This window comes from Leptodactylus fuscus, chromosome 4, assembly GCF_031893055.1.
Source record: "Leptodactylus fuscus isolate aLepFus1 chromosome 4, aLepFus1.hap2, whole genome shotgun sequence".
Lineage (NCBI taxonomy): Eukaryota > Metazoa > Chordata > Amphibia > Anura > Leptodactylidae > Leptodactylus > Leptodactylus fuscus.
The window spans coordinates 197,915,188-198,023,284 of record NC_134268.1 but is presented as its reverse complement, the minus strand read 5'-3'; the positions used below and the strand labels follow the sequence as shown (position 1 = coordinate 198,023,284).

The following is a 108,097-nucleotide window of genomic DNA, read 5'->3' as shown; positions in this document are numbered from 1 at the left end:
GAATGATGCCCAATGGTGGAACAGGTCCAGCTGTCTTAGGTTTTCTTCTCCACATCTGAGAGGAATAGAAGTTATCAGACAGCTGCTTCTATAGATGTAAGGCTCTGTTCACATCTGTGTTGTGAGGCTCGATTAAGAATTCAGGTTTGCATCACTTTTGATGGACAGAACAGCACAGCATGCAACGTTATGGGAGTATGGACAGAACCTGAAGGACTCTATGATAATTCGATGGGGGTCCATGTGGTGCACTTAGATATGTCATACGACACAGAACTGCCTAATGGTTATGGAAGTCATAAAGTCAGTGTGAACAGATCCTTAACATAAGCACATTATTGGCGGTAAGGAATAATGGTTGTTGACTGGGGCGTAACTATTGGGGTAACAGCAGTAGCGTCTGCCACAGGGCCCGGGACATTATGGGACCTGGCGGCAGCTGCTACTGGTGCAGACTGTTAGTTTTTTTCTAGGCCAGCAGGTAACGGGCCCTAACTACTTACCGTTCCTCGTTCCTGTGAGCAGGAGCCACGATCACTAAGTAAGACCGTGGGCCTGTGAACCCCACAAACAATATCATTATACTCGGAGGGGACCCCCGAGCATAATGATTGAAGGGCTAGGAGAGGTGAGGGGCTCCGGAAGGCTTCGGGTCTAATTGGTGATGTTACAGACATCATGTGGGCCAGGCCCGGCATAATTATGCATCATGATGCAAGCCCTGGCTCAAGTGATGTCCCTTCCATCATTAAAAATTTTTATATATGTATCTTCCCCTGGGACTCCGATTATTATACTCTGGGGTCTGAAAACACTCCAGACTGTAATAATTGTTCATGGGTGTCCACAATGGGGCATAATACTGTGTGCAAGAGCCACTATGGGGCATAATACTGTGTGCAAGAGCCACTATGGGGCATAATACTGTGTGCAAGAGCCACTATGGGGCATAATACTGTGTGCAGTGGCCACTATGGGGCATAATACTGTGTGTAAGGGCCACTATGGGGGATAATACTGTGTACAGGGGCCACTATGGGGCATAATACTGTGTGCAAGAGCCACTATGGGGCATAATACTGTGTGCAGTGGCCACTATGGGGCATAATACTGTGTGTAAGGGCCACTATGGGGGATAATACTGTGTGTAAGGGCCACTATGGGGCATAATACTGTGTGCAGAAATGTAGGGGGGTTGGCCGGGGTAAAAAGTTTGCCATGGGACCTCGTGATTCCTAGTTACATCACTGATTGTTGACCAATTGATCCCTCCACCCACAGCTATTGTCAATGACAGGAACCTTCAACACTCCAGCTCTTGTGCTACTACATCTCCCAGCATGCATAGTTGCTCTGCTGTCCTTGGAACTCCCATACAGGTGAATGGAGATTGCTGGGAGTTGTAGTTTTACAGCGTCTGGAGTACTTGCGGTTGTTGACCTGTGGCCTATGGGCAACTTATCCACTATGCATCATATTTGCATTGTATTAGAAATCTATGGAGTCCATTTTTTGGGGGGAATTCTAGGTACTGAGATAAAAGCACACAGCTGTCAGTCCTGCACCTTCTGCCCAAAGATGTGGCGGAAATAATGCAGCCGGCTCTGTGCAAAGCTTTAAAGGCTATTACCAGATCTTCCACAGGCACTAAGCACTCCGCCTTCAGTAAAGTGATTTTTTAGAGCGGAGTTTACTGCACAGTTGGGTTGTTTGAAGTGAAGGACGCGGAGGGCTACGATGTGCCAGGTGGCATATAAAGTCTCGCACTTGCTTTTCAGCACTGTACAAATGCTGAGTGGACGCTTTCAGCTGTTCCTGAAATTCTAAACATTTGGCACTACATCTGGTCTGTGTAATCCAGTCTCTGGCCTGCCGGGCTTCCAGTATCCACTGGGTGCAATATACATTGCAGATCACATTCTCCCTGCACATGCCTGGCTATTGAAGGGCGCATTCAGGAGATTCTCATTAATCCTGTGGAATATAAACTAGAAGGGCAGGTTTCTGCACTATTCACCTAATCCCTCGCATGAATTTCAGGTTCTGCTTCTGGGTTTGGTGAAAAATTATTGTATGAAACTGAGTGTGATTTTGGGTTAAAATGGCTGCTTTGCAATGTTAGCTTTATCTTTAGTGCAGCGGCGGTCTCTAAGGGGGTGTTCAGTTGTCCTAAAGACATTGAGGACGGGTTCACACCTGCGCCCGGTCTCTGCTTTGCAGGTTTACGTCTTCTGCCTGAGAAATTGGACAGGGCACAAAAACCCAGAGGGCAGCTTTCAAACCCATCCACTTGAATGGGTTTGCAAAATGACCACCCGTGAGCGTCTTCTGCCTCTCCATGGCGAAACCGTTTATTTTAACCGGACACAAAGTCAGACATGCAAAACTTTGTGTCCGGTTAAAAAAATTTTTTCGCAACGGAGACCAGAAGACACTCATGGGCAGACACTGACTGATGGTTTTCCATCTCCTGTCCAGTTTCTCGGGCAGAAGACGGGAACTCACAAAGCAGTCTGTCCCATCCATTACTACTACTGGTTTATCTACATAGAATTCTGCCAGGAATAACTGTAAAACAGCAAATACGTAGCTGAGAAAAGCCAAAATCGACATAATATAGGAGATCCAGGGCTGCTGGACTACAAATCCAGGTTATGATGCAGCTAAAGTGAAACTGCAGGGGTTAAGAATAAAGAATGACCTGCCCCACCTCCGCCTCCTGTGTTCGGTCTTGTGCCTGTTGGTAACTAAAGACAGACCTTCCCTAGTAACAGGAACTGAACAGCAATTTAGCATGGAGGGAGACAGTGGCAGAAACTTTAGAGAGGTTTTTCAGGCAAAAAAACAGGAACATTTTTAAATAAAGTGCATTACATTTTAGTCTTGAATCACATGATCTGTTGTATAGAGACAAATACTAGTCCCTTTGGTCTTAGATGACAAGATTGGCCATAATGGGGCTCCCTCTCTTGTACATACTCAACTATTGGGATTTCAAAACCCTTTAGTGCTATACTATATGTAGAGGTTATACTTCAGGAGGAAGCTCAGAAATCTTTTATGTAGTACGACATGGACCCCCAGCATTAGTTCTACCACTACTACATGTTTACTTCTACATACAACACGTTTGGTTGTAAACTTGTTATTGACATTCCTTTCGTTGGACGTGCACCAACAGGAAAATCCTCCGATACACATAAACATTGCACAATAAGTTTGCATAAGGCCTTAGTGTCAGGTGCAGATAGGAGCAGAAGAAGGTGCAAATCAAAGCTAAAACGTAATGGAAAAGCGGCCACAAGAGTCATATATTTGCTATCAACCCAGTCACTAGCCATGCGGGCCAGAACACAACTATTACTAAGTGTCTAATGCTAATGTTTGCTAAATCTGGTGTATGTTTAGATTGTCTAGTCTCATTACATGGCTTATTAATTGACTTAGATTAGGGGAAAGAAACGTGGCAAAATTTTGGCGTACCATGTCACAACTTAGGGCACACCCACCTTCAGATAAGCAACGCCCCCTTTTTGTACAAGTTGCAAATATCCATAAGAAGTGTCTACAAGTGTCTGGAGAGTTCCCTAATCTGGACCCCCAATTTTTATTTTTTTTTCACTGAGGCCCTTATTTATTAATTTTTCTATGTGACATGGCGCTCCATCATACTGGAAACAGCCATGCCCACCACCAAAACCACTCGAGGATGTTTCAAATTTGGCCGTAGCCCTACTTGATAGCGCACACCTTTTCTTCTCCAATCTGTCGTGTTTTCAGATGCCCCAATCTGAAGGAAGCTTCATCAAAGACAAGAACTTTACTCCAGTCCTCTGCAGCCCAGTCTCTGTATCTCCTGCAGAACGTCCATTGATTTTCATAGAGAGGGTTTTAAAAACTGGCCTATTGGTAAGAAGTCGGAATTTTTTTTCTCTAGCCCCCACCATTCCTGATCAACCAATGCTGTTAGTTTTGGTGCCTGATATATTATTTGGACTCTGTACTGTCAGGAGGGCGGGGTCAGGCAGGAGCAGACAAGGGGTGTGATTCTGAGCTGTGACACTGGCTGCCTCTGATTGGAGCTCTGAATCACACCCCCTGCCTGACACATCATGTACCAAAACTAAACGCTTTTGTTACTCAGGCATGGTGGGGGTTAGAGAGAAAATTCCAACCGTGCTGGAATCAAAGGAGCAGTGCCTATTAACTAAGACTTAGAATTGATGGAGGTGGTGAAAGGTCCTGTGTAAGCAGGAGGTACTATAGCTTTTGTAAACACTGAACGCTCAATATTTTCATGGTTAATATAGATGTGTCCTTCCTTACTTTTCCTCTTGTCTTGAGACATCCCAAGGTGAGTGGTGTAAGAATACCAGCTTTGAACAAAAGCCTTAGCATCACTCTATCAACACCGTGAACAATGCAAACATTTCTTTTCACCGCAGGATGTCTATTTGTTCATTTATTTTGTTGACATGTCTGAAATGTGAAAAAAAAATTCAAGTTTTTTTTTATGTTTTTGAGCCGTAGCAAGGCGCAAGGGTTACATATCCGAGTGCTTTGTCACCGGGATACCATGCTATGTGCTTGGTGTTATATTCACTTCAATATCTCACCTGTGGAATGTCTTTCGCCAGATATTCCTGTTACATATCTACAACATAACACATCTGCTGGTGAAATGGCCCGAACGCTAGTTAGGAGAAAGTCAGTCCAGCGCCAATATACTGAATCGGTGTCAACATATAAGCACATGATTCCTGGCATGGTGAGTGACGTGTGACATTGTTATATATGTTATAATAACAGCTTGTGGTTCTTTGCATTGCACACGTTGCCCCCTGATATAAACTATAATGCCGCTGTATGGCGGATGTCGTATCCAGGTGTATTTACCCTTCATGACAGCTATACATTACATTACATTATACCTTCAGAATGATATCATTGCTAACCAAATACATCATGCTTTATCAGACAATATCGATGTACAAAGAGGGTTGTCTGGATTAGGAAACCCATTTTTAAGTGCCATAGTTGAGAATTTTCAGACAATGTTCTTGAAGAACAAACCCTTCCCGGGAACCAGTTATTTTTTAGACGTATTTGTATTTTTTGTAGATTTGGGTAGGTCATAAGGCTACATTCACATTTGTGTTGGGGTCTTGTTTTGGCAGAGTCCATCAGAAATCCCAGATGAAAAAATCCTTCATGTGCAAGCAGCGCCGCATCTCCCATGAGGCGACCTGAAGCAATCGCTTCAGGCGGCGCTATGCCGGGCCCCTGGGGGGCGGCATTTTTTGCTGACCTAAGCCAGTCCCAGGTTAGCGTCACCGTCTCGGCAGCCCAGCACGGGAAGCGAGCAGTGGATTGGGGAGGCCCTGTGGACGCAGCGCTGCTCCACCGGCCTCCCCTGACGCTCAGGCAGAGAGCAGGTCCTCTCCCTGCCTGCTCTCTGCCTGCTAATGCCGCCCCGTCAGCTCTGCCCCGCGCCCTTCGCTCTGCCCTGCCCCCTCCGCTCCACCTCCTCCGTTCTGCCCCACCCCCTCCGCTCCGCCCCCTCCTCCTGGGGGGGGTCGGCTTTCTGTCGTCCGCCTCAGGCGGCATAAAAGCTAGTTTCACCCCTGTGTGCAAGATTGGTGTCTGGTGTTGTCAGTGAAAAAATAGCAGACCCCCGGGAAACCCCATTGGGGTCCCTGAGGATCTATTGGCTATAGGGGAACTTTTCGGTCCTGTGATGGATGAGAAGGACAGACAGAACAATGCAGAAGTGAATGTGCCCTAATTTGTGGACCTAAACCTGTATAAAGTCACATGGGGGGAACCGCTCTCAAGAGAGGTCATGCTGATCTACCCCTTCCTGGTTTCATTGATAACCACAGGCCTGATATACCAACACAAGCCTCATCCATTGCATGCAAGGTGAAGTGGGATGTACTGGTCTGAAAAGTGACTTTTTGATGACATACCTGGCCTGTAGGATGTCAATCACACCAGGAGGGGGTGTGGCCAACCAGACTCCTCCACATAGCAGCTCCACCCCTATGACTTTATACAGGAACACATCGAATAACATTTATAGTCTTTGCAATTCCAAATCTGCAATAAATTACAAAGTCATCTTTGGGAACCACCATGGGTAACAGAGTTGGTCACCTGGGAGGAAAGGAGCTGGTAAATCGAGGAGATAAGACTTCTGGTGGACGTGCCCATATGACCACATGCAGCAGATTTATTGCCTAAGTGATTGTGATTGTCCCATCATTCAATTGAATGTGCAAAAAATCTACTGTGTGTGAACCCACAAGGAATTCATGAGGATCTTACCAGGAGCTGATACAGGACATATCTTATTAAATTATTAATATATTAATTTCTTCTACTGTCACAAGAAATTACATTATGTAATAAGAAACACGGCACAATAAAGAACATCACCCTGCACTATTAGTCCATTAGTCTGAATCTTTTTCCTATTTTCTTCCAAAAATATTTGATGGAGTTTGTAAAGAGGACAAGCTTGTATCGCATCATAAGTAATTTCAGTCAATAACACCTTAAATTCAATCAATTTTTTTTCTAACTAACACGTCGGAATTGCCTTAAGAAAGGCTATTGTTCTCCTACCTTTCGTTGTCTTCTCTGCACCGCCGTTCACTTGAAATTCCAGTTTTTCTTGGTATGTAAATTAGTTCTTTTGCAGCACTGGGGGCGGGCCCAGAGCGCTCAAACAGCACTGGGGGCGTCCCCAATGCTGCCAGAGAACTCTCCAGCACCGCCTCCATCTTCTTCTGGAACGAGATCTTCACCGCGTCTTATGCCCGCCAGCCACGAGAAATTGGTCACTTACAATACTGTGCAAGCGGCCATTTTTCTTGTGGCCGCGAGCATTCACAGTCAGCTTGCCCTAGGTCCGAGGCCTAGAAGTAAGAAGACGCCGCCGGAAGAAGACGCAGTGAAGACTTCGTTCCAGAAAAAGATGGAGGCGGTGCTGGAGAGTTCTCTGGCAGCATTGGGGATGCGCCCAGTGCTGTTTGAGCGCTGGGGACCACCCCCAGTGCTGCGAAATAACTCATTTACATACCAAAAAAAACCTGGAATTTCAAGCGAACGGCGGTGCAGAGAAGACGACAAAAGGTAGGAGAAGAATAGCCCTTCTAAGGCTATTCCGACATGTTAGAAATTTATTTTTTTTTTAAATGTAGATTGTGAGCCCCACATAGAGCTCACAATGTACGTTTTTCCCTATCAGTATGTCTTTTTTTGGAATATGGGATGGAAATCCATGCAAACACGGGGAGAACATACAAACTCCTTGCAGATGGTTTTATGCCCTTGGTGGGATTTGAACACCAGGACTCCAGCGCTGCAAGGCTGCAGTGCTAACCACTGAGCCACCGTGTGGCCCCTGTTAGAAAAAAATTTGTTAGAAAGATTAGATCCCTTTAAATGGTCAATAATTTTTCAGACAACTTAGTCTTATGTAACAGGCCATGTGATTGTGGACCAACATGTAAGCACTTTATTTAAAAATCCCACTGTGTTCTGCCTGAAAAACCTCTCTAAAGTACAGTACCTGCCACTAGACATCTCCCTTCTTGCTTATTTGGTGCTCACTCCCTGTTAATAGGGAAATTCTGTCTGTAGAAATCAGCAGGTTTAAGACAGGAACACAAAGTATAGAAGGGAGTGGGGAAGATCTATCTCCACAGTCTCAGCATATTTCCCCAGTCTGTACACTGCTCAGAGAGGAGTCTGCAGTTTTTCACAGCTTACAGTGAGTGTAAGGCGTGTCTATCTACTTCTGACTAGCTGCTTATGTTCTTGCTAATGGGATATTAGTCATAGACAGTAAGCAGCTTTCCTTATTTTACACAGAGTTCTCTATTTTTGTGTCAGTAAACCACTAGTGATCAGACTCTCACCTACGGTTAGTGGAAAGTGTTGATTATGGGATAACCTCTAACCTTTAATAGAGGTTTCCCATCTGTGATCTAAAACAGTGTTTCTCAACCTTATTCAAGCAACGTACCTCCTAACAAAAACAGGTAACAAGCAAGTACCCCCAAATAGTGAATGGTTCCAAATGTTACCAAAATAAGTTTGAGAATGGAGGGAAGAATAGCACAGCATGCAGTATTATTCTTCCCACAATGTAACCCTGTACGAAAATGGGGTTTGTGGGTGAAGATTGTGTTAGGGGGCCTGGGAACCATTACATGATGTCCATCATTTAATGGGTTCTACTTCAATGTGAAGAGGGGAGTAAAACATTTTAGACAAACACAAACACCTTTGTGCTCTTTTTGTGACGTTTGTGAGGAGTCCCCACTATATCAGCCCCAGGTTTCTGACATATGTGTTGTCCAGGGCAGGTCTGGAGTAGGCCTCAGCCCAGGGGTAGATCCTTGGCTCATTAATGGCCCATAAAAGGCTGAAGAACCTGCACTTCAGGGAAGATCCAGGAAGTGAGAGGAGGCGCCTGGGTCTATCCTGTTACTCTGAGTCCGGTGAGACTGTATCATGCTTATTTGTTTGTTTGCATGGCTGATAGTAAGCCACATATATAATTAGCTTACTATTACTGTTTAGTTAGTAGCTCAGACGAGCAGGATTTTGTTTCTTATTGTTTTACCTGAAGTTAAGGCTGTATTTATTTTACTCCTATTTTGTGCCTGACGTAAAAGTTTATTTATTACGCTTTGTTTTTTTTTTAAGAAACCGGTTTGCTGCAGGATTCATGTCCCTGTCTCTGCCTGGTTGGGTCCGCACCACTGCTTCCCCACACATGACACAGACACACAATATGCCCCTTTTTTTGAGACATGACTGACACATAATGTGCCCAAACTACATATAAGATGTATTTATATGAATCCATGTGTCAAGGAGACAGAGGATGGACTCTGTTTAGATGTTATTACACAGGATATAGTCGGTGAGATATTTCACTGTCATATGTATAAATACAAGAAGTATCCTCTAAGTTCATCCTTATACTATACCGTGAGGAGCTCTATAAGAAGACTCATTGTTGCGATTGCTATATCCGTCACACTTCTAGTTCTAGCTATATCACACATCATTATATCACATCGGAGCAGAAAAATTGGTGTGAATCCAGATTCTTGGCTGAATGGTGACAGGTCCATCATGTAGGGTCCTCTGAGCGTTCCTCAATAATGAACCTACAAATCCATTGAGGGGGATAAATGGTATTAGGGCTGTAATGCGGCTCTGCGTGAATTGTTCTCTATTATTCTCTATGCTCATCCTGACACGGGAGAAGATTAAACCTTCCACCAGCCTGGAGAACAGCCGAAAATACATTATCTTCATGTCGAGAGCAGAAACCCTCAAGGCAGAAAAACACCTGGAAAAGAAGATTCTTTTTTTCCATTCTGGTCTGGCACAATTATCGGATACATGAAGGTAATTTACAGCCATAACTCATGTGAGATTATGGAACAATAAAACATGACATGACTTTCAGTTGTGGCCTCATGAGGTAAGAGGATTGATATAGAAGATTTATATCATACAGATATATAATAAAGACCTGAATACATGTGCTGGACTATTCGGGGTTAAGAGTTGAGCCCATGTATGTCCTGGTCAGCAGTAACCCTTCTGTAAAACCAACACCCCAATAATTCATCACCATAATAATAATCTATACCAGATAGTCTACTGATATGGGAATCTGCTTTTCCCCACCCTGAGCTTTCCCACTCCCATTACAGCTCCGTTCTCTTTGTAGTGGCCACATCAGGTACTGCAGATCAGGTCCCATTCATTTTAATAGGACCTAAACTGCAGTGACTCAGTTCAACCACTACACAGAGAACGGAGCTGTCTGCTTCCTGATCCATTCTCTGTGTTTCAGCTACTGATAACAGCTGATCGATGGGGGTGGCCGGTGACAGACCCCACTGATCTGATATCAATGACCTACCTTTAGAATAGTTCATCAATATTCTTAGACAGGAAAACCAGTTTAAGGATAACATGCTAAAGTCCTACTAGGAATGATCATGGGATCATTTTGACCCCTGATATAGAGTTATTCTTGTGAATGGATATATACAATTGGGCTGTAGTAGACCACCAAAACCTATTTATCTATTTTTTATTCTTTATTCTATATTTCTATGGGAGCTTCTGATTCATTTTATTCTGATGATTTGATGGATAGGACCTGCTCTATTTTCATGGACTATTGTACACCGCTCTGGATGGCACACTCGGACGTGTGCATGGAGTCTAAGGGTCCCAACAACCAGATATGGATCGTCTATCCTGTAGATAAGTGCTAAGCTTTCACTGTAGGATAAACCCTTCTGAATGTCTAGTTTTGGTATTTATAGCGATTTTTCTTCGCTGCCTTCTACTCGCTTCTATTGTTATTATATGTGTCCCTCCTGACATCCCTGTAAATAATCCCGCACAGCGGTGAATAATAGCTGCACGCTTAGGAATTTCAGACTATAACAACCCCTCCGCCTATAAAACACATTGGACGATTTTCAAGAAAACGTCTTTGTGCTTTGCAGTTTGTATACACTGAATATATATTATTAAACATAGCGAGGGATGGGTGGCGAGGAGCCAGGACTCCGGCATTAGGAGTAGAGCGGCGTATAATGCAGGTGTACAGGTCTCCTGAGAGCCCGGCCTGTTCCTGGAGATGGACCAAGATCTCTACTGCTAGTTTATGGCATTGGATATATTATTTCAGAAAGCGATGGAAGCGAAGCTCGCGAGCGTGTTGTATGATTTACATGAACCAGAAATTACCTGTTATTTCACTATATTTAATGGTTCGGTGATGTCCTTGTCCTGGAATAATCCAACGCCACATTTCAATGATGGATCAAAGCAAGTGATCGATGGAAAATAAATGTAGTGTTGAAGATTATGGCGACATTTGTAAAATAAAAAGTAAGCAAACCTACAAGTACTGTTGTATCTACAGCGCCAGACCTATGCGTCTCCATGCTTACAGACTACTAACAAGCCCTGTGTAGTCTGCTCCTAGACTGACGCACGCTACCATGTTTTTTGTGATAGAATGGTAAATTTCCTCTAAAAATCACTTGTGTTTGGGTCTTATTTTTACCCCTCGTTCAAATCTGCATTTGGTAATCCGTTCTGGGAGTCCACAAGGGGACCCCCCCCCCCAAACGAAATATAAAATGCATTAGCAAGTGGTGTGCAGTGAAAGCACACGGACCCCATAGATTATAATGGGGTCCATGTGCTCTTCGCGCGGTGTCTGCATGAAACATGCAGACAGAAAAGTACTTCCTGATCTACTTTCATTTCTGCATGATTCGTGCGGGCAGCACGCAGAAAGCACATGGACCCCATTATAGTCTAGGGGGTCCGTGTGCTTTCACAACACACCGCTTGCTAATGTGTTTGATATTTCATTAGGGGGGGCCCCATGCGGACTCCCCAAATGGATTACCAAACGCAGATTTAAACAAGGGGTTAGGCCCATTTTCCGTATTACTTCCTTATAGTGCTTATAGATTTCAAATGGGATGGGGGGGGCAGATGTTGGGTCTGATCACATGACCTGGGGTCGGAATCCCGGAATCCCTATGTCTAGTATCAAAAAGCTCATGAAACATGGAAAGTAAAAAGACCTCCTGGACAACCCACGTGGCTTCCTCCGTGGACTTTTTGCTTCAATCACCATTTTCATAGGTATTATTGACTTGCTGTGTGTTCGCGGTGTATTTTATTGCATAATGGGGATTTGTAAACCACAGTTTTTTCCACAAAGTAGGGCCCCGGCCTTAAAGGGATTTTTCCAGACAGTAGATCCTCCGTCGGTCCTAAAGCAGCAACATTGTTTTGTGTAGGGTTCTGTGTACAACACATGGACGGCATCTGTATGTGGCCTGTGCTCTCCACGGACCCGTACACGTGAATGAATGTGCTGAGACCACATGGACAAGAATAAGCCCTGTTTGGAGTTTTGCAGTCCCCACACAGACCCCTGAAAATCACAGCTGTGTGTATGTGGCCATAGACCATAAAATCCTATGCACAAGGCCTCACAGCACAATGTTCTGTAGAGTTGTCTCCTCTGTCTTGTGGTTTAGCTGATGGTTTCGGCTGAACAAACTGCTGAACAATCTATGCAAGTGTGAATGAGACCTAAGCCCTGTGCACACAACCTGTCTGATAATTCTGGATCCCTAATGGCGGACTCATTCATTACTACAGCCCCGTTCACACTGCTGTATTTTAGAAAGGCCGAGGAGTAGGAAAAAAAAAAAAGTTACTGATTCTGGCAATAACCCTATGAATACAATTATTATACTCATATGTAACATATATTATCCCATTATATAGATGACTGTAATAGTATACAATTATCATACAACTAGTTAGAATATAATTATTAGGTTTATAGTTCATGGCAGATTTCTATTTATTTTCAATCGCTGACTTTTTGGTGACATAGAAGAGCTTTGCTGTCTCTGTCTGCTGATTATGAAGGAGTTGGAGATGGCGTTCGCGTCCGTGATTTGGCCTTCTGACTTCACAGCCGTTTTCCGTGTGGGGGCTGTAGGAGCCCGCGCTCGCGTGCATGGGGCCACATCTGAGTTATTATGCAGCCTCCTGCATTTTCCTTATCTTATACCGATTTGTGTCAGTCTTTACTGTAGCTCTAGCATTCTAGTTATTGATCACTCAGGATCTTATAGACTACCATCACACAGTAGAGTGTTTCTAAGAGGGATGAAGCATTGAACTTATCAGTGATTGATGCTATTCCTGGCCCTAGTCTAGAGCTCTGGATTAGATGATCGCCATATCCCATGCACTGAGCTGGTCTCAGGGTCCCACAATTGGTTTCTACCTCTGCAGCCATGGCCGTATGTTTGGTGAACGTTAACCTCATCCTCTATAAATCTCGGCCTTAAAAGCTTCAGCGCTCCTGCAAACAAGGAAGAGATCCAGACTTGCCAAGTGTAATGCTAAAAATAAGTGCACAGCGCACAGCAGTGCACCGAGCTTCAGCCATTGCACCGAGCTTCAGCCATTGCACCGGTCGCCCCTGTTACTGAGGGCTGCATGCTTGCCGGGCGAGTCTGTCAGTAATGACATCAGTGTTAGGAACCCAAAAGGCCAGGACTCTGCTCCTAAGGGAAGGGCGTGTGCAGGGACTTCTATGAAAGAGACCACAGATGCAGCTTAACAAAACACAGGCCGCGGCTGCACAGACAGGTTACACAGATCACTCATCCCTGCTGGATTTAAAAAAAAAAAAAAATTAACCCTGAGGCCCAGGTCACATCTGTGTTCAGTATTCCGTGCAGGGACTCCCCAAGCAGCACTTTTCTCTCTGCATGTTTCGTGCAGACACCGAGTGGAAACCACACGGACCCAATTACAGTCTATGGGGTCCATGTGGTTCCTTAGCTAACTGCTTTTTAATGCGTATAGGTTTCCATTTGGGTGCGGGAGGGGTACCCAAGAAAACTCCCCAAAGGCAGATGTGAACCGGGCCTTACCCTGCCAAGAAAAGACAAAAAAGATTTAAAAAGCTACATCAGATTTTCCCTATTTCACCACTGTATACGGGTGATTATACACGTCCGTGTGGTGTTAGGGTATTTTTGCATGCTGAGAAAATCTGGAATTAGGAAACTTTTTTTGATACACTTTTTGACATGGTTTTTGGCAAGGTTACAATGGGTTTTTCAAGGCGTGATGCTCCTGAAGATGGAGGGGTAAAAAAAAATAAATTTGAAATGAATGGGTCAGTGTGCTATCCGGGAACAATACGGATTGTACACTGATCTTGTCCAGGGGCCTTGGGCTGGAGACTAAGATGGAGTTTTTGGTACATAATTTGCTATGATTTTTTTTTTTCTTTTTTTTTGGGTGCTTTCCTTTTACAATTTTCATTCATTTTGAATCTCCTCCAAAAACCCAGCAAAATCTACACCAAAAAAGTAACAACTCCTCCATGCGTGTCTGCAGTCTAATGCTTGGTTCACATCTGCATTGATATTCCGTTCAGAGGAGTCTGCATGGAGACCCCTGAACGGTATACCAAATGCAAGTGCAAGCGCTGGTGCAGTAAAAGAACATGGACCCCATAGACTATAATGGGGTGAGTGTGATTGCCGCGCACTGCCTGCACAAATCATGCGGATAGGAAAGTAGATTGTGAACTACTTTCCTGTCCGCATGATCTCTGCAGAGATCTGGTGGCAAGCACATGGACTCCATTATAGTCTATGAGGTCCATGTGCTTTTACTGGCACACCGCCTGCAGTTTCGTTCGGTAGTCCGTTCGGGGAGGGTCCTCATGCGGACTCCCCTGAACAGAATACCAACGCAGATGTCAACGAGGCCTTAGGGTATGTTCACACGGCAGAAAATGGATTCCGCGTCTGAACATACCGCGCGGCTAGCCGTGACGGAATGCCGATGCAGTGCACCAGCGCCATGGACGCTGCGGCTAAGTCAGCTGTGGAAAGATAGGTCATCTTGCTTCTTTTTTCCGCTACTAGCTAGTGGAAAAAAGAAGCGAGCGGCTCTCATTGAAATCATAGGGAGCTGTTTTGGCCGGCGGATTTTGAGGTGAATTCCGCCTTCAAAATCTGCTGCCGAAAAACTCTGTGTGAACATACCCCTACGGTGCGTTTATACTCTCAGGTGCTTGCACGCCAGTTTATGAAGCAATAAGAGGAGTGAGAATAAGAAAAGTAACACCCGTCCTTTCTCTTTTCTCTCCCATTATGATCCACACCTGGCTTTGGCTACATCAGAATGTGGAAATGTAAATGTGCACCTTTACAGGACGATTATACATCTGCATTGTACTCACATTAATGCATTGGTTTTTTTTAAAATTTTACACAATGTTTTCTGCATTTGTTCAGAGCTAGTCATCTTCATTGCTAGAGAAAAAAACCCAGCACGTGTCATAGTAAGGAACCGCTCATACAAGTGCAATTTGATATAGCCATTCCCCTGAATTCCTCTTCATTTCTGGCCCTCTGGTCTCCTGCGGCAGAAAGCTAAAGCACGGCTTTGACATTCTGCCACGGATTAGGTTCAGGTGAATGGGACTGAGACGTGGACTATCAAGGACTCCATGGCAGGATAGAGCAGGACACTCCATACAAGGGGAGGCAGGATCGTCCTCAAACTAAGAACCGGACTCCACCGCAAATGCTTTTCCATTTCTTGGCCTTCTAGCTTTCTGCCGTAGCTATTATTTGCCGATTAGGCTCAGATATGTTGCGGAAATGCAGCTTTTTTTTTTACATTGCAGATTTTGCAACTGTACTGATGTACTGTAATACAGCGGTGTGAGGCGGCCATACTGCGAGAAGATCCCAGCCGGGGCTTAGTGTTACTAGGATCACAAGGACTTACAGGGCGCACATGCAGCCGGTAGCTTGAGTAACACAGACACTGACATAATCCACCTGGATTTTAGCTGAGGACACAATAGAGCCGACTCCTGCAGACCTAAGAAGGCGTAATAAAGTCATTACAAGGATATTTACTAATCCCCTCTAAGACAAGTACAATTTCCTCTCAGCCCCTCCACAGGAAGTCCCTGGAACCACCATTGTCAGGTCTGAGCTGTGAATACCTACCTGCAATTTCTCTTATTGCTCTCCTTTAAGACTCCATGAAAGCCGTCTGTTTTATTGGGTTCTGTTGTGTTAGGCTGAGTTCACACAGGGTTTTTTGGTCAGGATTTTTCAGGCCGTATCCGCCTCAAAATCCTGGCCAAAAAGACGGCTCCCACTGAAATCAATGGAGAGGTGAGTAATACTGGGCTTATGTTCGTCTTCACTCCGGGGCCTCCGATCATTATACGTTGGGGACTAAAAGGACGCCAGAGTATAATAGTTGGTGGGTAGTGTACCCCTAAAATTCCAGGTTCTGCCAAATCCAAAATATTTGCAGTATTTGCAACAAACACTGTAGAGTCCATGATGGAAATAATACGGTGTGTAGACATTATGGGACATTATACCTTATGTGCGGGGCCCGCTATGGGACATTATACCTCGTGTGCGGGGCCCGCTATGGGACATTATACCTCGTGTGCGGGGCCCGCTATGCGACATTATACCTCGTGTGCGGGGCCCGCTATGCGACATTATACCTCGTGTGCGGGGCCCGCTATGGGACATTATACCTCGTGTGCGGGGCCCGCTATGCGACATTATACCTCGTGTGCGGGGCCCGCTATGGGACATTATACCTCGTGTGCGGGGCCCGCTATGCGACATTATACCTCGTGTGCGGGGCCCGCTATGGGACATTATACCTCGTGTGCGGGGCCCGCTATGCGACATTATACCTCGTGTGCGGGGCCCGCTATGCGACATTATACCTCGTGTACGGGGCCCGCTATGCGACATTATACCTTGTGTGCAGGGCCTGATATGGGACATTATACTGTAATTGCAGATAAAAACTACAGTCGTGTGCATTAGGCCATACTGTTTTCACGCTACAAAGTGGGTAAAACCCCTCAAAAACTGCTGTGTGTAAATCTCAGTGAATTCTCCCATAAGCTCATACATAAGAGCCTTAAATACAGAAGTACAGACTGAAAACTGCATCATATCTATTCTGTCTGTCAATGGCATCTGCTACTCGTATGGCCATCAGTTATTTAAAGGAACATTAAACCATAGAATCAAGCGACAAACTAAAACCTAAATACATTATCTTCACTATTTGCCAGTTTGCAGCATTGTCTGCATAATCCTGCAGAGAACAAAGGGGTTAATCTCCTCCTGATATGCCCCATTTTCAGTAGGGGGCTGGGTAACGGGGTGGGGCTAAACAATCTGACAGACAGGGGCGGGGCTAAACAACCTTACAGCAGACAGGGGGCGGGGCTAAACAACCTTGCAGCAGACAGGGGGCGGGGCTAAACAACCTTGCAGCAGACAGGGGGCGGGGCTAAACAACCTTACAGCAGACAGGGACAGGGCTAAACAAATTTACAGCAGACAGGGATGGAGCTAAACAACCTTGCAGCAGACAGGGGGCGGGGCTAAACAACCTTGCAGCAGACAGGGGGCGGTGGCTGCTGTTCCAGACAGTTATCATACAGTCAGACATGGAGAGGATATGGCCGATCTCCTGGGACACACAGAGAAAATTTCTTTAATATTATAATTAAAACAGAGAAATATATATGATCAAAAAGGAAAAGAAACAAAAGGGCAGAAGGACTGGACCATTTTTGTGCTTTTTTGTGTTCTAGTGTCCTGCTACAGTTAAAGGAGTTGTCCGGGGAGGAGGGCGGGGGGCTACAGCCAGCTTCTACAAGGGGCCACTTCAGACATCTGTATTCTACACAGCACGGGGCCAGAAGTGATTGGTATAGTGGTAGGGCTTGGGTACTGCAGCTCTGCTTCCACTGACTTCATCAGAAGCTTTGCTGCAGTAATGGCACCCGGCCACTGTAGAGCCAACTGCTCCTAGCCCCGTGTTGTGTCTAGTATGGGTCTCGGAAGCGGCCCTGTACAGCTGATCTGTCACCTCACTATTAGACTATAGTAGGGTCCGTGTGCTTTCTGCACAAGTCATGCGGACAGGAAACTAGATTGTGAACTACTTTTATGTCCGCATGTTCCGTGCGGAAAGCACACAGACGCCATTATAGTCTATGGGGTCCATGTGCTTTCACTGCACACTGCTTACCAATGCATTCGGTAGTCCGTTCAGCAGGGTCCCCATGCAGACTCCCCCAAACGGCTTACCGACACAGATTTTAGGCCTAAGGCCTAAAATCACTTTCTGTGATTTCCAAAACCGTTTTGGAAATCGCAACATTTCCACTGTGGGTATTTTTCTGCAATTTGCTAGAATCCCATCCACTTTGCAGGGATTGTAAAATGCCACCGTTTTTTGCCGTGGAGCTTCCGCCACATGGGGCCCCAGCCTAAATCAGATATAAAACCATAAATCCTGGACAACCCCTTTAACTGCAGCAGGAGATATTCCCATGGTATTAAAAAACACCTAACAAGTTATGCAACATTGTCACATTGGGTTCTAACCCCATAACCTCCGCCTCTTACCTGTGTGTGCACAAAGCCTAACATCTTCCGGTCCAGCAATCCATCCTTAGATTTTGAGGCCTAGGCGGAATAATACGGCTTACGATGTATCAGCACGGATACAAGTCATCTTTAAAATTCCGTGCTAAAAACAAGCGTCTGTGGATATATGGGGTGATCTCCTAACAGATCACATGATCACTGACCAGGGTCCTGGTACCTGGAGAGAATCCTCTCGATACACGGTACGTCTTTATTATTTAATCTGACAAGCAGCGATATCATGTTTGTTGGGTTTTTTTTTCCGTACATTTTAAAGTAGATACAATTATTAGGTTATTTTTTTTTTAATATTACAATATTTAGTTTTGACTTTAGGTCCTTTAAGATACATTAAAAAAATCAAGAAAAAAAAACACAACTGCAATCGTGTTGAGGATGGTGAAGAAGGGAGTGGGGGAGGGGGAAAAAAAAACAAAAAAAATTACCCAACCAAAAATAAAAAACTCCCAAAATAAATTCCACATTCCAGAAATACTTCACTCATTCCTTTTAGTAGAGTTGTAAGAAATGTTACAATGGCATGAGCTTGTAATATTTATAGGCATTTTCACTGACGCTCATGACGTGGCACTGGTGATGTTGTAAACAGCAGAAAAACAGGGACTGCCGAGGTGAGAGAGAGTAAGGAGGCAAAGGCCTGCTTCTTCCAACGGGAACACACCAAACAGCGATGTGATGACTTCCTCGTACACACACCGATGTGAGGACGGCGGCATCATGCTACGTAACTGTATTCATCTGCTGAAGCTTGGCTGCGCTCTATGTACTGCTTGTCTATCAGGACCTCAATGCACTTCTTTATCATACTGATGCTTGGGTTAAATCTCGCTCTGGACTGGCTGATGACCTGTAGGGGGGGACACAAGCAGAATATTACAGTCACACCAATGGGAAGAGTTCACCATGATCACAATAGAGGTAATACAGAGGAGGTTCTAGAACTCTGGTCAAAGGGTTAGTTATAGGGAGCAATTGCTACCGGGCCCTAGAGCCTCAGGGGGGCCCAAGGCCTCTCTATATCATAAGAGGACACCAGTATTACACAGTCCAGTCATATTAATGTGACCACCGCCTACTTTTGACGTCAACGTTAAATAACCAATCGCAGAAGGCACGTGTCATCAGCCATCTTGGTGCACTCATCATTGTGGAAGGCATGATGGACCAACACAAGTATGCATCTATCCTTGCGGACCATGTTCACCCCTACATGTGAAATGTTTTTCCTCAGGATGACATCTACCAGTAGGACAAGGCGACGTGTCATAAAGCTCGCAGAGTATGCGCTTGGTTCGAGGAGCACCAGGATGAGTTTACCGTACTCCCTTGTCCAGCAAATTCCCTGGACTTGAACCCAATCGAGAATCTGGGACCACTTTGATTGGGTTGTTCGCGCCATGGATGCTCAACTGCATAACCTAGTACAGCTGGCCACGGCACTGGAGTCGGCATGGCTCAACATCCCAGTGACATCATCACAACATCCCCTCTCTTCCTGCACGTCTCGCAGCGGTTCGCTCTGCCAAAGGGGGTTATTCTGGATTTTGACAGGTGGTCACATTAATGTGACTGGACTTTGTATAAGCGGCGCAAAGAAAGTGGGGTCCTGTTACATATTTTGCATTACACCCAGGAGCCTAAAGTTACGCCTCTGCTCCGATCTTCAGAGGTCCCATAATAATGAACACAACTATAGGGACACTCAGACACGTAGACTACGAAATGGGCCATTGCCAGCAGCTCCATTGCACTGTGTAAATAAGCCGCCTGTGATCTGTGCGCTCCAACATAGCTAGGATTTAGGGATTTGGCAATGTACTGCCAGCTTAGTCACGGGTTTCCATGCCAGGTTGCTTTGTCTGGCTGCTAACTCCTGCCACACGGGTTTGTATGTACAACTACAGTCTACTACGATGGGGTGGTCACCCAACATTCAGTAACACGTTGTATATTTGTCACGGCTGTTTTACACCCGAGGGAGATTCCTTGTAAATTTCAGTGTTTTAATGGATCTGTGAAAATATAGGTCATGTCCTATTTTTGCCCATTTTCACAGATCCCTCCATACAATGAAATGTATGGGGGGGGGGGGGCTGAGAACGGGTGCAAAAGGCCTGAAGAGTGTCATTTTATCATACGTGTACCTCAAGTAACGGTGTGTTGATTTTTAATATGGAAGCCAATACGAGACATCGCCCATTGTATGCCTATACCACAGTATATATGTTACTTCCATCACAGGTATACGTTCCACTGCACATTGGAAGGAAGAAGTGAGGTGTGAATGAACACAGCCCAAGTATGTTAAATATAAAGAATACCTCTTATACAGGAACCTCATGATTGATGAGACATTTGTCCGTTTTGAGCATGTATCCCTGACCGAGAAAGAAAATCCCCCAAAATGTTGAAAATCTGAAGATTTCATAGAAAAGGCTCGGGGGGACATGAGGTTATAATACACCGGATATACCATTATATCTCCCCCAGCCAGTCATTTATATAGTGTGCTTTCACAATAATGTGTCCTGATGTGATGTTCGTGCTCCTATACTATACTATACTATACAGTGAGGCCGGGCCCACGTGGTGCAGGCAATGCTGTTTGGCTGTGCTGGAAATGCCATGGAAAAAGAAGAACACTGCGGAAAAATATGCGCAGTGGACAAGCTGCGGTTTTGTAAATTGCAGCATGTCAATTATATCTACAGAAACGATGGCGGTTTCCCTATAGGTATAATGGAAACAAAGTCTGCAGACTTTCTGTGAAAAGCGCAACTAGAAAAACTGTGATGTGTTGCCACCATGGTTTTTCCGCAGCATTTTTCTCTACTAAGGCTCGCTAGGTTTTTGATGCGGATTCTTAATTTTACAGGAGAAACACAATTATTGCAAGGGGTTGTCTTGGGAGTTAAAATTACCTTAATTCATCCAGTGTTTTTTTTTTCCGTTTTTTTTTTGTTGTAGATTGTGAGCCCCATATAGGGATCACAATGTACATTTCTTTTTTATCAGTATGTCTTTGTAGAATGGGAGGAAATCCACACAAACACGGGGAGAACATACAAACTCCTTGCAGATGTTGTTCCTGGCGGGATTCAAACCCAGGACTCCAGCGCTGCAAGGCTGCAGTGCTAACCACTGAGCCACCGTGTTGCCCCAAAAATGTGTCCAGTCTGTGTGGAGAATCAGCCCCTCCATCTGCCTTCACTGAGTGAAAACAGAACCTCCCCTCCACTCACTGTGATCCCGTCTTGCATGTACCTATGGACAGACTTTGGCTAGCGACAGGATGTGAACTGCAAATTAGCTAGCGGCAGGAACTTTACTGAGGTTTTTCAGGCAGAAAACAGGAATATTTTTAATTAAAGTTTATTACATTTTGGTTCAGAATCACATGCTCTATAAAATGAGACGAAGTTGTCTGAAAAGTTAGTGACCATTTAAGGGGTAAATAGGCAAAACATACACAGTGCAGTTCTGACACAGGTTTGGATGCTGTCTTTTGGATCTCCTTATAAGCTTTCGATAAATCAAAGACTTGTAGACTATTCCTTTTGGGTATCTTACCTAATTGACTGTAATGTTATACGGCCCCTACCTGCACGAATAGGTGATTTTTGACGCTGTTGGGGTATTTTGTGAATACAGTACTGCAGAATCCTACTGTATAGTCGGTGACAGAGCTGCGTGTGAAGTGTCTATGACTTTCCTAGCTGTGGGCTTTGGAAATGCAGTTAGTGAATATTTGATGAGGGCAATGCTTTGTTCATGGTGTATTAGAGTGATGGGTTATGTAATGTACTCAGACTGACAGCTCCTCCACAACATACATGTGATCATACATTACTGGAGAGGACGTGTCACTAGAGGGAATCTCGTCCAGGTGGAGAAGTTTCTGCTACGGGGCCTGAACTTTTTTTTTCAACTTCAGGGCATATTAGAACCTATTTTTCCGTTTCTAGTATTGTATTCTCTCTTCGGTTACAATCTAGGAAGTGAAATGGTTACATTATATGTTGTTACTGCCCGGAGGGTCGGCATCAAATTATAGGGGCAGGTCAAGCTCAAACAGCAAAAAAAAATAAATAAACCCAAACCCTGGGGTATATAGTTACTAGACCAGTCTCATTTTCAGTGCAATCTTAAAGGGGTTGTTCAGATTCAGGCAACTATTGATCCTTTAACAAGAGGAACATTCTGCTGTCCTGACATGGACGTTTTAGTAAATACTTGCATTCTCCATGCACAATCTTACTCTATATTGTGCTGACCCCTCTGTTGTTCCTCCTGGATATGGATAAACAAATTGACTACTGGCCATTACCTACCATTCACTTTCCTGCACGGATAGGACAGTGTATAAGAAAAGACTGTATTAGCAAGGGGAATGCTGTCAATTTATTAACATGTTTCCAGGAGGAACAACAGAGTTTTAACAAAAGATAGTCCAGAATTGTTATTTTATGGACAATACAAGCATTTACAAAAGAAAATGGAGATGTCAGGAGAGCCGAGCTGTCAGAAGATGACAACCGAAAGAACGATTTTAGGAGAAAAAGCTTCGGCTGCAGAAAAATAAAATGTAAAAGCGAATGACCGAACAGTCAGGATTGCTGGGAAGGAACTGATAAGTTGTAGCTTTAGTCCTTGATACGCACTTCATCCGCCTCAGCACATGCAAATATTCCTCTGTGATAAGGTAAGGCGGAGGGCACTTACAATGGCGAGGTAAGTGCTGATTATGTATACAGGGGCAGCCATGCATGAAGCCCTCGGAGATGGAAAATAGGAACGTGCGGGCGCGCGACCAAAGACGAGGAAAATATTCAAGCAATGTAAATGTTGAAACATGCAAATGGTAACATCTAATAAAGCGTTCAGCCATTGTTGCTGCCCTTGGTGGCTGGCGAGGACGTCCTTCTGCATTGTACAGCTCATGATGGCGGCATTATTATCTAGCTACTATTATTAGCATCAAGAGTCTTGGCCATGTCGTACAGTTCAGTCATGTGGAACGCGGAGGAGGATTCCGGATTTCTTTGCTACACTGAACCCTTTTACGGCTACTTAAAGGGGTTGTCGGGGATTAGGACATTGACAGGTGTTGCAAGCGCAGCGCCGTATGTTGTATAGTGGATTCACTTGGTATGGCAGCTCAGCCCCATTTATTTGAATGAGACTGAGCTGTGGCATGGCCATGTGAACAAGAGAGGTGAGGTAACTGGCCCGAGATGAAGAAGAGAAGCCCAGTATCACAAGCCTGGATAACCCCTTTAAAGCCCCTTAAAAACAAATAAAATCGTTGAAATTTGCAGTTTTTTTTTTTTTTTTTTTTAAGTGGCGGAAAATGCCATATAAAACACGATACAACCAGAGAATGCTGCATTTTATATAAAACCAAACGTGGTGTGAACATAGCCCAGTGGTCCGAGTTTAGTGCTATAAGTATTATATTGGGAGAGACGATATATTTCAGCTCTTCACAGCCATTGTCTTTATACAAAGACTCCTACTGACCAAATACTGAGGATAGCTCAATGTGAAAATATCCAGAGGCCATAAAAAAAGCTATAAAGTGGTTATCCGAAACCAGACTACCGAGGGCCATCATAAGAATACCTGATGTGAAGAAACCAGTAGTAATAATAATGGACGGGGCAGGCTGATCTGTATGGTACAGAAGGAAAATGTGCTGCAGCCATAATGGCGCTATTAGCAGCAGAACAACTAATAGGGCTCCATGTGTGAAGGGTTGTACTCCCAAAGAACAGACTGCACAGCAAGAACCTGCAGATATTTTTTCTCGGGTACCCTTTAATGCTATTCACATGACATTTAGGTACAACAAACACAGAGATCTAAACCATAACAATTGCAAGTATCTCATCTTGTATATAGACATAACATGGACCAACCTACACTGCAGTCTGGTATGACCAGCTCGAAATGTCTCATAATGGCCATAAAAGAAAGGCCGTCCATAGAAACCACCAGCTGGCTCTATTGTATTAGATTGTATTACATGTATTGGCTCACACATTCCCTACAAGTCACTAGTGCATTCATGGCCAGTGATATGGAAGTTATATAATCATCTTCACAGAGCGCAGATATAAGAGAGAAGGGGATGCAATTCAGGATAGGGTCAGCAAGGAATAACCCTGTCCTACAATGTTGTGGTTTTGGAGAGTCCCCGCACGATCGGCACTATCTGACAACTATAGGTTTGTGAAGATTTATTTGTCCACCAGAAAAGGTGCAGTGACGTACCTCTATGGTTAATGTTAAAGGGGATTTCTGGGTTACAAACATTTCTAACCTACTCTAAGGATAGATCACCATAGTCATTAGATTGGTGGGGTTCTGACACCTCCACGAATCAGCTTTTCTCAGCACAGAGAATGGAGCAGGAAGCAGACAGCACTGTTCTCTGTGCAGTGGTCAGACCAGGTACTGCAGATCAGCTCCAATTCACCTTAACAGGAGCAAACCTGCAGTGACCCAGTTCTACCACTACACAGAGAACAGCGCTGTCTGTTTCCTGCTCCATTCCGAGTACAGCTGATCGGTGGGGGTGTTGCATGTCATAATCCCATTGATCTGATATAGACCTATGCTTAGGACGGGTCATTAATATTTATAACCTAAAAAAACCCTTAACACCCATTTGTGTATTTCTGTTGGGACCCCTGCCCTGCTATGACATCTATATGCCCATATGAACAGTTGTTGTCTTGCTGGGAGATAAAAGTAGAACCTTTCCAAGATGATGAAAGGTATACTGTATATTATATATAAAGCTATAGCATGCATTAAAGTCCATATAGATAGACATAACAAGAGCCGGATCAGTCGATTATATTACCAGACGTGAAGCTTTATTTTAGGCTGCCTAGTCTAAATCTGTACATGTGCTCCAAAGATTTTAATGTCTAGAAAACAGTATTTGGGCATTTTTGACTGCATTGGTTTCTACACCATCTCCTACATACTGGTGTGTCCTATCGTAGCAAGTCCTTCTAACCTTCTACACCGTCTCCCCACGTTACATTTTAGAATACATTTCCAGATAGACCCGATTCCTTATTTGTGCACTACAAAGACTAATGAGAAACTAGCAGAGTCATGGGATGAAATTATAACCAGTTCCACCAAGAAAAGGAAATAGCCATGACATCCAATTACTCTGTACATTAGAGAGAACCACTTGGCTCCTATCAAATAAATGCAAAGACAGTGGCGGGTCTGTGGTACAAGGAGTGCGTCATCTCATATCAAGTGGATAAAAAGGTTATGTTAATCCTTGTGCAGCTTCCAGCAATGGCCAGTTTTGTCTGCAGCAATTTTACATCTGAAATCATCTAATCTGGATCATGTCCTATGTTGCAAGGTAGAGCTTTTAGGGTAAGTTCACACAGGGTTTTTTGGTCAGGATTTTGAGGCCGTATCTGCCTCAAAATCCTGATCAAAAATATGGCTCCTGGAATAAGAAGCGACATGTTCATTCCTTCAGGCGGATTCGCCTCATGACATCCACCTGAAGATACCCCCTCCTCCCGACTAGGCCCATTCATTTGGGCCTAATCTAGAGTGGAGTGCGTGACTGGATGCTGGTGCAGTGCACCAGCTTTCAGTCGTGGCTACGCGGTTTTTGGATCTGAACCTGAGGCAGCCTCTGCCTCAGGTTCTGGACCCAAAAACCCTGTGTGAACTTGCCCTTAAAGGGGTTGTCCAGGATTGTAGCATTGATGACTTGTCCTTAGGATAGCTCATCAATGGTGGTGGTGGTGGTGGTGGGGGGGGGGTACCAGGTGTCAGAACTTTACTGAACAGCTGTTTGATACGAGCATAGCATTCAGGTGAGCGTTGTGATTTCTTCACTAAATACTAAGCACAGCGCCATATATTGTATAGTGGCTGTGCTTGGTATTACAGCTCAGCCCCGTGTAGTTGAGCAGGACTAAAATTGGTTATAACTCAGCTGTATACATGGGTCCTCAGACTATGGCTACACTATGACTCCAGTGCAACTAAAGTAACATATCTCAGCACCACTCATTAAATCAGACTAATCTGCGCACAGATTATGTGACCAATGAATGTGACATCATTGGGCTGTGCTGGTTGCAGCAGCTGATCAGTGGGGGTCTTGGGAATCAGATAAGACAACAATAGATAAGACAGCAATATTAAACTTCCAGAAAACCCCTTTAATGTCATGGTTCCCCACAAGTAATATATCTACCAAAATAAAGTTAAGTCCATATGCTGGCTGCTATAAAAAAAAATGGCTGCGAACAACGCCAAAGCCAGAGCAGACATCCAAGTCCTTACCTCTTGTATCAGGGCATTATGCCTGAGCACTTTGCGGGCTTTCATGATACGCACTATAGCAGCTTGAAGATACATTTTTCTGTCTTCGTCTACAGCACTTCGGGTCTGTTCCACTTCCTATGGACATAAAGATAGATCAGTATAGTATGGCAGGACTTTCTCTTGTATCTGTATGAAATTGTGAGCTTAAAAAACAATATGTAACCCATCTCTTAAAGGAGATATTCATCTGCTATATACGGTCTTCCGATCTTGCTCCTTGGCTGTATTTTAGTTCACCTACATTATGGCGGACCTGTGGTTTAGCCACAGTGTCTACAATGAGTCTCAGATAGTCACACCCAGATTCATCATTGGTTTTCTGTGAGTGACAGAAAAATGCCAAGGTGTGCATTTACACTGCATCTTGGTATATATTGGGATGACTTCTTGATGGATGCCTCTGACCTATGCCATGGTCACACCACAAGCTTTCCCAGTGTATATGTCATTAAGCGATCAAGCTACATAATCTACATCAGATCAGGCGAAGATCACTCCGCACAGAGAACTAAGTGATCCTGAAGTCTTCCTTCTTTCTTCTGTTCCTTAGCTACTCTGGACTCCTAGTATTTCTTCTCTTCTCAGCTTATGTGTGTCTACGTCTGTAATATATTACTGTGTATTATCATGTATCTGTATTACTATGCTGCTGTAACATACTGAAATTTCCCCACTGTGGGACTATTAAAGGATTATCTTATCTTAATGCACTGCAAATGTGGTGTGAATGCAACCTCATGGACGTATTTGTTAATGTGGGATATCTTTATAACTTCAGGATAAAATATAAGTGCCAGATGCTAGCAGCAACTTATAGGGAATCTGGAAGGAGGATTTGTGGCATTAAACCATCCACAGGTCCTTATGGAACGAGGGTTTAGAGTCCCAAAGAGCTTTCTTTTAATGTCCCCCGTAAAAAAACAATATATACGTACTGGGCTTAATTGTACATGAGCATGCGCACATTGAAAAACTGCACAGGCACCAGGAGCACCAGAGAGGAGTCAGACACAACTCATCAGACTCATTTTAGGCAAGTATAATGGTTTGTTTTAATGTGAGCATGCATGGTATTGCTAGAGGTCTATATGGGACACTAAACGCCTGGTCCATAAGGATCTGTGGGAGGTTTACTGTCTCATATGGACCTGACAGGTTTCTTTAAATCTGAGCTGAAAACAATCCAATGGCTCCAGTCAACTCAAAGGTTAACAGGCACAAGAGGTCAATAGCCGGCGGCCCATTACCTTCCCGTCACACTGAAGCTGGAGCTGGGTTAATAGGACGACACATGAGGGCAGTTTATGTTATTGTGGTTTGCACTCACTAAAAACCTTTGAAGTTTAGTCATATGAAAAAGTTTCACTATTTGCCAAATGTGTGATCAAGATTAATCCAGAAAATTATCACAAGCTCGTTGGGGAAGGGTTTTAGGAGAATGAAAGAAACTAAACAACTCAGAAAAGACCTGGACATTAAACAGTACCCGTTACAGGGATTTTCCAGCTCTGTGATACATAGGTCAGTGATGGCGAACCTTTCAGAGACTGAGTACACAAACTACATTATTAGATGCTCAACAGTGGCCCCCACACAGTATTAGATGCTCCAATGTGGCCACCCAGACTGTACAATGCGCTCCACAGTAGCCACCACATATTATACGCTCCACAGTAGCCCCCACACAGTAGTACATGCTCCACAGTGGGCCCACACACAGTATTATATGCTCCACTTTGGGACCCCAACAGTATCATATGCCCTACTTTGGGTTCCCAACACAGTATTATAAGCTCCACAGTGGGACCCCACACAGTAATTTACGCTCCACAGTAGGCCCCCACATAGTATTACATGCTTCTTACCTGCAGTCCCACAAAGAGCAGGTAAACAGCGACCTCCTTCTTCTGACTGAAGGCGCTGATGACTTACGTCATCGCACCTGCATCAGGGTAGGTCACACTCTGCAGTCAGTGTAAGCTGCAGTTTTTAGTTGAGAGCGCATTTGCACGTTATTATTATTTTTTTTTAATTTATAAGACATCCTTAAACCGTAGGAAGTCTTGAACCCTAAAAGATCTGATCACTAATGCAATGCATTACAATGCACTTCAAAGAAACAGCGCTTCTATTGCAGGCTGCACAGAGCAGCCTGCAACAGAAACTAACGAGTGACAGGCCTGGAACCTTCACAAGGCTCCTGGCTGTCATACTAATGGGACACCGCCAAAATGGCGCCTCAGTCAGCTTTGACTGAGGCACCGGAGGGGTTAATAGCTGCGATCAGTGTGGGCACTGATCGCAGGCATTAGTGGCTAGTCTCTGCTGTATAAAACAACAGAGACCTGGTGGCTATGGCGGCTGCTTGGGTGCCATTGTTATCTTCCGGGAAAAGCCTCCGCCGCACGTGACTGCTGAATCCATTCAGTGGTCTCAGCAAAGGGCACATGTCATCATTACGGGTGACGTCCCCGGGATCTTTTTCTGAGGCTGCTGATTTAAAATATTAAAGGCTTGACTGGACAACTTTTTTAAGAACAATAGTCTGAGCTGGAAAATCTGTGGATACTGTGCAGATCTAACTTTAAGAAGAAAATGCAGCTAGTTGTATACCTGTCACACTGGTGGCTACGTCTAAATTCTGGCTCGAGATAAGCCAACTAATAGGTGGTATAAACTTAGGCTAGACAGTCTAAAAGATACGAGATGAAGATTTATTACCCAGCATTAACAACACATAGCGGAAAGTAAATAGAAACTTGAGGCAGACATCTGCTTGAGATTCCTCTTTATTTTCCACCCCCGGCTCCCCGCCATGTAATGCCAAAGCAGAGATTCAGCGTTCTGATAATGATTAGGCCCAGATGCAAGGTGCTGATCAGCGAATGTCTTGAGCTGTGGACTCTGCAGCTGAATCTGCTGCGGGAACCCATGTCAAGATGTTCATTTCTTTTCAATACCTAATCCTATCTCTGCCTCCCATTGAATACAAAGGGATGTAGAATCTGGGTGGAATCTGGTGCTGATGTGGCTGCAGAATCCGCCTCCAAATCAGAGGCGATGTGATTGGGCCCTGGCAATACAAGTTAGATTATGGATGGCCAAGATGCGGCTGATGGATTGATGGTGGGATCATTTATACGAGACTGCACAAATGTGTGTGTACTATCTGTAAATAGGTGAAATAAAAAGTTACAGCCATTATACTAACATCTCCTAAAAATAGTCCTGTCTGTCTAAACAAGACCTACAGTAAGATCTCAGTCTTTTTATATCTGGCTCATAAAACCCAACAGCTACCCTATTGTCGCTCACAAATGAGGTGTGTACCCTGGCCTTAGTCTCTTACCTGTGGTGTGTCCTTTTGCATTGGCGTAGTAATTTTAAATTTCGTCCTTTTACTGCTGAAATTCATATTTAATGAAAATATCGATTCGCCATCCACATCTTCCTGCAGACACATAGAAAAAAAGCCATGAGACCTAAAGATTTTCTGAATATTCTCAAGTTTTAAACTTTTTAGGTGTACAGAAGTATAAAGAGATTATACTCTGCATTTTTATGCCAATGCTTTGTGATCAGAAATGAGTAACACGGCTGGGATCAGAGGGACTTCCGATCCCAGCAGTTAGACCAGGAGCAAGGACCTGATCCAGATGGACACTGGATACATGGGCAAGAAATTATTTTATGGTGTCTAAGAAGGAATATAGCTATTCCGGCACAGTGTGCATGGGTAATACTGGACAGAATGCTGTATTAAATAGGCAGTTCACATCAGCTTAATCAGTCTGTTGTACTGATCAGTCATGGGATTGGAACAATTTTGTTCTGCTGGATATGATTCACGTCTCCTGGCGCATGCGCAGTGCATTGGAAGCTGAAGAGAGGACACCTTGCTTCACTGCACCAGGAGCTGCTTCATTTTAAAGATGTATTTAGCCAACAAATAAGTGGTCGGGGGGGCAAAATGGTGGCTCAGTGGTTAGCACTGAAGCCTTACAGTGCTGGAGTCCTGGGTTCGAATCCCGCCAGGAACAACATCTGCAAGGAGTTTGTATGTTCTCCCCGTCTTTGCATAGATTTCCTCCCATTCTACAAAGACATGCTGATAGGAAAAAAAAAAGTACATTGTGATCCCTATATGGGGCTCACAATCTACACTTTTAAAAAAAAGTGGTCGGGAAGACATGTTGGGTGTGTTTACACTTGCAGGTTTTCAGATGCAATTTTATAAAGCCACAAAAAACGCCATCTGAAAACCTGAAGGTCTAAACGCACCCGTAGACAGGGCAATTGCCAAACCTGTAAATGTTTGTTCCCAATAATTGCCCCATGTAAAAGGCCCCTTTATGACCACTGGCAGTCAGTAAGGGGTTAAGGGTGCCGATTGACAAAAGGGAACTTTTATTACAGAGTTGGCTGGAACGAACCGGAAACACAAACCTTGTCAGAATCGTGGTTTATCATTTTGACATCGAGTAGGGATTTGATGGTCTTGGTCAGCTCCTTCTCATTCATCTGAGTGCTGTCTTGTAGTTCCTTATAGGTGACTGACTCACTGTTATTGAAGGCAAGCAGGACGGCCATTTGGTACGTAGTGACCATAGCTACGTAGGGTTTAGACAAGTAGTTCATTTTTACTTCACCTGTCCAAAAAGATAAATGTCTATGAAATGTACAATTACAGATCTGAATACATCCCCACAGGACACGCTGAACCTGCCCTGTGATACTTCACTGGAGTCTCACAATGATAAACACTATTGAAAAACTGATTCTGCTAACAGCGACGTTGCGTAAGTCCCAGCATGACGACAACATCTCCTCTATCTCGCTGTTCCATATACACAAACTGAAGCACGACAGTCAGGGGGTCTGCTGGCAATGCGGAATAGAGCTTCGTGCGTAGCTATCGATCCCATCAAAACAACGAAAACCAAGACGGAACACGATGGACCAGACCTTGATATACAATGTGTAATGGATCCAGTATTTCACCGTAGTTTGATGTAAACAAAAACTAAACGAATCTGCCACTGATTTGGAGGTGGAATCCGCACCCAAATCCACAGCAAATTCCTCTGTGTGAACTTACCTTAAAAATCAAAAATACTATGCATGTTAAGTATGAACTTTACGTATAAAAAAACCCCAATTATCCTACTTACAATAAACAGGCTCACATGTAGTATTTCATTGCTTTAGTATTAAATGTGCCTTGTGTTCATAAATCACAAAATAATATGGAAGACAGTTCTAAGAACATAGAGCCTGAAAACTAATGCAATCACAGGCAGTGACACAGTGCCAGGTGTAAATCCCCCGAATCTGCTGTGGATTGGATACAGCACTCTGATTGGCTGAGCAGACCCAGGCAGAGTTTGACAGGTAGGTGGTGGTGGCTGTGAGCAGCCATGCCCTGACAGGAATTATAGATGCAAGGTGGACAAAGAGCTCAAAAAGAGATTCACAGCAAAAATCGAAATAATGGGGGCACTCACCCAAGGCGTCATTAAAACTTTTCAGGTTTTTTTCCACTTCATTAAAAGCAACAGCGGGAGAAAGGCATGCAGAGATGAAAAACAGCAGCGATGATCGTTTCGCACCTCTCAGGTGCTTTTTCAAGCTTAGTTCATACTAAGCTTTGAAAAAGCACCTGAGAGGTGCGAAACTATCATCGCTGCTGTTGCTTTTAATGAAGTGGAATAAAGCCTGAAAAGTTCTAATGACGCCTTGGGTGAGTGCCCCCATTATTTCTATGTTTGCTCTGTGCTATTTATCTGGGTGTGAGCACCACCCAAATTAAGCTTGGTTACAACCGACCACATGGTATATATATTTTTTCCTCCTGACATGCCTCCCGCTATATAGTGTTTTTTTGCAGTGCCACCTCTACTGTTTTAGAATGTTTTGTAACCAATAGAGATTCCCAACACCCATACACCTCCCATAGCTGTTCCTCCCAACTTCCCCACACACATGGACCCTCAGCTTGGCCCAGCCTATGTGTGTTATGGATAGGGAAAGGGGAGTAAGCCACTGCCAGACACCTGAGAAGAAAAGGATTGAAGCTGAAATTCAACATGCCTGATCCTTCCTTACCCCACCAACCACCACCTGTTGAATCTGGACACAGCCATACACCGTAGATAGTTGATGGTCGTGACAAAATTTGGCCAATGTTAATTTAAGGGTCCATTCACACAGAGGAAAATGGTGAGGAATTTGGTGTGGAATTTGAGCGATGAAAAAAAAGCCTCCCATTGAAGTCAATGGGAGGCTTTTTTTGCAGCGCTGAAATTCCACACCGAATTACTCACTATTTTCCTCTGTGTGAATGGACCCTAAGGTGTATGGACACTTTAAGGTCTTTCTTACTAAAATCAGGCTTCCACACTACACAGTAACCATGTCTTACCTGTACACAAATAATGCAGCCATGTTAGCTTTCTGCCACTGAAATGCTGATTGTAAAATAACTCAAACTGGAAAAAAGCAGAATATAGTAGTAAAGATACATGCACTGCGCGACACAAAGGCCTGCGATTTGTAAAGTACTGCGGAATATGTTTACACTATTAAAATGTATTATTATTCATCAAGCATTATACCTACAAGTCCTTCAGATGCTTAGTGCTAAGCTATGATGGGAAAAACCTAGGGTCATATGCTCTTTAATGTGCTACACTATCAATTACTACAGTTCGGCAAGGTGGTTTCTGATCAATAAACAGTTCACGAAACCACAACTTGCTACGTGTGAATCCAGCCCAAGTTAATAAAGCCGATGAGACAACAGTACTCCATATATAACCCACGACATTAGATAGAGGAGCGGCTAAAGGGGTAGCTCCATTCTATAATGTTGTGGCCCATTACTAGGACGTGCTACAACATTTCCATTGCTGGGGGTACAACCTCTGGAACTCTCATGATCCCTAAAAACACCTATCTGATTTTTTTCCGCCATCTTCAAGACCCTTTTAGTTACGGCTGAGTATTGGAATCAGAACTTACCATCTGAACACTCTTTTCCAGTTCCTGAGGGATGGCAAATGTGGAGGATGGGGCCTGAGTCAATGGCCATGCACCAGCCTGAAACATATATACATACAAATATACAGTATTACTGTCATATCTATTACATGTATGGTTAGAGGAGGCCATACTCCTTCAATAGTTATTATCCAAGCACTCCTTCGCCCGACAGACAGTTCTCTTGACACAGGAAAGCTTGAGTCGGATAAGCATGCACATGTTCTCAGTGGGGAGAGGGGAATAAACTTCTATACCCGGACATAAACTACTGGGGGAGAAGCGAGACACCCCCGTACACTAGAGACCGTCAGCTGGTCCTGCTGAAACTGGTGGATTGGTCACCGTATCCTATTATTTAGGGGAGGGGGACTACAGTATACACTATAGGCATAGGGCAGTTGTAGTAAAGTATAGCAGTAGTTACACACTATATTGACATGGCGTACATTTACTATTACCCTGTACAATGGCCGTATTGGCTTTGGCAGTGCAGGAAGGACTGGAAGAGAGCTATAAAACTCCTACCCCTTGCTAATGATACAGAGGACATGAACGCTGCAACAGGAATTTTTTCCAGGCACAAAAAAACCATTATGGAGAAAGTACAAGCAGCGTCATCCCATCAATAATTCAGCGGTGAGTCGCTTCCCTCCAAGTGCTCCAGTTCCAGTACGAGGGCAGTGATGTAAGCGGCTCATCTCTATACCCGCGGTGCACCGCAACTTATTCAGCAGGGATAGGAAGCGGCAAGGTGACATTTATTTGACATTGAAAATTGAGAGCCCGACAGCAGAGAACTGCACGCCATGCTGTAAGGGGATCGATCGAGCTATACGTGTTTGTGTGGTCGTGGATTAAAACTTACATCGTGATAAGTCATTATTAAAATTTCTTATAAAATTGGCAGAAGCCTAATGGGTTTTTTTTTGCCTTTTTCTGGATCAACACTGTAGGGTTATAGGTTGGACTGGATGGATTGGAATTTTGATCTACTATGTAACTAAGTATTGGCAGGAGTCAGACTATTATTAGGCTGAGGGGTCAGAGTGAAAATTGCAGGATGCGATACTACTTCTTTTTAATGCAAGACAGTGACATGGAAGAAAAATTAAAAAAAAAAAAAAAAAAAAAAAAAAAAAATATAGTATTCGATTGAATACCTTGCTCCCATAGGAATGCATGTAAGCGGCCGAACACCAAGGGGTTAAGCGCAGTGAATATTTGCGCTTGGTGTTCAGCCACTTACTATTCGCTCAACTCTAGTCATTTTATGGTGATCGATTTCCTTTAACCTATGCCCCTCTGGTCTCTTCAAATCACTATACTACATACACTGAAAATGAATGGAGAAGAGAGAACACAAAATTAAAAAAAAATTAAAAAAAATAAAAAAACAATGGAAATTGCTTTTCCATTTTGCTACTTTTGGACTGAATATCAGCATCCCAGAACCAAGGAAGATTTTGCGTATTCTTTTTCATATACACACCAGTACTGTGTAGCCTTCAGAGTTACAATTGCAAAGTGTGAACAGGAGCTTTGTCGAACATGCCAGCTAATAATAGCCATAATACGCACTAACAATGTTCATCAGAGGCTTGGTAGAGGGAAAAATGTTTCCAACACCGGTTGTCTACATCTGATAAGGTCAGGACATTGTCTGGAGGAGTATACTGGTGATGACAGGTAAGCATTGCTCAGATGTCGACAATACCAGTGCGGCTGCATGTCATCATAGATGTCTAAACAGTGTACTCGACTATAACCTGGTGACCCGGTCACTGCATCACAACTATGTCATTGGATAGGGTTATGGCATCAATACAAATATTATGTAAAAGTCCATTTAGGCAACGAAAAGGCCAGTGAAGGCACCACTCCATTGACCGAAATGGAAAAATCCCTTTAAGCTGACAAAACCAGCTTAAAGGGATTGTTTACAGAACGAATCCCAGATCTAACCATCAAAACACATGCAGTTCTTGCTTCCATATTTTACCAGGAACATCACGGTCATATCATATCAGCATATTATCCAGATAGAATGAATGAGAGCTCACCTGTAATACATATATCTGAAAGCTGATGCCCAGATCTACAACGGTGTCTTGATTTCGGATAAAGTTGTTAAACTTGTTATTAAGATCAGCGCTTACACTCATATCCGTATACATTCGATGCAGTTTGCTGGTGAATTCATACCCACAGGCTTGCTGTAATATAGTATACAATATAGGTTATGCCAAGAACTGACCTGGTAATAATAATCAGTATTCACATCAAACCATTTTTCCTTCATTTCTTATTTTTGGAAATTTTACACCATAAAAACAACATAAAAAAAAATACATAAAAGGGGCCCAGTCCATAGGGACAGAAGCCAGGGAATGGCCAAAGTGCTAGTTAACAATTACAAGTCTCCATACACATGACGGTGTGTGCACATGAGATGGGTGACAAGTTTATCACAGAAGGCGGTTGGTTGACATCCAACCGAATTGTGTGATGCAGTCACATCTATTTCCGGATCCAACATGGAGGATTATAGAGCAGGTTCTGTTCTGTGTTGGATCCGGAATCACCATAGACATGAATGTATTATGGGACGCACTCAGATGACGTCACCTGCACTCCGTCAACTCCGATGCACACTCATTCACGTACAACGACCCCAAGATTTGTTCTTTATTATTATTTTACAATGACATGTATCTATTCCACACCACACACTGGATACTCTCTGGTATTGGACGGATATGAATATGATATGAGAAAGCGTGTCCAGTCCATACAGGTATCTAGAAGCAAAATCTGCTATGTAATGTATTTAGAAAAACAATTATTGTACAATATTATTAGTTTTCTATATGATTTCAGGTACACTTGTAACCATGTATAACTTTCACCAGCTTATGTGTACTTGCAGATATCTCAGAACGCCCCTGTCCTGACTTACGCTATGCATTCATCTGGAAGGCGGACTTGTATTTAGTACATAGGAATCCGCGTCTCAAATACTTGTAATTGTCACAATATTGGATGTATTATAGATTTCCATGTCAATTCTAACCGTACTAATACAGGATACACATGCGCGGACAGTTTACAGCATCCATCACATGCTTTCTATCCTTTTCATTTGCAGCAGGACAAACACCACCTGCCTACAAAGCAAATACAGAGTCCCTGTGACTGCAGTGAATTATATGGCGTTAGCAAGTCACAGGTTTTTACGCTCCTTCTTTGTTCCCATGTTCCGGTTGGTTGCATTGTCTGAGTGATAAGTATCTGTTTAAGCCCAAAGTTAACTGCAAATCTTCTGCTAAAAAAACAAGGTCACCAAAAAGAAAAAGAATTTGAGAGTTTTTTTGGGTCTTGAACTATGTGCCAGGTCAGTGTCAGACAGGTGTATTGTCCCTCCCAGTCTGATACTGCCCATAGACACACAAGTGCACGCTGTGCGGTTATATTCCTGGGGCAACCACCTGTATCGTGCACGCTTTCCATTACATAGACTAGGACGTGCGCCTGATATTTAATTGCCTTGGTAATGCCAATGTCCGGTCTGCATTTACATGGCTGCACATCAGATTGGGTGGTAGAGCATATCTATTTAATATATGTGTGTATAGCTTAATGCAGAGGTACAAATCCTTTGCATACAGCTATTACTGCATATTGCTTACAGATTGTTTTTTTTTCCAAGGGCTTGTTCATTTTCCGTGCCCCTTGTTCTCTCCGGCAGACCATGAAACGTAACCTTACCTTTAATTTATTGATCATAGTTTCTTCAGAGTCCATTGACATTGATAAGCCGTGAATTAGTCGTTTTGCCAACATTCTAGCGTAGAACTAAAAAAGGTAACAGACAAGAGATAGATTATTACACGGCACAGGAAGCCGGTCAGCATTACACAATGTAGGAGATAAAACATATCTTAGTAACCAGAATGTAATGTACTGATACACCGTGTATGGGCGGCCGGGCATGAAATTCCAGAACAAGTCATCGCTGTATAACCCAGGGTAAGAGGATACAAGTATACAAGACATATCCCAGTCTATACAAATAATCTCTCCACCAGAAGGAAAAGTCAGTCTCTCTAGTGCCACCTACAGGCAGCTATCTTATTAGTCAATTGCCACCTATTATAGAGACAGGATAGGTCTCTGGTATGACTGAGATTTCTAGTAATAGATATATATTTCTGGTCTCATAGGTTAACAATGGGTTGGATGCTGATTTACAGGGTAGCTACCTATAGGTGGCACTACAGTGAGTTTTATTATTTCTGAAGAGGAGGTTATTTGCATATTTTTACCCAGGCAACATTGCCTGAACTAGATGTACATTGAGAACTAATACCTACCAAGAACTGGATCCTATTATAAGTAGGACACGTTTGTATGGCTAGCAGTAGTCCAACATCAATTTGCAAGGCTCTTGGTGATAGCAATACATGATGTAAAGAAAGCCATATGGGGTAATACTAAAGGTCAGGGCATTTTTGGGACAATATGTGATCAGTGGGGTCAGAGACCTGAGACCTCTGCTGATCTACTATTGTGGGGATCACAAGCACCATGGTCTTTTCCTTGTGCTGATGACATCATGAAGATTAGTCACATGATACAGCATTAGCTAAGTCCCAGTCAAGTGAACAGGGCTGAGCTGCAATACCAAGTACATCCACTGCGTGATGTACGATGCTGAGGCTACTTCCTGCTGCTGATCAGCGAGAGCCCCAGGTGTCAGACCCCCAACTCCAACTTGAAATAGCATCAACAACTCCAACTTTATATCGTACTACTACTGTATAATCTAGTTTAGGAAGTGTACAGCTTACGCTAGGGTCACACTACTGTTCAGTTCTCCGTTGTTTGGATCCGCATGGGGATCCAGTTTGCTTTTAAAAGAGATTACCCGAAAACACCTGAACTGACAGCGGCTCTAATAGCGATCTATGATGCTGTGAGTTTCAGCCCAATGGCATCGAGTATAGGACAGTAGAGCTGTGGTTTGGCTGGAACTCACTGCATCAGAGAGAGATAAATACAGAAGATTCAGTTCAGCTGAGCTATGGACCATACACACACACACACACACACACACACACACACACACACACACAGGTAGTCCTCTGGTTACGATGGTCTTGGGTTACGACTAGAGATGAGCTAAAAAGTAAAGCTCCCTCGTAACAGAAAACTGCCAGCACTCCTGACTAGCAAGGACGAGCCTGCGGCAAATCAACGCTGGTTCTGCAGTAGGCTCATCCTTGCTAGTCGGAAGAGAGCTGGCAGCTTGCTGTTATGAGTGAGCTTACTTTTCTCATAGGAATGAATTGACCAGCGTTGATTGGCCAGTGTACAGCATTCGGCCAATCAACACTGGTTCTGCCGGAGGCTCATATGTGAGGAGGCGGAGTCTAAGATTGGACCACAGCAGTCTCCATTGTGACAGTTTCAAAAACAAGAAAAAGAAAAGTCCAATATTGCTCACCCTTTCCAAATGAACAAGGTGCACCATCCAATGCCTCCGGGACTGAGGACCAAGGTAATTCCTGTAACTTGTAATATATAATAGAAGGATCTGCAACACTTGTCCGGTAAATTTTAAAATCCAATGATTTTATTCATGTATTTTTCTTAAAAAATCCACAATAAACACTCCATAAAGATAGGAAAAAACACACAAAGGATAGTCGGACAGGACAATATAAAAACCGCTGTCAGTAACGCATAACTGTGGCTGACGCGTTTCGGGACCGACTTGGTCCCTTAATCATAGCTCTTGTATGTATTTGCTAATATATGTAAATATATATATTTACGAGACAAGTGTTGCAGATCCTTCTATTATATATTACAAGTCTCCATTGTGGTCCGATATTAGACTCCGCCTCCTGGCCAGCGTTGATTGGCCGAATGCTTTACACTGGCCAATCAATGCTGGCCAATGCACTCGTAAGAGAAAAAGTCAGCTCCCGCATAAACGCAAGCTGCCAGATCTCCCTGTACAGTATGTGACTTAGTATACAGCGGCTCGGAACCGAGGAAGACTGTACTGTACTGTATATGGCACAGTCTTCCTCGGTTCCAAGCCGCTGCACACTAAATCACGTTGATCCGTTCCTACGCAGCGTTGTGTGGTAGATTTCCGACTAACGTCGAAATTCGGTTTACGACGCTGCACAAGAACGGATCAATGTCGTAAGTCGAGGACTAGCTGTAATATATATATATATATATATATATATATATATATATATATACACACACACACACACACACACATATGGAATATAAAATCATCTTCCACACGAAACATAAAGATGGCTGATGAAAGTAAGCAGACCATATCTCAGATACAAGACATACCTTCTGGAACACGTCTTTATCATCTATGTACTTGAATACAGTAATAAAACTGGTGAGCTTGTCTTCCACCTCATTCTCAGTCATTCCCTTGGCTGATTTTTTCAGCATGTTATCACAGTATTTGGCCAGCTGTGTGGATGACGGAGAGATGGATGACACAAGACATTACACAAGTCTCACAGATTACAGCTATTCTGACTGCTGGGAAAATAAAGCTTTCCTCTAACTTTCTGGTTATTCTCAGTTTAAGACAATCTGTAATTTGCTCGATATTTGGAGCTGCATATATTGTATATTAGAGAATTGGTGACCCCTTATCCATTACCTAAATCATAAGCTATGTATACAGTGTATAAGCTATAACGCCAAGATCAAGACACTCGGATCTATTTAGCAGGAGGAAAGGAGGATTGGGCATGTTGGATTTCAGCATGCCTGATCTTTTGTTGTCTTTGGGGATAACTCTCCTCTAGAGGCTGCAGACAATGATTTATTGACTTCTCTCCATTGAAAAAACAAGTACACTTCGCCGACAACTAAATTTGTGGGAATCTACTGAAAATCTGATATCTGTGGTGGTCATATACATAATATGATTGGCATGTGCTACTGAAATAAAGCAGGTTGTACACATTAAGGGTGCATTCACACTACGCATACGGCAGCTTATTCTGAATGTAAAACACGTTCAGAATCAGCGGTGTATAAAGCAGTTCCATTAATTTCTATGGGAGCGGGGATACGAGCGCTCCCCATAGAAATGAATGGGCTGCATCTTTCTCTACGAGCGCTCCCATTGAAGTGAATGGGAAGTGCTCGCGTGTACGGCAAGCTCTGCTCATGCCAAGCCGTACACACCAGCACTTCCCATTCACTTCAAATGGGAGCGCTCGTGGTGAAAAAAGCAGCCCATTCATTTCTATGGGGAGCGCTCGTATGCCGGCTCCCATAGAAATTAATGGAACTGCTTTATACGCCGCTTATTCTGAACGTGTTTTACGTTCAGAATAAGCTGCCGTATACGTAGTGTGAATGCACCCTAAAGGTGTTTGGCCGACAGCGATCACCTCAAGTATAGGCTAGCGTGGCCGAGCATGAATATGTTCCACACCTATGGCCCTGGCCTACATCCCCAAGAATAAAAGGAACGGGCACCTGAAACCTATCCTGACATCTACCATAGTATAGGTTTGGTCAGTCCCGCCAAAACTAAAGGGCCCAAGCTGACCTACACCTAATACCATCAGCTTCTGCTGTATTTGCCCATGATCTGTAGCTACAGTAAACCTCTAATGGACATGTTAAAATGGTTCTGCATAACTTACAGATCGGTGAAGGCCCAATTGCTGAGACAACCATCGATCAGGAGAACGGGTGTCTTTTATACCTCATTCAGAATAAAGCAGTGCTCAGCGGTTCAACCCCAACCAATCTACACGTTATCCCCTATACTTTGCAGGAAATAACTTGCTTAGATGGGAAAATCCCTTTAAGGAAGTCCCTAAAGCTTTTAGATCGTGGTGACACAGCTATTCCTCCCAACTCTCCCATATACAGGCACACTTGGTTCAGCCTGAATAGGCAGACGGGAATAAAAGGATTGGGTCCTTGTGGGATATCCCAATACAAGTTAAATGCTTGAGAGGTTTGACCAGCTCCCCTTAATGGGGTTGTCTTTGTGGCCTATATGGACAGCCATGTTTCCATAATGTACTATTTAACGTGAAGCTAAAGTCACAGCATTGCTTGGGAAAAGTGGACTCACCAATTCAGGTGCTTTGCAGACGGATTTGGGCTCTCTATAGTTGACAACACAGGTAAGAGCCTGTATAGGGGGAAAGAAAAAAAAAAAAGCAAAATGGTGAAGCCAAATCATTGCAGGACTATTTAGGTACCATGTGACACAATCAATGAAACCTGATAAACTAAAGCTAAAAAGACTCCTAAAATACATCAGCTCATGGCTCAGTCATCAGTACCTGGACTGAGCCTTATGTTACAGAGGTCTGTACTGCTGCCACCATCAGGCAAAACACTGCAACTGCACTTTTTGAAATAATAATAAAAAAAAAAATAAAAAAAATCCACCTAAAGCCTCCATGCGAACAGAGCGCCAAGTCGCTTACGTGACCGTCACTCACATCTATGGGGCTGTAGGTGCTGCTATAGACTACAGTCGCAGCCCCAAAGCAGTGAATAGAGACCCGGCCATGCAAGCAACATGGTGTTCTATTCACAAGGAGGATTTAATTCAGTGCCCCTTTCTCCTCATCACTGGCGGAACCTGGCGGTGAGACCCCCAGCTATCCAAACGATGGGGGAATAAAGTGTCCTTAAAGGGATTCTGTCACCAAGGAGAAGCATATTAGACCATTAATACAGTGCGATAGGTCAGGCTCATCTGAATATAAAGCTTCCACACCCCATGAAAATTGGCGCCTCCTTTACCGAGATATTAATTTATTTCATGATATGCACTTGAGTAATATGGAGCACTGAGGACGGCTCCGTTGCTCCAAACTGTTATGCCCCATAGTGCTCTCATATGCCCTCCTGTTCTCTCCACGCAAAAACAGGGAGAACATACAAACTCCTTGCAGATGTTGTTCCTGGCGGGATTCGAACCCAGGACTCCAGCGCTGCAAGGCTCCCTTTTTTTAAGCAACAGAGTTATGCCAAAATCTCGTCTGGCTCTGTGTTCCTGTATTTGCAATGTCGTATTAGAGCAGTGAGGGGGCGTAACATTCTGGAGTAACTTGTTCTCCCTGCGCGCTCCCGACTGCTCATTTGCATATTGCAAAAATACTTTAATATCTCAACAATGGGAGACAAATTTTCATGAGAGGAAGAGGTGGTACATTCAGGTGAGGACGACCTATCTGTGTTGCTGGTTTAATAGACTTCATTCTGATGACTCCCTTTAACAGCACAATCCCTTTAAGACACGCCACGAAACCTGAAGAGCTTTTCCCTTTCAATATATTCTACGGTAGAAACCATTTTCTTCATTTAATTCACATTATACCAACAAATAATTAGTAAGAATGAAATGGGAATGAAGGACAAGTAAATTAACCAGGGAAATGATGACTAAAGAGAAATAAAACGTATTAGCGAATTATTAGCGACCACAATACTTATTATTGTGCCAAGAGCTAGGACAGTCAAACACTAATTTATTAAAATGGCAATTTAAGTAATGACCGCGCTATTACTATGCAGAATAATAGAGCTGTGAAAACGCCTGCGATCACTTTACTCCGTATACCTAGTGGTGAGTGTAATACATGGGCATCACATGGGCTACACAAAGGCTGGAGCACTAGCCTGCGACATAAGACAAGGCCAGGTGCACATCTGTATCAAAGTGTCTGGTGGAGACTCTCTGTCGCTAAATCCTAAGAAAATCAGTGGACAAAAATAGGCCTGCATTGGGGACTTGTTCTTGTGCCTTGTTCAGTTTCAAAATGACTGACACCCAAAGGACCCCATTATAGTCAGTGGGGTCCATTGGGCTGTTTTAGTGGTCCGCCTCTATGTTGTCCAGGTCCCATGACAAAGAGCGATGCAACCTAGTCTAATCTGCTGGATGACATACACTCACTGGTTAAAAAACAAACAAAAAAAACAACCCAGACACAAATGGTGGATCGCTGCAATCTCAGAATGCAGTTATGGCTTAGACAGATATGTAAATGACTATAGGTATAGTCTGATAAGACGCTGGGCCTTGCCAGAAGAAGGAGTAAAATTACTTTCCCTGCTGTCCTATAAAAAGACATTCAGAGGCTACTTTTGGGTAGTGTACATCTGGGTGAGAGATTGTTGACTACTAAACATGGTAGAAGAAGCTCCTACAGTACAGGCCCCTTGTCTATCATCCTGCCACAAGGGGCGCCTTCATTACACACCCCAGTTTATGCCTGGTCCATTTCAAGGCACGTGGCAGAAGGAAATTTGGTATCCAACCAATGACAACCAGTCACTGTCACTGTTGTTTGCAGTAGTGTTGTGAACGAGAAACCTGGACTGCAACCCTATTGTCTTTAGTGACAAATCTAGGTTCTGTTTGGGATCGGGTAACTGTCGGATTTAAGCATGGAGGCTTTGGCGTAAGAGTCTCAGATCTGTCTTTGATGTGGAGTGACACATTGCCCCATTTATCTGAAAAGTCGTTGAAGATGACAGTCAGACACCCCTAGTGATTTAGTCAATCACCCATACAAGAGACAATAAGAGCTCATTGATATGTGCAGGACATCATGCCACATATATTGTTTCTTATGACAGGGCTTCCAACTGGGATTTTTCAGCAGGATAATGCTCACCCACACCTAGCAAGAGTTTCCCAGGAATGTCTCCGCCAAATTACACCACTTCCTTGGCCTGCCGGGTCACAGATTTCCCACCAATCGTGCATTTATGGGAACTGGGAGGCTAACTTTGTCAATCAATGAAAGTGCAATATCTACAGGCCCAGCTGCAACATCTTTGGTATACAGAACCTATACATCTTCATGCCCAACTGTATCCCATCTTGTATCCAGGTTAGGGGAGTCCAACAGGGTACTAGAAACTTCTTCCACTTTAATATAGTCATCACTTACATAGAACATCATTACATTCACACACAGAAAGTTTCGTTAAAACAACTCCTTGGTACATTATTTTTTGGTCAATGAGTGTTGTGCTGCATACAAACTCCTGATGCAGTTACACTGCTGCACTATGAAGCTCAATGTGAACTAAAGTGAATATGCCTTAGGACACGTCTTCATTGTGGTACAACCATCTAGTTGTGGCGTTACGTACCTTGTCTAGTGCACTCATAAAATGTTGATCTCCATTTAAAACTGTGTTGACAAGCTGAACAAATTTACCGTGGACCTCTAAGACAGATTCCACAAATTGGGTTGGCATCTTGAAACACAAAAGACAAAAGAGACAAAAATCAAACACATTTTACGTAAAAGAACAATTTTTTTTACAAATCGATGAAATACTCAAAAGCTTTTTTTTTTTTTTTTTTAAAAAGGTAGATTATAAGCCCCATATCGGGATCACAATGTACATTTTTCCTATCAATATGTCTTTGTAGAATGGGAGGAAATCCACGCAAACCCGGGGAGAACAAACAAACTCCTTGCAGATGTTGTTCCTGGCGGGATTCGAACCCAGGACTCCAGCGCTGCAAGGCTACAGTGCTAACCACTGAGACATTGCGTTGCCCCTCAAAAGCATTGTTTTTAACATAAAAACTTGATTTCAACTCCACGTCATTTTCAGATTTCCTTTAAAGGGGTTTTCCAGCCTCAAACTAATTTTTCATACTGATGAACTATCTATGATCTGTGTGGTCTGACACCAGGACCAGCCACCTGTAGGCTGATCTGAGCTGGGTTCAGTCAGACCCTGAAAGATCACATACTGATGGTCTACCCTGTGGATGGGTCAGTATGAAAATATCAGTTTGGGGTCCCATTAAGTGTGTCCTATTGTTTTTGTCTAAAGCTCCAATGCACATGTGTGTATTCATGGTTACACACAACAAAAACCCTGTGTAGTCGGATTCTGTAGACCTACTCCCTCCCATATTACATAAACAGTCGCTAAAGGCTTTAACGTGACTTTTTATCCCATTGAGTTATCATGGTGCAGTAAGTTATAAGATTGAAGAATCATACTACACAGGGTCGGTCTCTAGTCTATTAGTATCCGCATTAGCAAATCCAGCCAGTTTCCGTCCCCTGTCCAGTTGCGCCGGATTGTCTAAAGCAGAGACAGAGGGCGCAGGTGTGAACCCGCCCTAAATAGTGTGTATTCATATGGTAACTATAGGTATGCTATTTCTACATATGGTCACTGCCGTGAGAGTAAGATTAGGACACCGAGGAAGTGAAAGGATGCAGAGCGCACTAGATCTAATTCTATTATAAGAGCAGACGTAGCCCATACATGTCTTATACATGTGATTTCCGTCCCCTTAGGACCTATAAAGCAACACAGCAAACCACACGGGGGCTGAGCTACATTTATTTTGCATGCCAAAGTCTTAACAACATGGAACCCGTCTACGCGCTTCGGAAATACTCACATTTTCCTGAGAAAGATTACTAACAGCTCTAAGGCCCTCATCGTGGATATGGTTTTGTAATTCCTGAATCATGTGAGGTAAACCATTAGATACAGCACGAAGAAGGGTGTACATATTGGCCATGTCTGGAAAAAAAAGAGACAAAAGATCGGTAACTTTAATTAGGGTTTTTTTTTTTTTTTTTTTTTTTTTTTTATTATTTAACCCCTGACAACCCATGATAAAAACATACATCCGAGCAGAGGTTTGGTCCACTACACAATGTAAGTTTTTGTCATGGCAATCTTCTCTCAGATCAGAAGCTGGAGTTTACACAACTGGGCTCCTGCGGCGAATCTGATCCTGGCAATTTAACCCTTTGGATGCTGCGGTCAATACGCAATCACACTAATGTCTGAAAAAGTATGAAAAGTTCGGCACGATAACTCGCGGCAGAATCAGCGCTGATAAGACTCCCTTTGACATCAATGGGTTCCGTGCGTTAAACAGAACCTATTGAAGTCAATGGGGGTGTTCATATCATCACTGATTCTGCTGCGGGTTATCGTGGCAGAATCAGCGCCACTCTACTCCGTGTGAATGCCCCCTTACAGGAGGAATGCAGCCTTTTAACCAGAACGGCAAGACTCTAGGACCCAGCAGACCTTATAGTTACCGGCCCACTAGTGATCTTGTGACCACTGGATCAGAAGAGAAACACAACATGGCGTCTCCCATAGCAGTGCACATAGTGCTCATTCAGTGCGGTGTATACAGTGATCAGGAAGGCTGGGTTGGTAATAAACTGCCCCTGCCTTTTCTATAGAAGCCCTTGGTATATCCTTTCAGAATTAAGAGTGGATCACTCGGACGTATATAGTCTATGGCTGGTCCAGAACTGGTTAAACCTGCAGGTAAAATCCACTGCATGTGAATTAACCCCAACAGCACGATTAATATAAGGACTTACCGCTTCTCCTTTCTTGCCTAATGATATTGTGACATTCTGCATGTAAGAACTGCAAGTGGTCGGCGACCATTCTCTGTTGGCATTCATGGATCACTTTAGTATAGGAACTGGGGTGTAAATACTTTCTACATCGAATCTCTTCATCTTTTAATCTACCTAAAATCTGAACAGACAGAAAAGGAAAACCTCAGAAGTGAAAGATCCAGTTCACATTTTGCATTGTGACTAACAGCTTCAGCCTGACACAGAAAACCTGCAATATGAATCACATAGGCAGAGACCTCAAAGGAAAGCCAAACATGGCGAAATGCAAAACTATAGAGAGAGCGGCCATGTTATTCTTGGTACACATTTCCCTATGGTGTTTATAAGTCTCAATTCACATGAACATGAAAAACGCCTGTCACACAGTTGTGCTAAAATCAGTGCAAGTCTATGGACCTATACATATGACCGTGTTTTTTTTTTTTTAAACAGACCATGTGTTAAAAAAAAGAGAACATGTCCTATTTTTTGTCCGTTTTCACAGATTGCTCAGTGGACTGAAGTGTATAAGGATTAGGGTTGAGCCGATCTTGAAATTTCAGGATAGTTTTTAAAATCCGATTTCCGATCATTTTCCATTCGAACCCGATCCCGTTGCAAGTCAATAGGATTTTTTTCAATAATTGAAGATCAAATTTTCAAAACATTCAACAAAACAATCTTATTCACTACACAGCATGGAGTCTAAAAATTCAATGCTTTAATTGTTAGACTCCACGCTGTGTAGTGATTAAAAAAAAATCCTCTGGCTACTTATTCCCCCCTGGTGTCCACTTACCTGCACAGAAGCGCTGCCGCTGGTCCGGTCCCTGCTGTTCTTGCTCCTCTTCTCGCCACACTGCCCCCGCCTCCCAGCTTAGTGTCAAAGACCTAGGAAGAAGGCGGGGTTTGTGGCTTAGGAGAGTGTGGTTAGGGAGATGTGAGTGCATCACTCATCTCTCCCCTCCCAGTACCCGCCCACACTCTCCTAAGCCACAAGCCCCACCTTCTTCCTAGATCTGTAACACTAACCTGGGAGGCGGGGGCAGCGAGGTGAAAAGAGGACCGAGAACAGCGGGGACCGGACCAGCGATCTGTACAGGTAAGAGTTAGCTACTAGAGATGTTAGCTAGTCTCCCAATAGAATGAATGAACACAGGGAGTTAAGCGGCCGGACGCCGGCACAGGCTGTGTGCTGGCTGCATCCATTCATTCCTATGGGACCTAGCTAACATTGTTAGCTTTTCCCACAATGTTTGGCCAGTAGCAAAGCATTGTGGGAAATAACCTCCGACCTCGATCTCGCCTAAAAAGATCCCGATCGCTCAACCTTAATAAGGATCCATGAACCCATCTCCATCAACCTTCCCGGCAAACCTGAAAGATGCAGGTCCCGCTTCTGTTAATGTAATGTGCATGGTGACAGTCAGACACTCTCCATCCTGCATGACCCTTGGGACCATTAAATCTTTTTGGATATTTTTCTAGCAAAATTGTGTTTATGTCACCATTAAGGCTGGTCTTACACGACCGTAATGTAAGTCCACAAATGGTCCGCAATTGAGGGTTTTCAATTGTGGACACATTATATTCAATACGGCCTCTTACACCACTGCAACCGTGGTGCACAATTTATAGGACATGTCCATAATGCCTGTGAATTGTGGCTCTGCACAGACTCGCCCATAGAACTCTATGGGCGTGTACGGAAGGACACTGACATCTGCAGAGCCTATGTTGCCGATCAGCAACTAGTGTTTCTGATCAGCAACTTGCAGACTGTACATTCAATACGTTCATGTAAGACCAGCCTAAACAATTTACACATGTGATATTATCTACTTTATTTGTTGTCTTATTTGTCATTGCTTAGATAGCACCAAATGTTAATGGTAATAATACAAGTCTATTAGTAAGACCTACTTTTTCCATATATTGTGAGCAGTTTGACTCTTGTAATAAATTTGAAGCTTCTTGCTTGTAATACTCCCCTGTTTCAGCCAGAAAAGGCCACTCAAAAATTTCATGATAAAACTGAAAAACAGAAAATATCGCGTAGAATGAGACAAACCATAAACTGGAGGAAATGAGGCGAAACACAGACAAAAGTCACAACCACCCACAAGTACCTTTAAGGGAAATTTTTTCTTATACTGTTCAACATGAACAAAGGAGTTGATAACCCCGTGGATTACTTTTTGATTTGGGTCTTCCCCACATCGATCACTGAAAAAGTAAAAAGACAACTTGTGAATATTTTTGCAAAGCACAAAAAAACGCACATTTTGTATATGGTTTTAATACTGGAGTCCAAGGGTGACAGAAGACACTATGGGGGCAGTAAATTACCACATTTTACGTATATGATAAACACCCCATGCAATGTGTTCTGTAAAGAGGTCACAGCGCCTACCTCTTCAACCGGCTGATGTGTGGGGGTCCTGGGTGACCCTCGCTGAGCACATGCTAATAACATGTGATCACATGCTAAGGAAAGTTCGCCTGCGGCAGTGGATGACTTAATTTTGGTGAGACGACAAGAACGCTCTCTCTCTATTCACAGATGTGATGATATCACTTTGTATAACAGCGGCAGACATCTGGATATCTACATTACATTTACACGAAAGCTGTACAGTGACTCTCTTCAACTTTTTAATGTCAGTCCCAATAAAAACTCCAATCTGGGGCCAAAATGTGTGACTGTTACATTTATAACTCCATTATTCTGTGTCATAAATTCCTGCAGGACCAGAGGTTAATGGAGCGCTCACAGACACTATAATATTCTGTGCGCCATCACGTCAGAGAACCATTAAAAACGATGATAAAAAATAGCCAGTGGAGAGCAGATAGGACCTCCGGCCATAAACATCTCCATAGCAAAGAGCGAGATCCAGGCAGCGAAAGTAGAACACCTGCAGAAGACAGAGAAAGGAAGGGGAAAGCGGCGAGCCCCGGACCTGTATGGGTCGCTTCCAAGACTTTTGGCTTAAACCAACATCCTCATTTTAAAAAAAAAAATAATAATACATCACACAACTTTGTTCATATCATGCGATGTTGTGTGTGTGTATCCATGTGTTTTTTTTCCTAGTGTCCCTTGATTTATATTAAAGGGGCTATCCAAATTCTAATAATGATAAATACTATCAATATTAGATTTGCAGGGGCCTTTGAAACAGCAGTGCAGTACCTACACTCGCCACTAGTTTGAACAGCGTGGCTCACGGAATGTAAAAATGACTGAGAGCCACGCTGTTTCTGTACAGCACATCTGCGGTGGATCTGGGTGTCGGACTCCCACAGATCTAAAATAAAGAATTGCAAAAATGAGAGGAAGCAAAAAAAATAAAAAAATAAAAATAAAATAATAATAATAATTAATTATTGCACTGCACACCATATGGATCGTCTGTTTGGGAAGAGATCACTGTTGGATTTCAACATGCCCAATCCTTTTGTTCTTAGGTGAGATAAGTTGGTAACAGGGGTGTCAGGGCCAAGCAAGCACGTGTATGAAGGGCTAGCCGTCAGATGAAGAAGCATTAGGCTGACTGTTCAACACCTTCACCTACCTCTTAATCTCTTTGAGGAGCATTCTAAGGAGCGTGTCCTGCAGTGGTTCAATCATCAGCTTCCTCCACATATCAAGTGCTAACTGTAATATACAGAGGATGGTATTAAACAGATTCATCCAGCTAGATGCAATAGGTGAATGGAATCAGCAGTAGCTGGAGGTTAAGGGGATGTTCACACAGTGGAAGTTGGAGCCGATCTTGAGGGAAATTCCACCTCAAAATCAGTGCTAAATTCCGCAGATTGGATTCTGCCTCCCATTGCAATGATAGCTGAACCAAACTTACAGCACATCTGTTGTCCCATATTTATAGCATCGTTGGTGTACGTGACCACGGACTGGCAGCTGGGTCAGACCCCACACCGTCACAGATCACCATCATGCAGCAAGTCCAGGAGGTTTGTCAAATGCATGTGAATTTTGAAGGACCAGGGTTTTTAATTTTACCACCCATGGCCCCCCGGGGTTTTCCCCATCTACCCTGGACCCGTCAGTAAGCCCAAATTAGCTAATGTCACGTCTAAGAGTTACATATCCGCATTTTGTTCAGTCCTCGTTTTGGGATATCTATTACAATACTCACTTCACCTATCTCCATCAGCGGCTCGTTCATATCCACGCCGCCATAACCGTACTGCAGATCAGCTTCAGTCAGCTTGTTCTTTTTTATGAACTGTGTGTTGAGATACCTGTGGGGGGTAAAGCATTATCACTGTGACTCTGTGCGGCCCTGCAACTCCTGACCACATGGGCACATATAAGTGAAAAGACCTAGGGAAAGGATGACACTACCAAATGCTATTTGTTGTAGACCGGTCTTGTAAAAAGTCACTGGGTATACGGTGCATTTCTACATGGTCCTTGTACAATATGAATTTTGGAAAACTGGATTATGAGAGCTACAGAAACCTACAGTCATTTACAATATCTTTTTAAAGGGGTTATTCCACAATAAGCATTTACCATCTATCCATTACATAGGTGAGCAATGTTTGATTGCTCGGGCTGGATGACTGGGATCCCAGGGTTCGCTTTGTAAATGTAAAAGGTAGTGCACATGTAGTACCACCGCTCCACTAACTTCTATGGGACTGACAGAGATGGTGCTCAGCTATAGTCCCACGTGTGTACTACTACTCTAATCACAAAGCAGACTCAGGGACCCTGTTGTAGTGATTACTAGGAGTCCCATTGGATAAACTCCCAAACAATTATCACCTATGGGTGGATATCCCTTAGCATAAAAAGACATTAATACTGAGGTCCTATCCTTAGAATAGGCCATCACTATCAGATTAATGGGAGTCAGTCACCTGCCCCACTTGTCTGATATAGATGAGCTATACTCTGGATAGGCCATCAATATGAAACCCTTTAAGCTAAGTTATCGAATCAGAATCCATTCTTTACCTATATAGACAGTCCATATAGTCGGCTCCTCTACTGTATTCCTCCCAGGACCGGTGATACACCACCAGGACTTGTTCTGCTGACGCCAAAACTTTCTGTGAAATACAAAGTAAGTTAATAGTTTTATTAGTGTATGAGATGTAAATCTACGAGACCAGAGGATGGTCTTACTCAATGAGTGTGCATACTGGGGCGGCTACAGGAATAGAAGCAAACACATTATCTGTTACCTAAGTTTGCTAAAGAGAATCAGTATAGCAACTTTGTGGTGCTGTGTATATATATATATATATATATATATATATATATATATATATATATATATATATATATATATATATATATAGTCACACAACCGAGTGCAGCCTATGAGGAACGCCATCCGGCTGACAGTACAACGCTATGGAAGAGTACTGGAAGTACTGTAGCGATGACAGTAGGCCCACCTTTTTCTAAGTGCGGAGATATTGGCACCGATATTTCCAGGGGAAAAGGTTGTAACACTGCTGAAGACTGAGAGGAAAGGAGGGCTTAGGGAATGGCTTCCAACCTTGGTAATGCAACAGCAGAATATGGCCAGCTCAGATGGCAGCCCAAGATGTGCTAAATGTATTAAGAGCCTCTTAATAGATTTGTCACATCTTATTCCCTCGCCAAATATTGAGTAGACAGAGAACCCAAAGAGACAAATGCCTAGTCATGTGACTACACAAAGAGAATTGACACAATAGTCATAGTAGGAGAATGAAAACCTCTTACCGCATGCAACTGTAAAACATGGTTTTCTAGGAAGGTTTTTGTTTCGGAGTACAGTCTTTCTCCAAGAGGTTCTGGATAGGCAACGCAGAGTGCATAAATATCGCTGCAGAGATGTTAAGGAAACCAAGTCCAGCTTTGACATACAGTATTACATAAAAAATACTTCCCAAATGGAAATCAAACCTGACATGAAAGGAATGCCGGGGCTGGGGGATGGACTGGTCATGTACTATTTTTGTTAGACAATTCAGTCCCCAAAAAACAGCTGCGGAGCTGTCTGGAATCCTCTGCCCCTATGTGACCTGGTTGTGTCAGTGAGAAGAAGTGGGTTAAGTATGTGCTGAAGGTTAGGGAGTCTGACAGTATGGAGTCTACACCCGCTGCCGTCTTTCGGAGGGACTAGCAATGAGCTGCCATTAATTCCTCTCACAGCCATTCCAGCATGCCTACAGGCTCAGCAACTACAGATCTGCCAGTCTCAAAATAGTGCACGCTGGCAAGATGCTCGAGATCAAAGCAGACTTGGAAGAAAGCGACTTGTGCAGCTCTTGGCAACCAATTCCCGAGCTCCGCTTCCATAATGAGGATGCCCACAGATACACGGGATCATTCATCATCTACTATTAAATAGGCTCGGAGCTTCAGGCGGCCTCAAACAGCAGAGTACTGGAGCAGGGAGACTGCTGTGCTATAACAGGTGCTGGCAGCCGACTGACAGGAGCCGGCAGGGCTGACACACCAAGCCCAGCACTTGTTGACAACCTAGCTGCAAGAGGCCGTGCCAAGCTGTGCGGTGACAGAAGAAATATCTACAGAAAAGCCTGTATAATCCATATGTAGAGGCCATGCCAACCATTTATCATCTATTTTCCATCCCCTGTTTAGCTGTACACGTATGAACTTGAACATATTTGCTACTGCCTTAAAGTGGCTCTATCAGCAAAATCATGCTGATAGAGCCCCACATATGCGTGAATAGCCTTTAAAAAGGCTATTCAGGCACCATAGATGTTATATTAAACTACCCCCCCGTTTTAAAATAAAACCCTAAAACAGAATGTGATAAACTTGCCCATCGTGCACGGTGGGCGGGCATTCAGGGTCCGCCGTCTTCTTCATTCACGCCTCCTCTTCCTGCGATGTCCTCGGGTCCCGTCCTGATCCGGCGCTCGCGAACTGACATTGCTAAAAAAAAATGGCCTGGGCGCATGCGCAGTAGCATGCTGCTTCTACTACGGCTACTGCGCATGCGCCCAGGCCATTTTTTTTTAGCAATGTCAGTTCGCGAGCGCTGGGGAGGGGGGGGGTGTAGTTAAATATAACTTTAGCAGTGCCTGAATAGCCTTTTTAAAGGCTATTCACGCATATGTGGGGCTCAATCAGCATGATTTTGCTGATAGAGCTCCTAAATGTCATCCAATGACATACATGATTTGATCGGCGCCGTCACCCTGAACATTTTGGTGTTTTGCTGATCTAAATCCATTCAGCTATTCCAAAGATATAAGCCCCTTTAGTTTTGATGCAGATTAGGGTATAGTAGACAAGTTAGCGGTAACTACATACAGAGTTACCGCCCACTTAGCTAGTCAATCTTAATCTTGCATTAATGCTAACAGGGCTTATATCTTTGGAATAGCCGACCGGATTTGGATTAAGAAAACACCAAAGTGCTCAAGGTGGTATTGCCAATCAGATGGTGTTCAGTACTGAGTTCCTTTCTGTGCACCAGACCCTTCTTCATACCCGAGTGCTGTATCATTATAAGGCTCTATTCAGATCGTTTTTTTGTTTACATCCATTTAACGGACGCAAACGGATGGCCATCCGATCCATAGATATCAATGTTAAAAAACAAAAAACTGAGCAAGAGCAACATATCGTTTTTGTATCATTTATTTCTATGGAAACGGATGGCCATCGGTTTGCATCTATTTTTACATCCGTTAAACAGACCTCAATAAAATGAATATCCAGACCTAACTATCATTCACCTTTTATATTAATCCAAAATTTAGTGGCCAGAATTATTATTATTATTATTATTTTTAATACAAAAGCTCCAAATCTTATGTTCAGGAGCTCAGTTTCTAAAAAAAAATATACAGTCCAAAAAGTTATTCATATATGGAAAACCGATCTCAGTATGAAAAAATAATGTGGGGCCAGAAAATCCCCTTTCACTACATTATCATGGAAATATGTTATTGAAACTTCTGCAACAAGCCTGCTGTGTGTGACCATAGCCTCTTTGAAAACAAATAAAAAACAAAAAAAAAAAAAACACACCCTTGAAAAACGGTTATCGAATAATAAAGGTTAGGCTCACGGCCAATGTTAGAAAGATCTTTTTATTACTTTTCTATGTTATGTTGATGGGATCGCCTAATGAATGACTATAGAGGTATTTAGGACAATATCGCCTGTGCCAGGACTCCCCACCACTTTGGGGATCTGCCTAGAACAAACAGCGCGAGCAGAACACACACACACCGCCAGAGGCCGCGTTCTGTAATCCAAATCTATTTGGCACCTGGCCAATATCTACAAGAGAGATGACGTAACTCCATGACCTTACAAGTATCCCATCCCCATGTACTCCATTACCAATATGCTTACAGTGACTAGCCAACATCTAATACCACGCAGAAACGAAACTCTCTGCAGACCTTTGTAAATTTAACCCCTTTGGAACCAGCCTTTTTTAGACTTAAGAATAATCACTTCTTAGTTTCAATGTTTTTAACTTTTCTTTTAGCTGTATAAGGAGTTGTTTTTGCAGGACAAGTTAGATTTTTCAATGCTGCTAATTCTTTCTGCCATTCTATTGCAGTTCAGCTTTCATTCAAGGGAATGGGAGTAGAGCTGCAATGGCATAGCACAGCCACTAGGGCACGGGGCAGTCTGCTTCTGGATCTGTACACTATCCAGGTATCAGCTGATCGGTGAGGGTTCTGGGTGTCAGACCTCAATAATCTGGATGACTTCTCAGATATAGGCAATTGAATTAGTCTGCCTACACTTTGAGGCTGCTGGGGTTCCTACATGCTTCCACTTTACAATAATACCAAACCGATCACTGAATTTTTTTTTTATTTTTATTTTTTAACTGTAGTTTGTGAGCCCCATATAGGGATCACAATGTACTTTTTTTTTTTTTTTTTTTTTCTTTTTTTGACTTTGTAGAATTGGAGGAAATGCACACAAACACTGGGAGAACATACAAACTCCTTGCAGATGTTGTTTCTGGTGGGATTCGAACCCACGACTCCAGCGCTGCAAGGCTACAGTGCTAACCACTGAGCCACCATGTTGCCCCCGATCACTGAATTTCTAGGAGAGAAGAAGTTTCACAACAGTGATATATTATAATAGCATGCTGGGATTCAGTGAGCAATTTAGAATGACCCATTCTTTCACAGATGTTTGCAAGGCCTCCTGCACACGGGAGAAAGAAGTCTGATCCGTATATAAATCGGATTTCCTGGTCCAAACCCTTTCTGGAGACCCAGACTCCAAGCATCATTCTTATGTATAATGCTGGGAGCCACTGCTGCCTGTACAGTATACAGTATGGGGCAGGGAGGCAAAGACTTACAGCATCTTAGATGACTATGAGGTTTCCAATCCGGGTCGAGGGATTCCACTTGAAATCAGATTTTTCAGACCATACTGCCCTAGGTACATATTACCTGCATGACTCGGAACTGGATTTTAACATTGAGACTGAATGACACCTAATTCAATGTTTAAGAGTGGTGTCCTCATACGTTTCTCCTTAGGCTTCATTTACACAATGTGCTTCAGAATTTTTTACCAATGCATTTATAAACCTAATGTGAACCACGTACTGTATTTACAAAGCAGGCACCTATTCATACAATCACGTTCCGGCTGCGATACACGGTCCATGTGCTTGCTGCAATTCCTAGATTGGCCATGGACGTGTGAAGGGATCTCACTGCATCACTGACAGATCAGTACAGTACAGAACACACGTCAGCCCATTACTGTAATGCTTCAGCGATTTGGGACATTACCGCAGACGTGTGAAAGGACCTCACTGTGTCGTAGTAAGTTATGATGCAGAGAGATCAGTCACATGTCATGTGGAAATAAACCCGTTTACAGTGGCATTGCCGCTCTGTTGTTCTGGTCCATCAGAGGGCCAGAACAACGGAGGAGCTGAACGCTAAAATAGCAATAACATACAGAGACTATCAGACTTACATGGACTGGAACGGGGGCTGTCGTTTTAAAACTGAAACTAGTGGAGATAAATGTCCTCCGTGCAGAACCTTTTCCTCCACAGATTATCAGGTGGACATCGCAACGGAGTCTCCAACAGCGGTTAGAGAAGGTACGATTCAGTAGAATTGGACTACGTGTAAGAACATGCCCCCTAGCTGTACGAAGCCTAGTCAATTAGGATGTAGATATACTAATACAGAGAAAGTGTTAAACACCAGCCATATACATAAAATAAAAATATGCGTATATAAATAATACCGTAAACGCATAAGGTCGGTGACGTTGTGATAACTGTACAAAACAGTATAGAAAGGATACGAGAAGCGGTCATTCCATGTCGCCCTCTCGACGTAATCCAACTTGACAACGGCGTTGATTGTCGTTAAAAGTTTGTTCCATGTCTCATCAAAATCCACGACTCGTGGCTTCAATGACATGGTGGGGTTTCAATGTTAAAACCTGCAAATTATTAAAAAAGAAAAAAAAAAGAATCAATAATGTCAAAGATCTACTGTAAGCCTATCATTTATTAACAGTATTTGCAGAAATCAGTGATATTAGGGAGTGTTCACACTACCGTCTGTGTCCGACAGGTAGTGTCCGCTCCTAGTGTCCGCTCAAAATCTGGCCCGGACATTAGGAGCGGACACTAGCTGTGTCCATGACACCTGTCATTTATTTAAATGGCGATCGGGTGCGTTCTTTTGCACTCCGTGCCCTTCCTTCACTGTCCGCTTGTAAAGATGTCCGACTTTTGAAGCGGACAGAAAAACCCGACATGTAAAAACCCAGCCACCAGTGTACAAATGAACGAAATACACCAAACCTACACCCTGGTGCACACTGCCAAATATGTGACCTAAGCAGAGGTTATTTATTCATTCCCTGCACCTCTACCCACACCCAGGAGCCGAGCTGTGACAGCAACAGGTAAAATGTGTGAAGGACAAACCTGAATGTCTTCACTGTCACACAATAAGAATATCTTGGCATTTCCTTCATGTAGATTACATATCTGAAACATGACATACAGATGAATAAAGAGCTGTACACTATAGAAGACCTTCTTGTGAAGCCGTTCTCAGTTTGGACAAGCACTACTTGCTAGCAGTGCTCTTTTATGGTAAGCAAATCATAAAGTGCCCCCCTCCCCATGGGACCCCAGCCATCAGTCAAATAAGGCCAATTTCCATGAAGTGTTACCACAGGAGAAATTAAAGCAGTTACCTGGCTTCTAATAAATTAGATCTTTGGGATCCAATACCCAGCACCCCTGCAGATCAGCTGTAGAGAGACAGCGCAGTTCTGAGTAATGCCCTAAGTCTGCTTATTGTATGTAAGCATTACAGAGATCCACGCTAACTTGGTACAGCTGATCTGCAGGGGTACTGGGTGTTGGACCCACACAGATCTAATATTCATGAGCATCAATACTAGAAACCAAATAACTCCTTTAAGGCCTCGTTCACACAAGGCACGGGACAGCGTATTTTGGTCCCAATTTTGATGCGGGAAGCTGTGTCAGAATAGGACCAAAATGCACCTGCCGCAACTTCCGACAGTCGCGGCTTCCCGCTCCGGAGTAGGCCCAAATGAATGGACCTAGTCTGGAGGGTGGTGTCGCGAGGCCGGGGCTGAATCAACTGCAGAATTTGCCCGAAGAAAGGGCAGCTCGCTTGTGTGAGGGAACATACCGCTCATGGAAAAAAGGAAGCTAGCGGTCTACATAGGCCTCTATTATCTTATTCTGTTCAACTGTAAAAATTTCAATAAAACCCGATTATACATACATAGGCCTCTATTGTGAGGGGGCGGAGACTAAGGTGGATTCGGCATCAAAATTCGCCCCCTCTTACCCCGTGTGAACGAGCCCTTACAGAAATCCACGCTAACTTGGTACAGCTGATCTGCAGGAGTACTGGGTATTGGACCCACAGATCTAATATTGATAGCCTACCCCAAGAATAAACCATCAATACTGGAAACCAAATAACTCCTTTAAGCTTATTATTATTAATAATAATACATTTTATTTATATAACGCCAACATATTCCGCAGCGCTGTACAATTTGTAGGGTTCAGATACAGACAGAAAGATACATTACAAAGAAAGTCATTTCACACAATGGGACTGAGGGCCCTGCTCGCAAGAGCTTACAGTCTATGAGGTAGAGGGGATGACACAAGAGGTAGCAGGGGCGGCATTGCTTATACAGGGGGTCAGATAATTTTGTAATAGAGGTTACTGTCATTACACAAACATAAAACTTTATGAGCCGTCACCAGTCGTGTCCTTTAACATGTGGATGGAGCTTGGACCTATAAAGTTAGCCTGAAATGGCATCATATCATGTGGGGTAATGTGGGAGCGGGGACAGAGGAGGGTTAGATTTTAGGGATTCTAATTACAGAATGGAAGAGTTTACATTAGGAATTGTGATAGGCCTGTCTGAAAAGATGTGTCTTTAGTTTGCGTTTGAAGCTGTAGAAATTGGGAGTTAATCTGATTGTCCGGGGTAGAGCATTCCAGAGAAGTGGTGCAGCTCGGGAGAAGTCTTGTATACGAGCGTGGGAGGTTCTGATAATAGAGGATGTAAGTGTTAGGTCATTGAGTGAGCGGAGAGCACGGGTTGGGCGGTAGACAGAGATGAGGGAGGAAATGTAGGGATGTGCAGCATTATGGAGAGCCTTGTGGATGAGGGTGATAACTTTATATTTTATTCTATAATGAATAGGCAGCCAATGTAAGCGACTGGCACAGACCAGAGGCATCACTGTAGCGTCTAGACTGATAGATGAGCCTGGCCGCTGCATTCAGAATAGATTGTAGAGGGAAGAGTTTAGTGAGGGGAAGACCGATTAGTAAGGAGTTACAGTAGTCAAGGCGAGAATGAATCAGAGAGACAATAAGTGTCTTTAGTGTATCTCTGGTGAGGAAAGGGCGTATTCTGGAGATATTTTTGAGGTGGAGGTGACATGAACGTGCGAGTGATTCAATATGAGGGGTGAAGAAAGGGTCTGAGTCAAACATAACCAAGAGGCAGCGGGCATACTGCCTAGGAGTTATAGTAAGGCCTGAGACTACTCGGCCGGGGAGAGCGAGCGGGGAGGCTCAATGGTTCACACTGTTGAATCTGACCAAGGATCTGCAATTTGCACTCGAGTGAGTTTCCTCCGGGCACTCCAGTTTCCGGAATATGATGGCGCTATATAAGTAAGCAAAATAATAATAAATAAATGTACACTTTTGTATTGTCCGTGCAATGCAGGACAGGTCAGGTCCTCCAGAGTGAGAGACGCTCTTTGCAGTAACTTTCTAACCTGACCTACAGAAGAGGAGTCCCCACCTAACAGGGTATATAGAGATAGGATTTGGAAGCTTGACAACAACGGGGCTGAGGAGTCGGGGTCCCCCCTGTACAAGTCGGCAGTATTATATTACTAGACTCGGTGGTGACTCGGATCCTTTGATCCATCCAGCACTGTGTACATATGGGAGATCTGATGATCTGCATTTCTATCCTGGAATAACCTGAGAGGCCTTATAAAATATTCACCAGGCAATCCTCATATGCACATAATGTAAAGGGGCCATCTCACCACCACAACCCTTACCCCTATGTCCCATCACAAACATCATGGGGGAGGGCATTGCCTCAATTCTGATCCCTGTCCATGAGCCGGGACAAAAAGCCCCTTTGTTGTATCCTGGATCCATGTATTACACGGATGGCCATTTATCTGCATGGAAGATATGCCTTGTTACATCCCCTACAGTAGATGCTGCGGCGTCACAGTACAAAGTCACAAGGACGACGTGTCACCAATCACATTGCCCTACCATGTGCCTTCACACATGGCACATTTGCTGCAGATATTTCTGTGACAGTCCCAGTTATCTCAGATGGACGTGTATATCCTATTAATATATTAAATATTACAAATGTGAAAGTTTGTTGGTTTGGATGTTTGTTCCTCAATCACGCAAAAACGGCTGAACGGATTTGGATGAAATTTGGCACATAGATAGTTTGTAACCTCTATTAACACATAGGCTACTTTTTATCCCGGTAAATGACATGACTTCACGACTATTATGAATTTATGTTCACATACTATATTACACTGCTCTTATCTCAGCTTCTGATAATGTCAGGTCTGTTATTTCTCTGTGTAAACACATATCTAACCCTCAGTGGTTTGTGTACATGCATTTGCATATTATCTGATCTGCTCCAGGCAGCGCTGACATACTGGATGGGAAAACACCTTTAATCCAAATTTGGCAGTTTGCCAATTTTAACCATGTCGGGGAAAAAGAAAATCTAATTTGTTGCAAACAATGAGAGCTATGAAGGTAGCCAGAAATCAACAGAGTTCTCCTCAAGCGGAGCTATGGGGGATCATCAACACCAACAACACATGTATTAAATGGCGTCCCAGAGAGCTGCTGAGATGCCGGAACAATCACAGGTACAGTGCGAGAAACAAGTTCAGCGTCAGGCCAGCTTGAGAGCCGCCGAAACGCCGGAGCAGGCGGATTATAAACGCCAACAACGCGCTCATTATATGGAGTCTCAGCAAGCTGCTGAGATACCAAAACAATCACAGGCACATCGCGAGGAACGAGTTCAGCAGAAGGCCAGCTTGACAGCTGTTGAAATGCCAGACCAGGTGGATCATCAACATCAACAACACGCTCATTATATGGCGTCCCAGCGAGCTTCTGAGATGCCAGAACAATCACAGACACAGTGTGAGGAACAAGTTCAGCAGCAGGACAGCTTAAGAGCTGCCTAAACGCTGGAGCAGGCAAACCATCGACAGCAGCAATTTGCTGAATATACGCAGATCATCAACGCCAACAACCCGCAGACAAAGTCGCGGGCAGAGACTAGTGTAGTATAAAGCTTCCGGCAACCGAAACACCTGATCGACATGGGATCCAGGTGCCAGACCCCTCTGATGTGATAGCGATGACCTATCATGTCAATAGGTCATCAGCATCAATTCCTGGACAACCCCTTTAAGATACTCTACAGTTTGTCTGCATATAGGATACAGTTTCACATACACTTCATTTCAGGTTGTAGAAATGATCCAACTTTTGAAGATCTGTAACATCAATGTATATACAGCCATCCCCTGCTACATTATACCGTACAGTCTATAGAAGCTTCACGGGGTATCACTTCTGCTCATTTACAAAAGTGAAACATCTCCTTTTGCTGTTACTTTCCATTCCCATATACAGGAGGAGATCACAATGAAAGCGAAACTGCAAAATGAAGGTTATATCAGGTGACGAGAATTCCCCGAAATGCATGAGAGTCTATGGAAGAAGCCGCGTCATAACAATTAAACCAACTGAGACGTGTAATAAACTCACAATAGGAAACTATCAGTCTGTATAATCCACTGCAGAAATGCTTACAAAGCAACACCTTGGAGCCACCTGAAGACGACCTTTCACCCCTTCACTAATATTAGTAGGGACTGCTCCGATGCTGCCGGCAAAGTTGGAATATTTTTCTCTAGCCCCATCATTGGTCGCAAGGAGAGATGCCAGCAGTATTATACCCACGGCGAACCGCGTGGCATTAATCTGTAGCTGTTAACCTTTCAGGTGCCACAGTCAAATGCATTTTGTAACAAACGCCGCCCTCCACAATGTCATTAGACAGTGCGATCAGTTGCCATGAAAGTCAGTAAAAGTCAGAATCCTGGTGCCCAGGCCTGTCATTGCCATAGTTCTATTATACGCTGCCATAGGCAGAATGTAACAAAAGTCAGTGGCTTTTACAATACATTAGTATTCCAGTATATCGTAGCGGCGAGCAAACCCTCTATTAAAAAAATAAAAATTAAAAAATATAATAATTCAAATCATCCCTCTATTCTTAGACCTCAACCCCTTCTTCCAAAAATACCTGGTGAACAGTATACGGATGAAAAGACCAAATGGAGTTTAATTCAATTCTACGCTTCGTAAAAAAAAAAAAATAATAAAATGTGATCAAATGGTTAGAGATGGTATCAGAAAAAAGATGACATCTTGTCCCGCATAAGAAGAGGCCTCATCCAGCTCTGTACACTGAAATATGAAAAAGTTAAAGCTTTCAGAATATGGTGGCACACAAAATTCTTTGTATTTTGCAAAGTTTTCGCCCTCCTTGGCCTTCTTGCCAAAAACAAGTTAACCTGGACAACTCCCATAACCAAAAAACGATGGCTCTTGGAATTTGGGAAGGAAATAAAAAAACGGATAGGCAATTCACTCGGTCCTTAAGGGGGTTAAAGGATGCAAAGACAAGGAGCTGGTGAAAGGAAACGGTTTACGAAAAAAAATTTCAACTAGGACAAATGCAAAAGCGGCATGGGTAATATTCTCTCTCCTATGGTTTATATGGCCAGCACAGCGACAGACAAGTGGTTGTTCACAGGCATGAATATAGACACGAGAGCCATTCTTCCCTTGTATCTCTACTCATGTGGTATTTTAGCTACCTGCACAACACGTGTATATCAGCATGTAAGCAGTAGAGCTACATGTATATCCTACAGGTAAGCCCAGTAATAGGAACTTGTCAGGCTTACCTTACCACTCTTTATCCGGTCACCAGGATACATGGATACCTTAGAGGTTGTTGCCATCGAAAGGGTTAAATCCCCACGGCGCTTTGGGAATTGCTAGCGAGATGAACCGGATCCTGCGTTTGGATCACAAGTCGCAAAAGAGATAAATAATAGGATGGATCTAATATATTTTATTAATAGGTTTTCTCTGTAATGATATTATATTCTTTGTGTTATTGTGAACGTTCAGGTTTCCTTCTCCAGTGTCTGTTTCTTGCACTTAATTCCTTCACGGCAGCAGACATGTTACCTGCTAATGTCTATGCTGACAATACATTAAGACTACGGCCTAGGTTTTATCATGGGTATGTTTTATTCCAGGCTCTTCTGCATGAACCAATGGGTCCGTGAAGGGTACAGACGGTAGATCCATGGATCTGTAGATACACACGCTCATGTAGCCTGAGATCCAAGGATTGAAACACATAGGAGCAAATTTATTAAGACTGGCGGACTGTATGCTAGTCTTAATAAATGGCCCAAGGGATACAGGGGCTGAGAGATTAGTGAAGAGGATGTCAGAGGTCAGAATAGAAATCTACAATGGGCAGGAACTGGCAGAGATATCCAATCTATCTCATGTTAGGAAACTCCCAAGCGTTGCAATAGATCAGATGGGCCGAGGTGTCAGAATGCGGCGTGGGTTGGCTCCTGAGGCCTCAATATCATTCTTCTACGACACTTTTAACTGTTCGATACTTTTGTCTACAGGTTGACTTTGCCGTTGCCTGTCAAAGCTGAGGCAGTCTCATAGATCGTGAGCCGTGCCGCAAGGGCATGCAATAATACTGAACCAGATGGTTACGTTATTGTATTTGCTTTAGTGTTTTTATGTAAAATCTCCTCAAATGTCCAGGGCCACAAACTTAATTGTGTTGCAAAAAGAAATATTTATAATTATTATCCATTTTGTATAAAAGCCAACTTGTGGTTGCATCCTTACTCTGGCCAAGGTGTCGGAGATGTAACCATGTAGTTCTCACTGGCCAGGCCTCAGTTCTGCATATTGGGCACAGTCAGTAGTGGCGGTAGATCACTGCTATGGGGCCTCCAAAAACAGCTAACACTCTCCCAGCTCCAGTATAAGTCACCGGAGAGCTGCTAATGTACTGCCACCTTCTCTGCTCACTGTTGACTGTCCCACACACATGAACTGCATGTATAGGACATTTATAGTATATCTATATTAGTATACCCTTTTATTTTAACGCCATACAGAATGGTTCCATGTGTTGTGGAGGAAAGACCCTCCTGTTTAATATAATATATCATGAAGTAGATTATAGCTTAGTTACGCAGACCCATTCTCATTGCTGTAGTCCGCAAATTCAGCGACCAGGGACAGTCGACATGATCCACTGTTTATCTCTGAAGCCGAGGCCCCATGTGTCTGACAGTCCCTTCATAGCGGATGGGATTCTAGTGAATGCCATTCACACATTGCAGAAAAATACCGTAGCGGTTTTGGAAATCGTAGCATGTCAGTTACACGTACAGAAACATTGGTAGTTCCCCTATAGGTATAATGGAAGCAGGAAGTGAGAGGAAACTTTTTGTTAAAAACCGCAACGTGTTGCTGTCGCAGTACTTTTTTTTTTTTTTTGCCATAGCCCCCTACGTGGGCCTTTAGCCTGAACTAGTAAAATGTAAAACAGGAACATTATTCTAGGAGCGATATTTTAGCTCGCTCTACAATATTAGGTATTTAGCTCTAGACACATGGCTGCATTTTGGAGTGATCCTGAGAAAATACTTCTCCCTCGAGTGTCCTCAGTCACTGCTATGACGTGTTCTCTTCTGTAAAGTGCAGGCTATTTAAAGCATAGAGTATCCCACCATCAGCAGCGCACATAGAAGGCAGCACAGGCATGTGAGACGTCTCCTGCTTCCCAGCATACACCCTGTGTGTACAGCCATGAGAGGCAGCCACTAACATTAGGGACAGGTATAGTAACCACCCACTCATGTCAATCACAGCTGGATGGAAGGTCTGGGTGCTGGAAATCAGAGCTCCTTGGGGTGAGAACAGCAATGGGGACACCCTTGTTACACCAAACAGCTCATCAGAATAAAAAGAAGAAAGCCAATTGTCTAGGCCATTCTGTGATATCGGAAGTGGAGAGACACGAAGGCATGCTTGGCAACCTAATGGCTGACGCAACCAACCGAAATGCGAGAAACAAGAAAATGCGTTGTCAATTTTTTCATAAATTTCCAGGGAGTATAACTAAGGACTGGCACCAAGGATAAAGAGGACCTGTGGCTCTCCTGACCTGTCTGTTTTAGCGACTACTTACATCATCTATAACATCAGAATTATGAAGCATACGTTCTTAGGGTAAGTTTTTTGGGCAGGATTTTGAGGCCGAATCCGCCTTAAATCCTGACCAAAAAGACGGCTCCCATTGAAATCAATGGGAGACGGTCAGGTCTTTTTTTCCGGGAGCCGTTTGTTCCAGCTCCTGCAAAAAGAAGCGACATGCTCATTCTTCAGGCCGATTCGCCCCACAATTCGGCCTGAAGACACCCCCTCCTCCGGACTAGGCCCATTCATGGCTACCAGTTTTTTTTTGGACCAGAACCTGAGGTGGTCTTCGCCTCAAGTTCCGGTCCAAAAAACCCTGTGTGAACTTACCCGTAGGCTAGGTTCACATCTGTGCACAGCTGTCCGTTGTTTGGGTCCACCAGAGAACCCGAACGCTGCAGTGCCAGACCGCTAAAACAGCGTTTACCTGCAGACACCATTGACTATAAGGGAGTCCACCAGGTGTCTGCCATTTTATAGTGAAACCAGCAGAGAGGAAAGTCTTCCACACAGGACTTCGATTTTCTACAATTTCTGCAGTGGAGTCTCTAACAGAGACTCCAGCCCTATATTGTTCCTCTGTTATTCCTCCTGGCCCTGTTATTTGTACATTGCCAACTAGGTGCGACCAGCTGAATTCTGTCTCAGGACCAAGGAGTCGGTAGGTGACATTCCTCCATTCTTCCACAACTTGAATCTTATAAATGGCTGACAGTCATGGTCAATCGAAAGCAGTAAAAATCCTCTAATTCACAAAACATCTAGTGATTGATTCCTATGAAAATAATCATGTAATACGTTATAAATCTGATTATATACTAATAATATAATTTAAAAAAAACCAAAAAATAATTCTATTTTGACGTTGGTAAATTTTTTCACGCTAACTCCACACCCCCGGTGTCCCTACTCTATCATACCGTCCTATGACTACTGACAGTACGAGATTGTGTAGTGGCACGCCTCTTTGACAAGGTGAATAGTAACACCCACTTGGCTATTTAAATATAAATTTTTGGGGCATATTACAAAGAAACAGTTACAATAGAAGATGCTCAAGAACCTTCAGGTCAGAGGAAATACAAGTATTTACTAAAGACATGTCAGGAGGGATGACCGGTCCTCTATAAGAGATGCTCCAGAAGTCTTATACAATATACAGATGATTAAGTCACATAATCTGTATCATGTTACAGTCCAAGCCCAAGACTGCAACTAAACACTAACTTTTATTGCACAGGGTGACATATTGCTTGTGATCTCATGCAAGATCTGCAGTGTAAACTGACACTTTTCCGCAACTGAAGTATGTGAGGTCAAAAAAAGTCAATGCATTACTGCCAGAGATGGGACATTGCACAGACTTACATTAGTCACCTCGTAGACTAATAAGATCATGCAAGATTCTCATCTGCAATAAGTCACAACACCAGGTTTTGTTTTTTAGGCCTCACCTAATTGTCACTATGGCCACTTACTGTTCTCGGCAGTGACGCTGGTATGTTCACCATGTGACCGCACCTTCTAGTGACTGGCACAACATGGCTGTAATGTAGATAAATCATAGGACCCTGGGGCTGGACCTGCACGGCTCGGCAGGAGAATGTGGTTTGTCTAAATGCTGCAGACAACATGTTTTAACCCTTCAGGAGAACACATACCCAAGGTGTCTCATGCTCAATACAAGTTTCCCTTTTAGCGTCCATCATCACCCAAGTTACAAAAGAAGCATGAAAAGGTCCAGAAGATATCCAGAAAATTGTCTGAAAATCTCACGACTGGTTATGGTCACATCTGTGCCTCCATGTCCATGGACACATGGGGTGCTAACATAGACATCAATGGTGGCGGACTCCCAGCACTTTTTTTGTGATCAAGGCAACTTAATCTCTAAATGGAGACTACAATGCAGATATAAGGCCAGCCTTAAAAAAAAAACAAAAAACAAAAAAAACAACGTATGGTTTGAGGCTCAATTGCTTTCCCTGGTGTGGCTTAAAGTCATTTCGATTCAGTCCCACAAAACAGACATCTTGTAATGCCAACCTAAAGACTAGAATCACTAGTGAAACTAAAAGGGAGTGTTAAACAGCTTGTCCGGCCAAAAAAAAATAAAAAATTACCTGTCCTCCATGCTCCATTGTCCTCCAAGTGTGGTCCGGTTCTGCAGCACCAGGGTCTTCTTAAAGTGAAACTCCTCACCAGCTGTGACGTCCCGGATCCCTTACGCTGAAGCTAATGATTTGCCTCAGAGGTCACATGACTGCTGAGGACTATCAGCAGCATAAGGGAATCATGATGTCATAGGTAGTGAGGTCACGTGTCCTTCGCTGAGGCTGCTGACTGGCCTCAGTGGTCACCTGCCACAGGCACTTCCACTGGGAGACAACACTGGACTGGCAGGATTGGACCACACTGGGAGACACTGGAGCACTGGGAAAGGAGAGTATGATTTTTTTTTTTCCACCTCCCCCGCCTTTTTAAAAATTTAGTTTTTTGCCTGGACAACCCCTTTAAGCACTGGAGGCCTGGACGGGTAATCTGGCAAATACCCAGTAGGCCGCTCACATGCGCCATTCTGCTTACCAAAGGCCCATAATGATTAAGATTGTGAAATTTTGTTCTTACAAATCGCTGTAGAATTAACGGCCCCCAAAAAGTCTTGACATCAAGCCCTGCAGTCAGCGGTCAATGGCCACTTTGAAACGGTCAGTATTTTGCCTCAGTATTTGTAAGCCCAAACCAGGAGAGGGTCAAAAACGCTGAAGAGGTGCAAATATTAATATTATAAAAAGTCTGACTAGGTTCCTCTGGTTTTGTCTTTCAATAGTGACCATGAAAATGGCGTAAGGCTTTATGCACATGACAGACCGCGCAACCCAAGCTCCAGTCTGACATTTATAAAAAAGGTCCTGTACTTTAAAAATTTTTTAAAAAATGTACAATAATAACAATAATAATAATTTGGAACAAAACTGAGCATTGGGTTAAACTCCCAGTCATTTGCATGAAACTTTACAGGGAAAAAAAACATGTACGATCAGAGATGATTTTTAGCGGTGAGTCAATGGACTTAGGGCCCACTCACCCGGAGGAAAATGGTCCAAAATTTCAGCGCTGAAAAAAAAGCCTCCCATTTCCTTCAATGGCTTCCTTTTTCTGCGCTGAAATTCCTCACCACTTTCCTCTGTGTGAATGCACCCTTATAGAGGAGCGGTCGTCTCTCCTTATGTAACTCTTCTAAAAATCCATAATAAGGCTATGTTCATACAACGTCTTTTGTAGTAGACCAGTGACAGAAATAATTCCTAATCCTATTTACTTCTTCAGAATTTTCCCTGAAGATTCAGCAGAATGCCAATTTTTTTTTCCGGCAAGCGGACAGTGAAGCATCTGCCTACCATTGAAATAAACTGGAGGCAAAGTTTTGGGGCAGGTTCTGCTGTGAAAATTCCCCTATGAGACAGGGAGAAGGGTAACGCCCCTTTGCCAATTTATTCATACATTTCCAGGAGGATTGTTCCAATCCCAATTACATACAGGCCCAAACTGTTTTGCTTTAAACACGTCAGATTTGTTGCGATCATTTTGGCAGATTTTCTTTTGGAAATTTCTGCAATAAATATATGATGTCACGCTGAATATCAATTATTATATTCTCATATATATGTGTGTATATATATATATACATACACAGTGTTTTGTTGCCACAAGCACACGTACTATATGTAAATTGGGTATGACCTCTGCCCGGTTGGCGCTGCCGGTGGCTGGCACTATGTATCTGCTTGTTTAGGGCACATTCACCACGCCCCAAAAAGGGTTGCAAAAGATAAGAGGGTCACAAATGGCACAGACACTGGTGAACCTGGCAAAGTCCACCAGCAAGTCCTGGCAGCAGCTGTGGGGGCGCCTGCTCGCCATTACCCTGCCCTTATACACAGTGCCCTGGGCCTGCTCTAGTGCTGGAGGCTGCAGGCCAAGTCCAGGACGGGTCACCAGAGCTGCAGCCTGCCTGACAGAGGCCTACACATGTGAGCTGAGCATGGGCCACTGAGGAGCTGCCGGCTCCCCGAGGTACCCAGGGGAAGACTCCGGCTACATAGTGCCAGCTGCTCCGATGCCCACAGCCCCGGGCCGGGGCGCAGTGAGGGTAAAGCACAGCAGTGTGAGGCCGGTACCTGTCGCACGAGTCACTGGGGAGCCCTCTGGGGGAGATCATCAGCTGTCACCGACACCGCTCACTCAGCTGCCATTACCTGGGATGCCGGAATGTACCATCCGCTCGACTCATGGGGGGAATAGGGACATTTACTTACTGCACTACCGACAAGATCAGTCTCCTTCCCTGCACACCTCACAATCCACTGCCCCTCACCATTACCCGCATTTGGTAAACGGTGGCCTAAACTAAGAGGCGGGAGCAGCCGAGCAGACAGCGCGTATGTTATTAGTCGTCCCCCGTCTGCGGCATAGACTGATCCAAAGTACGGAAGCTCCGGCGGCTCAAAAACCTTCGACTCCATCCCCTAATGACAAGCAGGAAAGGGGAAGCCCGTGGTAGGCGGCTCCTGCTGTGTCAGTATGGAGTGTGGAAAGTTGTTACCAGGGAAGGCAACCGTAAAATGTGCGCTCTACCCACAAGGAGTTAATAAAGTGGTGCCGGGTTGTTCTGTGTATTGTCTGTTGGAGGTGAATAAAGTTACATAGGATTGAACTACTTACAACATAAGGCAGAGACGGGAGGGTGATTTTGGTTATGGCACATAAAGATGGCAGAGTCAGTCCCATTGTGTGAAGTGACTATTTCTTTGTAATGTATATTTTGCATTTGAACCCTACAAATTGTACAGCGCTGCGGAATATGGTGGTGCTATATAAATAACATTTATTATTATTATTATTATTATTATTATTCTACTTCGCCTCCAGGGACCGAATACCCTTGGAAGAGAAGGAGCCTTCTTACTTCTGCAGGACGCTGTTACCGCCTCTTTGACTGTATTATCTGGAAATCATGGCCTATGCAGAAATTTCTTAAAGGGGCTCTATCAGCAAACTCATGCTGATAGAGCCCCACATATGCGTGAATAGCCTTTAAAAAGGCTATTCAGGCACCGGTAAAGTTATATTAAACTCCCCCCCCGTTTTAAAATAAAACCCTAAAAAAGAATGTGATCTACTTACGCATCGTGCACGCTGGGCGGGCATTCAGGGTGCACCGTCTTCTTCATCCACGCCTCCTCTTCCTCCGATGTCTTCGGGTCCCGTCCTCCTCCGGCGCTCGCGAACTGACATTGATAAAAAGAAATGGCCTGGGTGCATGCGCTGTAGCATGCGGCTTCTACTACGGCTACAGCGCATGCGCCCAGGCCATTTTTTTTTTTTTATCAATGTCCGTTGACAAGCGCCGGAGGAAGACAGGACCCGAGGACATCGGAGGAAGAGGAGGCATGGAAGAAGAAGACGGCGCACCCTGAATGCCCGCCCAGCGTGCACGATCCGTAAGTATGTCACATTCTTTTTTAGGGTATTATTTTAAAACGGGGGGGGGGGGGGGGTAGTTTGATATAACATTTACGGTGCTTGAATAGCCTTTTTAAAGGCTATTCACGCATATGTGGGGCTCTATCAGCATGATTTTGCTGATGGAGCCCCTTTAAGGTTATGAAAGAAAATACAATAACTGGGGGCCCACTCTGGACTGTAGGGTGGTTGGTTAAGCCCCATGAAATTTGCGAGACTTGTGAGTTGGCGAGAGACATTGTGATTTGTGAGACTTATGAATTGGCGCATTGTCGTGAAGCAGCCACACACCTGCCGACACCTTCCCATGACGTTTCTTTTCGATCGTCTCCCATAACGCCTTCATTATTGAAATCTAAGTGTCCCCAGGAATTGGAGTCTTTTGTGGCATGAATTCTAGTAATAAAACATTTTCGGTATCCCAAAAACCTGCTGCCATGACCTCTCCAGCTGATTTTTTTTTTTTGTAGTTGTTGACTGTTTGTACTTCCATAGCATGGGCTCTTGTTTGGTCTCAGGATCCAGGTAGTGGACCCAAGTGTCATCACCTGAGGATAGAAGTCTCCTGGATTTTCTCTAAGCCTAAGTTGCTGGAAACATGTTTTTAGTCAATATAAGGCGCACCCACCAGGAACTGATCTTACCATCAAAACCTCATAAATGATACTGGAAACCGTACCAGCTGGACTGCCTAATTCATAAGCGATAACAATGACTTTGACCCAATGATCATCCAAAATCACAGTCTCCACTTTATAGCACATTTCCTCTGAAGATGCCTCAACAGGTCGCTCTGAACAGGGATCATCCTTAATTGATTCCCTATCCCACTTAAACTGCTTGGCCCAAAACTTTACTTGGTAGTAGGAGGGAGCCTCATCGCCAGATACAGCAATAAGCCTTTCGTGGATTTCTCTGGGCTTATTTTCTTCCTTTGTAAGAAATGTAATCATGGAACAACGTTCCAAATGCCACAGTTTCTTTTGTAAACCTGCATTGTACTGCACTTGCCAAAAAACGCAGCTTCTGCAAAACCCTCCAATGTGCCTGGCTCCTAGAGAGCTGCGGTGCTGACTAGTCCCTTCTCTATCACCTAGCTATAACTATCTACAAGACCAGTTATCAAACCCTCCCTCTGACGTAGGCACCACTCCCTCCCGGGGGCCGGCTTCTCTGTGGCTACCGGGAGGAAGGGGCGGAGCCTCAGCACCTATATAGATGTCAGCGCTGGGCGGGGACTTCCTCTTGAATCGCCGACAGCGCCGACTTCAGCTGACTCTTACTTACTCTCCCCCCACCCCACCCCCTCTCCTTTTTTATTGTGACTGTGGGTGATTTATTGTTACTTTTTTTGAGTTAATATTGCTATTTATTTCTATTCATTGTTCCTAGGTGTCACAGCTGGCATATTGGCAGGACCTTGTCCCCTCCCCTTTGTCATCGGGAGAGAAGAGGACGCATCACCTGTTGAACATCGGACACATGCACAACGCAAGCGGCGGCGGGGCATTCTGGTGATGTCATACAGATTGTCATGGGGTAGCAAGGTTCTGCTGATATGTTCACATTTATTTAATAAAGTTGTGGCTGACCCCCAGAATTTATCCAAGATCTGTGTCTGCGTGTTTCTTTATATATCTGTTAAGTTGGGGGGCGCCAGGAGGAGGGTTTTTTGTTAGGACTTTGCAGTATGGCTAGTCTGCAGTATATCGTCTGCTCCGCTAGAGGGAGCCGCTGTCCTAACACCTGTAACTCTTCATATAGGTGCTCTGTTATATACACAACACAACCAAATCCTCTATATATTAGTAATATAATGTAATATACATAAATGTAAATACCGTGTACATCATGTGTGGATGTGAATCTCCATAGGGATCAATTGTAATCTGCAGTTTACCCGACTGCAGTGTTTATGGTGGCTGTTGAGGACCAGTCACTGTCCATGAGGGAAGGTTTCTGATTTCACATAAATGAAAAGTTTAGCAATTTTATAAATGCACGTTTTTATTCCAATTCATCCCGTTTTTACAGAACTCCGCTTGTTATCAGTGAATGGTTACTGATCATTGGTATTCCTGGTTTACAATGTTCAGGGTTGGACTGGCCCATCGGGGAACTGGTGAATCCCCTGGTGGCCCTCGATCCTTGACTGTCAGTACTCATTTTCCCAATGCAGATACTATGCTCAGGGGCCCGATCGGGATGGTCAGGGATGCTATAACTGCAACACCCTAAGGCTAAGGCCCCATGGTGCGGAAAAGCAGCATTTTTTATTGCAGATATTGCTGCGTTTTTTTTTAAAACAAAGCCAGGAGGGGATTGAGCAGAAAGTAGACATATAAGAAGCTTTCTAGATATTTCCCATTCCTTTAGTAGCCATGCTTGTCTTTGGCCAAAAAAACCGCAGCAAAATCTGCAATAAAAAATGCTGCTTTTCCGCACTGTGCGGTCTGAGTGGTGTGTTTCTGCGGGCAGTGCGTCGATCTGCGTTCTCACTGTCTTGTAAACTGCAGGCCTAATGTGGCTTGTGGTTTACAAGTTGCTGGAAGTTTTTAACTAGATCGGTTTCTGCACTGGTCCCATTATAGTCTATGGGGTCTGCGAGTTTCCATAGCTAACCGCCTTTTTAAGTGGATTTGGTTTCCGTTTAGGGGGTCCCCAAGCGGATCCCCCGATCAGAAACCTTATTGCAGGTGTAAACCTAGTGTAAGTACCCAGAATAAGACATTGGGGGAGCAGGGAGGGGTAGGGACAGGTGGTCATTACTATCAGGAGGTCTCTAAAGTCATGGGGGGCACTTACATGTGGAGCTGAGAAGGGGCTGGAGGTGCACCATCAGAGGTCTCTGAGGACGGTGATAGGGAGGGAGATTACATGGGGAACTTAGGCCCGATTTACATCTGCGTTCAGTATTCCGTTCAGGGAGTTCGCTTGGGGACCCCCTGAACGAAAACCTATATGCATTAAAAAGCAGTTAGCCAAGAAACCACACGGACCCCATAGACTATGTGTTTTCCACATGAATCATGCGGAGAGAAAAATACTACAAGAAGTACTTTTCTTTCCTCATGTTATGTGCGGAAACCACACGGACCCCATTATAGTCTATGCGGTCTGTGTGGTTTCTTAGTTAACTGCTTTTTAATGCATATAGGTTTCCATTGGGGGGTCCCCAAGTAAACTCCCTGAACGGAATACTAAACGCAGATGTGAACCGGGAATTGGGGGGGGAGGGGGGGGTTACCTACCTGGGGACATGAGATTGGGAAGTTGGTCCAGCAGCAGCAGGCACTGAGGAGACATAGCACTGGGTGTATAAAATGATGATTATGATGATGATGATGATGATGAAGAAGCCAGTCAGGGCCTCACTCACTCCTCACCTCACACAGTCAAGTAGCAGGGGAATGTCACAGCAGCCGATGCAGGCAGTGTAACTGCATCCTGGGGTCTTGCAGTTAAAAGTGAGGTCAAATAAGAAGCAAAGTGTAATATTCAGCACCTGGCAGCCGAGTGGGCCCCTTCAGGAGCCTGAGGCCCCGGCGCTTGCCTGGGTATGCCGGGTGCTGACGCCAGCCCTGGCATACCTATATGTCTTCATTCTGTGCACTAAAATGTATGATCTCACCTATGTTAAGGTAGGGAATACCTGGCTTAGAACTATTATGAAACACACTTTTAGGTCACTAGACATCGCCTACATGGTGGACTAGCCCTGATAGACCGCAAAAGCTTTGCCACTCTATAAGAACTCACATCACAAATGTATTGTTCATAGGAATGTCATTTAGGATAAAGCAAAAATTAAAACAGTATATATGCAAAAATACGGAAATCGCTCTACCTTAGACGTTATTCAGATGGTACCATATGACGCGGGGTGCACGGAACATCCGACCATTAGGATGGAATCCAATTGAGAAAAACGATGATATAAAAATCCAGCACGCCCAATAGTTGAAAATAAAATATAACTTTTACTTCATAGTGGTTAAAAACAGTAAAAGCTCCTTAGAGCATGGATCCAGAATAAAATAAACAGCCTACGCATTTCGAGACTCACATCCAGGTCTCTTAGTCATAGCTACGAAACGCGTAGGCTGTTTATTTTATTCTGGATCCATGCTCTAAGGAGCTTTTACTGTTTTTAACCACTATGAAGTAAAAGTTATATTTTATTTTCAACTATTGGGCGTGCTGGATTTTTATATCATCGTTTTTCTCAAAAATTAAAACAGTCTATGTACAAAAATAAAGGAAAATTCTTTTAGTGCACAAAAAAAGGTAAAAGATTCTTACAAACTAATGCCCGGGTCACATCTGCGTTTGGATTTCCGCTTGCGGATCCTCTGAATGGAAACCAATACACATAAAAAAGCAGTTACCTAAGTAATCCCGCAGACCCCATAGACTATAATGGGATCCATTTGGTTTCCGCACAAAACACGCAGAAAGAAAAATAAATAAATATATAAAAAAAATTATTGCAAAAAATCACAGTGTTATTCATTCTGTAAAACAACCTTTACATAAATTTAACATATTAACTACATATTTAGAAAAAAAAAATTGTTCATGGGTGTTCATTATGGGGCATAATACTGTGTGCAGGGGCCACTCTGGGGCATAATACTGTGTGCAGGGGCCAGTATGGGGCATAATACTGTGTGCAGGGGCCACTATGGGGCATAATACTGTGTGCAGGGGCCACTATGGGACATAATACTGTTTGCAGGGGCCACTATGGGACACAATACTGTGTGCAGGGGCCACTATGGGGTATAATACTGTGTGCAGGGGCCACTATGGGACATAATACTGTGTGCAGGGGCCACTATGGGACATAATACTGTGTACTGGGGCCACTATGGGACATAATACTGTGTGCAGGGGCCACTATGGGACATAATACTGTGTGCAGGGGCCACTATGGGGTATAATACTGTGTGCAGGGGCCACTATGGGGCATAATACTGTGTGCAGGGGCCACTATGGGGCATAATACTGTGTGCAGGGGCCTCTATGGGACATAATACTGTGTACTGGGGCCACTATGGGGCATAATCCTGTATGTAGGGGCCACTATGGGACATAATACTATGTACAGGGGCCACTATGGGGCATAATACTGTGTGCAGGGGCCACTATGGGGGATAATACTGTGTACTGGGGCCACTATGGGACATAATACTGTGTGCAGAGGCCACTATGGGGTATAATACTGTGTGCAGGGGCCACTATGGGGTATAATACTGTGTGCAGGGGCCACTATGGGGCATAATACTATGTGCAGGGGCCACTATGGGGCATAATACTGTGTGCAGGGGCCTCTATGGGGCATAATACTGTGTACTGGGGCCACTATGGGGCATAATACTGTGTGCAGGGGCCACTATGGGGTATAATACTATGTACAGGGGCCACTATGGGGCATAATACTATGTACAGGGGCCACTATGGGACATAATACTGTGTGCAGGTGCCACTATGGGGGATAATACTGTGTGCAGGGGCCACTGAGGGGCATAATACTGTGTGTAGGGGCCACTATGGGGGATAATACTGTGTGCAGGGGCCACTATGGGGGATAATACTGTGTGCAGGGGCCACTATGGGGGACAATACTGTGTACTGGGGCCACTATGGGGCATAATCCTGTGTGCAGGGGCCACTATGGGGTCTTTGTAGTTAGTCTGGAATGGGGGGGGGGCGCCATTCCTAGTTATGCCACTTATAGCAATAAATGATAAAAATAAAAATTATGATAAAAATAATAAAAATATTAAAAATAAAACAGTATTGTCACTTAAAGAGTTATATCCTGAGTTGTTTATGTCACCATGGTAACTGCAGCCACTGACAGCCAATAGGATTGCTGGACCTGAGTTTGCAAAATCAGTTGTCCGGTGTCAGTTACTACCAAGGCAGTGATGGAGATGGAGGAGAGCGCTCGGCCCTGCTCAGCAAGGGGGTAACTATAGGGGGACGTCTATGGGAAGACAGCGGGGTCTCATCCACATAGATAGAGAGATAGATAGATAGATAGATAGATAGATAGATAGATAGATAGATAGATAGATAGAAGATAGATAGATAGATAGATAGACAGAAGATAGATAGATAGATAGATAGATAGATAGATAGATAGATAGGAGATAGATAGATAGATAGATAGATAGATAGATAGATAGATAGATAGATAGATAGATAGAAGAGATAGATAGATAGATAGATAGATAGATAGATAGATAGATAGATAGATAGATAGATAGATAGATAGATAGATAGATAGATGTTACATATGATCTGAATGAATAATTTGTTGTTACACTAATGTAACATATACATATATGTATTTATATACACTGTATAAATTGTGTAAATATGTAAATAGATAGATAGATAGATTATAGATAGATAGGCGATAGATAGATTAGATGGATAGATAGATAGATAGATAGATAGATAGATGATATAGATAGGCGATAGATGATAGATAGATAGATAGATAGATAGATAGATAGATAGATAGATAGATAAATTTCACATGACATTTTTCAGCCCATCGACCACTTAGTGGTCTTATTACGATGGGTCCCTACACTAACACTTTACATATAGGGCAAGGGATCAATTTCTTCTATACTCACTGTTACAGTGCAGTCTCTAAGAACTTGATCTCTGGGGTCTTGTCTGTTAGGGGAGTATAACACATAAAGTCTTAGTGTAGGGACCCATCTGAATGAGGTCGCCGTGACGTGGCAGATGGGCTCGCACAATTGACCAAGCTGTGCGCTAAGAACCTCACATTTATACCAGTAGTCAGTGATATAAGAGACTGGAGGTGTTAGAATTTTATCATATAAAGCTCTGCACTAGAAGTAGAAGCTCAGGATGGGGTCTAGTCCCTGAACGGCTCCTCTAAAAAGTATTCTCATCTAATCAGTTGCTCCGGTACAGTGTGCCTCATGGTAATGTTTACATACCGGGAGCTGCACTGCTTACTTGCCGTATAATGTATAGTGTCGGCTTTATTACAGTCTATGGGACAGCACTACCGGACCTAATGGTATTAGCAGCGCAGCTCCCAGCCTTTCCCCATTACCAGGAGCCTCACTGTCCAGAAACAATTGACCTGCAGTGTGGGACTCTCGCAGATCTAATATTGATGGATTGACCATCAATATTAGAAGGTGGGTAACCTATTTATATCACCTATTTACTATTAGTTCTGAAAATATTCTAGATCAGGGGTGCACAACCTTCTGTGGTCCAAGGGCTACATTATGGGACTGTAACACCTCCTTCAAAGACTGCGATACAACATAAAGAGGTTTCCCCATATTAAGCATTGATGTCTATATCTGGTTTTGCCCACTCCATAGTGTCCCATGGTGACAGCCGCACAGTGCTCGTGGCGGCGGCAAAAGGACGGTTTTATAGGTCACATATGCTGGTTGTCTGCCCCTATTCTAGAAAGTCTACTTTTACATTAATTTTACAATTTGACTTTTTTTCCCCTGTGCAGAATGAGCTATTTTTAACCCTTCATTAACTGTTACATTATAGCAATTCTGCTCTGAGCTTGTGTTGATCTTGTGTATAACTCGGTGTCAGTGATCTTTTAGCTATAGTAATGTTATAGCACAAATTTCACATGACATTTTTGATCCCATCGATCACTTATTGGTCTTATTACAATGGGTCCCTACACTAACACTTTACATATAGGGCAAGGGATCAACTTCTTATATACTCACTGTTACAGTGCAGTCTCTAAGAACTTGATCTCTGGGGTCTTGTCTGTTAGGGGAGTATAACACATAAAGTCTTAGTGTAGGGACCCATCTGAATGAGGTCGCCGTGACGTGGCAGATGGGCTCGCACAATTGACCAAACTGTGCGCTAAGAACCTCACATTTATACCAGTAGTCAGTGATATAAGAGACTGGAGGTGTTAGAATTTTATCATTTAAAGCTCTGCACTAGAAGTAGAAGATCAGGATGGGGTCTAGTCCCTGAACGGCTCCTCTAAAAAGTATTCTCATCTAATCTACCTGGTATTTTACTTTCCTTCCCACAAGTACCTCTCAGATTGAACTAAAGGATTATTCCAGCAAGACACATTTATCAACTACTCACTGGATAGAGGGCAAATATCAGATTGGTTGACATGTAAGTAGGGTTACCACTAGATCAGTAAATCACTTGCCCAGCCAACATTATTGCCAGGATGTCACTCTACTATAAGATTAAAGGGATCCTATCATTTAAACACTTTTTTTTCTAGTTGACACGCTGGAATAGCCTTAAGAAAGGCTATTCGTCTCCTACCTTTATCAGTCGCCTCCGGCCGCCGTACAGTAGAAATACCGTTTTTTATCGGTATGCAAATGAGTTCTTTCGCAGCACTGGGGGCGGGCCCCAGCGCTCAAACAGCACTGGGGTCGTCCCCAATGCTGCCAGAGAGCTCTCTCCAGCGACGCCTCCATCTTCAACAGCAACCACTTTTCCAGCTGGGCTCTGCCAGTCAGACAGTCAGACGCACCTGCACAGTCGGCTTTGCCATCGGGACCCAGGCAAAGCCGAATGCAGAGGCCGGCCAGCGGCCATTTGTTTGGAGGCCACTTAAGAACGCATGCGCAGTATGCTCCTGTTCTCCATAGAACTACAGGAGCATACTGCGCATGCGCGCGTAGCGACCTCCAAAAAATGGCCATCAGCCGGTCTGTGCACTCGGCTCTTGCCTGCGTCCCGATGGCAGAGCCGACTGCGCAGGCGCCGGAGTGTGACTCCCCAGCCAGAAGAAGATGAAGAAGAGGCGGTTGCTGTTGAGGATGGAGGTGTCACTGGAGAGAATTCTCTTGCAGCATTGGGGACGCCCCCAGTGCTGCAAAAGAACTCATTTGCATACCGGTAAAAATCGATATTTCTTCCGAATGGCGGGCCGGAGGCGACTGATAAAGGTAGGAGACGAATAGCCTTTCTTAAGGCTATTCCGATGTGTCAACTAGAAAAAAAAGTGTTTAAATGATAGTATTCCTTTAAGTGTCATTTTTAGAGAATATGCAGATGACAGTATCATTTTTGCGCCTCAGGGCATATTAAACAGTAAATCTCCAATGCTGGCTTCTGTTACCCAGGAAAGGTTGTAAAGACATAGTATTGCAGTCTTCATGTTTAGAGATTATATGTCACCGAAACAAGGGATGTCAACAGTGGCGTAACTACCGCCGGGATCGGTAAATAACACCGCAGGACCCACAAACACTATCATTATACTCAGGGGTCTTTGCAGGCCCCAGAGTATAATGATTGGAGGCCCGGGAGAGGTAAGAAACATAATAAACACTGTTACTTTCCTCTCCACGATCCTGCAAGGCCTCCTTCCTAGTTGTCTGACGTCTCTGACGTCACATGAACCTGGCCTGTGTCCTGTAACGTCCGACGTCATTGAAGAAGGACGGCAGCAGAGGCCGACAGCGTAGGAGCTGGGGACAGGTAAGAAACAGTAGTTTTTTATGTTTTTATTCCCCGGGTCTCCGATTATTATACTCTGGGGTCTGAAAAGACCCCAGAGTATAATAATTGTTTATGGGTGTCCACAGTGGGACATAATAGTGTGTGCAGGAGCAACTATGGGGAATAATACTGTGTGCAGGAGCCAGTAAGGGGCATAATACTGTGTGCAGGGGCCACTAAGGGACATAATACTGTGTGCAGGGGCCACTATGGGGGATAATACTGTGTGCAGGGGCCACTAAGGGACATAATACTGTGTGCAGGGGCCACTATGGGGGACAATACTGTGTGCAGGGGGCCACTAAGGGACATAATACTGTGTGCAGGGACCACTGAGGGACATAATACTGTGTGCAGGGGCCACTAAGGGACATAATACTGTGTGCAGGGGCCACTAAGGGACATAATCCTGTGTGCAGGGGCCACTAAGGGACATAATACTGTGTGCAGGGGCCACTCAGGGACATAATACTGTGTGCAGGGGCCACTGAGGGACATAATACTGTGTGCAGGGGCCACTAAGGGACATAATAGAGCGCGCAGGAATGCGGGGTCGGTCGAGGTTGTCGGCGTCGGTGTCAGTTGGGGGGGCCATGTCAAAAGTTCGCCACGGGGCCCCGCCATTCCGGGCCGGGTTCATGTGATGTCAGAGAAGTCAGACAACTAGGCCTGAAGCCTGCCCGGATCGTGGAGAGGTAAGTAACAGTGATTTTTATGTTTCTTACCTCTCTCCGGCCTCCGGATATTATACTCGGGGGTTTGCAAAGACCCCCGAGTATAATGATAGTCTTTGTGGGGCCCATGGTGTCACTTACCGATCCCGGCCCAGCCAGAATCGGTAAGTAAATAGGGCCCATTACCGGCTGGAGTTATTAATTATTCAGATGCTAAATTACAATACGTTACAATATACACTATTAGTAAGTTATCAGTATGTAACAAGTTGCTAAATGAATGACACAGATCACTATATGGTTTATTGTATTTTTATCTATGACCTGTTCTCTGCCTTGATTTTTTTGATCAGTATTCCTTTCCATTGTTGAGAAGGAGTCCAGTAATGATAAATCTGGGAAGAAACACTGCACTTGGTAATTCTTGGTAATGCTGCTATTCCGCTCCTCCACTGGGGGCAGAGATGGAGAGGACGGCATGACACTAGGGGCAGAGATGGGGGGACATGAATCTGGGGGCAGAGATGGAGGGGACATGAATCTGGGGGCAGAGATGGAAGGGGGACATGAAACTGGGGGCAGATGAAGGGTGTATATGAAACTGGGGGAGAGATAGAGGGGGGAAATATAATTTACGGGTGACTGTAGGAGGATTATACTGTGTGCGGGCACATGAAAAATTAACGAGAGGGCGGAGTCAACACAAAAGTGGGCGGGGCTAATTTTTCCACGGCGCGCTATGCGCACCGCACATTTTCTCCCTCTTTCAGTTCTTCAAAAGTTGAGAGGTATGTCACACTGCTCACCCACCATATGATGTTCACCGCTGCACTTCTTAAGCCCACCACAACACCTTGTATGGCAAGTGAACAGCGTGGCCCCTAGAATTATTACCATTATCTGTAGCCACACTGTCCTAGAAAAGCTGATCTGCAGAGTTTCTGGCTGTTGTACCCCCCACAGATGTAATATTGATGGCCTATCCTAAAGACAGGCCATCAATATTAGAAAGATGGATAAATCCTTTAAAGAGCTTGTCCAGGAATTACAATACAGTGGGAAATTAGCTTAGGGGGGAGGAGATCTACAATTCTCAACAGATCTAGAGCATCTGGAGCTGCTGGGAGTTGTAGTTCTCAGAGGGGTAGTTAAATTAAAAGATTAGAAGGCAAAATAGGAGGAAAAGTTGTTTTTGTTTGTGTGGGTAAGTAGTACTTACCTTCCACAATGCTGGTCTTTGGCTCCTCTGCAGTAACCCGCTGCCGCGCTCAGCGCCAACACGTCAGTAATACTTGCAGGATAACGCTGGATTTTGATTTGGTTCCAGTGGCTGCTCATCACCAAGACCCAGGATACAGGGGGAGGGTCTAGAACAGGGGTAGGCAACCTTTTTTAAATTAAAAAATCAAAGATGAGGTCCTCGGACTGCTGGCAATAATTATAAGGCTGACAACCTCTACAAAATAACGCAGCAAAATCTGCAACAAAAACACTGTGTTTCTGCGGGCGGTGCGACGATCTGCGTTCTCACCGTCTTGTAAACCGCAGGCCTAAAGAGGCTTGCAGTTTGCAAGTTGCTGGAAATGTTTTAACAAGATCAGGTTCTGCACTGGTCCCATTATAGTCTATGGGGTCTGCGAGTTTCCATAGCTAACTGCTTTTTTAAGTGGATTAGGTTTCCGTTTAGGGGGTCCCCAAGCAGATCCCCCAAACGGAAACCTGATCGCAGGTGTAAACCTAATGTAAGTCATCGCCTACATGGTGGACTAGCCCTGATAGACCGCAAAAGCTTCGCCACTTTATAAGAACTCACATCATAAATTTATTGTTCATAGGAATGTCATTTAGGATAAAGCAAAAATTAAAACAGTCTATGTACAAAATAAAGGAAAATTCTTTTAGTGCACAAAAGAAGGTAATAGATTCTTACAAACTAATGCCCGGGTCACATCTGCGTTTGGATTTCCGCTTGCGGATCCTCTGAATGGAAACCAATACAGATAAAAAAGCAGTTACCTAAGGAATCCCGCAGACCCCATAGACTATAATGGGATCCATTTGGTTTCCGCACAAAACACGCAGAGAGAAAAATAAATAAATATATTAAAAAATTATGGCAAAAAATCACAGTGTTTTTCATTCTGTAAAACAACCCTTATAATAAATGTAACATGTTAACTAAATATTTGGAAAAAAAAACAATTGTTCATGGGTGTTCATTTTGTGGTATAATACTGTGTGCAGGGGCCACTATGGGGGATAATACTGTGTGCAGGGGCCACTAAGGGACATAATACTGTGTGCAGGGGCCACTATAGGGCATAATAGTGTGTGCAGGAGCCACAATAGGGCATAATAGTGTGTGTAGGGGCCACTATGGGACATAATACTGTGTGCAGGGGCCACTGAGGGACATAATACTGTGTGCAGGGGCCACTGAGGGACATAATACTGTGTGCAGGAGCCACTATAGGGCATAATAGTGTGTGTAGGGGCCACTATGGGACATAATACTGTGTGCAGGGGCCACTGAGGGACATAATACTGTGTGCAGGGGCCACTATGGGGCATAATACTGTGTGAAGGGGCCACTATGGGACATAATACTGTGTGCAGGGGCCACTATGAGGCATAATACTGTGTGAAGGGGCCACTATGGGACATAATACTGTGTGCAGGGGCCACTATGGGGCATAATACTGTGTGCAGGAGCCACTATGGGGCATAATACTGTGTGAAGGTGCCACTATGGGGCATAATACTGTGTGCAGGGGCCACTATGGGGCATAATACTGTGTGCAGGGGCCACTATGGGACACAATACTGTGTGCAGGGGCCATTATGGGGCATGATCCAGTGGGCAGGGTCACTATGGGGTATAATACTGTGTGCATGGGGCCACTATGGGGAAATAATACTGTGTGCAGGGGCCACTATGGAACATAATACTGTGTGCAGGGGCCACTATGGGGCATAATACTGTGTACTGGGGCCACTATGGGACATAATACTGTGTGCCGAGGCCACTATGGAACATAATACTGTGTGCAGGGGCCACTATGGGGCATAATACTGTGTACTGGGGCCACTATGGGACATAATACTGTGTGCAGGGGCCACTATGGGACATAATACTGTGAGCAGGGGCCACTATGGGGTATAATACTGTGTACATGGGGCCAGTATGGGCAAATAATATTTTGTGCAGGGGTCACTATTGGACATAATACTGTGTGCAGGGGCCACTATGGGGTATAATACTGTGTGTAGGGGCTACTATGGGACATAATACTGTGTACTGGGGCCACTATGGGGAACAATACTGTGTGCAGGGGCCACCATGGGACATAATACTGTGTGCAAGGGCCACTATGGGACATAATACTGTGTGCAGGGTCACTATGGTGTATAATACTGTGTGCATTGGGCCACTATGGGGAAATAATACTATGTGCAGGGGCCACTATGGGACATAATACTGTGTGCAGGGGCCACTATGGGGAACAATACTGTGTGCAGGGTCCACCATGGGACATAATACTGTGTGCAGGGGCCACCATGGGACATAATACTGTGTGCAGGGGCCACTATGGGGCATAATACTGTGTATTGGGGCCACTATGGGGCATAATACTGTGTGCAGGGGCCACTATCCTACTAATATTATAAGTGTGAAAGTTTGTGTGTTTGGATGTTTGTGAGTTTGGATGTTTGTTCCTCAATCACGCTAAAACGCCTGGACAGATTTGCGTGCAATTTTCCACAAACATAGTTTTCCCTCAGGATTGAGTCACAGGCTACTTTTGGTGCCACTAGACAACATGGCTTCCTAGCAGGAGACTCACAAAAGCAGGACTCCTAGCCCCAGCTATAGACTCACACACACTGCCTGGCATTTCCTGCCTCAACCTGCCTGCACACTCCTTACTGTCACCTCAGGAGTAGCCCTCACTCTACTCACTCACATTTACATATAGATTTCCACTATACATACACAATACAACACATCACATTGTAATTACATGTATCTCCTATCACTGCTATATACAGTACCTGATACATATATACTCCTGTACACAGGCTGTATATACTATATAATTACATGTATCACCTATCACTGCTATATACAGTACCTGATACATATATACTCCTGTACACAGGCTGTATATACTATATAATTACATGTATTACCTATCACTGCTATATACAGTGCCTGATACATATATACTCCTGTACACAGGCTGTATATACTATATAATTACATGTATCACCTATCACTGCTATATACAGTACCTGATACATATATACTCCTGTACACAGGCTGTATATACTATATATTACATGTATCTCCTATCACTGCTATATACAGTACCTGATACATATATACTCCTGTACACAGGCTGTATATACTATATATTACATGTATCTCCTATCACTGCTATATACAGTACCTGATACATATATACCCCTGTACACAGGCTGTATCCTATCCTATCCTATTAATATTATAAATGTGAAAGTTTGTGGGTTTGTGAGTTTGGATGTTCGGATGTTTGTTCCTCAATCACGGAAAAACCGCTCGACCGATTTGGCTGAAATGTTCCACAAACATAGTTAATACACCCGATTGCGCAATAGGCTACTTTTCGTCACAATAGCGCACATACGTTTGTGCCAGGACCCCCACAAAACCCAAACTCACACCACCATCTCTGCAATCTCACACACTTTGGACCATAGCAAGCCACAAAATTCCTATTGCCCTCTACAGCCTGGCCCCTAACCCCACACAATCACATATACATATACTTTACCACTTTGCCCCTCACCTTAACGATACTCCAGGAGGCTCTCTTTAACGCTCCGGAGCAGCCATGTTTGCCGACCCCCACCGCTCTGACAATCCGCGACACCGCCCACCCATGTCAATACCCCTAGGCGGTCTAATAAATGCAAAAAAAAAAGTTTAAAAAAGTAAAAAAAATATATAAAACAAAATAAAAAGGATTAAAAATTCTAATCACCCTCCTTTCCCTAGAACACATATAAAAGTAGTTAAAAACTGTGAAACACATACATAATAGGTATCTCCGCGTCCAAAATCGCCCGCTCTACAAAGCTATACAAATATTTTTCCTGTTTGGTAAACGCCGTAGCGTGAAAAATGGTCAAAAGTGCCAAACCTTCATTTTTTCACTGTTTTGATTCTGATAAACATTTGAATAAAAAGTGATCAAAGCAATAACATTTCCCGAAAATGGTAGAACTACAAAGTACACCTGGTCCCGCAAAAAAAGACGCCCTATACATCCCCATACACGCACGTATAAAAAAGTTATGGCTGTCGGAATATGGCGACTTTTCAAAAAATACTTTTTTAACACAGTTTTGGATTTTTTTTAAGGGGTCAAAATGTAAATAAAACCATATAAATTTGGTATCCCCGGAATCGTAACGAAACACAGAATACAGGGGACAGGTCATTTTGGTTGCACAGTGAACGCCGTAAAACCAAAGCCCGTAAGAAAGTCGCAGAAATGCATTTTTTCTTCAAATCCACCACATTCTGAATTTTTTCCCTGCTTCCCAGTACATTATATAGAATAAATAATGGTGGCATCATGAAGAAAAATTTGTCCCAGGAAAAATGAAGACCTCATATGGCTCTGGGAGCGGAGAAATAAAAAAGTTATGGGGTTTAGAAGGAGGGGAGTCAAAAAAGAAAATAAAAAAATGCCATCGGCGGGAAAGGGTTAACTTCAAATACTTCTGTCCCAAAGACACTATGTAAAGTTTCTCACAACACCGTATATATAGCAGCTCAAATACAAAGTAACTTCAACACAAAAGTCTCACGTATTCTCTGAATTACAGCAACAACAAGATACAAAGTTACATTTCATATCCCATACCTTATACACACTACGAAAACCTTACCCACGCCTGTATATACCCACTTCTACAATCACCGCAGACGAAGTCGCGGGTACCAGCTAGTGGGACATAATACTGTGTGCAGGAGCCACTATGGGGCATAATACTGTGTGCATGGGGCCACTATGGGACATAATACTGTGTGCAGGGGCCACTATGGGACATAATACTGTGTGCAGGGGCCACTATGGGGTATAATACTGTGTGCATGGGGCCAGTATGGGCAAAAAATATTTTGTACTGGGGCCACTATGGGGTATAACACTGTGTACAGGGGCTACTATGGGGCATAATACTGTGTGCAGGGGCGACTATGAGGCTACTGATAGCAATAAATGATAAAAATTAAAATTATGATAAAAATAATAAAAATATTAATAATAAAACAGTATTGGCGCTTAAAGAGTTAAATCTTGAGTTGTTTATGTCACCATGGTAACTGCAGACACTGACAGCCAATAGGATTGCTGGACCTGAGTTTGAAAAATCAGTTGTCCGGTGTCAGTTATTACCAAGGCAGTGATGGAGATGGAGGAGAGCGCTCGGCCCTGCTCAGCAAGGGGGTAACTATAGGGGGACGTCTATGGGAAGACAGCGGGGTCTCATCCACATAGATAGAGAGATAGATAGATAGATAGATAGAAGAGATAGATAGATAGGAGATAGATAGATAGATAGATAGGAGATAGATAGATAGATAGATAGATAGATAGATGAGATAGATAGGAGATAGATAGATAGATAGATAGATAGATAGATAGATAGATAGGAGATAGATAGATAGATAGATAGATAGATAGATAGAGAGATAGATAGATAGATAGATAGATAGATAGATAGATAGATAGATAGATGAGATAGATAGGAGATAGATAGATAGATAGATAGATAGATAGATAGATAGATAGATAGATAGAGAGATAGATAGATAGATAGATAGATAGATAGATAGATAGAAGAGATAGATAGATAGGAGATAGATAGATAGATAGATAGATAGATAGATAGATAGATAGATAGAAGAGATAGATAGATAGGAGATAGATAGATAGATAGACAGAAGAGATAGATAGATAGATAGATAGAGATAGATAGATAGATAGACAGAAGAGATAGATAGATAGATGAGATAGATAGATTAGATAGATAGATAGATAGATAGATAGATAGATAGATAGATAGGAGATAGATAGATAAATTTCACATGACATTTTTCAGCCCATCGACCACTTATTGGCCTTATTACGATGGGTCCCTACACTAACACTTTACATATAGGGCAAGGGATCAACTTCTTATATACTCACTGTTACAGTGCAGTCTCTAAGAACTTGATCTCTGGGGTCTTGTCTGTTAGGGGAGTATAACACATAAAGTCTTAGTGTAGGGACCCATCTGAATGAGGTCGCCGTGACGTGGCAGATGGGCTCGCACAATTGACCAAACTGTGCGCTAAGAACCTCACATTTATACCAGTAGTCAGTGATATAAGAGACTGGAGGTGTTAGAATTTTATCATATAAAGCTCCGCACTAGAAGTAGAAGATCATGATGGGGTCTAGTCCCTGAACGGCTCCTCTAAGGGTGCATTCAGACTACGTAACGCCGGGCGTGTATGAGAGCCATACACGCCGGCATTACGGCAGACTGCCGAACACTTCCCATTCACTTCAATGGGAGCGCTCGTAACAGCGGCATTTAAGAGCGCTCCCATTGAAGTGAATGGGAAGTGTTCGGCAGTCTGCCGTAATGCCGGCGTGTACGGCTCTCATACACGCCCGGCGTTACGTAGTCTGAATGCACCCTAAGAAGTATTCTCATCTAATCTACCTGGTATTTTACTTTCCTTCCCACAAGTACCTCTCAGATTGAACTAAAGGATTATTCCAGCAAGACACATTTATCAACTACTCACTGGGTAGAGGGCAAATATCAGATTGGTTGACATGTAAGTAGGGTTTACCACTAGATCAGTAAATCACCTGCCCAGCCAACATTATATGTTTTCTCCCTGCTATGGTACATTCCAGTTAATGCAAAGTTTCGAGGTTCAAATCCCGCCAGGAGCAACATCTGCAAGGAGTTTATATGTTCTCCCCGTGTTTGCGTGGATTTTCTCCTGTTCTACAAAAGACATACTGAAAGAAAAAAAAAGTACATTGTGATCTCTATATGGGTTTCACAATCTACATAAGAGAAAATAAATAAAAATCAGATAATATGGCCGCCTTCCTTCCTTCATACTATCACACTGCTATGTTCCACTGTCAAAAAGTGACCTGTGAGAAGACAGTGCGCCGCTGCTACTTATCACATACTCTTCATTTGATGATCAAAGGACGTGCGTTATTTGTCCAGGGGTGACAGACACTTCTTGTTGATATTCCTTACATTTACTCTAGGCATGAGATATCCCAAAATACAATGTGCAAGGTGAGCAGCTTCAAACAGGAATCTTTTGTGTTACTTACAATGGCCCACAGATGGTCATCACTTCACCCATCTCAGGCCCCGTTCCCACGGAGTAATTCGGCGCTCATTCTGACACGTAAACACATGTCAGAGTGAGCGCTTCAAATCAGAATCCCATTGACTTCAATGGGTTCCGTTTTTTCACGGATAACACATTGAAATCAATGGGTTAAAAAGCCTCCCATTGATTTCAATGTGTAGCGCACGTAAGAAGGAACCCATTCAAGTCAATGGGATTCTGTTTTGAAGCGCTCACTCTGACATGTGTTTACGTGTCTGAATGAGCGCAGCGTTACTCCGTGGGAATGGGGCCTAAGAAGATAAGTAAGGACACATCTACTCCTGGCTGTCTGGGACATTTTCCTACTTTACCAGGAGGTCTCTTTACTTCTGGAGTCTTCTGCACATTTTGGGAGATTAAGCAGGCAGTCAGTAATCCCATTTCTCCAGTTATATCTAAGTTACTATCTAGTAATAACTCCTGTATACTGTACTTGTGAAGATGAAAGTGGTGACGATTGTACCCAAATAAAATAAATGACAGAACAGACATTCACATGAAGAGCAAATAACACAGATTAGATGTTACATCGTGTCCTATTAGGTGTTAATTGTGGCTCCAAAATTACTGCAAAAATGTCTTTATCTAATGAACAGCCCTTAATTTTAATGACTTGATTCCAGATTATGTGACACCATGATGTGACACAAGATCTTCTTTTTAATTTGAGATTCCGCAGAAGCCAACATTTATACATGATAGTATTCTAGATGGAAGTATTTATAATTTTGCTATTGAGTAAGACAATGGGTGGAAGGGCTCAATATAGTTCTACATTAGAACATCGACCCCTGAAGCCTGAGCTCATCTACATCACAATATTCCTTACCCTCTTCAGGTGGATCATTCACCTTGTATGACTCTAGAGGTAGCAGGGAGATCAGGGATGCAACAGAAACATGTCTACTACATCAGACCACCAAGGAAGCAGGCATTAAACTCAGTGTCAGACTGGGAAGCCTAGGGCCCCCCAGTGGAATTGTTTCTAGGAGCCCACCGCCAGGACCCCTGCAGATCAGCTGTAACGAGACGGAGTGACTACAGGTAATAACAATGTCATACTGCTCACCCACCATATGATGTTCACCATTGTACTTCTTAAATCCACCACAGCACTTTGTATGGCAAGTGAACAGCGTGGCTCCTAGAATTATTACCATTACTTGTAGCCACACTGTCTTAGAAAAGCTGATCTGCAGAGTTTCTGGCTGTTGTACCCCCACAGATGTAATATCCTAAAGACAGGCCATCAATATTAGAACGCTGGATAAACCCATATGGCAAACAGTAGGTGTAAAATAAAAAACAAACAAAAAAAAAACCCCTTTCACTTTTCTGTAAGTGATGCAGATTAATTTCAGCCACATTTAATTCCTGGCGATGCAGCAACAGCAAAACCACAGCCAGGAATTAATGGGTGTCACACATGCCCCAAAGTGACAGCACTGGTGCCCAGGGACTGGATTTGGCTATAACCTCATCTGGTTAAACAGTGCGTCACAAACTGAAAAAACAACCCTAAGGGTGCATGCACACTACGTAACGCCGGGCGTGTATGAGAGCCGTACACGCCGGCGTTACAGAAGGGCTGCCGAGCACTTCCCATTCACTTCAATGGGAGCGCTCGTAACAGCGGCGTTTACGAGCGCTCCCATTGAAGTGAATGGGAAGTGCTCGGCAGCCCTGCTGTAACGCCGGCGTGTACGGCTCTCATACACGCCCGGCGTTACGTAGTGTGCATGCACCCTAAGGCCAGGGCCCCACGGGTTGGAAACGCCACGGGACAAATCACAGCGTTTTAAAGTACTTGCAAAGTGGATGAGATTCATACAAATCCCATGCCCACTTTGTGGAAAAAAATCGCAGCGCGGACACGCTGTGATTTCCAAAACCGTTGCGGTTTTGAAAATCGCACCATGTCAATTATATCTACGGAAATGCCGGCGGCTTTCCCATAGATATAATTGTAACAGAAAGTCAGCAGAGGAAAACTCTGTGAGCTTTATGTTCAAAGCGCTGCAGGAAGAACCGTGATGCGTCCATGCTGCGGTTGTTCCCACAGCGCTTTAGCGCTGCGTTTCCGGCCTGTGGAGCCTTAGCCTAAGGCTGAGGCCCCACTTTGCAGAAAAGCAGCTTTTTTCATTTCAGATTTTGTTGAGGTTTTTTGAGCCAAAGCCAGGAGTGGATTGAGAAAAAGGTAGACGTATAAGAACTTCCTATATATTTCCCATCTCTTATGTAGCCATTCTTGGTTTTGGCTCATAAAACCGCACCAAATTCTGCATCAAAAAACGCAGTGTTTCCGCAACGTGGGGCTTCAGTCTTAGGCCTCCTGCACACGAATGGCACTGATGTGGTTTTCACTGACTTATACATAAAAAATAAAATAAAATTGACAGAGCCGTAAATGCAGACAGATATAGGACACATACACCTGCTCCATAATTTGCAACTCTTCAATTTGGCCCGGACACACGGTTGCAAAAGTGACAGCATCTATCTGTTTGGGCTCAATGAAATATTATAGTCCATATTTTTATCCACAATTGCGGATAATAAGTATAGTCATGTGCATTGCAATTTAGTTACTCCATGCGCCTCATATTAATAGCAGTTAACCCCATCATGACCCTCACATTAACCCCTGTGTGCCTCACATAAGACTTACTGATATGTGGGACATATGGAGGTAATAATTAGGTATCTTCATTATTAAGGTCCTTTATTAGTACCTCTAACATATTAGTAACCCTTATGATGTGAGGCACACAGGGGTGAGGAACATGATGGGGTTAATTGTTATTTATGTGAGATACATGGAGTTCCTAAAACTAAATTAATAACCCCAAATGCCTGACATTACTAGGAAAAGTAACCGCAGCAGGTACCTGTGTGTTTTTTTCTTTCACTTTACTGTATGGACCTCGGCTCTTCTCTCCTCTTCTTTGCAGGATGCAGACGCAGGATCCATAGTGGTATTATCGGTGATACTGACCTTTGTATTCTGTGTTCTGCTCAATATGGAGGTAATATTTAAAGGGAATCTGTTAGCAGGATTTAGGCTCCAAAACCTTTGCCCACATGTTATGGAGGTCGATGACCAATTCAGAATCCAGTTGTAGCATCATCCTGCGCATGTGCAATGAGGACCCCCACCAATCAAGAGATCCATGGCGGTCACACTGGCACACATTATACTGTGTGGGGCTTATCAATGTGTGTTATACAAAGAACACCATTACTGTATGAGGACACAAAGGGACTGGAAGGGGTCCTGTGGTTTATCATAGATAAATATACCCAGTGCCCTCGCATGCCACAGATTTAGCCTCTCTTTATGTTGGGCAGTATGTAATGGCCTACACATGACACTTTATTCAGTGACACAGGATGGACCTTTAGGTCCAGCACATACGCCACATTTTTCGGGTACATGCGCCAAGTCTATAACATGGTTTGAACATTAGTGAAGCTACACTCACATCTGTGCCAGGAAGTCTGTTCTTCTGAACTGTCAGAGGACCAGAAAAACGTAAAAACCCTCCATCTATGGCAGAAATAAAGGCAAACGGATTCCAAAGAACCCCATTGACTATAATGGGATCTGTTGGGAGTCGTATTTTTTAATTGAATCACCAGCCTAGCGTAGTTGGGCTCACCACACTTTTTCACCCAGTAATTTCTGACTGATCTGTTCTAGATGGACGCCGGACGGATGTCCAAAGCAAATGTGAACATAGCCCGACACTAAAAAACAAACAAAAAGAAAACAATATTCCTGTATGTCAACAATCCACACTTTTGTATATGCCTGAGCCATAGAAAACACTGGACTTCCCCTAGGTTACACACACCATACATTACATGGACTGCAACCTCCCCAGCTCATGAAGAACTACAACCCCCATTTCCTGCATTGTGTTTGAAGGAAAAAAACAATAGAGTAAACACACAGACTGACGTGGGCCAAATTGTGGTAACCAGATTATTGGGGGGGACATCTCCAATATGGCTGGTCTTGTGGGGTGTTCATGGTATATATTAATTAATACCAACCAAAAGTGCTCCAAGGAAGGACAACCGATGAACCAGCAACAGAGTCATGGGAATTTAACCCCTTAAGGACCAGGCCATTTTTTGGTTTCGCATTTTCGTTTTTCCCTCCTCACATTTCAAGAGCCATAACTTTTTCATTTTTCAGTTCACAGAGTCACATGATAGCTTATTGTTTGCGGGACAAATTGTACTTTGTAATGGCACCATTCAATATGCTGTGCAATGTACTGGGAAGCTGGAAAAAAATTCAGAATGAGGCGCAATTGGAGAAAAAATGCATTTGCGCCATTTTCTTATGGGTTTAATTTTTACAGCATTCACTGTTTGGTACAAATGACATGTTACCTGTGTTGTACGTGTCAGTACAAACGCGGTGATACCAAATTTATATAGTATTTGAAATTTTTTGATACTTTTAAAAAAATGATAAACTTTGCAAAATAGAAAAAAAAATTTGTGTCATCATGTTCTAACACCTGTAACTTTTTCATACTTTAACTTTTTCATACTTAACTTTTCGGCTCGGGCACCGACCGCTGCTGTTAGTGGCAGGTCCTGGCTGTATTATACAGCCGGCATCTGCCGTGTATGGAGCTAGCTCAGCGTGTGAGCTCGCTCCATACATCCCCATGCGACCCATGACGTACAGTTACGTCAAGGGTCGCTAAGGGGTTAAAGCTCATCAATGCATTTATCCATCTATAGTATAGATATAGGATAAATACCTGATCAGTGGGGTCTGAACACCGAGACCCCCACTTATCCCAAGAACGGGAGATTCTTTTCCCCTCCTGCACATTGAGGCATGACTGGTAGTGGACGGCGCCCCCATTCTCTTCAGTGGGTGCACCCAGAGATAGCCAAAGTCCAGCATTCAGTGATGTCTGGCGCTTGCATTGAAATGAATGGGGGCGCCGTCCACCACCAGGTACAACTACATTCAACCTGGCTTTGGTCAGGCTCAATGTAAAGCATGTGTAAAGAACCCCTCAATTATTTGGACCAGTGGGGGACGCAGCCGTCAGACCCCCACCGATCAGATATTTGTCCTCTATCCTGTGGACAAATAAATACTTTTCATGGCATAATCCTATTTACAGGGTTTTATTTTAAGCTTATTATCTATTACAGTGGCCATTCCCCACAGCTCTGACAGTAATCTATCCTGACCACTAGGACCCCCACCATCATCAGAACAGGGGTCCTGCATTTGTACTACTGCTCCATTCACCTCTATGGGACTGCTAAAAAGAAGTAGAGATTAGAATTATCTCTGGCAGTCTCAAAGAGATGATCGAATCAGCAGCGTACATTGTGGATCATATAGGGCAGAAACAGGACATGTGATCAGTGGGGGTCCCAATGGACAGATCCCCAGTGATCGACTTTTTATTTCTAGTGGGAAATGCTTGTTGCCTCTGGTGCTGGAAGCCGACATCTGTGTCCCTGGTATAGCGGCGGTGCCAGAGCACGACAGCTCTGCCCCCAATCACTAGATACAAAGCTGCAGTATTCACCGCTGTCTATATACAGTGAACAGAGCTGCAGTATTCACCACCACCTATATACAGTGATCAGAGCTGCAGTATTCACCACCGCCTATATACAGTGATCAGAGCTGCAGTGCTGCAGTATTCACCACCGTCTATATACAGTGAACAGAGCTGCAGTGCTGCAGTATTCACCACCGCCTATATACAGTGATCAGAGCTGCAGTATTCACCACCGCCTATATACAGTGATCAGAGCTGCAGTATTCACCACCGTCTATATACAGTGAACAGAGCTGCAGTATTCATCATCACCTATATACAGTGATCAGAGCTGCAGTATTCACCACCGCCTATATACAGTGATCAGAGCTGCAGTATTCACCACCGCCTATATACAGTGAACAGAGCTGCAGTGCTGCAGTATTCACCACCGCCTATATACAGTGATCAGAGCTGCAGTATTCACCACCGCCTATATACAGTGATCAGAGCTGCAGTATTCACCACCGTCTATATACAGTGAACAGAGCTGCAGTATTCATCATCACCTATATACAGTGATCAGAGCTGCAGTATTCACCACCGCCTATATACAGTGATCAGAGCTGCAGTATTCACCACCGCCTATATACAGTGATCAGAGCTGCAGTATTCACCGCCACCTATATACGGTGATCAGAGCTGCAGTATTCACCGCCACCTATATACAGTGATCAGAGCTGCAGTATTCACCGCCGCCTATATACAGTGATCACAGCTGCAGTATTCACCACCACCTATATACAGTGAACAGAGCTGCAGTATTCACCACCACCTATATACAGTGATCAGAGCTGCAGTATTCACCGCCGCCTATATACAGTGAACAGAGCTGCAGTATTCACCACCGCCTATATACAGTGATCAGAGCTGCAGTATTCACCACCGCCTATATACAGTGAACAGAGCTGCAGTATTCACCACCGCCTATATACAGTGATCAGAGCTGCAGTATTCACCGCCGCCTATATACAGTGATCAGAGCTGCAGTATTCACCCCCGCCTATATACAGTGATCAGAGCTGCAGTATTCACCGCCGCCTATATACAGTGAACAGAGCTGCAGTATTCACCACCACCTATATACAGTGATCAGAGCTGCAGTATTCACCACCGCCTATATACAGTGATCAGAGCTGCAGTATTCACCACCGTCTACACTCACCGGCCACTTTATTAGGTACACCATGCTAGTAACGGGTTGGACCCCCTTTTGCCTTCAGAACTGCCTCAATTCTTCGTGGCATAGATTCAACAAGGTGCTGGAAGCATTCCTCAGAGATTTTGGTCCATATTGACATGATGGCATCACACAGTTGCCGCAGATTTGTCGGCTGCACATCCATGATGTGAATCTCCCGTTCCACCACATCCCAAAGGTGCTCTATTGGATTGAGATCTGGTGACTGTGGAGGCCATTGGAGTACAGTGAACTCATTGTCATGTTCAAGAAACCAGTCTGAGATGATTCCAGCTTTTTGACATGGCGCATTATCCTGATGAAAGTAGCCATCAGATGTTGGGTACATTGTGGTCATAAAGGGATGGACATGGTCAGCAACAATACTCAGGTAGGCTTTGGCGTTGCAACGATGCTCAATTGGTACCAAGGGGCCCAAAGAGTGCCAAGAAAATATTCCCCACACCATGACACCACCACCACCAGCCTGAACCGTTGATACAAGGCAGGATGGATCCATGCTTTCATGTTGTTGACGCCAAATTCTGACCCTACCATCCGAATGTCGCAGCAGAAATCGAGACTCATCAGACCAGGCAACGTTTTTCCAATCTTCAATTGTCCAATTTCGATGAGCTTGTGCAAATTGTAGCCTCAGTTTCCTGTTCTTAGCTGAAAGGAGTGGCACCCGGTGTGGTCTTCTGCTGCTGTAGCCCATCTGCCTCAAAGTTCGACGTACTGTGCGTTCAGAGATGTTCTTCTGGCTACCTTGGTTGTAACGGGTGGCTATTTGAGTCACTGTTGCCTTTCTATCAGCTCGAACCAGTCTGGCCATTCTCCTCTGACCTCTGGCATCAACAACGCATTTCCGCCCACAGAACTGCCGCTCACTGGATGTTTTTTCTTTTTCGGACCATTCTCTGTAAACCCTAGAGATGGTTGTGCGTGAAAATCCCAGTAGATCAGCAGTTTCTGAAATACTCAGACCAGCCCTTCTGGCACCAACAACCATGCCACGTTCAAAGGCACTCAAATCACCTTTCTTCCCCATACTGATGCTCGGTTTGAACTGCAGGAGATTGTCTTGACCATGTCTACATGCCTAAATGCACTGAGTTGCCGCCATGTGATTGGCTGATTAGAAATTAAGTGTTAACGAGCAGTTGGACAGGTGTACCTAATAAAGTGGCCGGTGAGTGTATATACAGTGAACAGAGCTGCAGTATTCACCACCGCCTATATACAGTGATCAGAGCTGCAGTATTCACCGCCGCCTATATACAGTGATCAGAGCTGCAGTATTCACCACCGCCTATATACAGTGATCAGAGCTGCAGTATTCACCACCACCTATATACAGTGAACAGAGCTGCAGTATTCACCACCACCTATATACAGTGATCAGAGCTGCAGTATTCACCACCGCCTATATACAGTGATCAGAGCTGCAGTATTCACCACCGCCTATATACAGTGATCAGAGCTGCAGTATTCACCTTCGCCTATATACAGTGAACAGAGCTGCAGTATTCACCTTTGCCTATATACAGGGAACAGAGCTGCAGTATTAACCCCCACCTATATACAGTCTAGAGAGCCTTCTAGGTTCTAGCACTGGAGACTGGCTGGAAGCGCTGAGTGCTGGACCCCACTGATCAGATACTGGCGACCCTATCCCTAAGGGGCGGCCATCAGCCCAGAAAACCTGTTTGATGAAAGATTTTTACAGACCACAAAGAAAACAAAAATGAAAACAGGGCAATAAATATTTTTAGTGAAAAATCTATTTTAATTTTATATTTAGTATCAAAAAGGTTTTAATTAACATACAAAGAAAATATTATAACTAACTAACACTATATAGGTACAAAATATAGTAAACTCCAAATAAAGATCCCATATAAAAACACATAATGTACAGGATAATTTAAGGAAATTTTTTTTAAAAAACCTATAAAAGGGAGACCAAGGATGGGAAGACCCAAATAAACAAGGAATGTGATAGGAAGGGGAGAGGCGGGGGAAGGGAATTGTAGACCACATCACATTAAAAGAGTATATAGTACATACTTAATAATGGACATCTCATGGGGCCGCGGTAATAGCTAGTGTCAGATCCTGAGGGGCCGCGCCTACACTGCACTGGGATTGGTTGTTACTAGCAACAGGTGGATTCACCCACATTATTTCCTTTGGGGGTCTCTGTCCCCTATTCCGCTTGAAAAATGTGGAGAGAAAAATCCTACAAGCAGCCCTTTTCTCTCTGCATGATTCGTGCGGAAAATATACGGATATATATAGGGTCCATGTGGTGTCATTGCTCATCGCTTTTTAATGAGTTCAATATTCCGTTCGTGGGGCATCCCCAAGCGGACTCCCCAAATGTAATACCGAACACAGATGTGAACCAGCCCTTAACTAATACATCATGGTATGTGTAGGCTGACTCGCACTACCTCCCTCTCATTACCTCCCCCTCCCTGTCTCTCTAGCTATCCCGCCCACTACTAGACCTTCCCAACTAACTTAGCCCACTGCCCCATCATACTTACCTCTCTCTTACTTCCAGACTTCCTCCTGCGAGACAGCTTCTCCCTCTTTTCTGACTCTGTGGACACAATGGTTCCGCCGCTGCTCTTTGCTCTGCAGTCGGCAATCCACCTCTACAACGCAGGCATGGGAGGCTCCTATATTTCTCCCACGCCTGTGCAGTAGAGGTGGATTGTCTGCAAAGACAGAGGAGACATGACGCAGGAGGAAGTCTGGAAGGAAGATAGGTAAATATTATGGGGGGAAGGGAGAAGGGGTGGGGGGAGTAGTACTAACGTTCTGTTTCCAGAAACGGAACGTCACCGGTAACCATAAAATGTCCCTGGGGCGGGTCATGTGACCGCCCAAGGGATATGGGTAAATATGTAATTTTGATAAACTATGTAATTTAGAAAGTAGTTGGGGGGATGGTGTTTATATTAGTACAGGAATTACATTTTATCCTGGACCACTCCTTTAATATTTGCAGGACAAATTTGTTCTTCATAAAAGGTACGATTTATTATTCTATACAATGTACTGGAAGCTGGAAAAAAATTCAGAAGTGGGTGGACTTTCTTACGGGCTTTGACACCTGACATGTCACCTTTATGCTATGTTTCGGTATGATTTCGGAGAAAACAAGTTTATATGGTTTTATATACATTTTAACCCCTTAAAGGGATCCTATCATTAAAATGTATTTTTTTTCTAACACGTAGGAATCGCCTTAAGAAAGACTATTCTTCTCCTGTTCGGTAGAAATCCTGGTTTTCTTCAGTATGCAAATGAGTTCTCTCGCAGCACTGGGGGCGGGCCCTAGTGCTCAAACAGCAATGGGGGCGTCCCCAATGCTGCAAGAGAATTCTCCAGCGACGCCTCTATCTTCTTCTGGAATGGCTTCTCCCCGCGTCTTGCATACGGCCATTTTTTTGTGGCTGTTCCAGAAGAAGATAGAGGCATCGTAGGAGAGTTCTCTCGCAGCATTGGGGACACCCCCTGTGCTGTTTGAGCGCTGAGGACCTCCCCCAGTGCTGTGAGATAACTCATTTGCATACCGAAGAAAACCAAGATTTCTAACAAAAGACGGTGTGGAGAAGACATCTAAAGGTAGGAGAAGAATAACCTTTCATAAGGCTACTCCTATGTGTTAGTCAGAAATTTGCAGAGGGCGTTTTGTTTTTTTTTGCAGATCCAGGTGTACTGTTTAATTTTAACTATTTTGGGGAATTGCTATTACTTTGAACACTTTTTATCAGAAGTAAAACTGAAAAAATAGTGGATTGGTACTTTTGATTTTTTTCCTGCTATGGCGTAATTTTATAGATCGAGCATTTTCAGACACAGGGATAACTAAGGTATATGTGTTTCACAGTATTCTTATATGTGTTCTAGAGAAAGGAGGGCGATTTTCATTTTTACTTTTTTTCTTGCATTTATTAGACTCCTTAGGAGGTCTTGAACCCCAGGGGTCTGATCACTAGTGCAATGCATTACAAAATATTGGCACTTCTACTGTAGACTGCACACATGTAGAGGCAGAGTAAGGGCCATTATATAACATGTTGGTCGCTGTGGGGCCATAATATTACCGAAGGGGACATTCTCCTGAGTGTGGGGGCACTGAGGGGGCCATCAAATAAATGTTAATGAAGACTCCAAACAAAGCTTTATTTTCTAAACCTTGCCTAAGTTGGAGGTGCCCCGTTGAGACATTTGATCACTAGGGGGCGCTTCGCTTGGTCTGAAGCACTGGCACCTAATGATCCTGTAGTGGGGTCTTCACACCATTGAGATCTCACATAAACCTAGAAACAAACAAAAACCTAGTGAAACATTGTGTTGATTTTTTTTCTTAGTCCAATGTATAAAAACCCCCAAAAAGAACAAAACAGAACAGAGGACATTCTGGAATTTGATGTGACAGCAGAGACACAAGCCCCATGAAAAACAATGAATAAATCCCCCCCCATATGATAAGTGTTCCCTTCATGAGACTGCCCCTCACATCCTGCACCCCCCCTCTTGCTTACACAGGCTGCTGCTGTTCCTTCTCTCTCCTTACCTTCCAGTCTCCATTCCCTGCAGCTTCCTCTTCCAGTGTAACTCGGCACTGTCCTGAATAGCTCCGCCCACACCAGAGTCTGATCACATGCTCGTGACGTCATCACAGGTCCTTTAACCCACTAAGATTTAGCACCTTAGGATGATGCGCGCAGAGCCGGTAACCATGGCAATAACTGATGCCATGCCCGAGCAGCGGCCGTTACTAAGCCAGCGCCCCCTACCGGTCAGTCCAGGCAAAGGCGCAAAAACTGCCGCGTCTGTAGCTCTTAATGTAGGTGCAATCTATAGACACAACACACCCGAATCCTCTATATATCAGTATATTCATGTAATCTAGGTGTATGTATATACAGTGTACGTTGTGTATGGCCTGACATTAGTATGGAGGAAGGGAGTAACAAATAACCATGGAGCTGCATAGTGAGATATACATGAGTCCCCCTTTGACAACAATAACAAAGGATTAAGTCCCGCCCTTCCTATTTCCGGTCGAAGATCTCTTTCCGGTTTTGAGAGTTTGCCATGTCTAGCAGGGGTATAGGCATACTGTTTCGTGGTTACGACGAGCCTGCTGCAGAACCTCATTTGCTAAATGCTATACAGTATATATATTTATTTGCCGAATGCTATATATATGTATCGCATTCGGCAAATGAACACTGATTCTGCAGCAGGCACGTCCTTGCCACGGGCAGGCAAGAGTTTTTCTCATTGGAATGAATAGTCCGATGTTAGACTCCGCCTCCTCAGACGAGCCTCTGGCAGAACCAGCGTTGATTGGCCAAATCACTGGCAACTGGCCAATCAACGCTGGTCTATTCATTTCAATGAGAAAAAGTCAACTGGTAACAGCATACTTACCTGCTCGTAGCAAGGACGAGCCTGCTACACAATCAGCCTTCATTTGCCGAATGCTATACACTGTATAGCATTCAGAAAATGAGGTTCTGCAGCAGGCTCGTCGTAACCCGAGGACCATACCCTGAAGTACATACCCAGCCCTGGTTAATTCACTAAGGAACAGGAAGTCTTCTTGCCGCCCTTCCATTGCGCATGTGCCAACCGGAAGTTCGCAGGGGGACTCATGTATACTCTGTGATGTCACAGTACAGGGATAATACACACAGTGATGTCACAGTACAGGGATAATACACACAGTGATGTCACAGTACAGGATAATACACACAGTGATGTCACAGTACAGGGATAATACACACAGTGATGTCACAGTACAGGGATAATACACACAGTGATGTCACAGTACAGGGATAATACACACAGTGATGTCACAGTATAGGGATAATACACACAGTGATGTCACAGTACAGGGATAATACACACAGTGATGTCACAGTACAGGATAATACACACAGTGATGTCACAGTACAGGGATAATACACACAGTGATGTCACAGTACAGGATAATACACACAGTGATGTCACAGTACAGGGATAATACACACAGTGATGTCACAGTACAGGGATAATACACACAGTGATGTCACAGTACAGGGATAATACACACAGTGATGTCACAGTACAGGAAATAATACACACAGTGATGTCACAGTACAGGATAATACACACAGTGATGTCACAGTACAGGGATAATACACACAGTGATGTCACAGTACAGGGATAATACACACAGTGATGTCACAGTACAGGGATAATACACACAGTGATGTCACAGTACAGGGATAATACACACAGTGATGTCACAGTACAGGGATAATACACACAGTGATGTCACAGTACAGGGATAATACACACAGTGATGTCACAGTACAGGGATAATACACACAGTGATGTCACAGTACAGGATAATACACACAGTGATGTCACAGCACAGGGATAATATACACAGTGATGTCACAGTACAGGGATAATACACACAGTGATGTCACAGTACAGGATAATACACACAGTGATGTCACAGTACAGGATAATACACACAGTGATGTCACAGTACAGGGATAATACACACAGTGATGTCACAGTACAGAGATAATACACACAGTGATGTCACAGTACAGGGATAATACACACAGTGATGTCACAGTAGAGGGATAATAGACACAGTGATGTCACAGTACAGAGATAATACACACAGTGATGTCACAGTAGAGGGATAATAGACACAGTGATGTCACAGTACAGAGATAATACACACAGTGATGTCACAGTACAGAGATAATACACACAGTGATGTCACAGTACAGGGATAATACACATAGTGATGTCACAGTACAGGATAATACACACAGTGATGTCACAGTACAGGGATAATACACCCAGTGATGTCACAGTACAGAGATAATACACACAGTGATGTCACAGTACAGGGATAATACACACAGTGATGTCACAGTACAGGGATAATACACACAGTGATGTCACAGTACAGGGATAATACACACAGTGATGTCACAGTACAGGGATAATACACACAGTGATGTCACAGTACAGGGATAATACACACAGTGATGTCACAGTACAGGGATAATACACACAGTGATGTCACAGTACAGGATAATACACACAGTGATGTCACAGCACAGGGATAATATACACAGTGATGTCACAGTACAGGGATAATACACACAGTGATGTCACAGTACAGGATAATACACACAGTGATGTCACAGTACAGGATAATACACACAGTGATGTCACAGTACAGGGATAATACACACAGTGATGTCACAGTACAGAGATAATACACACAGTGATGTCACAGTACAGGGATAATACACACAGTGATGTCACAGTAGAGGGATAATAGACACAGTGATGTCACAGTACAGAGATAATACACACAGTGATGTCACAGTAGAGGGATAATAGACACAGTGATGTCACAGTACAGAGATAATACACACAGTGATGTCACAGTACAGAGATAATACACACAGTGATGTCACAGTACAGGGATAATACACATAGTGATGTCACAGTACAGGATAATACACACAGTGATGTCACAGTACAGGGATAATACACCCAGTGATGTCACAGTACAGAGATAATACACACAGTGATGTCACAGTACAGGGATAATACACACAGTGATGTCACAGTAGAGGGATAATAGACACAGTGATGTCACAGTACAGAATAATACACACAGTGATGTCACAGTACAGGATAATACACACAGTGATGTCACAGTACAGGATAATACACACAGTGATGTCACAGTACAGGGATAATACACCCAGTGATGTCACAGTACAGAGATAATACACACAGTGATGTCACAGTACAGGGATAATACACACAGTGATGTCACAGTAGAGGGATAATAGACACAGTGATGTCACAGTACAGAATAATACACACAGTGATGTCACAGTACAGGATAATACACACAGTGATGTCACAGTACAGGGATAATACACACAGTGATGTCACAGTACAGGGATAATACACACAGTGATGTCACAGTACAGGGATAATACACACAGTGATGTCACAGTACAGGATAATACACACAGTGATGTCACAGCACAGGGATAATATACACAGTGATGTCACAGTACAGGGATAATACACACAGCGATGTCACAGTACAGAGATAATACACACAGTGATGTCACAGTACAGGGATAATACACACAGTGATGTCACAGTACAGGGATAATACACACAGTGATGTCACAGTACAGAGATAATACACACAGTGATGTCACAGTACAGGGATAATACACACAGTGATGTCACAGTACAGGGATAATACACACAGTGATGTCTCAGTACAGGGATAATACACACAGTGATGTCACAGTACAGGGATAATACACACAGTGATGTCACAGTACAGGATAATACACACAGTGATGTCACAGTACAGAGATAATACACACAGTGATGTCACAGTACAGGATAATACACACAGTGATGTCACAGTACAGGATAATACACACAGTGATGTCACAGTACAGAAATAATACACACAGTGATGTCACAGTACAGGGATAATACACACAGTGATGTCACAGTACAGGGATAATACACACAGTGATGTCACAGTACAGAAATAATACACACAGTGATGTCACAGTACAGAGATAATACACACAGTGATGTCACAGTACAGGGATAATACACACAGTGATGTCACAGTACAGAGATAATACACACAGTGATGTCACAGTAGAGGGATAATAGACACAGTGATGTCACAGTACAGAGATAATACACACAGTGATGTCACAGTACAGAGATAATACACACAGTGATGTCACAGTACAGGGATAATACACATAGTGATGTCACAGTACAGGATAATACACACAGTGATGTCACAGTACAGGGATAATACACCCAGTGATGTCACAGTACAGAGATAATACACACAGTGATGTCACAGTACAGGGATAATACACACAGTGATGTCACAGTAGAGGGATAATAGACACAGTGATGTCACAGTACAGAATAATACACACAGTGATGTCACAGTACAGGATAATACACACAGTGATGTCACAGTACAGGATAATACACACAGTGATGTCACAGTACAGGGATAATACACCCAGTGATGTCACAGTACAGAGATAATACACACAGTGATGTCACAGTACAGGGATAATACACACAGTGATGTCACAGTAGAGGGATAATAGACACAGTGATGTCACAGTACAGAATAATACACACAGTGATGTCACAGTACAGGATAATACACACAGTGATGTCACAGTACAGGGATAATACACACAGTGATGTCACAGTACAGGGATAATACACACAGTGATGTCACAGTACAGGGATAATACACACAGTGATGTCACAGTACAGGATAATACACACAGTGATGTCACAGCACAGGGATAATATACACAGTGATGTCACAGTACAGGGATAATACACACAGCGATGTCACAGTACAGAGATAATACACACAGTGATGTCACAGTACAGAGATAATACACACAGTGATGTCACAGTACAGGGATAATACACACAGTGATGTCACAGTAGAGGGATAATACACACAGTGATGTCACAGTACAGAATAATACACACAGTGATGTCACAGTACAGGATAATACACACAGTGATGTCACAGTACAGGGATAATACACACAGTGATGTCACAGTACAGGGATAATACACACAGTGATGTCACAGTACAGGGATAATACACACAGTGATGTCACAGTACAGGATAATACACACAGTGATGTCACAGCACAGGGATAATATACACAGTGATGTCACAGTACAGGGATAATACACACAGCGATGTCACAGTACAGAGATAATACACACAGTGATGTCACAGTACAGGGATAATACACACAGTGATGTCACAGTACAGGGATAATACACACAGTGATGTCACAGTACAGAGATAATACACACAGTGATGTCACAGTACAGGGATAATACACACAGTGATGTCACAGTACAGGGATAATACACACAGTGATGTCTCAGTACAGGGATAATACACACAGTGATGTCACAGTACAGGGATAATACACACAGTGATGTCACAGTACAGGATAATACACACAGTGATGTCACAGTACAGAGATAATACACACAGTGATGTCACAGTACAGGATAATACACACAGTGATGTCACAGTACAGGATAATACACACAGTGATGTCACAGTACAGAAATAATACACACAGTGATGTCACAGTACAGAGATAATACACACAGTGATGTCACAGTACAGAGATAATACACACAGTGATGTCACAGTACAGAGATAATACACACAGTGATGTCACAGTACAGGATAATACACACAGTGATGTCACAGTACAGGGATAATACACACAGTGATGTCACAGTACAGGGATAATATACACAGTGATGTCACAGTACAGAGATAATACACACAGTGATGTCACAGTACAGGGATAATACACACAGTGATGTCACAGTACAGAAATAATACACACAGTGATGTCACAGTACAGGGATAATACACACAGTGATGTCACAGTACAGGGATAATACACACAGTGATGTCACAGTACAGAGATAATACACACAGTGATGTCACAGTACAGGGATAATACACACAGTGATGTCACAGTACAGGGATAATACACACAGTGATGTCACAGTACAGAGATAATACATGTATCCGCCTCCAAATCCTGACCAAAAAGACGGCTCCCATTGAAATCAATGGGAGCCAGTCAGTTCTATTTTCCGGGAACCGTTTATTCCGGCTCCCAGAAAGAGAAGCGAGATGCTCATTGTTTCAGGCAGATTCCCCTTGTGACATCAGCCTGAAGACACGCCCTCCTCCCCACTAGGTCCATTCATTGGGCCTAATCCGGAGCGGAGTGCGTGACTGGCTGTGCTGCACTACACCGGCATCCAGTCGCAGCTACCTGTATTTTGGACCTGAGGCGGCCTCTGCCTCAGGTTCCGGTCCAAAAAACCCAGTGTGAATTTCCCCTCATATGTAGCACCCACTCCTGACTATGTCTTCAACCCGAGATACATCCAAGAATACCACAAAATTATAACTTTCCTTATACAATCCATTCATAAGCTTTATTTGCAGGAAAATCCCATTTACAGCCGTGACGTAATATGGCCGTGTGTTACCCATCTGAT

General features: G+C 43.7%; 1 protein-coding gene across 1 annotated transcript; it reads right to left on the bottom strand.

The window, feature by feature from the left end:
- Positions 1 to 17,229: 17,229 nt before the first annotated feature.
- CUL2 (cullin 2) lies at positions 17,230 to 70,332 on the bottom strand. Its single transcript, XM_075271618.1, has 21 exons — positions 70,126 to 70,332; positions 57,321 to 57,461; positions 52,752 to 52,854; positions 51,993 to 52,087; positions 51,166 to 51,271; positions 50,581 to 50,663; positions 49,132 to 49,228; positions 48,926 to 49,036; positions 46,979 to 47,141; positions 46,030 to 46,154; positions 44,748 to 44,855; positions 41,701 to 41,760; positions 39,936 to 40,064; positions 37,320 to 37,406; positions 35,615 to 35,767; positions 33,534 to 33,611; positions 32,935 to 33,001; positions 30,960 to 31,162; positions 29,863 to 29,964; positions 26,472 to 26,588; positions 17,230 to 18,981 (listed from the first exon to the last, which is right to left on the bottom strand). Exons 2-21 carry the CDS (start codon positions 57,437 to 57,439, stop codon positions 18,850 to 18,852), a joined length of 2,238 nt encoding a protein of 745 aa, XP_075127719.1. The 5' UTR covers positions 57,440 to 57,461; positions 70,126 to 70,332; the 3' UTR covers positions 17,230 to 18,849.
- Between the last annotated feature and the right edge of the window lie 37,765 nt (positions 70,333 to 108,097).

What these genes read in the sequence shown, in the direction of transcription:
- CUL2 (XM_075271618.1), bottom strand. Translation starts at nt 57,439, where the DNA reads ATGTCATTGAAGCCACGAGTCGTGGATTTTGATGAGACATGGAACAAA. An exon ending in GCTCACAATATATGGAAAAA is followed by an intron (nt 47,142 to 48,925) that starts GTAGGTCTTACT and finishes CTGTCTGTTCAG; the next exon opens with ATTTTAGGTAGATTAAAAGA. An exon ending in ATAATGCCCTGATACAAGAG is followed by an intron (nt 18,982 to 26,471) that starts GTAAGGACTTGG and finishes CCCCCCCTACAG; the next exon opens with GTCATCAGCCAGTCCAGAGC.